The sequence below is a fragment of the Halichoeres trimaculatus genome, unplaced genomic scaffold (assembly GCF_033239565.1).
Source record: "Halichoeres trimaculatus isolate MK-OKI-2021-1 unplaced genomic scaffold, fHalTri1.1 fHalTri1_scaffold_10, whole genome shotgun sequence".
NCBI lineage: Eukaryota > Metazoa > Chordata > Actinopteri > Labriformes > Labridae > Halichoeres > Halichoeres trimaculatus.
Window position 1 is genome coordinate 35,091,086 of NW_027437187.1, and position 144,179 is coordinate 35,235,264.

Below are 144,179 nucleotides of genomic sequence, written 5' to 3' on the forward strand. Positions count from 1 at the left end.
TGATACACATTTGTGTTTGGGTTTGTATGGAAGTTAATGTCGTTTTAGGAAGAGAAGTCTATGAACAAAATAAAAGGGTCGCAGAACTCAAAGAGGCATTGGACAGTGGGTGGTTTTTTTTTTTGTTTTTTTTTTGGTACACCACAGCAAATTCTTCCCACGCACATATTCAGGCCAAACATATTGATGGAATCTACAGCTGGAGACTGTAGGATTTTTTTTTGCATTTTGGGGTAAAATGCTGTCATGTGGATGCCAACTCTTGGTGTTCTGGTTTAAAGGGTGACCTTGTAAACTGGAAACTTTAAGCTGAACGTTTTAGAAGAAGACCTCAGGAATGCATCCAAGCTTTTGTTATTTATTTATTTATTTATTTATTTATTTATTTATTTATTTATTTTATGTAATTGTTAAAATAGTCTCATTAAATAATAATAATACTTAAAATAATAATAAAATAATAATTATAATAATTAAATTAATGAAAATAATAATTGTTATTATTATTGTTATTATCATTTTATGTATTAATAATTCATTAATTTATTTTAAATATGCAACACAGAACTTCCCTGCTCCAACTATTTATTTACACAACAAAAATAAAAATTAAGGAAGCCTAATACTAATAAAACAAAGGTAAAAAAACAAGAGTTAATAATAATAATTATACAAAAGTAATAATAATAATAATAATAATAATAATAATAATAATAATAATAATAATAATAATTATTATTATTATTATTATTATTATTATTATTATTATTATTATTATTATTATTATTATTGTTATTATTGAAAAGCTGGCAGAGAAGGATTAATACCACTGAAGACAGAGATTATCATTCTAATTATTTACTCGTGCTTCTTTTACAGACCATTAATGACGATGCTTCATCTGAGGAACATCTTCATCCATTGTGCAGCCAATGAACAGGTGGTAAGTTTCTGCTGTCCACCAGGGAGAGTCTTTATGAAATTAAGGCTTGTGTTTTGTGCAAAAGTTTTCCTTGTAACGTTCGTTGGCCCATTCATTCAATATGAATCTGTCAAAGTGAGGTTATACAGATTCATAGAGATGGTAAAAGAAGAAAATCTTGGCGCAGCTTGTTCTGAAACACTTCCAGTACCAATTGACTGTACTCTACCCTGACACATATTTTTTTATCTGCGCTGTCAGACCTCATTATTTTACTTGCTAATAAAATTACAATCCCTTTTATTGCATAACAACAGCATAAACAATAACACTCATACTTTTCTTTGAGGGGTTATTAAATTCTTCCTCTACAGTTTTAATGAGTCAAATCTGTGGTTTACAACTTTAAAGCATAACTGTGGTCACTTTAAGGCTGGGCCATTTTTTCCAATGTTATGTATCTCATCTTCCCACATCGGCATGGAAATCATCCAAACAGGGTCAAGTAGAAATGTAACTCTGGCCTTCAGCTGATCAACATACTGCATGAGTTTAACCTCCAGAAAAACACTATCTGAGTATCTAAGTGTGCATATCTGGCCTTCATCTTTCAGCAGAATAAGGAAGTTTCAGCTCTCACTTTGTAAATGCTGTTTCACCGTGGCAAACGTCTTTGTTTCATTCAGAAAGGAGCTCAGCGACTTCTCATAAACACGTCAGCCGGACGCATGGATGAGGATGAAGACTCTGCCAGTTGTGCTGTAAGTCTGTGTGAACCAGAAGATTTTCCAACAGGTGTTTTCCACACCTGAGTCTCTCTGCCTCTTTACTCTGTAATGCTCTTATCAATGGGGTTACATAACAGGAAAAAAACAGCAGGTTCTGGGGAATGAGCAGCAGAGGGGCGTTGATTCAGTGAGTAATGTTGAGGATCTTTACCTTTTTATGACATGAACTTGTTTGTAAAAACTTTTTTTTATAATGAGGACATAAAAATGTTTTATATAAGGGCAAGAATTTAATTTCTGTTTCATATAAATGAGTGGAAAACCTTATCTCCTCTCCACCCCTCACTGTTCAAACAGTTTCTGGTTCTTTCCCTGATGAAACATGACTGTAAGAGAAAGCAGCCGATCATGCTAACACTCGGTCTTATTTTCTGAGTGTTGCTATCACACTTTTCGTTGGATCCCATCCTGCTCTGAAAACCTGTGAAAGCAGCAGATGTGGATTCTTGCAAGCTGACATCTGAAGTCGCCTCCTGTCTGGTGTTTATCTGCTGACATGAAGTGCTCACAGTACACGTTATGTGTCCCAGCAGCTGGTTTAAATTTAGCTTGTTGCTAATTCTTGCCCCAATAGCAACAAAGAGGAAGCTGAAACAAACAGATGATGTCTGTGGCTTCCTGTGAAGAAAGAAAAGAGTGTTAAGATATTTTAATTGCTCTTCAAATGTAACAGTGAGAAGATAACAGTGATATGAAAGCATGAACGAGCTAATGTGAGCTCACACGCAAACACAAAACTCAGTGAAAAGCCTGAAGTATCTGGTGAAATAAGGCCGTAAAATCCAACAAGTTTGTTCAACACAGATTTCATGGAACTTTTTTCTTGACCTTTATTTGTATGCTCCTCTGTCGGGTAGGGTATCCTGTTAGAAAAAGTAGCTCATTCCATCAGGCAAAGTTCTCATTCTGTCAGAAAGCAAATTTTGGCGTGTAGGGTAACTTATTTGATCAGGTAAGGTAGCCCATCCAGCAAGTTAAGATAGCTGATTCTGATGAAGCTCTTTCCGTTAGGTAGGGCAGCATCAGATTAGATTATTTCACTAGGCAAGGTAGCCGATCCAGCAAGTTAAGATATCATACTCTATCTAGTATCATTTTGTCTTTTAATGTAGCTCTTTCCAACAGGTAGGGTAGCACCATATCAGACTATTTCATCAGGTAAGGTAGCCTATCCGGCAAGTTGAGCTAGCTGACTCTATCTGGCATCATTTTTGTCTTGTAATGTGGCTTTTTCCATCAGATAGGAAGCATCAGATCACATTGTTTCATCAAAGAAGGTGGCCCATCCAGCCAGTTAAGCTAGGTGACTCTTACTGGTGTAATTTTGTCTTGTAATGTAGCTTCTTCCATCAGGTAGGGCAGCATCAGATCAGATTATTTCACTAGGCAAGGTAGCTAATCCAGCAAGTAAAGATAGCAGAGTCTATCTGGTATCATTTTGTCTTGTTAAAGAGCTTTTTCCTTCAGGTAGGGTAGTATCAGATCACATTGTTTCATCAGAAATGGCAGCTCATCCAGCAAGTTAAGATAGCTGAGTCTATCTGGTGTCATTTTGTCTTCTAGGGTAGCTTTTTCCATCAGGTAGGGTAGCGTCAAATCAAATTATTTCATCAGGTCAGGTAGCTCATCCAGCCAATTAAGCTAGCTGAGTCTATCATGTATCATTTTGTCCTCTAATGTAGCTTTTTCCATCAGGTAGGGTAGCGTCAAATCAAATTATTTCATCAGGTCAGGTAGCTCATCCAGCAAGGGAAGATAGCTGACTCTATCTGGTACCATTTTGTCTTTTAATGTGGCTCTTTCCACCAGGTAGGGCAGCATCAGATCAGATTATTTCACCAGGTTAGGTCGCCCATCCAGCAAGTTAAGATATCTTACTCTATCTGGTGTCATTTTGTCTTCTAAAATAGCTTTTTCCATCAGGTAGGGTAACATCAGATCAGATTATTTCACCATTCTGTCAGGTATGTGTTTATGGCAGGTAGGACAAGTCATTCTGTCAACTAGCCCATTTTAGGTAAGGTACTTTATTCTGTCAGGTAGGTGAGCTCACTAGCTTAATCAACCAAATTGAATCAAACAAAATAAATTAAGAGCATTCTTTGCTATATACAGTAGTTCATTGTGTCAGGAAGGTCATTCTGCAATGTCACCATTCTTATAGTTAAGGAAGTTACTTTAGGCAGCTTATTGTCAAAGTTAGAACTATATATCTGGTTTTCGGCCAGTTAGCTCATTCAGTAGCTCAATCAGTCAGGTAGGAAAGGTCACTTGGTCAGGTCGCTCTTTTTTCATGTAGTCTATTCTTTCAGGTAGTTAATTCTGCTAGGTAGAGCAGCTTACTCTGTCAAATAGGGTGTCTCATTCTGTAAATTAGTTCATGAATTGAAGATGTTTTCTCAGCAGGACTTACACATGTAGCTTCTGTTGCTATGTTGCTCATTCTATCAGGTTAGGTAGGGTATTCTGTCAACAGTTTGGTAAAAATTAATATAAATTGACCTGTTCTTGATAATTCTGTCTTTGTATTCAAACCTAAAGAACAGACAAACCCTGCATTCACTTCCCCTCAAAGAACACAAACATGTCAAAAACACAAGAGGTCATGATGCAACTTCTGGTCTGGTATCTCTAGACCAGCGTGGGAAAGGTACCAGCTGCTGACAACGCCTTCCTCACCTTGGGTAAGGTTGTCGCTGTGGTCATGTGACCTCTCACACTCAGTTATAAAAGCATGTGTCCCACCCTGCCAGGTTCACTCTGTTGGTCATGATGAGGGGGCTGCTCGCACTCACCGCGCTGTTTGTCGCCGTTTTCGGCAAGGACACCTTCGAGGGGTAAGTCAGAAACAGCCTCATGAACTTGACTTTCCCTCAGGATCAACAAAGTTTATATTTATGTGTAGTCGAAATTTTTATTCAGTCGTCTTACATAATACAATATTTGTCACAAGACAGAGATTTTAAACAAACCAATATTTAACAAAATTAAACTACCGAAAAACAAAAGGTTAAAGAATGAACATAACAACATCATCACATTATAAACTCTTATGATTTTCAAAAATAACTTTACAAACCTTTTTTCTGAAGATTTAACATGAATTACAGGTCTTTTACTTTATACTTGCATCAGTCTTTATTCATTATTTTGAGTCTCCTGCACTGAAAATAAACTTTTGCACAACACTTAACAGTAATTTAGTTTTGCTATAAACATTATGAGCATTATTTTCAATAAAACAAGTCAGAAAATTTCTTATTGGGAGAATTTAGAAATAAAGGATTAATGTAAACATAATAACTGGTCTTTTTGATGGTGCATATGGCTGTATTTTGAAAAAAAAAAAAAGAAAAAAAAAAAAGAAAGAAAAAAAAGAAGATTAAATTTATTTTTATTTTTAATTTTTTTTGTTCTTTTATGCGTGCTAATGTGAGAATAAACATTAATTTGTTAAAAAATGAAACTTTTTTTTTTTTTTTTTTTTTTTTTACATATTTATTTGGCAATATATGACCTTGCAATGCTGTATTCATGTCCAGCATGGAAAATTGACTACTCTTCCACTCCCTCTCTCAAGGTACCATTTGATTTTAAATAAGAGCAAATAAGTTAATAAATAAATAATAATAAAAAATGATTAATAAGAGATTAATTTCAATGCTTTATACATCAAAACATATCGAGATTTTGACAGATTTGCAACCGACTTTGAGATTTTACCCCTTGCATAATCAGTATGTTGTTTCTATATGAACCAAGAAATTTGTGTGGAAAGCTCTTTCTATGCAAACTGTTCTGTTAATGATTGTAATATCCTCATTTATTTCATTTTGATTGAGAAAAAACACAAGTGTTGCCTTTTTAATATTAAGAGATGATTTATTTACATCAAACTAAGTTTTGAGACTTTACAGCTCACTCTTAATGCGAGTCAATAATAAACTAATTTTATGTCATCTGCAAAACAAAAAAAAAAAGTATTCAAAAAATGAGTGACCCTGCAAATATTGTGGATACACAGTAGGAATAATAGTGGACCAATCACGGATCCTTGGGGAACTCCACATTGACCCTTTTCAGAGCCAATACTGAATCATTAATTTATCTAAGTAACTTTCCACTTGAGAATAAAGGTACCTCGTACCCCATACGTCTCCAAATTTTCAACAGCTGTCTGTGGTCTGTTGTATCACAGGCTTTCTGCAGGTCCATTCACAGACCAACAAACCAATAGAATATTCATTTTCATTTTCATTTGCTTTTTCCTTCACCATTTGCATCATGCATGACTGGTGGTCCTGTTTTTCCTAAATCCATGCTGGTTTTCACTGTATTTATCTCAGTATCTTGCACATATTTGGGAAGAAGTTTGGAAATAATATCAAATCTGTCACATCATTTTTCTGAGGAAAGCAGAACCAGCAGCAAATCTTACACCACACTATCTGATCCAATATCCGTCTTGGTTTAGGACCTTTTGCAAAAGGATATGAAGAAGTGTGACGAAGTGTGCTTCTCTTTTTCTGCAGGCACCAGGTGCTTCGTATCTCTGCAAAAGATGAAGCCCAGCTGGCTCTTATCAAGGACCTGGAGGACATGATGCAGTTCGATGTAATTTTTCACCCTGGCATCAAAAAGTTCTCAACAGTAAAACAAAAAAAAGGACGTTTTCCTGAGTTTTTATGTTAACGCTGGTGTTTTCTTTCAGCTGGATTTCTGGAGAGGAGTGACCGATGTGGAGACTCCTGTGGACATCAGAGTTCCCTTTGAGAGTCTGCAGACTGTTAAGATTTACCTGGAGTCTCAGGACATTAATTACTCCATCATGATCAAAGATCTGCAGGTAAGAGAGCAGGAAGAAGTCCAGGTTCTCACAGGAACAGATCTGGATTCTAGTATAAATAATGTCTCTTCTTCAGGCTCTGCTGGATCAGGAGCAGGAGGAGATGGAGTCTGCTGCTCGTGCCGGTCAGCCCAGAAACACTGACAGCTTTGACTACACCAGGTATCACCCCATCGACGAGGTGAGTGCTGACACGAAGGCCACAGATCCTCTCCTTTGACAAGATGCTGCTAAAAACAGATAAAACACGCACATTTCTCCTCCAGATCTACAGTTTCCAGGACATGCTGGTGGCCGAGAACCCCGGCCTCGTCAGCAAGATCGTGATTGGTAAGAGCTACCAGGGCCGCCCCCTGAATGTGCTCAAGGTAACTCAATAAAATGAGCATTATGTAAGTGATGTGTTAATCCATTTCCTCCTGTTTTTGACTCATCTTTGTTTTTTCTGCGTCCCAGTTCAGCACTGGAGGAACTAACCGCCCCGCCATCTGGATGGACACTGGAATCCACTCCAGAGAGTGGGTCACTCAGGCCAGCGGTACCTGGTTCGCCAAGAAGGTGCTCAGTTCATTCACCTCCAGATGCAAATTTAAGTGACTGTTGAATAGGCAACATCTTGTAAAGATTCAGTTTTCTTTTCGCACATTAGCCTGTTTTTCTTTAATTCAAGGCCAAAATCCAGACAAAACAGAATGTTCACTGGCAATGTTGACGACCATATAGATTTAGTATTTAGATTTTGATATTAGGATTAAGTATTAAGATTTAGTATTGAGATTTAACATTTAAATGGAGAATTTAGAATTTGAAATTTAGACCTAACATTTAAATTTTGATATTTACATTGAGTATTTAGATTAAACATTTAATTTTTTTAGTATTTCAATTTTGACGTTTAGACTTTACATTCAGATTTAGTGTCTAGATTTAGTTTTTAGATTTGTTGATGCTTCCTGTTTTTAGCTAGATTAGATTTTAGATACATTGTGTCGATTTTGTTTGTTAAAAGTGCGTGTTTTTGTTTACTGTCTTGGGGAAAGTGTTGTCATTTATTTATTTTTCTGTTTGATTACCTGCCTTAGGACAACAGATGAAATTTAGCCATTGTGCTAAATTCCCGCATATTTACATGTATAACAAAATTGTTGATTAATGTGCGCTGTCCTATTCAAACTTACTAATTAATTACAATTTTTAAAATTTACATTTAGATTTAGTACTTGGATTAAACATTTACATTTAGCATTGAGATGCAGTATTTTAAGATATTTTGATTTAGTTTTTTTTTTTTTAAATTTAACATTTAGATTTAGTTATTAGCAATAGCATTAAAATTTAACATTTAAATGTAGTATTGAGATTTGGTTTTTACATTTGATATTCAGATTTAGATTTATTTTTCATGTTCACACATTTTCATCAACTATGTAGAACATTCTGTTTTGTGTGAACTTTGGTCTTAGACTCTTAAGACCCAAGCTTTTGTATGGTGTGCAATTTTTTTTTTTTTTAAATCACCTTGCTATTTGGGAAAAGTAAGACCTAATAAGTTAAATACCTCTATTATTTATTTGTTTGTTTGTTTTTTAGTTTCATTGTACTTAAATACATTATTTTATATTATTTCATTTTCCACTAAAATGGGTGTAATGTTGTGATTTCACCAAAAGATGATGTGAGCAGTGTCCCTAAATGTGGCTCATAGGGCCAAGTTTATAAAAAAATGTAGTATTATGGGTCTGAGATGCAGAAATGTAATGTCCACATATGTGGCCGTGGGTCCTAAGAGGTTAAATGAATGAAAAACAAGCCAATTGTAAGAAAAATGAACTAAATCTTCCAAAATGCCGCCTTTAAACAGTGACCGTTTTTTTTCATTCAGAGCTCCGTATTCTTACCTCTCATATGAATAAAACTGGGCTCTAACGCCTCCTGACTCTTCCTCTGGGGCAGATTGTGACTGATTATGGAAAGGAACCCCGTCTCACCGCCATCCTCGACAACATGGACATCTACCTGGAGATTGTGACCAATCCTGATGGTTTTTACTACACCCACAACAGCGTGAGTCTCCTCGAGTTAGGGATTCAGGGCTTGTTCTGGGGCTTCCTTTAGCTAGTAAACATTTGTGCAGTCATTTAAATTTTTTTGCCAGGTTTTTAGAAATAAGAACATCTCGATTGACCCCATTGGAAACTCTTTAAAAACAATTCAGGCATCTTTTTCGTCTTTTGATATGTTGAAACAAGTCATTTTTCTAGACTTGAACTTGCTTCAGCCTCTTTTGTTGGAGTGCTGGATGAAATGTAGATAAGACACAAGATAAATGGACATAGGGGAAATTTGCAGAGACTCTTTGAGTGATACGGTCTAATGTTGTGTGTTTTAACTTTTGGTGTTTCAGAACCGTATGTGGCGTAAGACCAGGAAGCCCAACTCTGGATCCAGCTGTGTGGGAGTTGATCCCAACAGGAACTGGGACGCTGGTTTTGGACGTAATTTCTTTTAAATTGTAGCTCGAAAATAATATTCTCCATTAGGGGGGGACGTGGATGGTTTAATGGCAGGATCAGGATCTGGGTTTGATCACTTTGCGAGCTATGCTACAAACACAAACTTTAGACTACGATTCCTTTTCATGAACATCTCTGTTGTCATTTTTGCAGAACCCGGTGCCAGCAACAACCCCTGCTCAGAGACCTACCGTGGACCCAGAGCTCACTCTGAGTCCGAGGTCAAGTCCATCGTGGACTTCGTGAAGGCTCATGGTAACATCAAGGCCTTCGTCTCCATCCACGCCTACTCCCAGATGCTCCTGTACCCCTACGGATACACCAAGACCCCCGCCAAGGACGAGTCTGAGCTGGTGAGCAGAATATCCTCAGGGATTCAAAATCTCATCTGTGGGTTTGAAATATAAAAACGTGACAGGGGATTTAACGCGACTATGATTGTGGCCTCTAACAGCACCTCCTGGCCAGGAAGGCTATCGGCGACCTCGCCACTCTGTACGGCACCCGCTACAGATACGGAAGCATCATCAACACTATCTGTAAGTTTGAAGAAGTCCATTTGTAACAGTTTCTTTCCCCTTCATTAATGAACACTTTTAATCTGAGCTGATTCTCCTGACCTCACAGACCAGGCTAGCGGCAGCACCGTGGACTGGACCTACGACCAGGGCATCAAGTACTCCTACACCTTCGAGCTGAGGGACACCGGCCGCTACGGCTTCCTGCTGCCAGCCAATCAGATCGTCCCCACTGCCGAGGAGACCTGGCTGGCTCTGATGGCCATCATGGAGCACACCTTGGAGAACCCTTACTAATCTGTGTGTTAGTGGAGGAGAGTGTGTGTGTGTGTGTGTGAAGGCAGAAATATATAAATATATTTTCTTTCAAATCATCACTTTCATCATCATCATCATCATCATCATCATCATCATGACCACTGGAGCACAAACAGACAAATAAACAAGCACATTGGAAAACTTCAGCATATGTTTGGTTTTTAACTGCAGCACTATTTTCAATCTTATTTCTCAGTTTGAGAGACGTAGACCATTTCAAAGCAGATTCAAGTTAATTTGAGTAAAAAAAACCCCAAAGAATGTCGTATCAGATTTCTATGGTAGAACTGCACATCACAGCATCTGAGTTTTTCTCTTCTTGAAACGATTTCTGTGATTCATTTTGTAGTGATGGTGGACACTGGAGCCTAACTGTCAGACAGAAAAAGGACAGAGGAGCAGGAGAAAGATAAACAGAAGAGAGATGGAGCACGAGCTAAAGGCTAAAACACAAGCTAAAGGCTAAAACACAAGCTAAATGCTAAAACACAAGCTTAAAGCTCAAACACAAGCGAAAAGCTAAAACATAAACTAAAAGCTAAAAAAGGAGCTAAATGCTAGAACACAATCTAAAGGCAAAAACGGGAGCTAAAGGGGAACACAAAAGCTAAAGGTTAACCAGATGCTAAAAGTGAAAACAGGTGCTAAAGGCTAAAACTGGAGGGAAAAGCCAAAAAACAGGCCAAAGGCTGAGACACAAGCTAAAGGCTCAAACACAGGCTAAGGGCTAAAACATGGGTTAAAGGCCAAAATATGAGCTAAAAGCTAAAAAAACAAACAAACAAACAAAAAAAAAAACGAACAAGCTAAAGGCTAAAACAAGGGCTAAAGGCTAAGACACAAGCTTCAGGCTCAAACACAAGCTAAAGGCTAAAACATGGGTTGAAGACTAAACACGGGTTAAAGGCTAAAACATGATCTTAAGGCTAAAACACAAATTCTAAAATCAGAAACAAGTGTTAAAGGCTAAAACAGAAGCTAAAGGTCTGCAACAGACTAAAACTGGAGCTAAAGGCTAAAACATGAGCCAAAAGCTAAAACATGAGCTAAATGCTAAAACATTAACTAAAGGCTAAAACACAGGCTAAAGGCTAAAACCTGGGCTAACTTGTTTGTGCTAATGTTCATTCCAACCCACAGTCAGCAGTTATTCTGCAGTGGTCTGTTCAAACTTGAGAGTCTATCAATAAAATGAAGAGCCAGGTTACGTTAGCTCTGATTGGTGAGGTTGTAGTTGGTAGATGAGCTCTGGTAGGACAGAACCAGGATTCACTAACGTTACAGACACGTCTCAGAGCACCGGGCTGTGAGGAGAGAGAAATATAGCCGGATACTTAAACTACCATACAAACTGACAAAGTTAGCTTGTTGTCAGGTTTCAAACCGTAGCGCTAACTGTTGATAACTATAGAGGATGTGCAAGTTACGCGGTTTCGCCCGCTGAGTGGCAGAAAGAGGGAGATGAGGGGCAGCGTTTCATTCAAATTTTCATCCTGTAACACAACAGATTGAATTATACCCAGAAATATTTTTAAAAAGCTGTTTTTTTAGACGAGAAAAGAAGCCGGCGCAGCTTACAATCAAACTCTTTATTCAACATCCATGAACAAACAGAAACATGTGATCAGATCATTAGTGTGAGTTAAGACTGATGGTGAAAAAAAGTCACAATCAAAGCTCGCAGATGAGACCATCATTTAAATATTTGCACTTCAGCAGATTACGGGAACCATGCAACAAGTCCCAACCACACCACAACAACAACTAAAGGCCACAAATGAACAATACTGTTTGAAGAATGCATCAAGTGCTGCTGATCAGTTTGTAACAAAGATAAAACACCCAAATATTCCCTCCTTCAGTCTGATCCACACACACACACACACACACACACACACACACACACACACACACACACACACACAAAGAAATTAAGTAACAGCATCAACGGGTCGGTTCAGGAGTCACAGTAAGACATCGTTACAAAAATACAGCTTTACTTTATCGTACACAGCGTACACAGCCAGCTCTGTGTCATATAAATTACATCTTAAACATATCCTTCACGTCGGATCAGCGTTTACTGATTCAGTCTTCAGCTTGTTTACAGAAATGCCACTTTTTAAAGAACAGAGGAGCAGAATAATGCAGAAATATGAGCAGAAATTTCAACTGGTGAAACATAATGAATGAAAATAATGAGGTCAACTTTCACATACACACATTAAAAATAAAATGAAGGGCGGAAATGTTGGGGTCTGACGTGAAACTCCAGAGAGGAGCTCCCAAGATTTTTGTCTTGTTTCCTTTTCCAAATATCATGACGTGTTTTAACTTGAAACTTCCCACCATGTTGCCGTGACTCAGAAAGCAACATCACGTGACTCTTCTGAGAATGATATTAAAGGAAAAATATCACACTGGTCCAGTTACAATAACTGTTTAACCATAACGTATTTAATAGCCTTCTTTACAGTAAAGTTCCTCACATTAAGGATCTGTTAATGAGGGACTGAGTCTGTGTGAACTGGGCTTAAATAAATAAACTGTTTTTTCTCCAGCTGTGACTCTGCAGTAGTGTTATGGAGGATTGAGAGAGATGTGATCTGAAATAATTGGACATTTCACCAGAGTTGTGTGTGAGTGTGTGTCTATCTGATAAATGTGTTGGTGCTGGTTGTTATTTCCAGTGTCTGCTGCTCTGAACCCTGGCGCTGTCCCGTCCTCCTGTGCAGGAACTCTGTCGGGTCTGAGCGCTGGATGCTTTGGAGCGGGAGCTGCTGGTGGACATGCGGCTGGACATGCGGCCTGCAGGGAACACAGGTATTAGGTAATTTTTCATGCTTAGGTCCAATCCCAATTTAACCCCTTAGCTCTTGTCTTACCCCTTGCAAAGTAAAAACTGAAATCTGATCAAGTGTTTTTGTCTTATTTCCAGTAGAAAATGTCTTTGTTGTTTTTCTTACTGCTGGAGTTGCTGGGGATGAGAACCTCCTCCAGCTGCTCCTGGATCCTGGTCAGCTCATCTGCTGTGAACCTCCACCTCCTCTCTGCAGCCTGCACCGTCTGCTGCGGCTGCACTGTGCTCCTCTTCCTCCCCTGTGAGGTCGGAGAGGAGAGGCACGATGCTGGGATGGAACCTGTCATCAGGCCTTCTGGAAATTTCTGTGCAATCACCTTGAGACCTAGAGGAAAGCAGAGAAGTACCATAAAAAACAGATACAGTGATGGTTTCTCTGGATCAAGGGTCTGCAACCTGCGGCTCTCTGACTCCTTAGCAGTGGCTTCTTGTAGCTTTAAATTTTTTTTATTGAAATAAAGAATTTTGTTTTTTCTTACAGAGGGTATTGATTATTAAAAAAATCGACACTAAATAAAATTATATGTTAACAATTTGCTGAACTATATGCATAACTTATTTCAACAAAGCTTTATTTTTTTTTTTTTAAGATTTAGGTTTTGGCAATTTTATATTTCATTTTTCAATCCCCCCCCCCTTTTTTATATTTTGATTTTTTTTCATTATTTCAAATTCCATTCTTTTTAATTAAATTGCAAGTAATATGCAAAAAATATTTATATGCAAAATCTTTAAAAAAATGTTGTTTTTTTTAAAGATTTTGTACTTTTTCTTTTCATTTTTTCAAATTCCATCCTTTTTTTGCAATTAAAAATTTTTGCAAATTACTTAAAAAAAATAGCAATTTTTTTTAGAAGGAAAATTCCTTTATTGTTGCAAATAAATAAAAGTTTGACAATTTTTTTAAAGTATCAGAATTTTTGCTAAATTTTGTACTTTTTGATTTTTTTTTAAAAAATGCAAATTTTTAAAATTTTAAAACTTTTGAAAAAATTTGGTAACTCATTAAAAATTTTCCTTAATTTAGCAAATTTATAAAATTAAAAAATGTTTAATTCTTAAAAAAATTGCAAATTGATAAAAAAGACTACAGTATCACATGTACAGTTTAGTAAACGCAAAAAACTTCCTGTTTAGATAACTATCCACTAGATTTTTACTAAATATAGAATTATATATACTTTTTTTCATCACTATTGTGACGATAAAGTTGATTTTGTGGCTCCTGAATGACTTTAATCCAGGTGAGCTGAGGAAAAATGGCTCTTATGAAAAAAAAAGAGTGCAGAACACTGCTCTAGATTCTTTGCTGGATTTTATATTTCTATTTTTAAAGCCAGTAGGAGTAAATGCATCGTGCAGCTTTTTTATCCCTGGAGTCTCACTGATGCACAGTTGCCCTGACAGTTTCGAAGGACTTGGAGCATCCCCTTACCTCCAGACAGCATAAACAGATTCTCAAACCCTCGTTCACACATGGTGGTGGCCGCCTGGCTGGCTATCCTCTCGTCTTCGTCATAAATGATGATGATCCTCCCTTCAGCGTTTTTCTGCACATTTTGAGGGTTAAGCTGAGATAATTCTGACGGTTTGAGCTGAAAACAAAACGACAGGTTGAGTTTTGAAGGATACATATTCCAGCACGTCTTTCGTGTAGGGGTTCATGGTTCGAGACAGCATGGTGATGGGGAAACTGTGCGCTGTGGGAGGAAGAGATGCACAGATTATAATCTTTATCTGGACAGATGGAAGATAAATGTTCTTTTTGTTCTCGTGCTAACCAGTGATGATGTGGCAGCGGTCGTAGAGGTCACGGTCTCGGACGTCCAGCAGCAGGTAGGGGCAGTCTGGGTACGGCCTGTCAGCTGGCTCAAGGCTTAACCCGGACTCACTCTGCTTCTGAGTGTTCCTGTCCAGGTTCAGCTCTCCTACACCACTAATAACACTGAAAGGTAAAAAGATTTGAGTCAAGACGAGCGTGATTTTGTTTCTAAAGCAGGGAAGAGTTAATCCTGCACTTGAAGCCATTCTCTAACAAAGGAAGACCCACCACTGCCCCACTTTCTGTCAACCTGTCCTCCACAGGGTGAGGGTGACCTCAGAGCTCTGTCATTACCAAGACCTGTTTCTGCACCCCCCCCTGGAGGGAGCACAGCTAAAGTTACCCTCCTGGGGTTCATGTTCAAGCTGGAGAGAGGACACAGGTGTGAGGAGGAGACGCTAAGAGTAAATTGAGGGGGTTGGGGGGGCGTGAGATGGACAGATGTCTCTAGGGAGGAGAAACAGAAGCACAGTCTGTTCCTGTGCAGGTGTAATTGTCTGCTAATGGTTGACTGAGGGTCATAGACATTTGTGCTATCACTCGCTGTCTGACAGCAATCTTAAAAAGGACATGTCTTTCCTCAGTGCTGCTAATTTAAGTGCAGGCACAACTCTTTTTGACTGTAGGTTTGTGTGTGTGTTGCTGAGCTGCAGAGCACCTTAGTAATGTCGACCTGGCCGTGTGGCAGATTTCCGCGCCGTCTCCTGCATCCTGCCGATCTGAAAGTGGTGACGCCTGAGAGGAGCCGTTTGTGTGTTCAGATGAAGACTCCAAGTCTGCATCAGATACTACCGACACACCGTCTGCAAACCAACAGAATTTCATCAGTCATGAGCAAAGGTCTTCAACCCACAACTATTTGACTCCTTTGCAGTGGGTCCTTGTAGCTTTAAAAAAATTAAATAAAGAATTTTTGTTTTTCTTACAGAGGGTATTTATAATTAAAACCATTAAAACCATTTTCTATTCTATTCTATTTTCTATTCTATTAGCACCAAATAAAGTCATGTGTTGAAATTTTTTGGACCATATTTTTCAAAAAATAAAAAAGGTGCAAAATTTTGCCAAAATTTTATCAATTTGAAAACAAAAAAATAATAAAATAAAATGCAATTTCAAAAATTTGCTAAATTTTCAGGAAACTGTAAAATTGTCAAAAATTTTCAAAGGAAGTAGAAAAAAAATTGAATTTAAATAATTTACAAAAATCCACAGAAACACAAAATAAAAGAAATTTGCAAAAAAATTTAAAATTTGCAAGGTCTCAAAAAAAATGAAATTTTCTTTCCCAAGTTTGAAAAAAAGTAAAAATATTTATATGAAAAATTTGCAAAACCCTAAAAAATTTTGGGAAACTCTAACCCTGACCCTAGCCCAAGAGATGATGTATGTGTATAATTGTTTAATTTCTGAATGACTTTGTCAAATTGCTTAAATTCCATTTTTTCTTCTTTTGGAATAGCTAGCAATTTTTTTTTATTTTTTGCAAGTTTTTGAAATTTTTGCAAAGTTTTTGAAATTTTTGCAAAGTTTTGAAATTTCAAAGTTCCTTAATATTTTTCCCTTTTCACATTTTGGAAAAAAAAATGCAATTTTAAATACATTTTATGGCCTCCGATTGACTTTAATCCAGGTGAGCTGAGGCAAAATGGCTCCTTTGAAAGTAAAGGTTGCAGACCCCTGTTCATGTAAAACAATGTTCACTTCTGTGTATTCCCAAAAGTCATGATAGCGACCCAAGGAAGTAACTTTCTGGGGAGATAAAGTAGTAAAATACCATTTTTCTGCGTTACCTTCTGGTACCTGTGATTCTCCTTCGCTCTCAGTCAGCTCTGATATGGAGGCTACCTGAAGGATCTGGTGTGAAGAAAAAAATGTTTGAAAACCAAGGATGTTTTTGCTTGGAGACTCAGTACGTTCAGAGGTCATGTCACTTTTTATCTGACTGTATGAACCTCTCTAAACGGGTCTAACTGTTGTAAAGCACATTAGACTGCTGTCAGGAAGCAAACATGAAAACTCACCAGTTGTGCAAACGTAGTCACTTTCAACCGCTTAAAGATTTCATTTTTTCTATATCTGTAATCTGAAGACAGGGGGAAAAGGACATAAAAACAAAGCTCAAGGACAATAAACTTACCTTGCAAAAAAAAAAAAAAACTTCAATATCCTCATTTTGTACTAAGTTTGCCTCCACATGCTCAACATGTGATGAAATACCATTGTTCATTTTTATAAAGCTGTAATTTGAACCAGACAGGACAAACTTTGACCTACTTGCATTGTAAAGGAACCTGAATCTAAATAACATTATTAGTAACCCTGTGGATCCCTTGGTACTCACTTTTCTTGATGTCCTCCAGTTTTTCCATATGCTTTGTGAGACTACATCCTGTTGGATGAAAATAACAGCAACATTCAAACTAAAGAAGCAGAGGAAGGACTTATTATTTTACGACACTTGTGTTCATCATCATACCTGTGTCCAGTCTTGTTTTAACGTGTTGATATTTAGCATTTTTCGGTATCCGTTTCCTCATGTACTGGAAAGAGAGCAGAAACATAAGCGTTTATGATAAGTTGGCTGTGTGACATTAACAAAAAACAGGGTAACACATGCTACAGGTTGTTAAAAGAAGCACTGGACTGTGTTTCTTACAGGTGCATTGTCGTTGATATGGTAACTTCACACACTGTCCGTGGCTAACTAGTTAGCTTTACGATTAATTCCACATCTGTTTCATTCCTTACTCCTGTGTTCAAACTTTATTTAATATTCAGTTAACTGCGTCATTAGTCACAGGTTTTAAATATACATAAAAATACCGCAGTGGTTAAATCAACGTTACCTCAACACTGCCAATGCCCCGGTTCAGCGACATCTTTTTTCAAACTGAAATACATAACATCAAATTCCAAGTTTAACAATCTCGATGCTGATTCGTCGCTGTAGTTTCACTGACCTATCAGAGAAGCCTATACTGCGTCGTAGCTCCTTCAGCGGAGTTTCATACGATATGACTGGCTTGTTGCTTAGCAGCGGTGGACGCTCCTCCTTTATGATGTGCTGAGTTCAATGTTAGTAGAAAAAGCGAGTCACGTTAGCGGTAAAGCGGTTAAATACAAATTTCACGGAAAACCCTCAGCTCAGTTGTGATATTTATACTTTTTATATAACTGCAGGTTAGTTTAATATTCAATAAGTGCATTTAGTGTGAGTTATAAATCTTAAATACGTACTATATTCCTCAGGTGGCTTCTCTCATCGATTCAACACGCAACGCTGATAAAAGAAAGGCCTAACTTAGCCTCTCAATTTCTGACTAAGTTGCTATTTTTACCTACAGCCTTTATTTTCCTAAAAAAGTGATATTTTTTCCTGTTTGAATTGTCTCTTCGTGATGGATTCTCCAAATTACGAGTTTTTCATGGTACCTGAATGCAACAGCACTCTCTCGCCAACAAAACACATCCTGAAGTAGATTTCTGCGCTCATCTGTTTAGCTTTAGCTGCCACAGCTTTTTTTCCCGACTTAATTCGTAAACAAATAGCTTTTACTTCACAGAGAGACCATGAAATCAAAAATCAACAAGGCTTTAAGACTCTCGTACGGAATATGTTTTATCTGAGATCGACAGGTCTGGTCTGAATCGCAGAGGGCGCACAGTTTGACAGCCATGGATCAACTTTCTCTCTGACAGCTCTGTTTATTTTACCACATGGCGTCTGTTTTGGTAAGTTTTGTACAGTTTTTGTACAGTTTGATACTTTAGTAAAGGCTCGTGGGATAAAGTGTGGGTGATATGATATATCCACATATACTGGTGTAACTGGTGTTGGTGGCTGAGTCTGCGGGTTTGTTAGCTGGTAATTGGATTTGTTGAGAGGGGCTGTCAGAAACATTTAGGGTCCTCTCTGTGAAATCTTTGCAGAACAGTAGATCGATGCATGATAAAGTTCTTTAGCCCGGTTTAACTCATCGCTGCTCCTTGTATAGTCGAGTTGGCTGACATGCTCTGTCAACCTGCAAACTAAAACACTATCATGTCCTCATTCATAAAGTTATTCTTATTTGAGAGATTTGTCTTTGTTTGTTGATGCTTTGACTGAGACTTTCTGTCCTGTGATCCAGGATATGTTGAATTTTGTTGTCTGTGACTTTGCTAGAACATGCTACTTGCAAAAAATATTTTAATCTTAAGAAGTTTTTCAAAATCAAAAGAAATGAACGTGACTGTATTGTAATTCTGTGCTTTCCTGCTTCAGTTACACTTGAGTACGGTGGCCCTGAGAGCTCACAGCGCTGCAACTTAAGAAAACACGTGCAAAAAGACAGAACACAAGCAAACTGAGAAAACATCTTCATCAATTGGACAACATGTGCGCAACATTTAGAATAATTGCTGGAAACACCACAATGAATTAGAAAAACCTGTTGCAAATACACTGCAACACAAGGGAAGTGTTTCCAGAGGACACTTAAAAGTGATGCACCTGTCCAGACACGCTTGTTGTTGCTGCTGTGGGTTTTCAGTCACAGCGATGTTAAATAAATCAAAAACACTTACTTTTATCTCATTTTCCTACACAACTGATGTAAAGAAAACCATTATAGAGAAAATCTGTGTCTACATATGTGCATTGCTTTTAAGTGTCCTCTGGAAACACTTCTGCTGTGTTGTGGTGAACTTGCAGCGCGTTTTCTAAAAGCTGCGCACATTTTTGAAGATGTTTCTTGATTTTCTTGTGTTTCGTCTTTTTGCGTGTGTTTTCTTGAGTTGCAGCACTGTGAGCTCTCAGGGCCACCGTACTTAAGCTTGTGATGCATTCATGAACTAAGTGAAAACAAGTGAAAGTATTTCCATTGAATATATGCCGCAATCCAAAAGTGCTAACTTTTTAAAACATGCTTTGCCTGGGATTTTTAAACATTTTTTGACACTTTTTAAATAAAAAACAAAGTTTGCATCGAAATGTAAAAACATACTCTGCTAAAAAAATGACAGTTTAAACAGTGTAGTCACTATATGTTGTCTTTACAGGAGGATCCAGCCTTGGAGCGGCACTTCAAAGGCCACAAAGATGCCGTCACCTGCACTGACTTCAGTCCAAACTGCAAACAGCTGGGTACGTTCTGCTGCTGCTTTAAACTCCAACTCACAGAAACTCTTCAGATGTAAACGTGAAATGATAGAAGAGTTCAGCTTACATATAATTTAAAACTGTCATTTATTTATTTGTTATTAGACCTGTTTTTCTTTTTTCAATACTTTTTTATTGCCATCATGTTTCAACATAAAGTACAAATCCTTTTAAATTCAAAGTAAGGATGACACTATTTGACATTTTTTGTGAGTGATATGGTGTCAGAAAAATGTGTCCCCCAACTATGTGACAATAAATAAAAACATAAATAAGTAAACACTTTTAGAAAAGTAGGGATGCATTGAAATGAAAATTTTTGCAGATACTGATATCGGATATTAATATTGCTCTTATGGTTGATAACTGATATTCATAATATCAGTATTGGTAAAAACAACAACAACAACAACAAAAAAGAAAGAATCTGTGATGATGTGTCGAGGTAGTTGAGACAGGAGAGTGGCGTGATGGTGAGAAAAGACAACGAAGACCATGGAGAGGATCATAGGATGAAGCGCCCGAGATGAACACGATCAATAAAAGTATGTTTTGTCTGTTTTTTGGATCAAAAACAGGGCCGATGCCGATGCCGATATGTTAGAAGAATGACCAACGTCGGCCAATACTAATACTGATACCGATATATTGTGCATCCCTAAAAAAAAAGGCAGCAACAACTACAACAAAGAGGAAAAAAAAAAAAAAAGAGATTTAAGCTACAGACTAAAAATGTACATGTTTTACAACTATTTAAAAAAACTGGAAGTAAAATTAAAGTAACATAGATCTGTGTGAGAAAAATACGTCAGTTTTTCCTTCACCAAGATTCTCTTGGTTTTCTCTAAAGTTTTTAACATCTTAAAGACAAACAGGCAAATTAGTTAAACTGAAATAAGATAAGACCTAAGGGAAAAAGAGTAGGAGTCAAATCAGAAAGAAGTGAAAAAGAGAGAGAAAAAAAAGAAAAAATAGTAATAAAAATAATAAAAAAAAGAAAAAGAAAAAAAAGGAAAAAAGGGGATTCCTAACAAAAATAAAACATACTTTTGTGCGGTGCTTCCATAAGTGACTGTTAGTCTTTTTATCATGATTATATAATTTATATAATTCATTAGTTAATTTATTTGCCAACATAATATGCGGACCTTTTTTCTGATACTTTTAATTTGTGTATCAGAGCAAATGTTTTTTAAGCTAGTTTCTTGATATTTGTTTCAACGCTGTTATACACAGAACCCTTAGCAAATATTTTTTGGTCTTCATTACAATTTTTTCTTTCCAGGTTAGACATGTTTATATGCAAGTAGGTGCAAACGTGTGTATATGAGCTTGTATCTGTCTCACTGATTTATTCTGAAGCATTTCGATGCTGCATTTCGACCTGTTTGCATCATTAGCCTTCGTGATCACCTCTTACAAAGTAATATGACTGTTAGGGACTTGATTGTCATTGAAATTAGGAGGAAAAAGTGTTTGCTTTGCATCAGGAATCAGGCAAAATATTTAAAAACATTAGAAATGTACACCCTAACCTGGTACCTGTGTAAGCAAAAAGTCACTGGACCAACTTTCTTCACCCGTCAAGTACAAAGTGATCTTTTTCTCTGCAGCGTCAGGATCAGCAGATAAAAGCCTGATGATCTGGAATCTGGCTCCAAAGGCGAGGGCTTTCCGCTTCGTTGGCCACCAAGACACCATCACATCGGTGCAGTTTTCCCCGTTTGGGGACCTCGTGGCGTCTTCCTCCAGAGACAGAACAGTCCGACTGTGGACTCCTTCCATGTATGTGCAAGTCCTTCTTCCACTCTCATCAGGACCTGTTTCCTTACAAAGACACACCTGCTGATGATTTCATTTCTTCTGATGTGTGTGTGTGTGTGTGTGTGTGTCTCAGAAAAGGGGAGTCGACCGTGTTCAAAGCCCACACAGCCACCGTGAGGAGTGTGGCCTTCTCTCAGGACGGGCACCGGCTGGTGACCGCCTCTGACGACAAGTCAGTCAAAGTGTGGAGCGTCCAGCGGCACTGCTTCGTCTACTCGCTGACCCAGCACACAAACTGGGTGCGCTGTGCCAGGTAACTCAGTCTCCAACATTTCTTTTATCAATTTACCAAACAGGCTCTGTTCTGAAACCAAACTGTTTCTCCTCCTCATGAAGGTTTTCTCCAGACGGGCGGCTGATAGCTTCCTGTGGGGACGACCGGACAGTCCGACTGTGGGACACGTCCACCAAACACTGCATCAACTGTTTCTCTGACTGTGGAGGGTGAGTCCTACAACATCCCAGATCAGTGTCATGTTTTTCTCAATGTTTTGGGATCTCAACACTTCCTCCAGTCACTTCACCAGCCCTCGTTTTTTACCTGTAACTTTCTGCAACAACTTTTGGACATAAAATCCCAGTAACCCAGCTGACAGGACAAGAAGAGAGAAACCTGTCTCTACAACTCTTCATTTAGTGATGCTAACACAGTCGACATTTCCTCCATTTTTTTGTCCCTTGTGCTAACTGCAGACCTTGAACATGCCACCACCTGACCTCCATCAGCTCATATTTCTGCTCATTTTCTTCACAGTTTGGTCTTTATAACATCTATAGTAAGACGAGCAGAAAATGTTGGTAACACAGTTGATGAACAGTTAATGCGTCCCATGTACAGACAATCATTCTGATGAAAAATTGATGAGGAGGAGGAGCTGAAACATGACACATTTTCTTCAAGGTTCACACCAAAAAGGATGGGACCTCAGCTGATTTGGGTCATGTGACTTTGGAGCAAACCATTGCTGATTTATAGGGTTTTTTTAATGGGTAGCCGGATGACGCAGACTTCTCGGAAAATCATATAGTGGGTTATTTTATCTCTTTAAATCATTTAAATAGTTTTTTTAAACAGCTTTGTCATGTTGTAATGATTTTTTTGAGCAATTAATGCTGAAAATATTAAACAAAAACATGTATTCTAGTGTAAAATTTGAAGAGCAAATTTGAAATTTTAAAAACATGGACAGCACAAGAACTGCAAATTCCTTTATTTATTTATTTATTTATTTTTTTCATTTTTAATTTTTTTATTTTTGAAAATTTTAATTGTTTAATTTTGAAAATTTTCATTTTTTAATTTTTGTTTCATTTTTTTATTTTAAAACACAACAAATAAAAACAATTTGCAAATTCTTTTTTTTTACATTTTTATTTTCTTTATTTTAATGTTTTATTTATTTATTTATTTTTTAATTTTCTTTTTTTTTTCAATAAATTTTTTAAAAAAAGAAAAACTGCATTTTTTGCTAAAAAAATGATGGAACCTGTTAATTTTCTCTGTTAAACGAAAGTGAAACTTCCCTCAAATGACCCACTGTAAAATTGGTCATTGCTTGAATTTCATACCTAGTAAAATTGATAAACATACCCCATGCACTTGCAGTGTACCCCTTATTATAAAATCACTCTTAGACCTCTTATTTATATTCCAGATCAGCAACATTTGTTGACTTCAACTCCAGCGGCACCTGCTTAGCATCCTCAGGAGCCGACAGCTCGCTGAAAATCTGGGATCTACGGACCAACAAACTGATACAGCATTACCAAGGTATGAGAAGACGTTGTCAAAGCTCAGCCAAATACTTTAGCTTATTAGGTTCCTCCCAGGAGTGATCGGGCTGATGCGCTGCACTGACTGTAGGTTTGACCTTTGCTGTAAGTTGTTTCATTAGCCTCTGCACCATGCCACCTACCAGGGATCAAACACACACTCTAGCTTAGAAGTGATGTACCTTGGTACTTGCATACCTTAACAATCATACAGCGACACCCAGTGGCAAAAACATGAAACAGATCTTGAGCCAAAGAAAGAAACATGAACAGACTCTTACAGACGTTTAACTTTCATCAAATGCTGCTCAAAATAAAAACATCCCCCACCCTACCGACTTTTAAATCACGAGTCCTTTGCAGAGCAAACACATATTTTTCATGCAAATATTTGGCACATTATTTTTTTTTCGATCTTACCGTCTTTCAATGCAAGCTTCCACACCAACAACGTTCTTTCGCTGAGCAAAATTGCAGCTATTATTTTTTTCAGACTCAGATTTTTCCAAAGTAAGGCTTTTAAATCACTGTGAGAGTTGTGTGATCTCTGTCCTTGTATGTCTTTTTTAGTCTTAGCTCATTTGTTTTTATGGCTCTTATTGGTTTTTATGTGTTATTTAAATTTATTTATTTGTTTTATTGATGCTCTTATTTCATTTTTATTGTGCAGCACTTTGGGAAACGTGATTGTTTTTAAAATGTGCTGTATAAATAAAGTGGATTGGATCAAATGTTTGGAAAGTTGAGCATCAGTGTATTTGTTTTACAATATTAAAATCAGGACTCTGTTCAGAAATTTTTTTTGGTAGCACTTTATTTTCAAGGTCTGCAAATTTCATCACGCTTCGGTAATAATTAGACAAAGTTTTTTCTTTTTTCTTTGTAATTAGTACACAACTCCTTTAAAATAACGTCCAAATTTATTGTCGCAGGTCACAATTCGTAGGTTACTGTTTTTCAAGTTTGTTTGAAATTCACTCCAAATTGCGAGAGAGAAGCAGGTGATAAATAGCTGCTTAGTTCTTGAAATCAGAAGTAAGCTTCATTGTTTCCTCTGATATTTACATTTGAAATGTTCAGTGAATAATTCAATTTCCCAATAAGCAGTTGATAGTTAGCTATTTGTTATTTCATTTCACCAAGATCTTTAGTACAGAGTGGGTTGATATGTATAATTGAGGTCACATGCAAAATGATAAACCTTTATGATTAGGCCTATAATGTTTTACATGAAACAACTGAAGGCTTCAGATGTGATATTCACCAAGAGTGGGGTTGGAAATTGGCCTTACCTGATTGTGTTAGACACTGTGAGTACAGGCGCACTACAAAACACAATCTGGCCAGAAGTTTTGTGCTCATTTTTTAAAGAAATAAGAAAAAAACGTCTAATTATTACCTAAGTACGATGAAATTTGCAGACCTCTAGAATAAAGTGTCACCAACTCTTTTTTTTCCCGAGTTCCAAATCTTTGTTTATAAATTGGATTGGAAAAACGTTACCTCTTTTCTCCAGCAGAGGGCGAAATGTTTCTCTCTGATTCACATGATGGGCATTTCTTTTGGAAAATATGGCTCCTAATAAAGTCTGCAGACATTAACATCTAACTTTTTCACATGGTCTGGTGTTAAAAAAGCAAACTATAAATCGCAAAAAATTGAAATTTAGAAGAACTGCAATTAAAATCAAATCCTGAATCCTGAGAATAGCATATCAGCCCAGCTTTATAGAGTAAATGTTATGTTGTTTTTGACTGAGACTCTTGAACGCTCTTTTCCTGTTTGTGAATCAGTCCACAGCGCAGGAATCAACAGCTTCTCCTTCCACCCGTCCAGCAACTACCTGATCAGCGGCTCCAGCGACAGCACCGTGAAGATCCTGGACCTGCTGGAGGGACGCCTCATCTACACCCTGCACGGACACAAGGTGAAGCCCCCACAGACTCTGATATTCTCCTTTTATTAAACCTCAGTGTCGTGGGTCTTGACTTGTTTGATGCTTTATTTTCAGGGCGCTGTTCTCACCGTGGCTTTTTCCAGAGCTGGAAATCTCTTCTCCTCAGGAGGAGTCGACTGTCAGGTTGGTGTTAGATTTAAAAATCCACTCTCTGTCGTGTAAAGTCCGACAAACCTGAGTCAGGAAGGTGATTCTGGTCTCTTGATGCATCAGGTGCTGATGTGGAGGACAAACTTTGACACCAAATCATACCAGGAAGTCCTGCAGCAGCACAGCCGCAGGTCCACCCCTGATCCAGCGCCTCACCTGGCTGACATCCACCCCAGAGGACCCCACCTCCACCACCCAAAGCCCAGAGCCATCCAGGTCAGTCAGGGGTGGATTTTAACAAAATAAAATCTCTGCAACAAAAGTGCAGCAGCGTAAAAACCACCTCCATGACCTTTTATCTCACAGATCAGTCCAGCTGTCGCAGATACGCAGTCAGCTGATCCTCACGTCATCGAGCTGGGCCAGGCTGCGTGCAGATCCACGGTAAGATGGCGGGATCTTTTACTCTGATGCTTCTTCAGGTGCTTAGATCTCTGATCACTTGATGTCGTGGTTTATCCAGAAACTAAGCTGCACTCAGGTCAGATTTTCTGAACTTTGTATCTGCTCAATGTGACGGATGGTTTTAGATCTGTTCCTCTCACAAAAGCCCTTCTCTGGCAGGTGTTGCACATAATTTTGACATATATTATCATATTTTTAAGTGACTTATATTATCATTTTGAAACAAAAAAGTGTATTTTATAGTTTGTACTATAGAAACAGGAAAGTTTGAAGGTAATAAAACATGCTTACGTCATATTTACAAAACAGGGAGTGCATTTCTTAGAATAGTTCGCGCAAATAGCAAAACACCATGGGTTACCTTCAAAAGCCATTCTCTTTCTTACAATCATTCATCCCTGAACAGTTCGACGTTCTGATGTAAACTGTGGCTAAAGTTTTGATGACAGTTATTGTAGATTTTCAGTCACATCTCTGTGTATGAGGGAGATTGATTACAAGAGACTGGACAAAATTCACATTTTCTCTTTCACTCTTTGTGCTGTAATTTGTTGACTGACCCCATCATTGTGATGAACATAGATCAGTCTCTTTAGGGAAAACTGTTCATGCAGTGATGTGGGAATTACAGGTCAGTGCAGTCTTCCTACACCTCCTTATGTTCCTGTTTGCTGGGACACAAACAAAGATCTTCACTGTCCACAAAAAGTCTGGATGACTGAGGACTCAGTTGTTCTCCCAACTTTTGGCTGCACCCTTCAACCAACCTTAGCCATTGAAGCTTATGATTGAGAACATGGTTCACAACCATGATAGATCTTTATTTCCCTTTACAGGAAAAAAATGTTTAAAATAAAAATAGAATAGAACTTTATTGTCATTGTAACATGTTCAACAAAATTGAAGTCACAGCAGCAATCAAGAAAACAAAAGTAAGAAAGTGTAGAGAAAGTGCAAAAAGCTGCATAAGAAAATAGATGCTGACAGCTTGTCCATCATTGTCCAGTCAGCCAGCCTCCACCTCCACAGGGTCCAGGACTGAGCTTCTTCAGCAGTCTGTTCAGTCTCTGTCTCCTGGATCCTGTCTGCTCACAGCAGGTGAAGCTCTTCCAATGTGGCGTTGGTGTTAGCTCTGTTAGCCATGTCTGTGAATTGCATGATGCTACTCTGCCCTCTGGTATTCCCTCTGTTGCTGGGTTAGCACAGCTAGCTCGTCCATCTTATTGGAGATAGATCTTACGTTCCCAATAACTATGAATGGAAGGACAGGTCGATGTTGTCACTTCTTAGCTCACACCTGAGAACCAGCACGTCCTCACCTCCTTCTCCTCACCTTGTGGGGAAACATCTGGCCTTGCACCAGTTAGCATTGACATGCTATAGGCTGCTAACAGCTGAGTTCACATGTAAACAGTGCGGCCATGGTTACATGTAGGATCTCCATACAAACACAGGAGAAAGAGTAGTAAAAATATCACTGAAGACACAAAACCAGTTTGGTGTCCATGACCAACAAATGAACCATACAAAGTAATGATCCACTATAAATACAAAGAGTACGAAAAAGAGATGAAAAAATTACAAGAAACGGACAAAGAAGAGAGAGCTGCTGCAAAAGGCAGCCATAGCCAACAGGGCGGCGCCTACCAAGTTAGTACAAGCAGCTAGCTTCCACTGTCTGTACAGAGGAAAGTACACATATAGAGTTACCAGTTGACGGTTCTTGCATGTAAAGACTTAAGTGATGAATTCATGATGAAATGTTATGGGGGGGTGAGACTATTCAACAGAGATCCATGGTAATCCACTTTGATTAACACGACATGAGCAGTTAATAATGTAGGAAACAGCAGAGCATTATTTGCATGGATGTCCCAAAACTTTTGCAACTTGTTGAAAGAAATAAGAAACTGCTATTTTGATGAGCACAAGTGACACAATGATGAAAAGACTGAACAAGAAGTTTTGAGAATTTCAATTCTGATCTGAGAAATGAACCAAATCAACTGAGAAAAACTGTAATGGCATGAAGACTTTCTCTGTGAGTTTAATCGAGAGATTATTGTGCACAATAACACACACGATGGCTGGAGTCCACTGAAGGCACTGGGGGAAGTTAACTAGAGAAATAAACACCCAGGTGCTCTTTGCTGGGGTGAAGGAGTCTGATTTAAAAGCTGGAACAAAATGTTTGCATTGCTGTTGTTAAGGCTGGTCTGTGTAGATGATGTTCCCTTGACCACCAGGTGGCAGTGCAGGCTGCTCCAAAGTTTCAGCGCTGACTCCTGGTTTAGAGATCAGCAGCTCAGTTCCTCAGAAACTGAAGAGCAGCACTGTGCAGCTCTCTGTGACACACTAGTTAGCTGTAGTGCATGAGTGGATCTCTTTGGCGTCCTCCCACAGTCTGAAAACATGCTCATCAGGGTGATGGGTCTCCACTCTGTAAGAGGGCCATGTAAAATAAAAACAGAGCTGGCAGCAGGAAGATGTAACAACTTCACCTGAACAAACTCTTCATCTTCTTTCCCTGCCGTCCATTCACACTTCCTCTGCACCGCCGTGTGAACGCCACGTTGTGTTTTCCAGATCGTTTCGCTCGGTCTGCTTTCACTGTCGCTCAGCAGGAGCAGCAGATCTTAGGCTGCAGGGCAGTGACCCGGCCTTGAACCCGAGCAGCAGCCAAGTTCACGATATGTTGCAAGGTACAATCCTGGATGTGAATTAGCCCGATCCGCTTACCCCACAAATGCTGATCCTGGATAAACGTGCAGAAACATGAGCTTTATGTGGGTGAATGTGGAAGCAGAGGAGGAATAATGTGGATGTAGAGGATGTTTTTGTTCCTGTGAGGAGATTTTTTTCCTTTATTAAGAGCTGAGGGTAACAACATGCAGCAGAGTCACAGCCCATAGTGAAATCAGCTGAATTAGCATGAAATTTAAGGATGCATTCATCATAATTTCACAATTCATGTGTGTTTACTGAGCAGAGAGAGATTAACAGGAGTCACATGCAGCTGGTGCCCCCTACTGCTGGAAAAACAGAATTACAGGATGTTTTAAGATAAAACTGTGGGTCACATGATGAGTTAGAAACACATGATGCATAAAAACATTTACATTTTCTGTCCAGATCACAAACCAAACCAAAGGATATTCTGTGAGGTCTCACTAAACTCCATCTGGACTGTGAATAGGCTGCGTGTATGAAGTTAAAGATCTGTATGTTCTCCAGAAACTCTGCAACTCCTCCAGCTGACGTCTTTAAATGAACAGATTTATCAGGATGTGAAAATGTGAGAGTTCAAAAAACACCTCAGAGGAAACAGTGAGATTAAAGAGATGAAATGGAGCAGGAAAGGCAGAAACTGGTGGATAGGAAAGAGGACAGAAGAAATATTTGGGTCTAAAAATGTTATTTGGGGGTCAAAATGGTCTGAGTATGAAAACAATCTTTCCTTTCCTTTCCTTTCCTTTTCCTCCTCCGATTGCCTGCAATCCCTCTCTATATCCATTTCCTTCCTCCACACTCTATCATTCCTTCCTGTCTTCTTTCCTTTCTTCCTTCCTATCTTTTTTTCTTTTTTTTTCGCTTCCTTTCTTGCTTTTTTCCTTTATTTTTCCTTTTTCTTCCCACCTTCCTTCCTTCCTTCCTTCCTTCCCTTCTTTCCTTCCTACCTTATTTTCCTTCTTACCTTCTTTCCTACCTTATTTTCCTGATTTCCTCCATTCCATTATCCTTTTTTCCTTCCTTCCTTTCCTTATACACATTCTTCCATCAATTTCTTACTTCATTCCTTTCCTTCCTTCCTTTCTTCCCTTCTTTCCTTCTTTCCCTCCTACCCAATTTTCCTTTTTTTCTTCTTTCCTTCCTACCTTATTTTCCTGATTTCCTCCATTCCTTTTTCCTTCCTTCCTTCCTTCCTTCCTTCCTTCCCTTCTTTCCCTCTTTCCTTCCTTTTTCCTACCTTATTTTCCTGATTTCCTCCATTCCTTTTTCCTTTTTCACTTCCTTCCTTTCCTTATACACATTCTTCCTTTCATTTCTTACATCATTCCTTTCCTTCCTTAATTTCCTTCCTTTCTTCCTTCATTCCTTTGTATTTTTTCCGATTATTTCTTCCTAATTTTTTTCTCCCAATTTTCCAAATTCCCTCTTCCTTCCCACCTTCTTGCCTGTCTTCCTTTCTTGATTTCTTTATTACTTTTTTCGTTTTTTTCCTTCCTTCCTTTCCCTAATTTCTATCTTCCTTCAATTCTCCACTTTATTCCCTTCCTTCCTCAATTCCCCTCCCACTTTTTCCTTTCTTTTACTATTTCTGCCGATATGTCAGAATATAAAATCAGTCCTGGTCAAATCCAGATCCTGATCCTGTCATAAAAACACCCTGACATATTTCCCCCATATCGCCCCCTAATGGAGAACATGTTCCTTGGTCAGAGGCAGAGTTTGCTGATGCTTATGTAGCACGTTTCTCTGCAGAAAACTGATCAATTGAGATCAGAGACACCTGAGGGACAGGTGAGGTCTGATTTCATCAGTCTGTGACGATGGAACCAGAACCTGAGGTGTAGTTTCTCATTGAGTGTTGAACAAAGTGTTTCCTCTTCTCAGTTGTGACTCTTCCTAAACCATAAATTTGTGCTGAGGTTGTTTGCGTTTCCTCGAACGGTTTAGAGTTGAACAATAAAAAGCTTCTTTTAAACAGCTTCTTTGTTTTGCTGCTGGAGGAAAAGTAAAACATTTTAATACTTCCTGTCTCCATGTTGTTCAAAGACAAAACAGTCTGCTTGAACTCCAGCTCCAGTCATGTTCCCGTAGCGTGCTGCCCTATTTCTCTTAGTGTCTCCTTCTGCGCCTTTGGCTGCTGTGTGGGAGGAAAAGCCATGAATGGACCAAGCCAAGTGGAAGTCATTTAGAGTCAGGATGGCCAAGGCAGATAAGTCGTTTTTGGTTCAGGACTCCTGTAAACACAGAGCTGCAGAACAGCCATTCATAACTGCAAATGCTCTGATGCGAACATGAGAGGAGGAAGGGAGGAGGCCGGAGTCGCTCTGATGGTGAGATTTACCGTCAGGGGTCGTTTCCAGCCAACGTCAGGAACAGGAAGGTCATTAAACGGGCTGTTAGGAGCAGATAAAACACGTCTCTTGAGTCGTATGTTGCATCTTTTTGATGCGTCTTTTTGTGGGAAATGTGCAGCACAACATTCAGGAAAGACTGTGCACTCTTGCGTGCAAATTAGTGCAGAGCTGCTGCATTCAGCTCATGCATATCCTTCACTCTCCTCCATCTTTCTCCTCTTTTCGGAGGAGCTCGTCCTCGCTGCATGAATCAGCCGAGCACGCCTGAATGGAAGACCCCTGAGAGATCAGAGAGAGAAATGGGGAGGAATAGAAATCAGAGAGATGGGTGGGGAGAAGCAGGAGTCCACGTGCCGGTGCACTGGCCCTCGAGGGGGGGCCCTACCAGGGAACAGCAGCAGCCGCCGCAGCAGCCGCAGCTCTAATAATAGACTCTCTGGAGCTGTGCCTGCCTGTTTAACTCACTGACTAACTCGCTGTACTCTGGTGTCACACACATTTAATACATAAACATCATTTTTGGACCAAAAATAGCAACTCAAAAGCTGAGTTTCTGCACGCCTGCAGAGAAACGCACTGAAATTAAAAATGCACGCGCAAAGCTTCTGATTCATTCATGCAAATTGGGGTTGTACGTACGCCTGTGAATGAGTGTATGAGCCTTGCGTGTGTGTGCATGCCACATGTGCGAATGTGTAAAGTCAGTGTGCGTTTGGATGTGCCAGGGCCCTGTGTGTGTGCACACATGAGTCACTGAGTTTGGGAGTGTGAATGTGCGTGTGAGAGTCGTTCCCGTTTAGCTCGGTTCAGAGCTCGGTGCCCCCCGGTGCTGCTCCTCCTGTCAGCTCCTGTTCCCATCACAGAGGAGCTCTTCTTCCTCCTCCTTACCTCCTCTAAGAGCTTCCCCTTCCCGCCTCTGCGTTTGTGCCTTAATGGATCTGAAAGTGGGTGGAATCCAAAAGAGGGAAGGGATGGGGATGCAAATGGCCCAAGGGGGTGCGTGGGCGGCTGGATGGGGAGGTTCCTGCACTCACGGTTACTTCCTGCTCCCATTGATGACCTCTGTGCTCCTCATTCAGTGCCCTCCTCTCTCTCATCATTTATGCAGGGCTTCACTTTGTCCCTGCTTTTGCTCTCAGCAGTGACTTTTATACACTCCTGCGGTTTAGTCCGGGAGCCGTGTGTGCACAGGACAGGACTCCTGAATGAACAGGAAGGTGATGTCATGAAGACGCTAATGTCTCTCTCATTCACTCCGCGGTGAGCTCGGGGCTCTGGCAGGGCTCGCTGCTTCTGAATGGAGCGTTATCAGCAAACACGATGTCATTACAGAGCACACAGAGCACACAGAGGCCCCGGGTGGTGCTCTGACTCTCTGTTGACATGACGGAGCTTTGATAGACACACCAACAGCCACAAAGGGACCAGTCTGAAAAACATAGACAGCCATTGCTGCTGCTGCTTCTGTGTCCTTGAGCGATGAATGTTTCCTGCTATAATTAGAAAGTGTTTGGACAAGAGATCTTTCTAAAAACATCCTTTTTAATTCGTTTATTTTCTTGCACTGTGCTATAAAAAAATTGGCTTATTCAATCTACTGAGGACTTCCTAAGTGATCTTAATAAATATAAACAGCCTCACTTTTTGCCTGATCATATTCCACAGTTTAAAATGAGATTACCAGCAGCAAAATTGGTTATTTCTGTTTGTTTGCAGTCAGCCACTGTCAGCAGTTATTCTGCAGTGGTCTGTTTAAACTTGAGAGTCTAGTTAGCTCGTTAGCTCTACTTGGTAGATGGATTCACTATTGTTAAATGCCATGATCTAAGAACATCGAGCTCAAAAGAAAAGATCAAATGCCTTGGCAAGAGTCACGTCTTTACCGCAGTGGGTGATGGTTAGGGATGGGCGCGGAAAAATGGTTACTGTTAAGAATTGATGAAAAATGGTTTAATCGTTTGACATCGTTAGCCTTTATGCTTAACGATTCCCTTATCGATTCTTTACATCACACTGGAGTGGCCAAACCTTACATCAACTATTCTGCCGCAGCTATCTTAGCTCAGCATATAATAACAGTTTCCCAAGAGAACTCTGATTCAGGATTTTCTGCTTGTAGTGAACACACAAATAAATGTACATTACTCTCTCACACCAGATTCCTGTTTAATTATATTAGTACTTTGATATAGTACTATCTCAGATTTATAGTATTTTATTATCTGAGCAATTGTTTTCACTTTTTTTTTGCATCTTAAACAGTAGACTTTGAAATATGATGTGCAATATGTTCTGTTTGTGCTGTCTGTTTTCATCTTTGTTGACTGCTCACTGCGCTGGGGTTACATAAAGTTTTTTTTTAAGTTCAGTTCACATTAGATCAATTCAGTTCAATTCAGTTCGGTTCAATTCAGTTTAGTTCAATTAAGTCCATTCAGTTCAATTCAGTTCAGTTCAATTCAGTTTAGTTCAATTTAGCCCATTCAGTTCAATTCAGTTCGGTTCAATTCAGTTTAGTTCAATTTAGTCAATTAAGTTCAATTCAGTTTAGTTCATTTTAGTCCATTCAGTTCAATTCAGTTCAGTTTAATTTAGTTAATTTAGTTCAATTCAGTTTAGTTCAATTCAGTTTAGTTCAATTCAGTTTAGTTCAATTCAGTTTAGTTCAATTCAGTTCAGTTCAGTTTATTTGATTTTAGTTCAATTCAGTTTAGTTCAATTTTGTTCAATTAGTTCAATTCAGTTTAGTTTAACTCAGTTCAATTTAGTTCAATTCAGTTCAGCGCAGTTCAGTTCAGTTCAATTTAGTTCAATTCAGTTAAGTTCAATTTAGTTGAGTATAGTTCAGTACAGTTCAGTTTAATTCAATTGAGTTCAGTTTGGTTCAATTCAATTCAGTTCAATTAAGTTTATTTTTGGTTCATCCAGTTCAATTCAGTGCAATCAAATTTACTTAGATTCAGTTCAGTCCAATTTTAATGCATTCCACATGGTATACATCTCCTAATGGAACAACAACCACATTTTAAATTTAGTGCTAATGCTAGTGGTAATTTGTATGCTAGCTGTTAGCATACATTGGTAAAACTTCAGCTTTAAATCAGATTTTTTTTCTTTTTCTTTTCTTTTTTTTATTATTAAGTTTCTTTTTTTTGGCTTGTCATTCCCTTAATCTAAGAGGGGAGGACAGTGGCTAGAGTAGAAAGAGGGGCGAGAGTGAGGAGTGACATGTCACAGGCCGGAACAGAAACCCGAGCCACCAGCTTGAGGGCAAACCTTATGTGGCGCGACTTAGAGCGCTAGGCCACAGAAACCCATCACTGTTAATCTCTGTAAACAAAAGTGAAAACTCCAAATGTTAAAATACGAACAAACAATTGTTTTCCAAACAGGAAGAAGAAAGAAAAGTCACAAGCAGGCTAATGGCTGACTTCAGCAACGGCGAGGTTCCAAACAGCTTAAAGTATTGCTATAACCACTGTGAGACACTAGATGGCTTACTTCAGTCAGTTACATATAATAACACAGTACATTTAATCACGTGATGTGGGATTTTTACTTATTTTTATTTATTTACGTCCAGAGATATCCATATCTACTGACCAATTTTATATTCGTTCACTTCTGAACTCAATAAAATGGAGTCTTCCACCCTGGAAAAACACTTCCCATTCTGGCCACAGGTGTCACTGCAATCAACACCAAGCATGTAGTCCTCAGAGAGACTTCAATGAATGAGCCCACTAGGAGCTCTTATTTAGCCTCATAGCATTCGTCTGAATAATGTTAATCGAACATGAAAACTTGTTCTGCTTCTGAAACTCAAGCCTGCTTTTAACATGCGATTATGCGACTGGTTGTCTTTTTGATGAACCGCTGCGGTCCGTTCTGTAGATGAGCGGCAGCAGAGGAAGGCGAAGGCATGCACAGTGTCAAAGCCATCGCAGCGAACAGACGTCAAGTCAGCTGTGAAACGCACGAAGAATGGCAAGCGTGAAATGAGGCCAAGCAAGACAGCGGAGCGTTGTAATGTGTTGGGTGTGTGTGTGTGTGTGTGGTGTGCCTGTCTGTATAAGGACTGTGCTGCACATGAGTGCATTCATAAAAAGAGGGAAGGAGGCAGCTTTCAGTTCAGTTAAGGTTAGTTTCCTCCTGAATAAAAGTCGAGGCTAAAGGTTTGAGTTAACGCTGCTGGTGAAAGATGCTTCATCGCACGTGTCTGTGTGTGCATGTGTGTATATATCAGAGGTGATTAAATAGCAGACGAGCAGATTTGGTTTCTTGCTGCATCTCTGGTGTCCCTGCAGACGTTCCCTGTGATGCCAGTTTGACCAGACGAGGTGACAGATCTCCTCCCCATGTGTGCATGCCTGTGTGTGTTTGTTTTCATGCATTTTCCTCCCAATAAGTGTGAAAGAGTGTCACATGTAAGCTAGCACATCCCCCTCTGGTGCATCAGTCACAGGCGAACATATCAAGCCATGCAAGTGTGCAGCGTTCCCGTGTCTCCGGTCTACGCTTACATGAACTGGCTCCTCTCCTGCTTCCTGTTGAGGGGAAGTACAGGATATTGGATGGCCCGGAGGTTTAGATACCAGATTTAAGTGCTGGAGAGGAGAACACGAGTGACAAGACACGGCGGAAACAAGCTAAAGATAGTAACAGCTCTGAGGGGGAGGGAGGGGATTCACTTTCCACCAGGACAAGGACTCCCAGAGGCTGCATAACACCCTCACACACACACACACGCACACATGCCCACACACAGGAGGGCTGTTACACTCAGTGAAAGCAGAGTCGTTCATTCATGTGGTCTCCCATTCAGGGATGTGCTCTGCTGAGTTAAAACAGAAAACAACACTGACAAAATGCTAAGTTTTCAACTCCTGCTCCAAAGTTTGGTGGAGGAGATGATCTCGGAAACTCTTCTGTGGTCAGGAACTGAAAAGCTGAATACAATCAAAGTTTGATGGTTAAAGGGGAGTGGGCGTTCAGTTTGACTTAAGTATTTTGTTGGCATCAATTCAGAGATGGAGATATGACTCAGGTCTGCTGTCTCCATCAGGTGTGTATCCATCCTTCGTCTCATCTGACGAGGGTTCAACCCGTCAATGAGCAACTGTATACACACTAGGGCTGCAACTAACGATTATTTTAGTAATCGATTACTCTGACGATCAGATTAACTTTTAATCTATGAATCGGAAAAAAAGGATGGAATGCATAATAGTAAAATTCGCAAAACCAAACATGCGTTGTCATTTTCGTTGATGATTATTGTTTGCCTAAAGATATACAGTGGAGAAAATAAGTGTTGAATGCGTCAAATTTTTTCTCATCACATTTGTTTCCAAAGCTGCAATTCAAGCAAAATTTCTACCAGACATTGGTATTAACTCAAATAATCCACACATGAAAAGAAATCACAACGTTCAGGTCCATAAATAATAATTATGGTGAATTAAGTACGATAACACAGGAAAAAAGTATTGAACATACTAACTGAGACTCTTTTCTTTATTTCTTTCCACAAATGTTCAGTTGGATTGAAGTCAGGTGATTGACTGGGTCATTCTGACAGATTGATTTTCTTTTTCTGAAACCATTTGAGAGTCAACTTTGCCGTGTGCTTTGGATGGTTGTCCTGCTGGAAGGTCCAGCCACGTCTCATCTTCATCATCCTGGTGGATGGCAGCAGATTCAGATCAAGAATTTCCCCATACATGGCTCCATTCATTGCTCCGTCAGTTATATGAAGTTTGCTAATACCATGAGATGAGAAACAACCCCATGCCATGATGCTTCCACCTCCAAACTTCACTGTTGGTGTAGTGTTTTTTTGGCTGATGTGCAGAGCCATTTCTCCTCCAAACATGGTCTGTAGTATGACAGCCCAAAAGTTCAGTTTTGGTCTCATCTGACCAGACAACATTCTCCCAGTATTCTACAGGCTTGTCAAGATGCTGTTTAGCAAACTTTAAACCAGCTTCAACATGCCTTTTCTTGAGGAATGGAGTCTTTGGGGCTGAGCGTCCATAGAGGCCATGGTGGTGGAGTGCATTGCCTATTGTTTTCTCTGTAACAATTGTACCCGCTGCCTCCAAGTCTTTCTGGAGCACTTTCAGGGTGGTCCTTGGCTCGTTGAGTCCTCTTCTGACTATCTTTCTGACTCCCTGGTCAGAAATCTTCAAGGAGCTCCTGTGCGTGGCCTGTTGATGGTAAGGTGGTGCTTCTTCCACTTGTGAATAATGGCCCCAACGGTGCTGACTGGAATATTCAGGTGCTTTGATATAAGTCTGTAACCAGTTCCATTCTGATGCTGAGCTTCTAAAGCTGAAACTTTAATTCTTGTTTTCAATAAATTGCTCATTCATTACAACCCAACAGTGCAAAATCGAAATTTGTGCAATTTTTCAGCTGGTCTTAAAATTTTGAAATATTTATATATTTGGTTCGACCTTGCATAACTGAAACATTACATGACACTTCCCGTCCAAACAAGTCAACTTTAACACCAGTCTCTGGACACGTTGCACCTCCCATAATGCTGCGTCCTGCTTGAGTCTCCCCGTGGTGGCTCCGGTCTTCTTGGCGCTGGATGCAAGTGTTCAAAAACCTGATCTCCCTCATCAAAAATGGACGAGGAGGGCAAGCCTTATCACTAATTCAGGAGGATTCTCTCTTCAGATTCCCATGCTCTGCCTCGCCTCACCTCCCTCAACCTTGCCCCTCCCATTTCTCTGCTCTTTCATCCATACCTTACACAACACTCACCTCCAGGATGCAGCTTGCCTCTTCAGAGCCGAGCAGTGCTCTCAGTGAATCTGCACATCAGGAAAAGTGATTTTGGGGGTTGAAAAGGCTTAAATCTGCAGCTGTTTTTCAAACAACCTTCAGTATTCTGGTGATTTCTGACAAAAACTGGTTCTTGCACCAACCATACCAGAGAAAGCTGATGCTGTCCCTCTGTTACCTCTGCAGCAGCTTCACGTGTTGCAGCTCAAACGAGTCTTCATTTATCTCAGAAAGAAACCCTAATTTCAACTGCTTTTCTTTATGCTTGTGAGATGAAACCAAGGTGAGACGTGTGGATGCATGTGACCAGATGATCCCATCTGATACAAGGAAAAAATGAAGTTACTGCAATCAAAATTCAAGGCAACTGTCTGCACTGGATTTTGAGTTTTGAGTTTTGAGGCCAGCAAAAAATTGTAACACTAACTAAGAATTCAGAAACGTAGAAAATGTGCAAACTCTTTATCCTTTAATCTGAAAATGTATCTTCCATATGTATTTGTCCTCTTTTTTGAGGAACAAGGAGAAAGGGTAAAAACTCATCTCTTAAAACCAGACGCCACTCGATTCCTGCTAAATCACCTCTAGTTTCTCTCAGGCTGTCAAAGTCAGAGCAACTGTTTTTTCTTTTCCAGAGCGAACACAAATTTTACAAAGTGATGATAAACTGATGTCAGATCAGGGTGACACGTTCACAGCAAACAGACACCACCACCATGTACTCCATTACATGACTGATGAGACAGCTAAGCTATGAAAAGCTAATGATAAGCTGACGTTACAGTATTCAGAAGCTACATTACATAGCTTCTGAATACTGTAACGTCAGCATATCATTAGCTTTTCATAGCTTATTGGTCTCATTGTTACAGCATTCAGAAGCTATGTAGTGTAGCGTCTGAATACTGCAACATTAGCTGATCATAGCTAATGTAGCTAGTGCACACTCCTGAATGCAGCTCAGCTGTCTTATTATTAGGGATGGGTACATTTTGCATTTGAAACGTTATGGTACTGATGTCCGGTCAGTCAATTCTCAATGGTACCAGTTTTTGGTAGTTTTTTGTGGTAATAGATATTAATGAATTCAATAATAAAATCTCAAAAGTTTTACAATGTAACATACTTCATTCATTCATTTTCTGAACCGCTTACCCTGTTCTTGGTCGCGGGTGGCTGGAGTCTATTCCAGCTGTCATTGGGCGAGAGGCGGGGTACACCCTGGACTGGTCGCCAGCCAATCACAGGGCTGACACAGAGACAGACAACTATTCGCATTCACAATCACACCTACGGACAATTTAGAGTGTTCAATTAACCTGATGATTTTGGACCGTAGGAGGAAGCCGTAGAGAACATGCAAACCCCACACAGAAAGGCCCACTGGCCAAGCTGGGAATCGCACCAGTGACCTTCTTGCTGTGATGCTGCAATGCTAACTGTTGCGCCACCATGCTACCCTTTAACTTATTTAGCCTTCAATATATAAACTAGCGATGCTGTGTTCATGTCCAGCATGGAAAATCACATACTCTTCCACTCCATCACAGTCACAAGGATGCATTTAGGTACCTGAACATGGTACCATGGTTCGTCTCGGTACGGCGCGCATTTTGTGGCGTTTCCACTGACTTACCCTGGGACAGATCCCCAAATAACCAAGACGAGCCGTCCCACTTTTTGGGACCCTTTCGTATGGGTGCCAGACTGAACCGATCCACTCTCGGAAGGTGGAGCCACAACACTGCAGACCGTTGATTGGTCAAAAGAATCGTCACTTACCCCGACAGCGGCTGCATTTCTCCTGGCTGCACACAGACTTCTCTGAAACAAAGTTTGATTGCACTTTGTATCAAAGAGCTACATGTCAATCACAGAGAGGACAAAATGCTGCTGAATAAAACTCTTTCTTTCTTAATTTTGTCCCCTGACTCGTTGTAATTATTCTTTGCTCGTCAACATAAATAGCCGCTATGGTACCGCGCCCGAGGTTGCCAACCTGCTATAGAGAGATAATGACGCTACCACTGAGCCACAGCTCAATGGTAGTGTCTACTAATTCACAGCCCAAAAACTAATCGACTCATGATTGATTAACCAACAGTAAAGCTAGAGCTTCAATGCAGCATTCAAACACTTTGGATGAATATGGTGATAATGAAGCTCCAGGTAAAGCCATGCTGCTGATGATTGGGGAGGCTAATCAGGCCCCAAATCTGACAAGAAATTGTCTTTGGTGTAACCGGCCCGAAGAGGTTTACAGAGAAGAACATAACACAGCCATCAACGCCAGAAATGTCCATTTTTATCCAGTCTGGTAAAAAGCCCATCTTGTTTTGTCGTACATACCTCTATCTGTGAAACGTTATGTAATGTTGTTAGCATGCTAACATCTAGCCCTCGTTTGTTTTCACTTTCAAACACTGTTTCATGAAACCCCAGGGCTTCCCTCCCCTCCTCTCACCTCCCCCATCCTTATCTCCCTCTGAGCTCTCAGTGTTCGCTCTCAAGGGTACAGCTCGCGTCCTCAGGGGCCTCTACGGAGAACGTGCTGACAGTGGGTCCATGCAGCCAGACTAAAAATAACCAGGAAAGGTCTATTACAGGTACCAGGACACCTGAAAGGCAAATGATGATGTTTACCTCCCTGCTTCAGAGGAGCAGGATGAGGCTGGGAAGAGAGATGGAAATGGAAGATGTGAGATTTGATTTTGAGGAGGAGAGGAGCAACACGATTCGTGGAAGTCCTGCCTGATGCTATTTAAGGATCCTCGCCTGCTTTTTCAAACCGCGGTCTCATTGTCATTGAGTTTTTATTTTCCTTTCTCTCTGTCGGGCATTCAGGCCTCACAGTGAAGGTTGTGAAAGCTCCACGCTTTATTTTCTGTTTCTTTTATCTGCAGGGTGAATATCCTTCATGAACAAAGAAAGATGGTTATGAATAGTCCAAAAGATGGACTCAGATGTGTTTTTAGGCCAGCTGAAGGTTGGCATTTTTATTTTTCTGTTGGCAAAACCTTCTCTTTTTATATTTCAAAACACAGATAAATGTAGAGATAACTCTTTGGCATCCAGGTGCTAAAGGATACCACGAAACAGACCTTAGGGTATGTGTGGAAATGAAGGAAACAGATGTGAAAGTGTTCCTTAAGACAGATCTCATTAAAGATAAACAGTGTAAGAAATCTACACGGAAATGCACTTTTGAAAAACATCACAGGGTGAAGAAAACGTAGCTAGATATGTGCTTAAAGAGGTGGTCATGACAGATCTAACATCACCTAAACCATAAAGGAAACAGATGATAAAGGGCACCTGGAAAAAGATCCATTTCATTGGTGTAGAAGGGCGCTGTCTCAAAGCCAATTTTGGTGATCTGGGTTGGAAACGTCAATTTTCTTCCCGGCTGCTTAAAGAAGGAGCACTTCCCTCTTTAGAGTCTGTATTTTTTGTCTTCTGGTGCCAACATCCTATCTTTACATGATTTATAGCTAAAAAGAAAAACACCCTAACTTCAGCCTCTGTCCCTTTAAGACTCCCTACTCCCTAAACCCCCTTCTCTCTGATTGGCCAGGCCTTGGGAGGCCCGTCAAAGGCAGAGCTCTTGACAAACCTCAAGCTATGGCCTCATCATTTCAGCAAATGTCTGTTTCACAGACTTTAATGAGTCAGGCATGCTTTTCACTTCAGGGGTGTCTCCCCCTGCTGGTCGTTTACAGTATTCATCTTTAAAGAGGGGGTGTTGTGCTCTATTTTCAGGCTTTTTACTTTCTGTCTGCTCAAAAATAAACCCACATTTTTCTCTCAGTGGTGTCTTAGAAAACCCTTATTTCAGCTAGGGATGCATGATATTATCAGCACATTATCGGTTTATATTGGCCTGAAAATAAAGCATTAGATATTGACCGGCACGCCAAATTACACCAATATTTTTGAACTTACATGTTTTTGTGTGCACAGTTCAGACTGAGTTGTCCCATATTTGGCTCCTGTTTTAAGTTAATCTTCAATTTTAGCAGCAGTCTGTAAGGTACATTATATTCAGTTTGGGTTTAACTGCTGTATAGTTGCACTTCTCATTTGTTCCCTGTAAACAGAGGTTATGTTTACTGACTGTCAGTTGTGAAATTGACCAAATTTTCCCTGGTTGTGGGTAATGTTATGATTTTCTCAGTAAGAGCTTCATCCAGCTTTCAAGTAAGATTTATTTTGTTTTTATTTTTTGTTTGAGAACAACTGTGATTAATAAATTTACAGTCTCAAGTATTTTTCCTATTTTGCACAAGAAATGGATATTACATAACAAATGTGATAGGAGTATGCACCATAATACAATATGCTACTTTCAATACAAAAGAGAGTTGATAATCTCTGTAATTATGTGCACAGGCAAAATATCGGTATCAGCTAAAGGAGTTGCTATATTGGCAAAAAATCCAATATCCTGCACCTCTAATTTGGCCTCTGTCAGCTACTGTGCCTTTAAGACACACCCCCTTCTCTGTGATTGGACAGCCCTCTAGAAGTCTGTCTGGGGTCGGGATGGGTACCAAATTAGGTACTTTTATAGGTACCAACCAAATTCTGTTAAAAGTACCGGGACCCAATTCATATAAAACCAAAAGGTACCATGTTAAGGTACCTAAACGCATCCTTGTGACGGTGAGGGAGTGGAAGAGTAGGAGATTTTCCATGCTAGACATGAACACAGCACTGAAAGGTTATATATTGAAGAATAAATTTGTTAAATTGAAAAAAATATAAATTTTAGTATTGAACAAACTGAAATTTTTGTACCATATAAACCCCAAAAAGGATCTATGGGCAGACCTTGGTGTTTGAGGCCCTAAACCAGCTAGAGGATCCGTATGCAGTGAAATTATTATTTCAGCAATTCTTGTGGAGATCTAGTGCTGTTTTTAATCTGTTTACAGATGGATTTAGAGATTTCTGGACCTGTTGAAAATGTGCACACGTTTAGCAGTGTTATTTCAGATTAATGTGTAACAAGTTGGAAAGCAGAATACCCCCTCTTTAATGTTTAGATTGTCTGTTATGGGCTGTATGTTCAAAAGACCGACATGTAGATAAACTAAATCCAAATGTTAAACTGGCTGTGTTATGCTCCTCTAGCTGCTGCTGCAGCTCTCTAATGAAACCACTCGTGTGTTTTTGCGCCTGTGGAAATATCAGGCTACCTCAGTCTCTGGCAGTTTTGCTCACTGATGCTATTTTCTCCCCGAGTGGAGGCTGAGAGGATGTGGCCCGGTGAACCGCGTAGGCAGATCAGACGCTTCACGGCTCTGTAGCCGGCCGGGCTGATTTCTGCACAGCTCGTCCGAGCTCACAGCAAAAACAAAGTATTGATTCTCCAGAATTATTTTGTTCATTTTTTTTTTAATATATTCACACAACTGCAAGTCATCTTCCTGGAAGACCTTGAATGATTGGGGCGAAGGTTGACCAAGAAAGAACTGTAGCTTGCATGAGACTTTCATTACAGCTGGTATGGATTTCTTCAGCCATTTTCAGCGAGGTGGAGCGTTGAAAGAATCGAGTCTGTCTCGTTTGTTTGCCACAGGGAAGAGACGAGCTTATTATTCTCTTAATCTGTGTCTGAGCTGTTTGGGGAGGAGATGAATCTTTGCATCTTTTCATGCAAAGTTTATGCACCACTCTGCATGAACCCTGCTCTGTGTGTGATTGGAGGAGGGATTAGCAGGGAAACAAATCCATTTCCTGTGAGAGGAGAAAGCCACGGGGTCAGGGTTTCTCTCCGGAGGTGCAGCCGTAACCCAACACTGCCTCAGTCCCAGGTTAAACCTCACCTCCTCTCCTTACTCCCCCCTTCATGTTAAGATCATACTCCACCTGTTAGGGAGTCATTCATCTCTCTCCTCCCTGGAGACGGATAACTGGATCCCCCACCTCAGACCACAGCTGCACTCATGGACGGCTTTAATGGGATTGTTTGATGTATCCACTCGCTTCCGCTTCCTTCTCCAAATCTAATCTTCTCTCTTTATATCTCTTTACTTTATCTGCTTACCTCATAAACTACCTCTCATTTCCGTTCCTCGTATGTAGAGTTGCATCGCTGCATGGTTCGGCTGCAGGGATAAGTAGGGCACTGGATGTTCCCCAACCTGTAAGCAATCAACAATCCCTCCCACAGTTTTAAGTTCCCTCAATGCACATTTCCATCTGGCGGCTGCACAGTCAGTAAGTGCAGAAAAAAGATCTCCTGATACAAAGAGTAAGACCTTGGGGTGCTGTGAAAATAATACAGGCTGTACACAATGAGCCAGAAAGAGAAAGGAGAATGGTTATCAGATGAAGAATCAGACTTTTCCTGAACACACAGGACATTGTCAGCGCCAATGAAGGTTATTTCAAATGCTACTTTGTCGCTTCCCAGTTGGGTCGAGCAGGACCGGATTGATTCATAGCATGCCTAAGTCTCGATGAAAACACCACATCAGCTGATAAAGTTTGGTAGAGAGAAGAGAGATCTGTGTTTTTCATCGCTGAGGTGGCATCTCGTTTTTAAGCAATGTTATTTTAAGTTGTCGACCAGGGGTGGCCAAACCGTGGCTTCTGAGCCGCTTGTGGCTCTTTGTCTTTTGGTGTGCTGCTCTTTAATCCATTCATTAAAAAATATTGTTGTAAGTAGTGGTGTGCTGATCAATCTGAATTATTGATACACTGATGCCAACAAGGGGTGGGTAAAAATATTTATGAATCAATGCATGGAAATATTCCCTCGCCCAATTCAATATCGGTTCAGCAAATCCTCAGAATCGATTCATCTCACAGCAAATGGGGGGAGTGTGCCGGTTGTTCGCGTTGTGTGGACCGAACAACAAAAAAATGGCAGCCAAAGTAGCTGCAGAAGCACAAAGCCAGATCCTTCAGCTTTAAAGTCTGAAGTTTGGGTTGTTTTATTGTTCCAAAAGGTGAGGTGACATACCACATATTTTCACATGGGGCATGAAAATTGCTAATCGAGGCATTTAAATCAAATCAAATCGAATCGAATCAAATTGTGAGGTTCTTAAATACCCAGCCCTAATGCCAACGTTGGGATCAGTATTGATTAATGCTTGGGTGATGAGATCGACACTTAAGTTTCAGTTTCTCTTCTCTTCATGTGCTCCTCTCAATCGCTTATGTGCTCATAGCTATCTATCTATCTATCTATCTATCTATCTATCTATCTATCTATCTATCTATCTATCTATCTATCTATCTATCTATCTATCTATCTATCTATCTATCTATCTATCTAGCTAGCTAGCTATCTGTCTGTCTGTCTGTCTATCTGGATAGATAGATAGATAGATAGATAGATAGATAGATAGATAGATAGATAGATAGATAGTTGACCGACCATGGGGTAGACAAAGGGGACAGAGTAAGAATGATAATTGGGACTGGCCTAAGAATGAGTTCCTTTCACATTTGAAATGATACAGTACCAATACCTGGTACCTGGCAATCGGTATTGGTACTCAATGGTACCAATGTTCGGTACTTTTTTGTATTCATGTGGTAAAAAATATCAATTCGTTTAATAAAAAAAAGAACAACATTTTTTCTGTTTAACATATTTATCACTCAATATATAACCTTGCAATGCTGTGTTCAAGTCCAGCATGGAAAATTGCCTACTTTTCCACTCCCCCACAGTCACAAGGATGCGTTTCGGTACCTGAACATGGTACCTTTTGATTTTAAGTGAATCTGTACCTGGTACTTTTGACAGAATTCAGTCGGTACCTATACAAGTACTCAACGCAGTACCCATCCTTAGACTGGCCCTTGTTGCCTTAACTGTTATGGAAACTCTGGAAACATCAATGTGTTTTTTAAGGTTTGAAATGATGTTGAAAAATCTCAAAGGAACAAAAAAATGTATGAGCAGTTGACAACTTCAGTATTTAGCCACTAGTGACACATTTTAGTGTCTTTTTGTGCAAATTTGTGTGTTTTAAAGACAAAGTTCTGCTTTGGGCCTGATGTCAGATTTAAGCTTTTTCAGTCTGTGTTCTCATTGGACAGGAGCTGATTCAGGACCAAGGAGCATGACTCAAAAGTGGTTTAATCCCTTTCACTGACTGAAAAAAATGTCAGTAATACAATTTTCATTTTATTTTTTAATTAACTTTTATTTAACCAGATAAAAGACCCACTGAGACCAAGCTCTCTTTTACAAAGGTGACCTGGCTAAGAGGTCAGCAACAAACAACATTAAAACAAATTGAGTTGTGGCAAACTAGCTTTCAGATACAACTAAATTAAGGAAGTATTGACAAATAACTTGGATATAAGTCTTGAAAACATCACTTAACAAAAGACTCATTGAGGGAGGGGACAACAATCACCAAGGCAGGAAACACATCAGGGCAGACAGTGAAGTTTTCTGTAACAAGAAGGAAGACGTTACTTCAAAATAAAACGGGACAAGCCAAAAAAAAGACAAGACTGAAGTAAAAAGTGTAAACTTAACATAAGAAAGAGACAAGAAATGGACAACCCTGAAAATTTCAGGTTCACTCAAACACACATCCACAGCTTCAGCCAGCTACACACACGTATCTACCTCTGACCAAAATCTGAAAGTCCTTTTGTAACGTGCGTATAATTTCTTCATCAAAGGTTTTGATTCTTGGCTGCTTTGTTTCCGGACTTATGCAGAAAAATTTTGATCTGTGAAAAAAATATCTTAATCAGAGAATGAAGAATGCTGTTTTCATGCCAAAGCTCTGTGGTTACGATCTCTAAAGTATGTTTTTCTTATATTCTTTGGAGCACTATTAGCTTCTTGTTGCTTTATGATTGTTTGACTGTTTGTCAGGTTTCAGATGTAATGCTCTTGTTGAAAGACGCTTAAGTGTTTTGCTCTGGCAGCGAGCCCGGTATGCGCAGGGGACGTGGGAAAGGTTAGCTTGCTAGCATAGTCTGAGAGCAGGATCAGGGCTAGCTTTGAGCTCACATTGTCTTCCAGAGGAAACAATCAGTAGCTAACAGTGGGCTTACTCTGAGTGGGTTTCCCACAGGTACTTTACGCTCTTTTAGGTATTAGCTGAAGTGCTGAAGCTGATTAGAAGGAATTTGTGTGGCAATGCAGCTCAATCTAATCTGCTTTATGGATACTCGCCTTTTTTACTGTAATTTCCTGTAAGAGCGCCTTACGCCCGAAGAGTGACAGTAGAAGATGCCTTTTAATGACACACCATGTATCACCATGACTGAGATATCTGGGATCTCCTGAATTTCCCCTCGGGGATAAATAAAGTATTTTCTATTCTATTCTATTCTATTCTATTCTATTCTATTCTATTCTATTCTATTCTATTCTATTCTATCTCAGTTACAGCTTGTTAAACAAACTGAAAAGCTATGTCTTTAACTAACATTTTGTGAGTGACAGGGCGGGTGTAATAAGACTTTTTTTCTTTCTGCTCCTTTTCATTTATTTGAGATTTTGATTTTTATATTGTACTTATATTTATATGTCAACATGAATCAAATAAAGACCAAATAAACTGAATTAAACAATCACTGACAAATTTGAAAGAGAGTCGGCAATTAGCACGGTCACTCTGTAACCATTACAACCATGAACTGTATATAGAGTGGACAGCGTGGTTCCACCACACGGGCAGCCATTGGCAGCAGTTGTACAGCCAGAGTCTGCACAGTACAGACTGCGAGGGATTCTGGGAGAATCTGAGTGGAGTCAGGTGACAAAAAATATAATTATTTTTTCTTTTGAGTGTCTAATCACTTCTTGACTTTACCTCCCGACATATTTTACAATCCGTGAAAAAAATACACAAGAACAGCAGCTGTCAACCATCATTGAACGTGACCTAAACCTCATTTTTAACCTTGTATAATTAATGAAAACAAAACTTTTTAGAAAAAAGAGGACTTGAATACAAGGCAGCTAAATGATATCTTCAAATCACCACAACAATCAGACGTGACAAGCATTTCTACCAGGTGTAATAATTTTTTAAAGTTTGACCACAGCCCATCTGGAATGAGTGGGGAGATGGATTTTTTGACCTATACTGCAGCCAGCCACTAGGGGGAGCAGTTTTTGTGGCGACCTCACTTTTTCTCACTTGTTTAAAGAACGATAACTTGACGTTGACTGTGATTGGTCTATACCTCTAACACATGATTTATGACCTGTTTTTATCACCAGGTCTGCTTTTTTTCCCATCTCCGTGACTCATTTTCTCCTCGTTAGTTGTTGTGAATCTGCAGGTGGATGTGAGTCATGCCTTTGACATGATAAATAAACCTCCTCCTGTCCTACATACACTGTATCTACACCCTTTGAATAGTAACACAGTGTTGTGTTAAAGAGAAGCACTCGTTGACTTTTGTTTATCAGTCTATGATGATATCAATAACCTTTCAGGGGGAGGGGAAATATTTTGAAGGATGTAAAATTGTTGCAGAAGTCTCAGTCGTTCACAGTTTAGAAATGAAGTGATTTGGACATTTTAGAGCTGGTGTGTTTAACTCGGCTGTTTAAGTATTTACCGTCCCTTTCTTGCTGCTCAGCATTATGTAACTGCTCTTCAGAGCAGCAGTACACTTTGTGAATGGGCTGTGTTACGCTTGGCTTCCTGTTACATCAATGTTGTCTGACAGTTCACACATGAGTGCCATGTCTTTGAAAGAAAAGAAAAACAGGCTTTAATTGTGGAGTTACATGATTGGAGTCATGAATGCAGACTTGTGTTGTCTCATTGAAGTGGTATTTAGTTCCTCTAATGGGCCATTGATAAAAAAACTATTTTTAAAGTTAGTTATGCCCCAACCGGACCTTATTCTCTCAGATGAAACGAAGCAATGAATGCAGCGTGGTTTAGGGAGACAGTGTTTTTGTAGTTGTTGCCAAGAGCCTCACCCTAAAGTAATACTGGCATAACTAATACTATTGTACTGAAAAAGTCTCAAAGCACCTTTCATAGACTGTGTAAAACATGGATGTTGTCTCTGTGACTTCACTCAATTGTCTCAGAGTTTCATGGCTGATGGTCTACAGAGACCACATTGGAAAAGCTCCACTCACCTTAGCCTTGTACTAGTTAGGATGAGTTAAAGAGGTGGGACTTTAACCTTTCTGCAGACAGCAGGGTGTTCACCTCCAAAAGTAAAAAATTAATACACATGGCAGTCCAGCTGCAGATCTCCACTCTCTGCCGACTCTCTTGGAGGCTCCCCTCCTCCACCGTCAGAAGGAAGTGATGTCAGGTTATAAGTAAAACATTTTAAAATGAAATTTGTCTTCAGAGTTACGTTGGGTAGACACTTCTGGTTTTTCTGTGTTTTGACTGACCTGATTCTTTGATAGTGCTACATTGAAAAAAGAAAATATATGAAACGCACGTCATCATCAACACAACATGAATTGGTGGGATCCTCCGTTTGTGGTCATGGTCTGGACCATTTTTATTCCCTCTATTGTTTCATAGTAGATTCATGATATAAAGCAGTGAATAGATTAATCGAAGTCGACTTAAGAACTGATCAGAACTGGTTCAGTCCATTAACATCATTAGCTTTAATGCTTGATGACTTCACAGTCAATTATTTACTATTTACTTTACCCCAGAGCGGTGTTCCTTAGCTTAGCAGTTAGATAACAGTCTCTCAAGGGGTGTGCCATATCATACGGCCTACGATAATACCGGTATAATTTTTTTTTTGACGATATAAATTTGTCATTTCGTGATATTTACAGTGCAGAATGGCGTATGACGCTCCCTGCTGTGTAAAACAATGGGCAAGAGCGAAAGTAGCATGGTGGCATCAACTTCATCCTCACATGAGGAGTTAGAGCCTAAAAGAGGAGCTACCTCAGGGACGTGGAGGTGGTTTGGCTGACCAAAGATCAGACACGCAGCAAAACATATTAAATGCAAAATGTGCAGGAGAACTATTACCGCAAAGTAAGGCTGAACAATTTTGGAAAATAATCTAATTGCAATGTTTTTAGACCTATATTGCGATTGCAATTTAGGCCTGAACCACACGTATATGGATATTTTTTGATCGGATATCTTTGTCCTCGTTTAAAAAAAAAATCTCCGTCCACACCACAGAAATATCTCTGTCCGTACAAAGAGGCCAAACTGAAAATGATCGCCTCTGAATCCTGCAATGCCATGTCTGGCTGATAAGTGGCAGGTTAGCAAAATGTGAAAACCATAGAAGAAGAACGTAATGAGCATGCGCAGTCAAACAACCGTTGCCACAGTGACTTGTTGCTAGCCGCTTGACGTCATCGCATCAACACCAGCTCCGTTTAACACCGCTACACGGATCCACTCAACCGGATATTTTTTTATTTCTTCACTTTTTTATCTGTTTTTAAAAATCTCCGTTTATGTGGGTGAAATCGCCGTGTTTGTGTGGTTGAGAGGCCCAATTGGACAGAAAAATGTACGTTTAGGAATATATCCATATACGTGTGGTTCAGGCTTTAGCATACGATTTTTTTTTTGGGGGGGGGGTGGCGTTTATCTTCTGCATTGTTCACTTAACACAAGTTTTAAGTAATTTTATAGTATGACTAACCAACAAAAGATACTGTTAGCATTCAAACGAGTCTTTTTTGCATTTCTTAATTGAAAAGAAAAAGGAACACTGTGAAATTTTACTCACCTCCAGTTGTCAGTAAGAGTAACAAACCATACAGAAAAAAGTGACCAAGAGGTATGGCTCTACGATCTACTGGATGGATCTTTGTAGCTCACAGGATTTTTTTGTCAGACAAAAACAGCATTTTGACTTTTGCTGGTTTTAAGGGAGAACAAGTACAAGTTAGTATATTCCCTCCAGGTCTGTGTTCATGAAACTTTTTTTTTTCTAATTGCAGCCTTTGTGATTTGAAAATCGCATTCTATTATATTGTGATGTCGGTTTAAAATCGATAAATTTTTCAGCCCTAGTATTTATTCTGCAACGCGTGTACTGATGCTGTGCGATCTTAAAACATGAAGCCTTTTTAACAACTGCAGTTCCTCAAACATCCACTTGACGCTGATTGGGACAAAGCCAAGCTTCAGTGTGGTATCTGTTGATGATAGTCCTCAAATCTCTGCATCTGAAACAAATGGGTGATGTCACAGAGACGTTATGATCATCTCAAATTGAAACCAACAGGCATGAATGAGAAACTATCTGCTGCATACAGAACGAAAGTGAAAATTGCCGCAACATTATGAACTTCCTACCACCCAACCTCAGATCATCTGTTGCCAGGGACAACACCTTAAGCTCACCTGTTGATCGATTACAGAGACTGCAGTGGCTAAGTTGGAAGAAGCCAATAAGAGTGGATATGAAATTAAAGGAAACTGTTTTATTGCTGATCAAGAAAGAACACAAGGAAATAGAAGAAGAAGCCTTTTTTAATGAAAATTAAAAATGTTTGGCTTTGTCCAGCTGTTGGGGAAAATTCAGAGTGTCAGGGTTTAAAGTCTCAGTACATAGCGACACATGTCGTTCCCTGGCCTCTAAATCATGAGGGTGTGAGACAGAACCAGCTCTAATGTCCCGTCCTGCTCATGGAGCATGAATCATTTTAACGTCTTACAGGACTTGACTGAAGAATCCTTTGATGAAACTCACTCTGAGACTCTAATGTGAGTTGACGTCAGGATGTACGTCACAGATGTTCTAGGCCTCAAATTGAATTTCTGACACTGTGGAAGTAAACAGCGATGTCCTGTCACATGGTCCCTTCTATCTTAATCTGAAACTCAAGGTTTTGAAGCGGATAACAAAGTTACCAGGAGTTCATGTGTCATCCTCGGATTCAGTAATAACTCCTGAACACGATTGAATTAGCGGACTTTAACTCAAACTGACAAACTCAGGATGAATGTTTCTTTTTCCAAGTGTCCACATGCCACCTCGGTGCAGACAGCTCTCATGTGACCGCCTGTATTTGAGAGCTTAAGTGAGCCTAATGAAAAGGAGTCACCCATTTATTTCCCTCAGCTATTCTTAGAAAGTCCCTTTGCTGCTCTGAGGAATCGCTTCAAAGGCCTCAGCGTGCCCTGGAAATCATGATAAGACAGATTCAGTAAAGTGGTGTCACACAGCTGGAGCTAACTTTAGAACGGCTCATGTGAGGGCGTTAATCAATTTAATTAGGGGTAAATAATACATTAACTCTGACTTTCTTCTGGAAATAAGGCAGATCCAAGTCCCCAAACGGTTCAGCTCAGTGATCTTAAAGTAAGTCCACAAAGAAATGAAGATATATAGGGTATAGAGCTCAAATAGCAAATCTAAGAAACATGTGACGAGAATTGCAAAACCAAGAAGGGAAGCTATAAAGTGTAAATGAGTTTCTCAGGACTTAACCCCTAAAAGCCTGACCCATCAAAAAATAGCCAGAAAATTCTCCTTTTTTAAAACTGAGATGTTTATTAACCCTTTTAATAAAATCAATAAAAAGATATTCCCTTGTTGATTTTTTGATGATATATTTTTGTGTCATATTTGGCACTTTGGGCACTTTTTTAGTGAATTTTTTAGTAAATGTGCATAATTTCAAAGCAGAAAATACTTATTAAACAAATAAAATAAATAAAAAAAATTAGTGTTATTTTTTTTTTGCAATGAAGTGAAATTATCAAATGATTTGTCAAAAAAAAAAAGGTGTCTATGATTTGACCAGAGCAGCCATTTTTAAAAGGGCCAAAATACAGCTTCAGCTGCCTGTATTGGAATGATAATCCTCAAGGGGGCAGAACCATTGGCCTAAAAAATGGACGTCATCTTGCTCAGCTTAAAGTGAGGTTGCCACAAAAACTGCTCCCTCTGGTGGCTGGTTGCAGTATGGGTCAAAAATCCATCTCCCCAGTCATTCCAGATGGGCTGTGGTCAAACTTTAAAAAATGAATACACCTGGTAGAAATGTTTCTCACGTCTGATTGTTGTGGTGATTTAAAGATATCATTTGGCTGTCTTGAATTCAAGTCCTCTTTTTTTCTGAAAAGTTTTGTTTTCATTAGTTATAAGAGGTTAAAAATGAGGCTTTGTGTCTAGTTTAACGATGATTGACAGCTGACATTCTTGTGTAGTTTTTTCTAGGATTGTAAAATATGTCAGGAGCTAGAGCTAAGAAGAGATCATACTCTAGTCAACTGCGCAGACTCTGGCTGCCAATGGCGCCTGTGACAGGGGCCATGCTGTCCACTCTATATACAGACTATGGACAGAATACATTTTTTTTTTTTTCTCACAGAGGTCTTTGAAACTCGTGCATCAAATATGATTTGTTTAACAACTGAAAATTTCCAAGCTGATCAAACCTGACAGAATTACTTTCTTTTTGCCTATAACTTAAAATATATAAAGGTCCTGGTCTGGGTCCTCAGGGTCAAATAGTCACCCAGATTAGAAATGACCCTTTGTTGGATCTTGTCTAATTGGGATGTAGAGTTGCATGTCATCGGCGTATCAGTGATAGTGGAAGACATGAATTAAGATACAAGGCGTGTCATGGAAGCTTTGAGACTAAACACGAAATCACGTTTTAAAGGTAATGCAACAGAAAGCATTTGGATCCTTTCTGGACATTGCTTGAGTATCTTGAGTTTCTTTGTGATTCTTGTCTTGTGTTTCCCTGTGTTTCTCTTTTAGTCTATAGTTCTTGTTTCTTGTAGTTTTGGTCAGTTCATGTCATGTGTAGGATTTTTGTTTTGTTTATTCTGAGTGTTTCTGTGTTTTGGATTTATCTAGTCTCTGTCTTGAGTTTCTCTGTGTTTGGTTTAGTCCTTGTGTTCCCCTCCTGTTTGATTTCCCCTCATATGTTTCACATGTGTCTTATTTCACACCTGTGTTTTATTGCTCCCCTGTAAATATAGTCTCTGTGTTCCTTAAATTATTGCTGTGTGTCGTTTTGCTGTGTCTTTGCCATCGTGCTCTGTCCTTCTTAGTGAGTTCTCTGGTGTTGTTGGTTTTGTTTCCTTTGTTAGAGTTTTTAGATTTTTGAGTTTTATTGAAATAAAAACCTTTTTTTGTTTCTCAGTATTTGGGTCCTCCACCTACTTTGGGCCGTGTAATTTTCTCTCTTTGGTGTTTTAACCTTCCTCTATCTGTGATTTGTCATACTCTCACAAAAAGACGGGAGTTATGCAGCTAATCATGACTCAAGCCAAAGAAAACTTTCCCATTTCATTTATTTTTCTATCACAGAATTTTAGAAAACCCTCAGTTTAGCCTCGTAAAACTTTTCGTTTTAGCTGCTGTCTCTTTAAGGCTGCCCTGTCTACAAACCCCCTCCCCTCTGATTGGTCGGCCTTCTTGGGGCCTGTTGAAGCCCTCCCTCCAATGTGTCATTAACCAATCAGGAGATTCTTATGCAATGACCTCATTCTTTCAGCAAGTCTTATGAAGATCTCGTGAAGTTTACAGATTCAGGGATTTCTGCGAAAAATGAAATGTAGAGGTTTGAAAATCTGCGCACACTTAGTCTGACCATCCAGGACTGTTACTTTAAATCCACGTTTGAGATATAAGAAAGCAGAATACACACTCTAAGGAAGGTGTCAGTCTTCCTCAGTCATATGCCGGCCTTTTTCTTCTTCTTCTTCTTCTTTGTCGTCCTCTCGACGATAAATCTGAATCCTCTCCTGTCTTCGGTCAGAAGCAGTAGGAAGCTGCTGCCTTCGCAGTGGACCACAGTTCACGCTCTCAGAGCACAAAAGCCTCGGTGTTGAGACGCGCTCAGGAGGAAACACTTGACAGTCTGTTGATCCACCTGTTTCAGGACTGAGTGGGCTTGAAGGCTCGGCTTGTTCGACTTTAACCCGCTAACCTTTGTGGAGGTGGTTGGATGTAAATGACATGAAGAGCTTCACTGTTTGAAACGCTGCAAATTCTTCCTGAACATCTCAGAAGATTACCTCTCCTTCATTTGGAGTGTTTTCCCTCCTGCGCAAAGTTGTTTTCAGAGACTTTGTATGCATCGCTCCCTCTTTAAGATAACAGATGAATACAATAAGTCATAGATGACCACACACACGCACATTTCAAGCTGTGCAGGAGTGAACAACACAACCGGATGTCTTTTAAACTTATTGAACTTAAAGTTTGGAATCTTTGGGAATTAATGCAAGGCTTTTTTAAAACCCAATGCGGTAGTCCATCCCTGTTTATACTCTTTTTTTTCTAGAAGTTTGTTTCTGGTCCAGCCTTCCAAAAATATACTGAACCCGTCAGGCCCTTTACAGACTGTTTATCCAAAACAGTGCCTGGCTTTTTGCCTCTTTGGGGGCGCGTTGAGATTTTATTTATTCAGCTAGAATCAAACAGAGGTATCATATACTTTATTTCAAAGTAAAAGGATGTTTTTAAAATGAAAAAAAACAAAACAAAAAACAAAACAGAAATATAAGCATCAGAAATGATCGAATTCCTGGAAAAGTTTCTGTCACTGAGTGTCGATGCTCTGTCTTTGTCTCGTCTTTGAGGTAAAAATGTGAAATAGGCAACACTGTATCTAACAATCAAAGTGTAGGAGATAAAAGCAGCCGTGTAATCCTGTTTCTTGACACATTTTTCGGTCAAAACTCAGGATGAGTTTGGGACTGAAAAAATAGCAAAAATAGCAAAAAATGATTCTGACTTTTGTATTTTTTTTCTGTCTAAAACTCATCTGAGTTTAATGTTGTCTGTAGTAGGGTTTCCTATGGCCTAGATGAAGGTGGCGAGCCTGATCACACCAAATAAAGTTGGAGTTTTGACCTTTTCAGATTTCTTATTCCTCTCCATACAACTTGGATGTTGGTGAAATCGCACTAGAATCCACTGCTTCTCCTTGATTATTTATATTCTTTATACATTTATTTTAGGGCTGTCACTTTAATGCATTATTTAGATTAATTAATTACACTGCAAATTAATGCTTATTAAAAATTAACACAATTAACTCAATAGGCTCTAATTTTGCAGCGCAGGGGGCGCAAGCCTGGCGCACCCCGCGCAGTGTTAATTTTTTGTAGCACACCGCTGTGCGCTGCCAATTTGGCAATTTGGTAGACTGTCTGTGCAGAGATGGATGTGACAGCGCCAGGGGGAGTTGACGGCGCACCAGGGGGAGGTGTCAGCAGATTCATGTTGGCGCAGTGACAATTTCGTGCCAAAATAGTGCGCTGAAAGCTCGCCAGCTCCAACCTGGTCTATCCTCAGCACAAAGTGGAGTGCACCCCACGCAGCTGTAATTTGGTGACAGGCGCACATGTGCCCTCATGTCAACAAAGCCTCAGAGGCAGGTTTCCAGAGTGTCAGGTGCATTTTAATGCAATAAACAATCACAGCAATCACTATTTAATGTAACCATCTGAACCAGCATATACATTTGTATCTATATTAACTGTCCCGTCACATCTGATGTCAGATTAAAGCCGTTTGTCATAATGGAAAGTTAACCTGACGGCAGCTCGAAGTTTGATGCACATCTTACAATTAAACAATAAACAGCCTTAACATCTGATACTGAGTATATATCTGGCTTCTCTCATTTTATTTAATTCAAAGAAAAGAGGGAGAGAAAAGAAGAAGAAAAAAGAGACAAAATAAATGTTTGTCACTCAGGATTTACCCGTGATTTCCCATATTTCTCTGTTTTAGTCTTTATTTTTAACGTGATCTAAAAAGATGGAGTACATTATTGTAAGGAGGATGAGGTGGAGAGTATACAGTATATCACCAAAGGTTCTGTTATTTGGGGATGACAAACCAGGAGTGCAGGTGGATCAAAAGTATTCTGAATGGATAAGCCAGCTGTGTAACTGTCTCTTCATTTTGTACTCTTATTGATGACAAAGGAACAGATTACATCTGTCCCGGGAGCTGGCCCACATGATGACGCGCTTTGTGTCTTTTCCTGTTCTTGATCCAAAAAAACAAACCAGACAAAAATATTTTTTTGGATGGCGTTCATCTCTGGCACTCCATCCTTTGATCCTCTCCATTTCTCCGTCATCTTTTCTCACGATGGCGCCGCTCTTTCTCTCTGAACTACAGCGACACATTCTCAGTTGGAGCGTGAGCTGCCTGAACTTTAATGACTTGCAGCGTCTCGCTGTGTCTCTGTCATCTCACATCTTCTCCTCATATCCATACTGAGCTCTCGTCCAAAGAGAGCACCGCTCTCACCCACAGTAGTTTACAAGCAGGACTTTGATTGACAATCAACCTGTGAAAAAATTAAAGTTTTATAGACCATACTGCCCTCATGAGTTTGGGAGGAGTATTACAGAGCGACATAGACGTTCCAATGTAGAAACATGTAGAGATCATGACTTTGTCAAAGTAAAAATCAGGCTTAAGTCTGACAGACCTGCTTCTAAAATGTGTTTTGATTGAGGTCTTTCTCAGTGTGTCTATTTTACATTTATCAGTCGCACTTACCCTGAAGCTGCTCCAGCATTTCAGCAGCAAACATCTTAATTTGAAAATACCAACACTGAGCAGTAAGCAGAACTATGCAAAGTGAGCGTCAGCTGCACACCCTGATGTCCAGGCCTTGAAGGCACAAACAAATGAGATATTTCAGTAACACACACACACACACACACACACACACACACACACACACACACACACACACACACACACACACACACACACAGAATCTGATGTAACCGTCCCCTGTGTTTGAAAACTGGACGCCCACATAGGAAGCTGACTTTGATGAAAGAGGAGGTGGGTGAGTGCAGGACAGTCACCCAGGTTGGTTTAAAAGGCCTCTTCAGCCAGATAACACATCACATCTCCATAATTATAAAAAACACACACTTCTCTACCTCATAGCCACCCACACTGTAAAAACAAATCCTAATTTTATGGTTGGTCTATTTTTTCTGTTTTTCAAAATTAGAAATTATCTCTAAAATAACAGTCTGGATGCTTTTTTTTAAGTATTATGCCAATAATGGCATAATATGTTTATTTCCCATTTTGTTAATGAAAAAAAAAATCCTGTTTTATCTTTTCTGCTCTTTTAAATCACAGTCAAATTGATGTAAAACAACAGTAATTATCTGTAACTAAATTTGTAGCTTTTTTTATCAGGGTTTCTGTCCATACTAATAATCTAATGTTGGATTTGCAGGTAAATCTTATCAGTTTTGTGTAACCTATGCAGCTGCTCCCTGTTTCTTCATCACCCATGGCTGTAGTAATGGTTGTGCTTTAAAAATTGAGCTTTTCTTTGATCAATGACAGATTTTTAAAACCAAGAAACCTCCAAACAGAACACACTGCTCCTCTCCTGCATCATCAGTTTGTATCCCAAATTTCATATTTTCCCGTTATTTCACAGCAAAGTCACTTTTGTTGTGACAGCGCTTGTACACATGATTAAGGAGGGAATACTGTGGTTATAAGACCCTGCTGTACATGTCTGTGCTCCACAGCGCGGACCAGCTGTCTGTGCTCCAAGGCGCAGACCGGCTGTCTGTGTTCAATGGTGCAGACTGGCTGTCTGTGCTCCATGGCGCGGACCGTGTATCTAGTGATTTTTGCGGTACGTATTGTATTATATTAACCCTTTGAGCCTTTTCCTTTCTTTCTTTCTTTCTTTTTTTTTGCATCTGTGCTTGAAAATTGATATACCTAAACTGAAAAGAGTCTATCTCTGCATCTACTAGGTCTTTTTGAATCATTCTTGTGTCTTAAGGAAACACTTGTGAAATTGGTTCAGAGGTGTCAGTATTAGCATTTATATCACTAGCTCTAAGTAAAAGCTCAAGTGTTATCCAAACAAATAGAAATTTTGGTTAAATTATGACTTGACAGCAATTGTAGCTGAGTTTCTCCTGCATAATCTAAAGTGTGCAATATGACTATATTCGTATGTGATTCATGCTTTATTTTATGTCTTTTGTGCAGAGCAACTGAAAAGTCCCCCAGTTGGGGAACCTTAAGGTTTAAAGGGTTAATAAATGTTTGGCTATGCTATGTTGTTCAATTTTAAAATGCAGTGTAATGAAGATTACACAGCTGATCCATGCAGTGTTGCACAGGGAGCCTGTTCCCTCCACGCAATACCTTAAGTATTTCGCTGTAAAGAAAATACAGTATTTTTCTGCAGATCTCTCTGAAAATTTGTCTAAATCTAATATATCTGCACTTCATTTGAATTAGAAGGTTTTACTTTGATTTGAAGGTTTTTGTTTGGCAGACGTAGCTGCCAGTCATTTACCAGAGTGCACCTCTGCCTTATGATCATTTACACAGCCATACTTTTGAGTATTACATTATTATCTTCACTGTTTTATTTCCTGATGTCTCTGTTTTCTGATTGGTGGAAAAATGGCCTGCTCAGATAAATGAGCTGAACTGGATTAGTGAGCCGTGGTGAACCATTAGATTGCTAATCTCTTTGTTTTTGGTAATCTTGTAAAGTACGCAGCATACAGGCTTACCACTGTCCAGACAGGAGTTCCTTAAAACTACAGACACATTAATCAGGAAGTGAACAGTCTCAAACATGTCTAACAAAGACGTCTGGTTAGCAGGAAATGATTCAAGGCACATTTTTTGCTCGTGAACCTGAAACGCCAGCACAGCTCCTGTGCTTTTGTGCAGTTTTCTGTGAGTTAAGACCCACATGCATGCACAAACTCTGCATGGTACCTCTTTTTTCAGAGAATCTGCCACATCCTCGTGCATCCCATTGTTTGATGTGCATGGTTAAAGCGGGGCAGTCAGCCTTATGTTAGCCTTTCAAGCTGACCCACAGAGCTGCCACCAGAGAACAATGTTCTTTAGAGGATGATGCACAAAACGAGGAGGAAATAATGAGCATCCCAGCTCTGGTTGTTGCATCAGTTGGAAAAGGGAGAAGTTATTAATAACAGATGCACAGGGGGCTTCACAAATGTTTGCAAATGTTTGCTTTCATAACCGGCCACCGCTCTGATGCATGATCATGATCTTTTTTTTTACATGCACACATGCCCATATGGTAATATGTGGACACACGCATGGACAGATAAGCCGGTGTGTTGTTTGTTCCTGATAGCAGGCTGAGAAGCAGCTTGGTGCTACAGGACCCATGATGACACACCACAAAGCCCACCTGCCGCTGCTGGGGCCCAGCGCAGCTATCTCCTCTCCCTCCTGCTCGTACAGTGAAGGTCAAAGACACAGCGTGACCTCTAACCCCCCCGCTGCTCCAGCTGTCCATCAGACAGCCAGCCCGCCCTGCTTCGCTCCTCCAGCGCCCCCCTTGATGCTACTTCTTCCCCGAAAAGGCTGCTCTCTCCCAATCAGCTTGGCCTTTCTTGTCATTCATTTAGCCTCCTGCTATCAGTGTTTCCCGCAGGTTGGCATTTTGGAGGGGGGCTCGCGGCTATTAGAGCCGTCTGTGGATTGTTGTTGACATTTAATTTTTCAAGCCTGATATGTCATCATCAGCCACAATAGATACAGAAAGATAACTTTCTCCAAATTAACTGTTACCCTCCAGAGTGGAAGGAAGGCAAATAATCAAATCAGGATCCTGCTCCAACATCCCAATTACAGCAGCTACAGCAAACCTGATTCATCACAGCAGCTCCTTCATTCAGACAGGTTTTAATTAGCTGTAATTAGAGAGAAAATAAGATTCTAGGATCAAAGAAAATCAGTAATTAACAGGTATTCATTAAGTGCATGTGTCAGAGTCAGAGTCAGAGTCTGGCCTGAGGTCCATTCTTATCAGGCCCCCAGATTTCACCTCGCAATGTTTTGATCACGTCACAGAAATGAATCATACATTTCATTTTCTGTCACGTGCACAATCCTAGTTACGGTTTCCAGCAAACCTGATTACTCAGCCCCTGTTTTCAGACTTCACGGCTCAGCTCGCACCGCTCAGGTGACGAGTACTCAGTGTGCTGAACTGTAATTAGGTTTTGTCTTGACGAATCATTTCCAAAATCGATGCACTGTGCTGCATCTTTACTGTATTAATTTGTCTTCAGTTTATACCCCTACAGCAGTGTTTTTGTGCAGCAGAAGCCCAGAGTGCTCGCACCAAACACCCCCTCCCTGCTCCTCTGCAGGTTTCCTCTGCACTCAGACGGGGCCATATTTTAATCGACCAAAAACACAAATAAACGGACTCCCACTGAAAAATCTGATATCGGTCTGCATTCACGCTTTATTTAGAGAATTTTCAGCACGTTACTTTCACAAAAAAAACACAGCTAAATAAGGTTCTAGTTCTCATCGTGGCGTAAAACGGAGCTACCTCCGCTGCAGAGCCACAGCTGGCTACGAGGCGCTCGCTGCTTAGTGTATCAGTCTGCGCGTGGCGTGCCAGATATAAACAAACGCAGGTAGTCTGCCAGGACGAAGAGACACGATGAGACCTAGAGCCTTATTTAGCGGTGTTTCTGTGTGAAAGTAACACGCTGAAAATTCTCTAAATAAAGCGTGAATGCAGACCCATATCAGATTTTTTCAGTGGGAGTCCGTTTATTTGTGTTTTTGGTCAAGTAAAATATGGCCCCGTCTGAGTGCAGAGGAAACCGGCAGAGGAGCAGGGAGGGGGTGTTTGGTGCGAGCGCTCTGGGCTTCTGCTGCACAAAAACACTGCTGTAGGGGTCATTTCTGCCCTAAACCTTGTGATAGGACCCAACTTGTTCTATCCAGGAGTATCACATTAAGCCCACAGTTCAATGAGAAATATTTGGGACTAAAAATGTTGTTTGCAGGTCAAAATAGTCCAGATATAAAAACAATCTGCACAAAATTCAGATCCTGATCATGCCATAAAACATCCAGACATATTTTCCCTCATATCCCCCCTAATGGAGAACATGTTCTTTGGTCAGAAGTAGGGATGGGAATTTCGACTAATTTCCTAGCCGACTAGTCTCAAATTTTATTTGCGACTAGTCGACTAGTCTATAAGCAAGAAAAATTGCAATTTAATACACATATTAAGTTAAAAGTTTTAAATGCAAATGTGTATTTAGGAGATATTTTAGCCCAAACATTCAGGACAAACTGTTAATTTAGATTTTATTGATGTAACAACTGACTGAATTAAGTTGAACAAATTAAAGAGAAATCCATTTCTGGTGCGTTTGCCAATGCAATGCATGGCATTTATTATGAATTCTGTTTCAGTATGAAACTTGGATGCAGCTGCATGACAATTCCAAACATACAACATAATAGCCTAGAATAGAATTTCCCTGAAAACCCTGGCACTTAAAGTGATACTCCAGGATGGAACAAGTTGGGGTCCTATCGCAAGGTTTCGGGAAGAAAAACGGCGCTACCTCTGCTGCAGAGCCACAGCTAGCTACGAGGCGCTCGCTGCTTAGTGTATCAGTCCGCGTGCACGGCGTGCCAGATATAAACAAACGCAGGTAGTCTGCCAGGACGAAGAGACACGATGAGAACTAGAGCCTTATTTAGCTGTGTTTTTGTGTGACCGAGCCCGGTCTCACTATCTTCGCCCTGCAGGTCATCATCGAGATGTCTACTATGAATGTGGTTTCTCATCACTCCGGTAGAGCGGTTATAAGCGAGTGTCTGCTTACACAGCCGACAGGCGACCTTGCTGTCATCTGCTGCGTAGAAATACTGCCAAACAGTGCTCATTTTCTTGCGCAGTAGCGTCGCTATTTTCCCGCTTCACCTTTCCAAACTTTCTTCCCCAAACTCTGACGCTCTGCCCTCTACGTGACGTGTGGGGGGAGCATGGGGGGAGTGGAGAAGGAGCAGTTCTCTCCCTGTCTGCTCCCCCTGTAAACAAAGCAGCCGAGGCAGAAGCGTGCAGCGATTAACCGACTAGTAAAAAACTAAACGTTTAATAAATGAGTAGGCGGTTAAACGATTAAACGACTAGTCGCGCACATCCCTAGTCAGAAGCAGAGTTTGCTGATGTTATGCAGCATGTAACACTGCAGAAAACTGACCACTGATCATCTGGGATCAGAGACACCTGAGGCACAGGAGAGGTTTGAATTCATCAGTCTGTCTTTGACAAGACAAGAAATCACAAAAAGAAATAGTAAACAAATAGAGGCCATAGTGAGATAAATAAATGTTACTTAATGCTTAATAAATATGTCAGTCAGAGACAGACATGTGATTTAATTTTGGATGCGAGGGCACATTTCTTCCTCCAGTGGGAGGAAGGGACAGCAGGCTGCAGCAGCTGAGGTTAAAATCAGTGGAGTCCAGTATCGTCCAATCAGGGAGCAGCCACAGTCAGAACAAGCCTCTTTCACACGTGCACTTAAATCAGAAACTAGTTGAGATGCTGCCTGAAGAATGTGCGTGTGGGAACATAAATGTCTCTATCAGCCAGAGCAGACGTGAATCAGACTTCCCCTTAATCTGAAAATCAATGTTTGAGCTAATCCCGAAGATTTGAGGATACAGATTCAAAGTCATACCTGGATTATTTTCTCTTCACTGTTCATTCGTCCTGCATCTATCTCTCTATTATCAGCTCATTCATTATTGCTGTGAAGGAGCCTGTGACCAGAACACTGCATCCTCTGCCACTCTGAGTCGCACCACCTTGACAACATCACTCCTGTTGTTGGTAGTTATAGCAACCAGTCACGTTGAGCCGAGCCTCCAGCTTGTGAGGGCATCCTGCAGGGCCTCAGCTATGCGCTCTCTGGGGAAAATTGCTACTTTGGAGACGGGTGCTCTTCATCTCCCTGTCCTCCATGAAATGTGGTGTCACACTCGTATGGCTGAGGACAAAGTGAGACTTCAGTGAGCTCTGCGGTGAGACTTTAGTTTACATTCTGGACAGTTCATCTTTTGAAGATCGACTGCAACTAAGCAACGGTACTGCAGCTGTTTAAAGCCGTCCTGCTCTGCAGCAGTGCAGTCATCCAGGAGAAAATGTCTTTTTAGACTCAATCTGTGCCACGTTCACCTGACCAGTCCAGGAAAATGTCTTATTTCAAGATATTTAAAGACAAAAATGAGGTCTGAAATGTACTAAGACATTATTCTAGTTTAAAGCAAATTTTCGAGCAATGTTTCTTGTTTCAATGGAAGATTTTTTACTTGTTACAAGCAATTCAGACCTCATTATTGTCTTTAAATAACTTAAAGTAAGACATTTTGGTCACTGTTCAGGTGAATGTGGTTTATATTAAGTATAAAAAGACATTTTCACTCAATTTAAGACAAAAACACTTGATGAAATTTATTTTTTTTGCAGTGTTCAACTTTTTAGTCTGACCTATGGGTTGTTTTATTGCTAAAATCATGAGGTGAAAAACCGCATACGTTCACATGGGCATAAAAAACATTTAAAACTGTCATTAGAAACTAGGAATTATAAATAATAAATAATCCAATGTTGAAACCCATTGTAAAATCATGATTAAAGCTAGTCAGGTTAGGCTCCTCCTCCTTGGTTCAGTGCCAGCTGCAGCCCACACCCACAGCCTCCACAGACCAAAGCTACGTGAACACACTCTCTAGCCCAGCAACCACCTGGAGCATTGCGTTTCTACCAGGGAGAGACCCCAGAGCTGTTAACCTGACTTAGCATGTTAGCACAAGCTAATCACGGGTATTTGACACATACCTGATTAGCAGAAAGCTAACTCCCATCACTCTTTGTCTTGGCTGCTCTCCAAGTTGCTGAAAGTGAATGAAAGTTGAGACAAGCTTCACCCTCGTTTAAGAAAAAGCTTGATTTGTTTGGAGTTTTGTTACATTTTGGTTCGTTTTATTTCTCTGTGCTATGTCCGCTATCATAGCTGCTTTAGCTAGCTTCCATTCATGATCATCAAAATACAAGGTCACTTGCGAAATGGATGCTTTGTGATTGGCTACAGAGCGTAGTGCAGCTGGATCTTGAGACACAACTGGGGTGTCTCCTGTTTAACAGATGAGTGTTGCATTGAGAAAGGTGACTTTAGCTCCTGTGTGTATCATACGTGGATTTTACTGGGGGCCTCTGTTCAGAGTGTTACAATTAGGCAACACACACGGGAGCAGGTCACCTCAGTTGGTAACATATGGTATGTTTTACTCTTTTTAAAGCTGGAGTTGAGCCTCAGATAAATATAAATTTGCATGTTCATGCTCACTCTTCAAACAGGTACAATGCCTATATTTGTTATCCTCAATACTCTCATTGTATCTGCTCCGCTCAGAGCGAGGTCAATGAACCCTGAAACGTCCCCCCTTGCATTAAGCCTCCTGCAGCCTTATTCATTACCAGGGATTTTGATTTTTAGGCATCATGTGTTTGTGTGGGAGGGAATGTCCATTAAAATGTGAATAATGTGGCTAAATCTTACTAAGGGGCTTTAAAATGGGCTAATCCCATGCAAAGCCACAATGAAGCTCATTCACGTCCTCGCTGTGAGAGGATTCGCCACCGCTCCAGAGTTTGGTGGGAAAGAAAGTAAAGAAAAAGTCCAGGTTGGGATATGAGTTGCTGGACTTTGAAACACTCGTTTCCTCTTGAATTAAAGACTTCTCATAGGAACTTCTTCTTAGATATGAATCTGTTTTGGTCTTATAGAGTCAGACAAAAGCTAAAGGTGCAACAACACAAACTGTCCCAAGCAAGTGTAACACTTTTCCTCTTTTTGAATTCCAACAGGAACATATTTATGAGTGACTAAAAATGACATTTAAGTCCTTTCCCACATGACAAAAAGAAATAAAATAAATAACTTGGTTAGATACACAAATTTAGCATTATTTCTACAACAAAAAGGCCGCTTATCAAAATGGTAAATAATACCGTACAATTTTAAATCTTCTAATCCTCATTCGTAGGATATGATAGGTGAGAAAAGGAAAGAAATAATGATTAAAAAAAAACAAAACATTAAGTATTTTTTATTTGTCAACTACACTGTAAAAAATGATTTTACACATTTGTTGTCCCAACATATGATTTTAAGTCAGTATGACAAGAGGTTACTGAAGTTGTTGTGATGACACATAATTATAAGTTAGCTTCATCTCAACTACAAAATATGTTTCAACTTGAAGTCATCACCTTTCTGTTATTTTTAAATACAGCACTGTAAAAATTTACAATGTAAAATGACAGTAAAATACTGCAAAACCTGCTGCCAGCACCTTACCGTCGTTTGACATCAAAGTATTTTTTGTTGTGGTGGTGTTTTGTAACCGTGAGTGAGGAGGAAACACAGTGGATAGGAGACCCTGCTGTACATTGAGATGTTACACTGTGGGGGGCTGTCTGTGCTCCACTGCACAGACCAGCTGTCCGTGCTCCGCTGCACAGACCAGTTGTCCGTGCTCCATAGGGCATAGGCCCATGTACTCAGGGATTTTGATACTGATCGTCCTGTCGATCTCTCGCTCCATCCTTCCCTCACTCATGAACAAGACCTGAGATATTTAAACTCCTCTACTTGGGGATGCAAAGAAGCATAACACTTGACAGTGTCTTTAAGTCTTTCATCATACTGGTGAGTCGTCCTCTTGTTCCCTGCCTGCCATCTTGTGGCTTTCGGTGCCCCCATCTTGTGGGGGCTGAAGCTGATGAAGGTGAAGTTTGCCAAGTTTTTCACGCGAGTCTTCGACTGCTGTCTGTTTTCATGGCAGAATATGTTTTGTGTTGTCGTCCGGAGTCAAAAAACAGTCTCATGTATGAATTATGGCTGATCTAGAAAGTTAAATGATATTCAATTATACGATGCCTTTACCTGCTGCTCACTCCATTTGGCTGGAAGTGGAAGTCCCAGTGTAACACTTTTCTACCCCAACACATAAACACACAACATAAAAAGTGTATCATCTAAGTAACAAGAAGCTGAAAAAGCCCTAAATGTGTCTTGCGGTGAGTCATAGACAGGGGGTTTTTGCAGCTTTCCTATTATGGTTTCACTTTGTTGAGATAACAATGACTAACAGACATTAATCACAGCCCATTTTGGTGTCCTACATTTGTGATTATCAGACTCGTATTGCAGGGCAAACCCATCCACACCGGGAATCAGAAAACAAGCCAAAGAGCTGCTGCCATTTGGCACGTAACGCAGAGAAGTGGGAGAAACAAAAGGGAAGTGTAGTAGAACAGGGAGGGTGAAAAATAAGGTACTGATGAAAAACAAGGAACCAGAGATGCTGACTGACTCATTGGATGTACGGAGAAGATAAGAGGGGAACTGAAAGTTACAACAGAGGGGAAAAAATAACCCAGCTCCGCGGCGTCTGAGTCGATGACTTCATCGACTTTAGTCAGATGCGTGCGTGAAGTCTGGCTCACTTCATGTTTTGGAAGAAAGGTCGCTCTTTAAATCTCCTCCACATGTGCACCGCTGATTTAATCTGCCGCCAACATGTGAACTGGGACGGTCATGTTTCATGTTTAAGTTTCTGTGACAGTAAACATCCTGCAGAAGTGTCCTTGAGCTAAACCGCTGATTATTCCAGTGGTGCTGTTCTGTGGCTGACCCTGACCTCTGACCTCCCTGAGGAGCTGTGGAAAAGAAAGATTGTTACTAAACCTGAAAGAAAGACATCTTTGGTAAGACGCAGAGTTTTCGGCATTTTTAAACCACCAGCTGGCTCAAAGAGGCGCTATTATTATCATCCAATCAGACGGAGCAGTTAATCTTTTTCTTTTTTGGTTATTTTGGCCTTGAAGGGTCAGATATGCTCATCTTCTCTTCTTTCAGGAGCTGTTTGAATGTTTTTTCTTGCCCAAATGATTGAGGAGTTACTGAAATTTAAAGATCACTTGTAAAATGTGAGTGCCTGAGCTTTGTTGGGTTTTAAAGAGTTAATACGGCATGTCTTCTTGCTTTTTATGGCAATTTTGGAGGTGTTCTGCACAGAGGATATCTATTTTCATCCATGTAAAGGTAGAGTCTGCAGGAATTTCTGTTACTTGTCTGTAAACACAACTTTCAACTAGGCTCCTCCTCTTTGGCTCAGTGCCAGCAGCAGCACACACCCACAACTGTGACTACTTGAACACACTCACTAGCCCAACAACTATCTGTAGCATCACACTTCATCTTGATAGCCGTGCACCTGACTTGCTATGTTAGCATAAGCTAATCATGGGTATTTCACAAATACCTAGCTAGCAGAAAGCTAACTCGTGTCGCTCTTTGGCCATGTCCACACGTAGCCGGGTATTTGGGAAACTGCATATATTTTTAAACAATTACACCTGTCATCCACACGAAACTGCAGCTTTATGTCACTAAAATCGATGTTTTCTTAAAACTCCGGCCAAAGTGGAGATTTTGGAAAACTCTGGTTTCATGGTTTCGTGTAGACGCCGATAAACAGAGTTTTCAGTTCTCAAACGTCACAGCTGAATGACGGGGGGCTCATTCTGATTGGCTGGCACAGGTTTTACATCTGGAAAACACTGCCCATTATGGGTTTGGTGTGCTTGGAGCCGCACTCACCTGCGGATTTACCCGCTGCGTGTGGACAGAAGTATTTTTTTTCAAACAAACGAGGGGGGGTGCTCGTTTTTGATAATACCTGGCTACGTGTGGACATAGCCTTTGTGCCATACTGCTCTCCAAGTGCCCAAAAGTGAGTAAAGATCAAGCCAATGCTGCGTTCCAGGTAACCTGTAACTTGTGCTTTTTCCACCTGTAAGTCAAGAAAGTGCACTGGAACAGCAGTCAAACTTGTAACTTCCCACCAGTGAGCTCATATCGAATGATGTACTCTGAGTTACGACTTGTGATGTCACATCACTGCCTAACAACACAATACAATACATTACAGTAGTATAGTAATATTATAATATTATAATATAAAAGCTCTGGCATTAGCTAGTTTTCAGTGCATTAATCTATACAAAAAATGTTCAATTATAACAACAAATAACAGAAGATATAAAGATTTCAACTGGGAAATTTCCAAGTTATGGGTTGCCTCAAACACCCTTTAGGAAAAATCTTTATCTGTTTGGTGTTTAGTTTCACTTTGGTTGTGTTTTTCTTCCTCCTTGCTACCAAACCTGCTCTGATTAGCTTCTTCTACTCACTAATTAACTCTCAAAGTCACTTGTGTACTGGGTGCTCAGTGATTGGCTGAGGTAACCACACTTACTCTCCACCCAGAAATGTTTTGACACAACTAAAACATTAACATCCAGGCAGAGGAGGGGGTTAAGGCAGACACTGACACTGACACACATGTATAAAGGCCTGTAGGAGACTATTGCGTAAAAGTTGACATTTTAGTATTTTAGGAAAATCCTGCAGACCCTAGCTTTAAACCACTGTTTCACTTGGTAGAGGTGTTGCTAATGCTTTTCATAGTTTACTCAGAGTATAGGTAGAGCAGCAAATACGTAATTTTGTGCGATGCAAGAGTCAAAACTCTTTAAATCAAACTCCACTTTGTTAAAGTGTAAGGCGGACACAATTTGAGAAACTTTGTTTCTTTGTGATTGTGCTTTGTTGCCAAAAGAAAGAAGCACGAATGATTTGATATTATAACCGACTGTGAATTATCTTAGAGTAATTTTTTTTAAGTGATTAGACAGATGAGCCGAGGTCTTGGAAAAAAAAACTGAAATGAACTTATCTTAAAAAAAAAATAAAACGAGAAAAGGAAATCTACTTAAATGTGACGCTTTAGGGCTCTTGTACGTGATATCTAATACAACTGCAAGTGAGTCATTTCCTGGTGTTTATGTGTATTGATTGACACCATGGATGTAAAGTAATGATGAGAATCGTTTTCCAGTTTGCTCTTCCTGTATCTCAAACACTTTTTGCTGTGTTGAATTTAACACGAATGGTTTGTCCGTGCCGTCTTTGAACTTGTAGTTTGGTGTGAGCTCATTAGCTGGATGCTGTGTGAGGTCTTCATCCAGTGTTCAGGTGAGAACTCCTATAATTGGATCTGATGTGACCAAAGGTTTGGCGGTCATCTTGTGGAGCTACGTTTTGATTTGTTTATTGAGTCAGATCTTTGATCATGAAGGGTTATGATTCGGGGGTAGGGGGGAGGCCGTTTGGCGCTGCATTTTCACGAACAAACTGACACTTAATGAGCACCCTGAGACCAAACCAGGCTGAAATTAAGACACAGTCAAGGTTAGTTGGTTTTGTCATGGCAACAGGTGAGTGTAACAGGTGAGGTGAGGGGAGGCTGGAGAATCTAACTGGTTTGAAGACTTTAAAGAGTGACTCTGCCTCCAGGTAAACACAATTAACAGCAGCAGGACAACGGCTGGGACCTGTGGGTGTATTTGCATGGGTGTGATCATGTAACAGTGTACACTGCTGTGCCAGGTGTGACTGGAGTTTAACACACACCTCATCCCCTCCTGTTTGGAGGAGTGTGTTTGCTTTGTGGGTGTTTGTGGAGTGAAATTCAGCCCACTCAGGAAAACATGAGTCTGTCACCTTAATCAAACTCCAGCAAACACTGCAGTGCTGCTTCTCTGCCTTTTGTCTCTGCTCTCTGAGGTTTTAGGAGAAATCACATAAATATGTCTGACCTTTACTGCAGCAACATAATTAAACATTTTCTAAATGTGGACAGAGGATTGTTATGTAAATAAATTTTAATGATTTCAAGAGGAAATTTGTTTTACAGCTGCTTACAGACACCAAGCCTTAAAAAGTGATGGAGGAGTGTGAAATAATTTGTCGTATTCGACATGTCTGATTTGTAAAGATGCAGTGGTACTGTATAATATGTGGAACAGAAGCTGTGGAAAGCCGTAATAATCAATTACCCGTGGAGAAGGAGGGCTGGGACGTAACCTCCTCAGAGGAAGCCAAATTTAATTTCCTGCCCCTCGTTGGTCTGGTAATGCCATGTTAATAGCTTCCTGCTCTCATGTAATATAGCCATGCTGCCACACATGCTGGCTGATTTCCTGTGTGCATGTTACATGGATGACCTGTTCTTCATTCAAAGACAAACTTTCCCGTCATCTTCATGGTATTATCCTATCTGTTATCATCAGTGCTACTCCTTTCCTAACCCAGATATTTGGTCATGTAGGGGAGACCGGGTATGGTTGTAACATGGGGAGAGTTGTAACACCACCAATTCCACCAATTAGGATAAGATGAAATAGGAGTACAGGAAGTCCACCATGCTGCTGTTGTTGTTACTACTGCTGTTGCTATGGATACAAGGAGATAAAGCAGAAATGACACGCATTGCGTCATGATGTTCTCCATGCGTTGAGATGTCCGTGTGTCGCTGCTTTGATCAGGATACAGTGTCAACAGGAATAACTGTTTGTTTACGCATGTGTAAGGGTTATTCCAAATATTTCAGAAACCGGAAAATTGACCTTAACCTGAATATTGACTGCATGTAAACGTAGCCAGACAGCAGTTTGTGTATATTGTTTCTGTAACTTAAATGAAAAATAAATAAATAAATAAATAAATAATAATAATAATAATAATAATAATAATAATAATAATAATAATAATAATAATAATAATAATAATAATAAAACAATAATAAATAAATAAATAAAATAATATTAATTTATTAAAATAAACAATAAATAAATGAATAAATAAATAAATAAATAAAATAATTGCCCCTGTCTTAAAAAAAAGGGGGAAAATCACGATATCAATCAGACCATTCTCATCAAAAGAACTAATAATTTGTATGTAATAAGTTACTTTTCATGGCAGTGCTCAGGGCGGGTTGAATTATTTAATTTTAGTTTTCTAAAAAAGCATCTGAAATACTAAACCAACTGCAACATGGGACTAGAACACTACAACTCCCATGAGCACTGTTGGCACCGGTTGTTCACTTATTCATCCATTCTTGAAATCTTTTGCCGACATCACTGCTGACAGTGTTTAACACCTGATAGTCAGATTTAGAGAAAAAAAAAGTTCACGCTCGTCTTCTTCGCCCTCAGCTGTAAACGTTTTTCTTGACTTGAGTCACAAACTAGTGTCAAAACTCCCCAAACATTTCAAAAATGAGGACGCTTATCTTATATAAGTTATATGTAATTAGTTCACTCTGGAAACACTGTAAACAAAACAGATCAGTAGAAAACAGATAGAGCAGAAAATACTGTACTTACTTGGTCATGGGAAGTTTACTGTTGTAAATAAATATATAAACAGGTAGTGCCTCCTAACACATTTACCACTTTTATATTCTGCAATAATAAACAACTTCTTATTTTATTACTTTCATATCAATTTGTACAAACATTTTGTCGGGTAAAGGTGTTCAAAAAGACCTTTCATTTTACTGTTTCCTGATTCAACGTGTACTTTTTCTTTCTCTTTTCTCTCATGGAATGATTGGGAAAGTATTTCCTGTTTTTTTTTTGTCTTCTGTTTTTTTTTTTTTTTTTAGCTGAATTGTAAACTCACTGTCACTGCTTTCACAGAGGCAGCTGGAAGCTTAACCTCTGTGTCCCATGACAATGACTCACCGCTGGCATCGTGTTATTACACAAGCAGATGGAGCGTCCACTTAAAGTGGTTACACCAGGTGATAGGCAGACACAGGCAGGAGAGCAAGACGTATTGCATCATCACCGGGCCAGCGTACTTAAATCTGACCTCAGAGTCAACCTCAAGTTTCAGTCTGTGCTGCAGATGAGTGTGATGATCATCTATACACAGCCTGTGAGTGGCTTATGTTTCAGTGATAAAGACCAAACTGGCACAGAAAAAAAACTAAAGTAGGAGTCAAAGCTGGATGTTTTCTGTTTTTAAGCCTCCCTTTGAGCTCATGAAGGGTTAGTGATACAGATGTTGTTTTCAGGCCAGACAACTGGTGATACTTAAGTCTTTTCAAAAGGCCGTTGATCAGATCACGACTCACCCCGTCGTGACTCAACCCCCCCTCGCCAACAGAGGAGCGGATAAATCGACAGCATCTCCAGGACCATAAGTGGGAATGTAGAGAAGGTGGTCCTCTTGTGATGTGAAAACAGTCCAGCTCAGAGCACACAAGCCCTGTTTCCAAGCCAACACTGAAAGTGCTCGACCATAATTAGTGAACCCAGAGCAACCCTTGTCTTTTTTTTGGAGGATGCTTTTCAGCCTCAGCCCTCCGGTGTTGACGGTGCGTTCATTTTTAGCGTGAGTGGGAACCTGTAACCCTGTTAGTGTGAGAGCTGTGTACAAAAGATAAAGTTTTAATGCATTGTTTGAAACCACTGCAGAAAACCACAAGAGCGAGTTTGACCCAGATTTTACGACTAAGGATTATTTCGCCAAGTTTTCCTTATGTGTGTGGTAGGCTAAGAGTGAATTTTCTGCAAAAAAATAAAATCTTATAAAGTGTTTTTGTCTTATTTTAACTAAAACTTTTCTTATTACACTTGATATGGGCCACATTTAACTGGTCAGTGCAGAAAACTGTCTTATTTCAAGTTATTTAAAGACAAATATGAGCTCTGAATTGCTTTTAAAAAGTGAAAAACAAATCTTCCAATGGAATAAGAAAACATTTCTTGAAGCTAGATTAATGTCTTATTACAAGTAAATTATCTCTTATTCCATTGGCTGATTTTTTAAAAATCCTTAAAGAATTTCAGACCACATTTTGTCTTTGAATAACTTGAAATAAGATATTTTTCTGAACTGGTCAGATGAATGTGGCTCATATTAAGTCTAAAGAGTCATTTTCTACTGAAAATAAGACAAAAACACCAACATTTGACCAATACTGGCTTGTAGGGATGGGTACCAAATAAGGTACTTCTATAGATACCGACCAAAATCTGTCAAAGTACCGGGCACCGATTCACGTAAAATCAAAAGGCACCATGTTTAGGTACCTAAATGCATAATTGTGACTATCAGGGAGTTGAAGAGTAGACGATTTTCCATGCTGGACATGAACACAGCATTACAAGGTTATATATTAGAGAATAGATATGCCAAATTTAGAAAAAAAAATTTAAACAAATTGATATTTTTTACCAAATAAGCACACGTACCAAAAATTGGTACCGTTGAGTACCAGTACTGATTGCCAGGTACCGTGCATTCCCTCTGTTGCTGGGTTAGCAAGGCTAGCTTGTCCATCTTATTGGAGATAGATCTTATGTTCTTAATAACGATGGATGGAAGGACAGGTCAATGTCATCACTTCTTAGCTCACACCTGAGAACCAGCACGTCGTCTTCACCTCCTTCTCCTCACCTTGTGGGGAAACATCCGGCCTTGCACCAGTTAGCATTGACATGCTACCGGCTGCTAACAGCTGATTTCACATGTAAAAAATGCAGCCATGGTTAAATGTAGCATCTCCAGACAAACACAGGAGCAAAAATAGCAAAAATATCACTGAAGACAAAACCAGTTTGATGTCCATGACCAACAATGAACCATACAAAGTAATGATCCTCTCCAAATGTAGAGATGATGAAAAAGAGACACAAAATTACAAGAAAAAGAAAAAGAAGACAGAGTTGCTACAATATAATTTACAACATAATATATAATTTAGCGACAAATAAAGAAAATAATAACTTTTACCCTTTCAGAACAAGATATGAGAATATTCTGAACCATAGTCTGCTCTTCTCACCTGCTCGTTGTTTTTGTCCTTCTCTCTCTCTTCAAAATCACTGTTTTCTCATAGATAGAAGTTTTTCTGTAGGACAAAAGAGCAAACATTTTTTTTTTTTCTGACCTGAGTCAAAGTGAAGCCCACAGAGGTAAAATATCGACTTGGCATCTGCTGGCTCTTTTCAGAACCTCTGAAAATCGAGACACCTTGGATGCATCGATGTCCTCCCACAGCATCTTTTCAGACTCTAAGAATGAAAGATCTAAAGCTGGTTTGGTTTGATGAACTCGACAGACGGATCGTGTCTCGGTCTCCGCTAACTCTGCATCCATTTCGAAGCTCGACTCTTCTCATCAGAGCGTTGAGTTGACCCCGAGATTTTTAATTTCAAGCCGACATCAGCAATTTCTACTTGTCTTTGTGAATGTTTTTTGGTTGAACTCTAAGAGGGTCCCTCAGATCTACTCCATCATCACTTCCTCTGATGAAGATCTGACTCTGATTGGATGAACCATCCTGCACCCTCTGTGAGCTCAGCGGTGCCAGGCGGTGAGTCATACTCAGTCCTTTTGGTACCTGGAGACAGTCGCTGCCTCACCCGTCCTCAGAAATGGGTCAGAGTGTCGAGGCCATGCATGTTAGAGTACAGCCGTCACCACCTTTCTTTGTCCCTTCAAATTCCCTTTATTTCAGCTCCCTAAAAAAATCAGTCAGACAGCTGCAGCTGGGTCAGAGCGCTGCTGCTCGAGTCCTCACTGAGACCAAGAAAGTGGATCACATCAGTCCAGTTCTGAGGTCTTTGCACTGGCTTCCTGTTTGTCAGAGGATAGAGTTTAAAACACTCCTGTTGGTTTACAAAGCTCTGAATACATTAGGGCCAAAACATGTCAGTGATCTTTTAATCCCTTATGAACCATCAAGACCACTTAGGTCATCTAGGTCAGGTCTGCTTTCAGTCCCCAGAGTCAGTGGAAACAGACTGCAGAGGAGACAAAGATCTATCTATCTATCTATCTATCTATCTATCTATCTATCTATCTATCTATCTATCTATCTATCTATCTATCTATCTATCTATCTATCTATCTATCTATCTATCTATCTATCTATCTATCTATCTGAGCAAATGAGTTATTGAGAGGAGCACATGTAGAGAAGAGAAACCGAAACTTAAGTATCAATCTCATCACCCTAGTATTGATCAATACTGATCCCAACATTGGCATCAATATATCAATATTTTAGATTGATCCACACACCACTACTCATACGAATATATGTTAATATATTTTTATGAATGGATTGATGAAACACAAAGAGCCACGTGCAGATGCGAGCCACAGGTTGGCCACCACTGCACTACAGGATTTCTAGTTGCTAATATTAATCATGTTCATTATCTATGATCTCTCAACCAGAGGCTTTCTGAGCAGCTCTGATTGGACAAAATAACTGTTAACACACCCCACGCCACAGGAAAATCACAAATAATGTCATTCCCAGACATCAGACAATCTCGCCTTGGCTGGCTTTGATCGTGGATCAGTACAAAAATCAGCCCCATTATCCTGTGGTGTGTACTGGCCTTAAGACTGTTTCTAAATGCTCCTCCGTTTCTTTTTCCCTGCATCGCTAAATATCTTGATTCCCAATATAAAGCCAATCACGTCTGTTCTTGCCTGTTATATCTATGACGCTGACGTGGTATTTGTTTACTTACATCCTGAAAAAGACGTTAATGCAGAACCTGTAGACCTACTCCCATCCTGAAAACGCCAGTTTTAACCTCACAGACCACTCGGCACTTGAGTCGTCTACTTGTGCCAAGGAATGGGTGCTGAATTAGGTACTTTTATAGGTACCGAAGAAGTCTGTCAAAAGTATCAGGTACCAATTCACGTAAAATCAAAAGGTACCATGTTTAGGTACCTGAATGCATCCTTGAGGCTGTGAGGGAGTGGAAGAGTAGGAGATTTTCCATGCTGGACATGAACACAACATTACAAGGTTTTATATTGAAGAATAAATATGTTAAATTGATAAGTATTTAGATTTTATTATTAAACAAATTGATATTTTTTACCACATTAACACACAAAAGTACCAAAAATTGGTATCATTGAGTACCGGTACTGTTTGCGAGGTACCTGGAATCGGTACCGCAGCGTTTCAATTGTGAAAGGTACCCATCCCTACTCGTTCCTTACATTCAAACCTGAAAAAAACCTGGAAAAGCACGCCCCCTTCTTCCTGGAGTTGGTTTGATCCAAAGACGCTGCAGGAGATCCTCTCTGACTGAGGTTACACAGACGCTCACAGGTAGCTGTGCGATCTTTGTTGCTGAAAAGTTGACTTTAGCATCAGCTCTTTGTTAAAGACGTGTCAGCATGACTGTCGAATAAATAGCAAGCTTGAAATAATAATAACTAGATTACCTCTTACTGGAAAAAGAAATGGCGTTAGTTAGTTAGTTAATTTTTTTGTGAAGTTGCATGCCTCTAGGGTGAAACCATTTCACCCACTTGTGAAGAAACACATTTCACTCGGCTTTGTGATCCCAGAGGATGGTAGGTCTTTGCAATCGCCACTGAAATACTCCTAGTTTTTCTCCCTCCAGCTGCCAGTTTTCACAGATTTTCAGATAACACTGCCAGTCTGGGTGAGAATGAACCCACACCTTCCATCCAGAAGTGATAATTATACAAAACTTATCAAACAAAAGCTGACACTGTGAGACAATGACACAACCCATTATGTTAAAAAAAAAAAAGAGTGAGGAGCATTTTAATGAACGACTGGTCGCTTTCATTCAGAAGAGTGTGCATGAACGCAGGAATTATTGTTGGGGAGATTCATACTTGAATGTTTCCTCACACAGAATCAGAGGGATGTGTGTGTGTTCATGTGTGTTTGAGCCTGTTGTATGTGAATAACAAGCTTTAGACATACAGACGTTAAACCATGCAGGTCATGGCTGTTTCTTCTATCACCCGAGGTCTCTTCTGTCTCCGTTTGTGTGTGTGTGTGTTGCACACTGTATTTAATGGCAATCTGCTGCCGAGCGAGGTATTTTGGTCTTGTGTGTGGGTGTCTGCTGTACGGATGTCAGAAACAGACAGATAGCAGAGAAGGAGGAAGAGTGAGAAACAGAGAGGATGTATCTACTTCCCCCGTGCCACATGAACCTCCTCTCGGCTTCCTGCTCGTCTCTCTGCTCAGCTTTTCAAAAACATGAGCACACTTCTATCAGTTACACTCTGTCTGTGTGTGTGTTTGTTTTCATGTGACCGTGTGATTACCAGTTCTTCTGGTCCGGTGTGTCATTGTGTGTGTGTTATGTGTGGGTGAGAACATCCTCTCCCTTGTGTGTGTGTGGAGCACCTGGGTACATGACAATTAGGTGTGACAGAGATTAATGGAAAATGGATCCTCTGATGTGGCGTCTTGGTGGTGTCGACAGGAAGCAACCTTCAGACGCTTCAGATCTGGGGCCAGTTCCAGCCTCCACCTGACGGAGGTCAGGGGTCAGAGGCGGAGGATGTTCTGTGTGTTCTGGTCTCCTTTTATATCTGTTTCCATTTTTAGCTGTGGGTCTGAACACTGAGTCCTTCTGCTGCTGCTGTGGAACAGGTCACTCACTTTGTGTTTCCTGCTTTCACAGCAAATCACACATTTTCTGCCCTGACCTGCCCACAAAACTGTTCCTGCTAACGCCCCCTGCACTGTAGTGTTCACATAGACTGTATATAGAGTGGACAGCATGGCTCTGCCATTTACTGTTGTACGGTTTTAAAGCCACAATTCCCCCGTCACAGGCTCAGCCATTGAAGCAGGTGTGCAGCCAGAGTCTGTGCAGTAGAGACTGTGAGGGATTCTGGGAAAATCTGAGTGGAGCTGGGTGACAAAAATAATCATAATTTTTTCTTTGGAGAGTCTAATAAATTCCTTACTCTACCTCCCGACATATTTTACAATCCCTGAAAAAAAATACACGAGAACGGCAGCTGTCAATCATCATTAAACGTGACGTAAAACCTTGTTTTTCCTTTTATAACTAATGAAAATCAAACTTTTCAGAAAAAAAGAGGACTTGAATACAAGACAGCTAATTGATATCTTCAAATCACCACAACAATCAGACGTGAGAAACATTTCTATCAGGTGTATTAATTTTTCAAAGTTTGACCACAGCCCATCTGGAATGACTGGGGAGATGGATTTTTCAGACACATACTGCAGCCAGCCACCAGGGGGAGCCGTTTTTGTTGTGACCTCACTTCTGCCTGGGCAAGATGACGTCTATGGGTTTTCAAATGACTTCTCCATTATCATCCACCACATTTAGCTCATTATTTCATTAGTAAAATTATGTAAGACAGATTTGCATAGATTCTCTTAATGGTTCAACAAGTAGCGTTGATTAAACATTGTTTGGTGATGATTTTTTCTTTTTTTCTTATGGCATTAATTTGACCACCCTGGTTATCAGACAGGCCCCTTTGAAGGCACTTTTTTTAAAAATGTACTTTAAGTAGTCCAAGAAGCCAAAATAAGGGTTCAATAAGATTTTTTTTTAACAAAGTGAGGGGTATAAAGCAGCTTGGACTTAAACTCTTCCATGCCGATCTTTTCACATGTGATGTATACAGCCCCACAGCCTGGCTAATCTACACTCCAGTCCAGTAGGTGGTGGTAATGCACCTTCAGCTAGTTGCCAACAGCTAAGTAATCCGACAAAAAGGAAGAAGACAAATAAACTGAAGACGAACTAATACAGTAATGATGCAGCAAGTGCATTGATTATGGAAAAATGTTGTAATCGCTTTTTCTAATCGATTGTTAATCGATTTTATCGATTCATCATTGCAGCCCTAGTGGAGATCTACCAAAAACTTCTGGGTAAATGCAGATTTTTTACACTGTGTTTTTTGCGTGTTTGGGTGAAACGTTGCTGCACAAACAAGACTTACAGGAGAAAATTTATTAGAGAATTTCATATGACTATAGCTGTGTTCCCATTAGACCTTTTCGCAAAATCAAAATGATGTTTCTGAAGTTCGAATGAAGTACAAATGCACCTTGGAGGTGTTTCCGTTAGGAATAGAATTGTGCACAACTTTAGCAAAATAAAACGTAACATCCGTCTGGACGCTGCACTCACAATGATGCCGATTCATGAACATTTGTGTTTTTATTCACACACACACACACACACACACACACACGTCCGCCTCTCCCTCCTGCTGCACTTTGACCCGCTCACAGTCGTCCTGACGCCTTCGCTGATGGTCAAAAACTCCAACATCTGCACTGAACACCCAACGAACGGCAGAGCTGTTAACGCCAGAGTCTATATGTGTGAACGTGGACATGTACGAGGTAAAATTTTGAAATTTAAGTGTTTCCGTTCCAACTTTTTATTGTGATATTTAGGTTTTGCACAAATTAATTCTAGGTTTAATGGTAACACAGCTTGTGACTTATGAGAATTCTTTGTAGGACTACTGAGGGTCTTAACATCGGTCTTAAACTGTTTCTGCAGCTTCTGCAGCTGAAACCACCACTTGACTGCAATTTTGATGTAATTGCATGCAGCCATGTTGCCTGGAGGGGTCATTTTGGGTTTGGTTCAGCATCTGTGGAGCAGTTAAGCTGAGTCTTTGGGCTTGGACATCTCTGGGTAAGCAGCGGGCGGCAGTCAAGGTGGTGATGTATTGGGTAGAAATACCAGATGTACAAACTCTTTCTGAGATGACTCCTGCTAACTAAGAAGTGGAACTAGCAGGGGTTGAAACCTTACTGGCAAAGACTTAAACTGGCTGCCCTGGATTCTGTTTCTTCATCAGGTCCCTTAAAGCACCGCCTGTCATTGGTCGATGTGTTGGAGAGCAACTTTAGAGAAGTTCTGCTGTTAATTTCAGGCAGATCAAGGAGTCTGGAGAGTGTCTCCAGCTTGTGAGTTGATTGTGGGTGTGTAGAGGTAATTGCACAGTGTTTAAGTCTTTGCGTGTGTTGGTACAGATGGCAGCCAGCAGTGTGTGTGTGTGTGTGTGTGTGTGTGTGTGTGTGTGTCCAGGGGGCAACCATTTGTTTTGTGTTGTCCAAAATAGAAAAATGAGCGCGGGGTCAGGCTGGGGGTCAGGGCCCGCTAATGCCGTCTTTGATTTTTAACAAGTATTTCCTGTCTCCGTGGAGCTTTATTAACAGTGTTTCACGGCATCCTGTGATTAGGAAACCTCCCCCTGACCATCACGGGACCACAGAGCACCACCAACCACCAAATGCAGGAAATGAAGGGTTACTTGATGGTTTTATCTGACATTTCAACTCTGAAGCAGCCAGTATCGGATGCACAGAGCTTTCTCACCAACACAATTCATTTTTTCAACTTATTTATGTTTTTTCACATCAGAAAGTCTGATTTCTGAGAGTCGTGATGCTGTGTCATTTGGACGTACTGGATAAAGCCCATTGGTCTGAAGGGTTCCCGATTATCTGGGTTATGTGCAAACACTTGTGCATAACTTGAAGCAGGAATTTTGATTAAAAGCAGCCTGAACTAGCCTTGAGCTGCTCAGGCTCCTCTGTTTATGATTTCCATCTGAATTTATCTATTAACCCTGTGTCACATAGATTATTTCACAAGTACCACTTCAGAGAATTAGCGCCGTCACGCTCTCTGTAAGTACTGACGGTAATATTGGTGGTATCATGGTCAGCATGTAAACACAGTCAGCGCTGGGCATCAGGAGGGGCAGGCAGTCTGAATATTAAACAGCACAAGGCTTCAGAGTCCATCTGTCTCTCCTCCAGCAGACAGGAGGCTCTGACCAACGTGACAGACCATCTGAGCCGAGCGCGCCCTGTGGAATGAGATTTACAATTTAACTTCTGCTATCACTCCAACTGCAAGGCCGACCATATGCAAGAAATATCCAGCATGTGTGTCCCATACAATGAGAATATGGTGGAAAAAGTTGAATTTACTGAGCATCAGAATGAGAAAGAAAGGTGATTTAAGGGACTTTGAACGTAGCATGGTTGTTGGTCTGAGTATTTCAGAAACTGCTGATCTACTGGGATTTTAACCCACAACCATCTCTAGGGTTTACAGAGAATGGTCCCAAAAAGAGAAAATATCCAGAAAGCAGCAGTTCTGTGGGACAAAATGCCTTGTTGATGCCAGAGGTCAGAGGAGAATGGACAGACTGGTTGGAGCTGATAGAAAGGCAACAGTAACTCAAATAACCACTGGTTACAACCGAGGTCTGCAGAAGAGCATCTCTGAACACACAACACGTCCAACCTTGAGGCAGATGGGCTACAGCAGCAGAAGACCACACCGGGTGACCCTCCTGTCAGCTAAGAACAGGAAACTGAGGCTACAATTCACACAGCAACACCAAAACTGGACAATAGAAGATTGGAGAAACGTTGCCTGGTCTGATGAGTCTGGATTTCTGCTCCACATTCAGATGGTAGGGTCAGAATTTGGCCTCAACAACATGAAAGCATGGATCCATCCTGCCTTGTATCAACAGTTCAGGCTGCTGCTGCTGGTGTAATGGTGTGGGGGATATTTTCTTGGCTCACTTTGGGCCCCTTAGTACCAACTGAGCATGGTTAAAAGTCCACAGAAAAAAAAAGGGAAAAAAAGAAAAAGAAGGAAAAAAGAGAAAGGGGGAAAGAAAGGGGGAAAGAAAGGGGGGGGGGGGGGGGGGGAGAAGGAAAAAAGAAAAAAAAAGAAAAAAGAAGAAAAAAGAAAAAAAAGAAAGAAAAAAGGAAGAGACAGGGAGTAAAAAGGAAAAAAGAAAAAAATAAGACAAAAGAAAAAAGAAAGAAAAAAGGGAAAAAAGAGAAAAAAGAAAAAAGAAAGAAAAAGGAAAAAGAAAAAAAAGACAAAAAAGGGGGAAAAAAGGATAAAAAAGAGAAAAAAAAAAAAGGAAAAAAAAAGTCAGCTGGTAAGTCCTGAGTATTGTTGCTGACCATGTCCATCCCTTTATGAGCACAGTGTACCCATCTTCTGATGGCTACTTCCAGCAGGATAACGCTCCATGTCATAAAGCTGGAATCATCTCAGACTGCTTTCTTCAACATGACAATGAGTTCCCTGTACTCAAATGTCCTCCACAGTCCCCAGATCTCAATCCAATAGAGCACCTTTGGGATGTGGTGGAACAGGAGATTCTCATCATGGATGTTCAGACGACAAATCTGCAGCAACTATGTGATGCTATCATGTCAATATGGAGCAAACTCTCTGAGGAATGTTTCCAGGACCTTGTTGAATCTATGCCACCAAGGCTAAAGGCAGGGGGTCCAACCCGGTACTCCAACCCGGTACTAGGTACTAACTGAGTGTTGACTGTCAGGATGAAGGCCCTGCATCTACAGGAGCAGTTACTTGCCCAGCTGGGAAAACTGGGTCAGGTGGTTGTGTTTTAGATGAACATGTGAGTTTGTTGTGTTGCCTTTTTTTTGTTGCTGCACACTGGCTCGTCTGTGTTGATGGGCTCACCTTGCTCATTCAGTTTGATGCTGAAATATTTCTACACTGGGGCTTTGGCATTTGGCTTTACAATCATCTTTTTTCCTCCTAATTTCTACCACATAAACCTAGATTAAAGCAAGAGGAGTGGAAGGAGAAAGTGTCCCACAAGCAAAAGTTAGACCTACAGAATTTCAAAACTGCCGTCAACGCCTAAAGAACCAGAAGATGCTTGAATGACCATGATAACTCAGGGATAGCTGTGGGACTTGGCTCCTGCCGACAGCGCCAAAAAATAATCACAAAACCATTGGGAGAAGGTTTACCTCTGGCTTCTGCGTTGGAAAAGGGCTACACAGATCTACACACAAGGCTTTAATCTGCACAAAATTAACAGGGGAAGCTCTCTAATTAACATCCTGCCACCTCAGCTAACTTACCCCTCGTTAAATTCAGCTTTCATTCAGCGAAGATATCTGGAGTTGGCTCTGTTGCAGTGTGAAGCACTAACACACATTTGTGGAAAGTTCATTGACACTTGCATCATTTTTTCTTTGTCTTCTCGCCGATCCTCCTCTGCTCCGCTAATCTGGGGACAGAAACCTCTGTCAACAGAGCTGTCAGTCATGGCTTCATTCCTCCTTGATATAGCAACAAGTAACTAATTAAATACAAAGCTGTCAGAATAATGGACTCTTTGACCTGAATCAGATGATGGGAGCTAACTTTAATGACAGGAGGCATGTTAGAGAAAGTTTCTTGGTCTTGATTTTCTAGTTTCTCTCATGTCTCATCTGTTAATATAGAGGTACAGGGATTAATGACCTACAAATAACTGCTGACTGTGGGTTGGAATCAACATTAGCATAAAAAGTCCCTTTTAGCCTTTATGGTGCGGCCACACCAAACGCGAATTTGAGGCGCGATTACATACAAAGTCAATGCAAAGACGCGTTTAGCCGCCGATTCGCCACGGGCGGCGCGATTCGCGCGTGTGGCGCAGCGAGTTTGGAGCGTTCACGCGTTTGGGAGGTAGACGCGAATTCGCTCGAGTTCAAAATATTCCCCCACGACGTCATTGTTTTGACAACGTTGGGGGGCAACTGCCGCCTGCTCCGGCTCCAACTCCGCCGGAGGATGGAGGAGAAAACAATCTGTGCGGTGTGTCATCATCCAGAGTTATACGATACGACGTGTGTACTCTACAGAGAGCAGAAAAACAGGAGCAGGCTTGGTTGAAAGTCTCTGAGGAGACAGGTTTTGAATGTAAGTTCTGAAAACATTCGTTCCCAGCTGGATTTGCCTGCACAGGTCATCACTGAGTCCGACTGTGTTTTCCTCAGCGGAGTTTTGAGCCTGATAGAGAGGAGGGAGGAGCGGGGCAGGGGCAGAGCCAGGGAAAAGATGGAAGTTCTCTGTGCTCCTCTCTTTCCTCCACCCCTTCATTATCCCCAGGGAGACCACCGGGAACATGGGTCAGGGGTTCAGGTGGTCAAGGGTTCGGGGGGTCGGAGGTTCGGGGGATCGAGGATGAGGTCTCAGGGAACAGCCAAGCAGGGCTGGTGGATTACCAGGGAGAGGCAGCAGGCATTGATTGTGATCTCCAAAGCTTTCACACACTCTCCTGTCATGCTTTGGAAACCACAGCTCATTGTTTTTCAGCTGCTCTTTTGGACTTTCGGTCTTTAAATGAACGAGCTCTCTACTCCGCATGCGCAGTACTGCGCGTTCGCGTGTTCGCACCTCAGCTTGTCAAAAAAGTCCAGCGGCGAGACTCAGGCGTTCACGCGGCGCGTGACAGGCCATTCGCGCGAGTAAATTCGCGTGTTCACGTTTGGTGTGGCCGCGGCATAAGCTGGTGCTCTGTCTCTCTCCTGTTTATCTTTCTTCTGCTCTTCTGTCCTTTTTCTGTCTGACAGTTTGGCTCCTGTGTCCACCATCACGTGGACGTGCCATGAATTAATCTGGTCCTGCTTGACCTGGTCGGGAAGCTAAGAAGTAGCATTTTGAAATAGCCAACGTTGGTGCTGATAGTCTCATTTTAAAGTGTGGATTACGATAGGGCGTATATCTAGAAGGGAGACTTTTTCAAGATCACTTTGAAACTCCTCACATCTCCTTTAAGTCAATGTTTCATCTCACACCACCTTCGCTCCATTGCATGTGACGCATCAGTTTGCATGAGACTGATCGAGTGGGACAGGAAGTCATGAATGGAAACCACCTTAAAACAGCCAGTGACTTTCAAAATAAAGCAAAGCTTGTGGAAACCATATGATACTTAGCTTGACTACAACAGCAAACCGACATAATGAGCAGAGACCAGGAGTCAACAGGTTTGAGGTTTTACAGCCTAACGTGAACCAGGAGAGGATCATCACAGTCTGGAGTTTCTGGTTCGAACTGGATTGAGCACACTGTTTGGGATTGGACACCCCTTTTCTTGTCTGATAAATGTCATTTTACAACAGAACCATCGCTCAGATGCAAAAAGATTTTGGTGACAGGAGCCAGTTTGTTCAAAAACGACAGATTTCCCAGCATCCAGCGATGAGCAGTTTGATGGTACTGTGGACAGAGGCAGAGATTTGAAAAGCAAACCAGATGTCATAATGTCGCTTATTTATGATCATATGAATACAAAACATGCCATTTTGCTCTTTTAGTCGGAGCAGTGAGTGTGAACAGCCTGCTTTATAAACAGGAACCTCAGAGCAAAGCAGTAACCATCAGGTCTCCTGCTTCTGAAGATGAGTATGGATGTCAGGTAGAGCCGAGTAGGAGGAGGACAGGGAGGGCAAAACATCAGAGAGGCCCTTCAATTAAGATCAAACAGCTTCTTTATGTGAGGGTGGCTGTGTGCGAGGCTTCCTGCCAGCAGAGAGGGGAAAGCTAATTCTGGAGCTGATGGAAATCATGTTTTTGATCAGACATCTGTGATTTGATTCAGAAATAGAAGGAGGGACGGTTTTTGATCCGTTCTCTCATGAGGATCCTTTTGATCGCGAACATCAGAGCTGCTGTTAACGTTTTGGCACGGCTTCTCTTCAGAGGACATGTTAGGTAAACCCGCCACTGTCACGTGACTCGATTCGTCCAGTAATTAGCCTGTTAGCGAAACAACAACAGGAGGGATGTCTGGGTCAACCTAGAGACACATTCAAAAGACGACATACCTGAGTGTTTCTGGGGGAAGATATTTTGATGAAACTGCCGTGAAGAGACCAGGACTTTGTCAACCAAAGCACAATCACAACAAACTACCAGACCTCCCCAACATCAGGAAAGGAGGAGGAGTACGATCAAGGATGTAACCCACGGCGCTCTGGATGAAATGCCCGCGGTGATGATGGGTCCGTCCTGTGGCCTTCGGCTTGTTCTGACTCTGCAGACTGAAAGAGGACGATGACTCACAGTACTGGATTAACTGACTTAACCACCAGCTTTGTGAACGGCTGACTGACTGACATGTACGCTCAAGTTCAAGAGGTTATTCATAATGCAAGGCCTGGGGAGCTGAAGCCGCAGAGAAAAACACGTACAGTACTTTTTATTTGAGCTCTTTAAAGAATAAAAATAAAAAAATCCAGTTCCCTTTCATGAGTAAATGTGGACACGTAGCGTGGAGGGTGAACAAAAAGAGAGAACATGGTGTTAAGTTTGTCCAGGGACAAATTCTCCTCATTTACTGTTTCTTCAGGCAGAGATGACAGAGTGTGACTTTCAATTTCTACAGTTTGCAAAAACTTTTCTGCTTTTTCAGACAATAACTCCAGTTACACAAACTATTTCAGCTTCATCTGGTGAGGCTGGTAGTTTCCTGTCCTGCCCCTCTGTGAAGTGATTGATAACATATTAACAGAGGAGGTCTCAATCAAACCGCCCCACATAGAGACAGTTTTAACACACACAGAGTGAATTTAGGATGGCTGACTCCTGGAGTTTTGTTATTTTGAAACAGGGAGCACATCCTTGGAAAACTGGCTCCTAAGACACTTCATCAGAAACACTGAACACTGAACCCATCCCAAAACAAACTGAGCTCAAGCCTGATGTCCTGTGTTTGCCAAAGAGCACTAAAAACAGATGTTCCCCAACTTCAGTTTGGCTTGTGAGTCCTTTCACAAGTGTAAATACCAGGGTCCGCTAGTTTTTAAGAAGACTAACCTCTGCCTAACCTCTAAATCAGACCTGGGCAAACTACGGCCCGCGGGCCACGGGCTGAACAATTTATCGTTTTCAGATCGAAATCGCAATTTTAGACAATGCAATTTTGAGATCGCCAAAGCAGCAATTTTTTGCAGTGCTCCTGACTGACTCAGGATCTGTTGTGTCAAGTATTATACACATTCTGTTTTACAAATTTGTAGACAATCTATATGTTAAAAGTGCTGGTAAGCAGGTCAACAACACAAAGCCTCTGTTTAGGAGTAGAAGTTGATGAAAACAGATTATTTATCATCACTATTGATGATTAAAAAATTGTGAATTGCAATATCTGCCAGAAAAATTTGATCTTTTCCTAAAATTATTCAGCCCTACATGTGAATATCCCAAAGCTTGATTTGAAGAAAATCGTGAATCGAATTGAAATCACAATATCTGCCAGAAAAATCGCAATTCAATCTTTTCTTAACATCGTTCAGCCCTGCTTCTCACTATAAAATTCACGCTGCTCTAAACTTTCCTGATTGAAGAGGATGATACGTTAGAGCAGAGCTACGTTAGTTTAACTCACGACATGTCAACACCAAAAAAGAAAGAAAGGAAACAGCTAAGGCTCTGATAAACTCTTCATCAATAAGTGCTGCACCGCTATCTGTCTCTGTCTCTGAGGTCTCCTGCAGCGTCTCTGGATCAAACCAACTAAGAGAGAGGGGTGGATGGTTTCTGAGTTTGACTTAGTAAAATATTAGAGCTCACAGAAGCGTACTTAAATTTTAGGGACTATCAGGAGACATCACAAGCCAGGAGAACAGCGGGAGAAAGGGTTTAAAAAATGGGAGATTCCCTCCATATTCAGGAGTGTTGGCAGTCTGTATGACAGATATTGACAAAGACGAAAACTTAAGACATTTACTCTTTCATTTTAGGATTCAATAATTGTTTTTTTTTCTACTTGACCTATACACCACAGTTTTACATAACCTAATATAAACATTTAAAAAGTGCTTTATTCTTCTGATTATCAGTTCCAGCTATTCAAAATATTTAATTTAGAGCATTTTACGATGGAAGAAAGTTGGTGGCCCTCTGACACTATTCAGGTTCCTCATGTGGCCCCTGGTAAAAATTAATTGCCCACCCCTGCTCTAAATGATCTGCTAAAACAACCCAGTACCAATGAATATTGAAAACAAAGGTTTGACACAAGGTGTTCTGTCATGCTGTTCTTATTATTTTGCTCCCCAGCAGCACCAAGAGTGACTGCATCTGGCATGCAACTTGCAACTGAGCGGAACATGCCAGTCCACAAGTGGCATATTCCAGTTTAGAAAGTGGTATGCCGCTTCTTGAGTGGCATATTGCTAGTTTGAAAAGGGATATGCCACTTCCTTAGTGGCATATTCAGGGCTTGACTTTATTTTTTTTGCTCACCAGCCACTGTGGCTAGGAGTTACTAGCCACTCAGCATTTTCACTAGCCACAAGTTTGTTGTTGGATAATTATGGTTAATATGATTAAAGTGGATGATGATATGCTAAAGGTTACTTGAACTTAATTTACAACACTCAAAGAAAGTCTACATAAATCAGGTATTCAGCTCTGAAATGATTGTGCTCCTTATATAAGAAAATATGCAGACTATTGCAACAAAGTAATAAAAGGAAGAGTTTATAGCATTTAATAAAAGTTGTGAAGGTTGAAGATTAATTGAAAAGATAAAAACTAAACTGAAAAATCGAGCTAGAAACTCTGTCTGCTTAAATATTTATCTACAACATTAAATTTTCAGTAATAAACTAAGCATCATACTGTCTTGAGTACAAGTCACTCTGAAATATAATCATACATTTTTTTGAAGTCGTATCAGTCAAAAAATGCGTCATGAAGACGAAAACAACAGATATAAGTCACACTGGACCATAAGTTTCAATTATTTTGAATGATTTGGTTTGTTTACAATATTTCCAGAGTGAACTTTTTACATATAACTGTGATAAATGTTTGTTTACTAGGAGGTTTAAATATTGTTCCTTCAGCTCCTCATATCTGTGACCAGTTTGTCTTCTCTACGTGCGCTCCTCTCCTCCCCTCCTCCCTTCCTCTGCTCTAGGTGAGTGTTGTGGGTGAGATTGGTGCAGTGTGAGCTTAAATGAGCTCCATTCGATACATGTCCTCACTTTTAAAAAGTTACGGGAGTTTCGGCGTTAGTTTGTGACTTAAATCTTGGGATCAGTTGACAATAGAGAGCAAAAATGACGTGACTGAAGTTATAAACCACGATATGCCTGCGCTTAACATCAGGAGCTGTCGGGGTGTCCAAGACGGAGGCTGGAGACGAACGCGTTTGGACGCCTGTCAGCAGAAGACTTCACAAATGGACCAATGTGCAAACACTGTGTGCAGGCAGTGCTCATGGGAGTTGTAGTGCCATAGTCTCATACTGCAATGGGTTTAGTATTTCAGATGCCGTTTCAGAAAACTACACTTCAATAATTCAACCCGCCAAAGTGGCGAGTAGGAGTGACGGTGTCACCCGCCACAGCTGAAATTCACCCACATTTGGTGGGTTGACGATCGTATCTTTGAAGAAGAAAACTTTTTTTTTTTATTATGAACTTTGAATCCGGTGGACAATCATAACTACTGATGACATGAAGTGCTTATTTGAACTAAAACTTTTGTGGATTGAGAAAGTGAAGTGAACTTACTAAATAGAAAGAACTGAAGAACTTGAAACATTTTCTTTCCTCTTTTTAACCCTCATTTACTGTCTGTGTGCCTTATTAAGTATTGCCACCTTATTTATTTCCCTCTCTTCGAGTTTAGATCTTCTGATTTCATCAGCCTTCTCTTCTTATTTTATCCTTAAGTTTATGATAAAGTAAACCTTAGCAGTAAACATAGGTTACACAGGCTTTGGTCATAAGAGTGTTAACTGTTTCTCTGATACATACACATAAACAAAACCACATAATACAAACGTGTTTTCATTACTGCCATAATAATGTTTTCAATAAAAACAAAACACGAGAGTCAGAAAATAGACCATACCAGTCTTAAACAAGCGGTGTACCACTGATGGAACTGGTTTGCCAGTCCAATAGGGACTGGGAAACTCCGCTCAGCCACAAGTGCACAAGTGGAACGTCAGATACCACTTCTTACTCTAGCTGTCTGTCATTAATGATGATATTCTGCTGATGAAATCATGAGAAGACTATGAATCCTCTTCAATTTTTGTTTACAGATGAACCCCAGTATTTTTTTCCTGAAATATCATAGGTGTACTCAGGGCATAAAGTCAGGAAATTCAGGAATTAATTTGTGGATATAAGGTGGAAAATTTGTAATGCCACATCAGTGCCTCGACGCCGCTCTGCGACAGCAACAAGTGAAGAAAAGTTGGGGTTTCGCCAAAAGTAATAGCCGGGTCTTATGTGAAAGGTGGAGGGCGGCAGGTGGTGTCTAGTGAAGAGGAGGAGAGGAGAGGAGAGGGGAAATAAATGAGGGATGTGTCGGGAGGATGGAGGAGGAAGGATGAAGAGGAGGAGGAGGAGGAGGAGGGTGTCACACATTCCTGGGCTAATGCATGGAGCAATCGATTCCGGCTTGCTTCCTGCACACTGTCCTCACTTCAAAGAGAGCATGGAGAGGAAGGAGGGATGGCAGGAGGAGGAGGAGGGGAGGAGTGTGTGTGTGTAAAGACAGACAGGGGAGGGAGGGCTGCTCTTAATTCCCGGGTAGAGGTGAACAAAGCTGTCAGTGTGTGGCTGGCCAGTCTCTCTGCTATCTCTGTTCGCTGCTCTCTTTATTCCCCTCCACGTCGCTCCTCCTCTGCAACATCTGGACAACATCTGCTCAGCTCATTCTCACCCAGCAGACCCAGACCTCCATCCCTCTGCAGACCCCCTCCTGCAGGAAGTTTGGGTGAAGTTGAACATTAGGAGGAAGGATCGAGTGTCAGATTGATGCAAATACACACAGTTCATCAAACTCATGAATGCAGACAGAGAGGCCAGCAGTGAAGTAATGCAAGACTGAATGAGTGTTTGTGTTTACTACTTAACCACAATATCTGATTGCAACAACTGACATGTTACCCAAATTTATAAATTAGTTTTTCTGTTTTTCAAAAATTGTATAAAAAAACTTCTCTGAAATTACAGAAATTATCTGTAAAATAACATCCTTGATGTTTTTTCTTTAGTATTATGCCACTAATGACATACTATGTTTATTTCTCTTTTTTTAATGGAAAAATCCTTAATTTTTGCTGTGACAGCACTTAAAACTGGGAGTGAGGAGAGAACACTGTGGATATGAGACCCTGCTGTACAGGAAGCACAGCAGCTAGCAGATCAGCTGTCTGTGCTCAACAGCACGGACCAACTGTCTGTGCTCCACAGCACGGACTGGCTGTTTGTGCTGGCATGGCCCATGTATCCAGTGATTTTTACAGTGTGCTTTGTGTAAACAAACAAGATGTGTTGATGGGCTATGCCAGCCTTCCCCAAACTATGGGTCACGGCCCAAAGTGGGTCGCAGACCATATTTGACTGGGTCGCCAGGTGGTGGAGTAAAATGTGCCACATATTTGGGAAGTAATCTTCCAAACTAAGCTAAACTAAACATTACAAAAACCAAAAGAAGTGGAGAAGAAAGACTGCAGTGTATTTAATCTTAATTGAATAAACTGGATCGACATCTTTTCACCTGAGAAGACCGGAGAATCCAAGGAGTTTCTCCGATACAAAGGAGAGGTATTTAAGAGAAAATGTCTGAAGTTTTCATCTTTGTCAAACAGACCTGCCAGAAATTGCGCTCCAGACTTTGGGGGGAGTCTCCAGCTTTTTAGCCCTTTTTTTCACTGTACTCTCCACATGTGATTTTTCTCAATTATCCACCTGTTTATAAGTATGTGTGCGTGATCTTTAGTATAGTTTTTGGGTAAAATCAAGTCCTGTACTTGTGCTTTATATCATAACCTCAAAAATCATCAACCCGCCCCCTGGAGTCGGTTTGATCCAAAGACGCATGAAACCCTCTGTACTACAGTCAAGACCTTAAAAATATCTTTTAACATAAATTTAACACTTAATTTAAAATAGATAAAAAAAATAAATGTTGTATAAGACCAATAGTTAAGTGAAATCAAGACCAACCAATAGATAGATATAAGCCTTTTCTAAAAAAATAAAAAATAAAAAAAATAAAACATAAAAAAAGGAAAGAAAGACAGAAAACCTGATTAAAAATGAATAAAAACTAAAATGATGGTTTGGTTCCTGGGGAGACGCCAAATTTCTGTTTTGGGTCTTCTTACAGGCTTTTAGGACGCTGACTCACATAGCTACCTGCTAATATCTAATTGATGGTTACATAGAAGTTGCAGAGGGACACTTCACCTTGAAGGAACTGGCTTATAACACTGATAAAACAGAGTTTAACCTGCTATCACAAACAGAAACCTCAGCGTTGTAATCTCTGATGATCTTTGTGGAACATCAGGGGTCACGGCTCGCTGTAACCGCAGTGAGCGCTGACGGGAAAGGGTCAATGGCGCTCTGCCAGCTAGCGTACTGTACGTGTGATTAGAGAGGGGAGTGGGTGGTGAGGTTTGGTTGGCAGAGCAGAAACTACCCGCTGCAATAATAAGGGTGGAGGGGGAGAGACGTGACAGGGAAGCACTCACAATGTGGAGCACAATGAGTGTGTTGTCCCTACGTGAGGCTGGAGACCAGAACTGTGTGCGGATTATCACGTCAGAGGGAGAGGAGAGGGGAGACTTTTGATAAAATTAAGAGGCCACTTTACCTCGTCAAATTCAGTTCTCCTCAAGCGGCCTTTGAACCTTTTTTTAGCACATTAAAGTGGGGGTATTGTGCTTTCTTAAATCTTTATTCTATCCCTCTGGTAGCCTAGTGGCTCAAAATAATCTTTGTTTTTCTGCCTCTGGTGTTTCAGTAAACCTTTTTTTCAGTTGTTCATTTTGGCTGCTGTCTCTTTAAGACTCCCCGCTCCCCAAACCCCCTTTCCTCTGATTGGCCAGCCCAATTAGTGGAGCTAAGGGCAGATCTAGGTGTTTGAGATCCCCTTTCCTAACAATCAGTTTTGATCAGTTATATCAATATGTAGAGGTTTGAAGATCTGCACATGCTCAGTCTGAACATCCATGTTGTCATTATGGGACAGCTGGATACCCTCTCTTTAACCTGCACATTTTAATGCTGGTTGATCTCTGGTTTTTCCTCCAGCTCCTCAATGGTGGGTCACACTCGCTGCCCATGCAAACTGCCGTCAACGGTCAACACTCAAACAGTTTCCCGGCACATCACGCGGGCACTTCAGGAGAAGAAAGATGGCGGGAAGAGGAGAGCATCAATCAGCCAGGTGCAAGTTCAGGGAGCCAGACAGGAGGCGGCAGAGGAAGGAGAGAAGAGGAGGAGGAAGAGGGGAGAGGGCAGACGCAACCGCTGGAAGTTCTGTCTGGTCATCCGTCATGTCTGGACACCACTCTGCGGCACATCGTGCAACAGCTGGACATCCTCACCCAGGTTAGTAAAGAGTTAGCAGGAACATGACGACGATGAGCTGGAAGTCCAGCGTCACGTCAACATCATAGAGAAAAGTTCTGTGAATGTCAAAACTGCTAAATGATGAGAACTTCTCAGAGCAACGCGTCAAAGCAGATAATTAATCTTGTTCATAAAAGAAATGCAAACACTGGCGTCTCTAAGAGGATTTTATGGTTTACCTGGCTGTGTTTGCACCTGTTCGAGCAGATGTCACAGAGACAAAGACTCTTTGTGTGCTTGACACATTTCAGACAAAGAGCCTGAATCTGGAGGATGGATGATTATGAATTTAAATGTTTTCTTGTCTAGTTTCTCCATGATTCATTGAGATTTTTTTCTGAATCTTTTTCTTGTTGTTGTTGTTTCAATATCTGTCATAAAAGTTTGGTAATTACAGGAGGGACGGAGTCATGATTTTAATTTTTGGATGCAGATTTGGTTGCTTTTTGATCCTTTAATACTCGATAAAACACTAGACAGCAATGGCTCTCAGTGGTATCGGCCAAAGAGTGGCACTCTAACGCACCAATGGGCTATGCCGCTTCAACTTTCCATGTATTATAGGCTGTAAGAGCAGCAACATTAACCAAAGAATAGACAAAAATCTACAGTCTTTCCCATTTTTCTACAGCTCAGCTGGATTAAAGTCATTCAGGAGCCACAAAATCGACTTTATCTTCACAATAAAGACTGTACAGTGTATAAAAATCTATGCATACTTAAAATCTAGTAAAAAAAAATTCAAATAAGTAGTTTTTTGAAATGATAAAATCGTACATGTGATGTCTTAGTTTTTATTTTCAAAACATTTACATTTTTAAAAATTTGAAAATAAAAAGTAAAATGTAAAAATAATTGCAAAAATAAAAAAGTGAAATTCAAAAATTTGCAAAATGAAAAAAAAATTGCAAAAATTTAAAAAATTGAGAGTCAAATATTCACAAATTGTGAAATTTCAGCAATTATGCAAAAGTTTCCAAAAATTTTGAGATTTCATAAATTTGCAAGAACTACAAAAAATTGAAATAAAAAAAATTGCAAAAACATAAAAAAATGGAAGTCTTAAGAAGTTGCACAAATTGTGAAATTTAGATTTTAGGTTTAGTTCAACTAAATGTTAATGCATGATTTTATTTAGTGTCAGTGTCTTTAATCATCAATACCCTCTGTAAAAAAAAATAAAAAAAATCTTTATTTAAATAATATCTTTTAAAGCTACAAGGAGCCACTGCAAAAGAGTCAAAGAGCCACATGAGGCTCCAGAGCCGCAGGTTGAAGACCCTTGCTCTCGTCCTACCAGTATAACATGAGGCTGAATGAGTCATAACTTTTTTACTAACAGGCTAAAAAGTCAACAAACGTGGCTCATTTTATAAAGACAGGGCATCTAACAAAAACCATCTGAGCGTAAAGTGACAAAATTTATAATATTCCTCTTTAAAACTGATTTTTTTTAAAACAAATCAAGAAAAATAATTATTTCAAAGACATGTTTGAGGTGTGCCAGTCAGAAAGTGGGTTGACCTGGGACCGTTTGGCCAACTGCTATCTGCGCTTGTTTACATCAAGGTAGTACCCACCCTTCATTACAGTCTCTCTTATACACAATAATGTAAGAATGTTACAAGTTAAAAGACATCTTGGGTGCTCCCAGACTGGACTCGTGCTAAGAACTTGCACCATCAGGTTTGCAAACTCTGACTCCTACTGATTCCTGTTAGCTCATCCATCTTATTTAGCCAAGATCTCATGTAGCTTCTAACAAGAGAGTAGAGACACAGCCTATATCTCCTCTTCAAAAGCCTCTGTCGTCTTGCTCAAGCTCTCTTCCCTTATATTCCTTGTCTTCTCTGCATCCACAGCTCTTTCCAATGAAATACCCAAGGAAGGGAAAACATCCTATGTTTCGTTGACTTAGCATCCTCGCTCGTATGCGCTAGGAGCCCTAACCGTTAGAGCACATACAGTAATGAACATCTTGATTATTGTTGGCCTGAAATGCTGCTCAGATGTTGTGTCTAAGCTGTAGTGCAGCCTCCTGCCACTAGCTGGGGCTGTAGCCCTGATTAGTTTCTACTTCTGTAATGCTACACCCTACTACAGCTATACTACTAGGATGTAAACAAGCGCAGATGGCAGTTTAGCTGTCATCCACCTGCACCTCCAGGTGCTAGTTCTTCTATTAAGTAGTTCTCCAACCTTTACGTTCATAGGAGAAAATCTACTTTATCTTCACAATGAAGACAAAAAATGAATTGAATACTGTACATAATTGAGATCTGGTGAATGATTATCCAAATAAGTTGTTGAATTTAAAAAAAATGTGTGAATATATATATATATATATATTTTTATATATATATATATATATATTTTAATAAAATAAAAATATTGACAATTTAAGAACTTTTACAAAATGTGCAAATAATTCAAATAATTTTGACGCTGGAAAAATAGCAAAATTTCAATATTTAAGAAATTTAATAAATTTCAAAAGATTTGAAAAAAATAAAAATTTGCAAAAAATAAAAAATAAAAAAATGTAACAATTTCTGAGAAATAAAGAAAATCCTTAAATTAAAAAAATAATAATAATAAAAAGATAATTAAAAGAAATTGTAAAATAAATTAAAAATGTAAATGTGGCGGCAGGCTTTATTAAAGGATTTGATGAAGATATAGTTCACTTTATAGTTAGAACAATATCTATAACTATAGCCCATGTTTTTATTTAGTCTTATTTTTAAATCATAAATACAATCCATAAAAAAGAAGAAAATTCTTTATTCAATAACTTTTTATTTCAAGCTGCAAGGAGCAACCATAAAGGAGTCAAAGAGCTGCATGAGGCTCCAGAGCCCCAGGTTAAAGACCCCTGCTTTATCCAAATGGGAAACCAACCATTGGCTCTGCAGACTTTGTGATCCTGTGTTTGGCTGTGTTTAACAAGAAGAGCTAAATTTGTACTCCTTTTTGCATGATTCAAATGTGAAAAACATGATAAAGAGATTCAAACAACGCAGGGTTTCTTGTTTACATCCAGAATTAAAGCGAGACCTTTAAGAAAGCTCAGAATTACAGAATTCCTTTATTTGCGTCTCTGTAAACATGAAATGAAGGCTTGAAAATGCATATGCATTGGATGTGTTGTGAGTCTCCTGCGCATACATATGAGGAAACCGTCCCCAGACAAAGACGGCATCACACCAATTTGCTGCTGAATGTCTCTGCTTTGAAACCAAACACCATGTGTCATTTTCTGAAAGCTGAACCCACAGACAGGGAAAACAATCGGCTCCAAATTTATGCAAACAAGGTCTGAAATGCTACAAAACGCCTGTAGGAAGCTCAAACACAAGATTTCAGCTTGTCAAGGCGTAATTTATTGTCTGCCAGACAATGAGAGCCGTTTTGTCTTCCACAGTGTTGTCAGCTTCCCTCTCTGTAAATATTAACTGATCCTTTTCACATTTATCATGATTCTGATGCTCTGTTTTCTTTAATCCCTTTAGAACAGTCGACCTTTCTGTTTCATGGTTACAAAGACTCACTCCTGGGTTATTTACCCTGAGCATCACTCCTCACAGGAGCTGAAAGCCTGCAGACAAAAGTGACGAGGAGGCACCTTGACTCAGTCCAAGTTGATGGAGTGGGAGGAATTGTTTTCCCTCCATTGTGTTGGGTTTATAAATGTGCCCTGTCTGCATGTCAGAGAAAATATGACACTGTGAGGGCTTTAAGTGGTCTTGAAATAGTCCCACTTTTATTTATTTATCATTACTCATGACAAAAATGAGATTATCAGCACCAAAATGATATAAGTGATATTTCTCAGTATCTGTGGGAAGGTCGGATATTTCTGTCCACTGTGCTGTCCAGAAAACATACAATTGTGGAACGTGGATCATCTTGTGAAGTTATGCTTAAGTCAAGGTTTAGCGAGGCTTTTATCGAGGTGTGTGTTTGATTTGGAAATAAATGGAGATCGGATCAAAACAAGTTTTCTTTGTTCAAGTCAACTGTTTACTGGATACAACGCATCGGGGTAAGGTATTCATTAGTACAGTTACATAGCCCAACGTTTTGAAACGTGACATCAAGCAAATGTTGTAGCAGCCGGCTACATGTAGTGCTATCGGCAGCCTGTTTCTCCGACGTATCTGTTGGCCAACGTGACAACAAGCTAACACTGTCAGTTTGTAAGTAGTTTAGTAGTTGTCTATATTTAGCACAGCTAGCAGCCCGATGCTAGGAGATGTGTCTGTAATGTGTAACGTTAGCGAATCCTGGTTCTGTCCTGCCAGTCATCTACCAATCAGAGCTAACGTAACCTCACTCTTCAGTTTATTGATAGACTCTCAAGTTTGAACAGACCACTGCAGAATAACTGCTGACTGTGGGTTGGAGTCAACATTAGCACAAACGGATCGGCCTGTGTTTAAGCCTTTAGCTTGTTTTCCACAGTTTGGCTCTTGTTTTAGCCTTTAGCCTATGTTTGAGCTTTTTTCTTGTGTTTTAGCCTTTACATTGTGTTGCAGCCTTTAGCTTGTATTTTAGCTTTAAGTCTATGTTATAGCATTTAGCCTATGTTTTAGCCTTTAGCTCTTGTTTTAGTCTTTAGCCCTTTCCTAAGCTTTTGGCTCATGTTTAAGCTTTGAGCTCGTGTTTCCAACCTTTAACCACTATTTAGCCTTTAGCTTGTATTTCAACCCTTAGCGACTGTTTTAGCCTTTAAGTCCTGTTTCAAGCCTTTAGCTAATGGTTTAGCTTTTAGCTCTTTTTCTAGCCTTTAATTCCTGTTTCTAGCCTTTAGCTCGTGTTTTAGCCTTTAGCGGGGTTTTTTTTAAATTGTAGCTCATGTTTTAGCCTTAAGCTTTTGTTTCAGCCTTTAGCTTGTGTTCTAGTCTTCAGCCCCTGTGTTATAGAGTGATACAGCCCGAGCTAAAGGCTAATTAGCATCACTACAAAATCAATCACAGAAATCGTTTTCAGCAGAGAAAAACACAGATCTCTCTTCTCTGTACTAAACTTTGTCAGCCAGCGTGGTGTTGTCATAGAGACGTAGACATGCGGTAAATCGCCCGACCTGACCGTGAAGCTAAGAAGTAGCAATTTAAAACAACCTGTAACCAGCAATATTGGTGCTGATGATCTCATTTTAAAGCGTTGATTATGATCAGGCAGATATCTAGATAGAAGACTTTCTATATACGACTGAGAAGCTCCTCACAGCCCCTTTAAGACAATTCTTTAAAAAACACTACCAATTCTAGCCACAGGTGTCACTGTAATCAACGCCAAACTGATAGTCCACACAGAGCTCTTTAAACTTCTTGCCTCTTAAAATTTCTGTTGAGACAGACAAGCTCGCTCTGATTTGTTAGATTTTATTATCACAGAGTTTGTCGCCCAGAAGAACTCACTCCTCTGTCTCTTATCAGGACTGATTTTGATTTTCCTCTGTAATGATTATTCCTACTCTGTCCCCCTCCTTCCCTCCTTCTCCTCACACACACACACACAGACTGTTTCCGTGCTGGAGGAGCGTCTCACCCTGACTGAGGACAAGCTGAAGGAGTGTCTCCTCAACCAATCCCAGATCCTCGGGGTGGTGCGGTCCTCAGAGGAAAGGCGGGAGACGGGGAGCGAGGGGACGGAGGGATCAGCTGAAGACTCCTCATGAGGACGACCTCCACCTCCTCAGACTTTATACCGCTGCAGCCAAAGAGTGTGTGTGAGTGTGTGTCTGGGCTTCTTTATGTCCACCAAGGTGGTCTCTCTCAGGGTCAGTGGGCTAATCAGGATTTGGATAGGGCTTGGTGTGTGTGTGTGTGTGTGTGTGTGTGTATGTGTATGTGTATGTGTGTGTGTGAGCCCAACATCTTTCCTCTCTGTCTTTCTTCACCTCTTAAAGATTTCCAGCTGTACAGCCGGACTCGGTCTGACTGAGACATTCCCCGGTGTGTGTGTGTGTGTGTGTGTGAGTGATGGTTGTTATGGGTGTTACATCCAATAGAGACAGCTGCAGCGATGAAAACAGATGGTGTGTGTCTGCTGCGTGACCTCTCTGCATGTTGTGCTCTTGTTTACATGCGTACGTTTTTTGTTAGCAGACGCTACAGTTACGTCTCTGTGACTTTCTCTGGATTTTATGTGCTCCATAACCCGTCACAAACACGTCACATCAAACAGATTTATATGAATAAATGCTAAACCATGTTTCACTGATGTCATTAGATTTGTCTGTCTTTTTCAGGAAAGCATCTTTCTTCATGACACAGATGTTCTTAAGTGGTTTTCAAGGCTTCTGCGCTAAATTTTAACAACCTCAAATCTCTTAAACAGTCTTTTTACAGGACAAATATTTCAAGCATTTGTCATACTGCTCATATTTTTGGAGTTGAAAACCTACGCACAAAACTTTACGAGTCTGGTCTATTCTCATACGCCCCCAGCTCTCGAGCTTATGAAGATGAAAAGTTGTGGAGTAGAAGCGACAAAAAGTGGTGCAGAAGAAAGAAAAAATCAGAAATATTTGGGTCTAAAAATGTTGTTTGAAGTCAAAACAGTCTCAAAGTGAAATCCAGATCCTGATCCTGGCATAAAAACATCCTGACATATTTCCCCCATATCGCACCCTAGTGGAGAACACGTTCCTTGGTCAGAAGCAGAGTTTGCTGATGTCATCAAGGGACACCTGAAGGTCAGGTGAGCTTTGACTTCATCAGTAAGTGAAGATGGAACAAGGAGGTTTGAGCTCACTGAGTATTTCTCGTTAAATTGTTTTACTGAAAAGATGATCATTTGACTCTTAAAGGAGCAGTATGTAGAAGTTTTCAGTATTTGGCCAAACAGAAACGGTGGAAATGAGTTATAATGTTAAAATTAAGTTAAACAAAGGCTTTTTATGTCTTCACAGCTGCAGAGGCCGACATAACAAACAGCCATGTTTGTCTACGGCAGATTTTGAGGGACAGAAAGAGCGAAATGGTTTTCAATACGTGCCTGGCCGCTGGTCCTAAAATCTACCTGGAAGTCTGGTGGCGAAGAAGAAGACAGTGTTTGTTGTTTGAGAAGAATAAGAAGAGGAAGAGAGTATTTTTTGTTGTTTTGCAGGACACACTGCAAAAAAACTGCAATCATATCAATTATTTTTGTCTTATTTTCAGTAAAAATGTCTTTGGACTAAATATGAGCCACATTCACTTTAAAAATTGCCGCATAACAATAAATTTGCAAAACTTATGACATTTTAATTAGTTGAAATTTTGTTCAAAATTTCAAAATTTCAAAAAAATTTCAAAATTCTTATTTAAGAATTTAGTTCTAAAAAAATTGCCATAATTGCATAAATTTGAAAAAAATATATATTTAAAAAGATTTCAAATATTTGCTTAGTTTTCAATAAAAAAATAACATTTTCAAAAATGTTCAACTTTTTAAAAAATGAAATTAAATAAAAAAAAAAACAGAAATACAAAAAATGATTTTTTAAACATTAAAAAAAATTTCAAAGCTTAAAAAAAATATTACGTTTTTTTTCACAAAAATTGAAATTTAAAAAAATTTGCTAAAATTTTCCCAAAATTTATTGCAAGAGGTGATGCATATTTACTTTAATGAAATATTAATTCATTATTGTATTTAGGGTTAATTTCTTTAATTATCAATACACTGCGTAAGAAAAATAAAATTTCTTTATTTTAATAATATTTTTTAAAGCTACAAGGAGCCACTGCAAAAGGAGTCAAAGAGCCACATGAGGCCCAAGAGCCACAGGTTGAAGACTCTTGATATAGAACTTTCTGTTTTGCATTAATTTCAGTATCAAATGAAAAAAAAAAACAAGCTTAATGTGAGAAAAATGAATTTATCTTCACAATCTTCACATAATGTCGCCTTTTAAACAGTGACTGAAATTTAAGATTTGTCACCTCATAAATCTGAACACTCCATGTCGCTAAAATTCTTATTTCTACACACTGCTCCTTTAAAATGCACTTTTGTTGCATTAGAACTTAACAAGGCAGCACTGGAGGGGTCAAAGGTCAAACAAGCAGCTGTGGTTTTTCAGCTCAAAATAACCTCATGACTGCGCATAATCATGCATTACAGGCCTTTAACTCATGTCGTTGGCTGCTTTAGTCAATTTGAAGCCAATGTTAATTTCTGCCTCTAAATGAGCGTTAAAAACCAGAGCAACTTTGCATTTTAATTCCAGGGGCCTCCACAGATTCAGACTCCTAACTCACAGTTTTCTTGATCCTTTGACATCGTCTGTATTTTAATTTCTCAGGGTGTCACTGGTTTCCAAAAAGCCGTGTAGCTCCGGGGTGTTATCTCGTAAACATCTCATGTGATACGTGTCATTCTGTTTCTTGTCTCCACCGCTGACTGTGAAATGTTTTGTCTTGCTACCGCCCAGCGTGGAGACTGTAGCAGTTGGTATTTTTCCAGCGGCGGACATGTGGCGAGCGATGCGGCCGGCTCGGGAGGAAGCAGTAAAAAAGCCACACAAAGAGGGGAGCTCTCGGCTGGCTGCTGTTTGCTCTCCACACCACATCCTTCACTTCCTCTCTGGCTTTACTGGTTTTCTTCCTCCTGCCTCTTTTTCTCCACAGCAGTTACATAAAGCTGGGCCGCCCGCTCATAGAGGGGACCGGTTCTGTGAAGACCTTGGGCTTCAGAGAAAAGGACGGGCATCAAAGAGTGAAGTAAAAAAACAGACACAACTTCAAACCAACACAAACTGCTGCTTTCTCTTGTTTCTGGAAGATTCTCAGAATTCAGTCCTTTAAACACAGACTAATAATGGGACAGGACACAATCCATTCTGTTCTCCACAAAAAAAAGGTCCAAAACTTGTTGTTTGACTCAAGAAGCCTTGAACTGAGACTTTTTCAGAGAGACTTAACGGTAGGGTCTGCAGGGTTTTCCTGAAAAAAATAAAAAGTCAACTTTTACAGGAATAATCCTGCTTAATCCTCTCCTCTGGGCCTCTATACATGTGTGTCAGTGTCGGTGTCTGCCTCAACCCCCTCCTCTGCCTGGATCTTGATATTTTGGTTGTATCAGGATGTTTCTGAGCAGAGAGTTATCGTGGTTACCTCAGCCAATTACAGAGCACCTAGTGCACAGGTGACTTTGCATGTTAATGATAGCGAGTGTAAGAAGCTAATCAGAGCAGCTTTGTTAGGGGACGTAGCACGGAGGAAGAAAAATACATTTAAAGTGAAACGAAACGCCAAACAGATAAAACTTTTTCCTAATCGAGTATAAAGCTTGGCTCGACTTTCACTTGCTTTCGGGACAAACTGCGACCCAAGTTAGCTTTCTGCTAACCCGGTATGTGTCAAATACCTGGGATTAGCTTGTGCTAACATGCCATGTCAGGTGCACGGCTCCCGAGTCTCTCCCACATAGAAACATGGTGCTACAGGTGGTTGCTGGGCTAGTGGGTGTGTTCACATAGCTTTGGTTGGAGACTGTGGGTGTGTGCTGCTGCTGGCCCTGAGCCGAGGAGGAGGAGCCTATTTTAAATGTTGTGTTTACTAACAAGTAACAGAAATTCCCTACCTTTAAGACGTGTATGTAAATAAAAGATACTGGACACCATAAAATGTTAGTTTTATGATTCTTACCTTAAAACCAAAGTCCTCTTGGGGTGTTTTCATCATCCCAGATGCGCACAAGTCACTTTTTACAAGATCAAGTCAAGTCTCTACATCCAGAACTTAAAATTCTGAGTTTTCTTAGTTTCAAAAGTATTACAACAGGGCCAAAACAAGTTTTAGGGCTGGAGGTGACATCATTTCACAACTTAAAGTTGGGAAAAGTTTGGCTCAGAGGTTAAAGAGGGGGTGCTGTAAATTTTTTAATCTTTGATATGTCCCTCTGATGTCCCCGTAGTATCTCTACATTATGTACAGCTCATAAAAAAATTATATTTTTCTTTCCCTGCTGTTTTAGAAAACCCCTATTTTAGCCTCTGTCTGAAACATTTCATTTTAGCTGCTGTCTCTTTAAGAACCCTTACTCCAGACCCTTGGTGTTTGAGGCCCCCAATGAGAGATCCTTATGTGATGACCTCATCATTTTAACAAATCTGGTGAAAATCTGGTGAAGGGCTTGTGTTTTTTGATTTCTCCAACATATGAATATTTTAGAGGTTTGAAAATCTGCACATGCTCAGTCTGAACATCCAGCGCTGCTACTTAAGATCCATGTTATCCTGTCTGTTCATTGAATAAAAGCATCAGTCTTAAAGAGGTCTTGTGGGGACAGCTGGGTGACATGTGCAAGAGGAGGAGGAGGAGGAGGAGGAGGAGGAGGAGGAGGACTCATTTCTAATAATTCTTAATGTGCTTCTCAAAAAGCACCTCTTCATCATCCTGAAATCACCTACAGTCTCTTCAGTCAGATGCTGGCGTTTGGATGTGGATGTTTCCCTGTAAAGCTGAACTTATCTGACTCCTTCAATAAAGAAAGAATGACCTCACTTTGCAGAAACATAACCCAGAGCCTCAGACAAACATGAAAACACAGAAAGAGACAAACAAACTGAGCAGGAAAAAAAAGCAGCTCAGAAAGTCACGAGCAAACATTTAACGACCAATTTCCAGCCTCACTTCCACTCCGCGCTCATTAGGAGCTCACAGGCCTGGGTTTACAGTGAACACACAACAACATGGTGTAAACTCCTCAGTGTGTGTGTGTGTGTGTGTGTCTTTTATGTGTTGTGAACATGATCCCATGAGCTGTTAAAAGCTTCCTGGAGGAGGGGCTTCCTGTTGATATTGAGGAAACAGTTCTGGCCACCGGCTGAGCCAGTTAACTGCTGAACAGTGTGTATGTTTGTGAGTGTGTGAGAGTATTTATCTGTTTTTCCCTGAGTTTACAGGATGTGGAGGTAATTGTAAGTACAGTCCTAACAGATGTGTTGGTGTCAGTGTATCAGTGTAAATAATTTTGTTAAATATCTGTGTAATTTTATATATATATATATATATATATATATATATATAGACTGTCTTTTGATTTTTTCTGTCTATAATTATTTTTTTTATTATTTTTTAATATACATTCTTACCTTACATATCTTATCTTTTAGTATTATGTCATCTTATTACTTTTATTATTATTATTATTATTTTTATTATTATTATTATTATTATTATTATTATTATTATTATTATTATTTTATCATAAATGGTAATTATTTGCCTGTTTTAATTCCATTTTAAGTTTGTTAGCTTTTCATTTATCTTATTTTATTTTTTAATTCATATATTCCTTTATTTTAATTTTCTTTTTTTATTTAATCTATCAACAAATATATGCCTTTGAATTCAAAAACAAAAACCGAATAAAAAGAGTGTGGGGAAAAAAAAACTAAGTTTGTTATCACTTATCAAAAACACTACAACACTCAAACTGAAAATGCTTCCAGTCAAAGTCACAATATGTGATGATTTCCTGCACTTTTAACGAGCTATATGTACGTTTTAGGACAAATACTGAAGAAAACTGAAGCTGGGGCTTTCAAAATAAAACATTACGAAAAACAGTGGTTGTGTCCCAAATTAAAAAAAAAAAAATTATCAAACTTATTTACACTCTTACATCAGCACCAGATGATATGATGAGCAGGTGGTTTTGCAGATTATAATCTTAAAAAGCTGAGCAGAGCTGTAGTTCCCCGAGTGTCCTCTAGAGCATTGGTTTTCAAAGTGTGAGGGGCGCCCCCGTGATTGACTAGCACCCAGTCCAGAGCATACCCCGCCTCTCGCTCAGTGACAACTGGGATAGGCTCCAGCCACCTGTGACCCTGAACAGGGGCGCGCCTCCCCTGGGGGGCGCCAAAGAGTTCCAGGAGGCGCGAGAAGAGGAACAAAAACCAAAGCACAAAATTATAACAAGCAAGCATGGCGACTGTGGAGGAGATATCAATAATGTTCCACTTGCATAAAAGACAAAAACTGAGGCAGCGTTGTAGCAGGTGCTGGTCGGAGGGGCAATTATAAACAATGTGAAAGATCCTCCATTGTTATTTCTTCCTCGTGTGTTACTAAAGCTTTGTATTGGGTAGTAACAGGAACACTGCCCCCATGGTTGTCAGTGGTACTGCTCTGTTTGGTCTGCATCCGTAAGCTTCATAAAAACATGCAGAAATTCGGACGAAATAAACGCAGAGGATGGACAGAAAAAGAAGATGTTATGGGTTCAGTATGAGAATTTGCACCAGTGTGATAATAATTTATTCCTGACAGGTTCCTGGACTCAGCTCAAAGTTCTGGACGGGGAATGTAAATCACTCTTTGGTCACAGTTTTGTTTTGTATGGTGGGCTGTCTGATACAAATTTATTAGCCCACCTGTCATAAAAAAACATCATCCAGCATCATGAAGCGCTTTTTGTTTCTTTCTGTGAGCTCTTTTATTCGTCATCAGTTTGAACAGGAGCGAGGAATTTCTGTTTCTATCCCCAAATTTGATCCAGCACACTGAGGCTTTAACTGCCAATCATGTAAGGAGGAAAACATGTTTGTTTTTTTTATGAGCGTGGCAACGGAAGCAGGTTGTTAAACCCTTCTGGCAAACAGACGGCTTTTATTCAGCCGAGGAGAAGTCAAACAGAGACATCGAAAACAAACAGAGCAGCCACAAGTTGGACAGTGTGCAGCTCCCAATATTTACCTGCCCTCTTCTGCACCTATTTGAACAGGTGTCACTGTCCGTGTGTGTGTGTGTGTGTGTGTGTGTGTGTGTGTGTGTGTGTGTGTGAGGAGATGTGCACATTAGATAACCTACAATCAATTAGCACACAGGCCACATCCTGGCTGCACAGATAGACTCACTGTAACTCAATAGGCGTGGGTGCCGGGTCTTCCTCCTCTCCTGCTCGTCTTCCCTCGCTCCTCCACTCCTCCACTCCCTGCTCCTTTGTCTCCGCTCATCGCATCATCCCCTGAAGGGGGTTAAGGGGGAATTTCCACAAAGATAATCCTCCTGTTTTTCAGAGACGAGCAGGAAGCTGGCGGAGCAGAGAGGAGGAGGAGGAGCAGAGGAGGAGAGGAGAGGCTGTTGATTCAGTTGGGAGCTAAAGATAATGTTTACCTTCCGTCTTGTGCCGGCTGTGAGCTAACAGTTTTACCATGTGAGGGAAAATGATGCTTTAAATGTTGTTTCTAGATTAAATTTGGGTTTAAGAGGGAAAATAATCATGCAGGAAGTTAGATTTGAGAACAAGTTTCTTTCTACTGGCACATGGACACCGTAAATAAAGCTGTCATCGTCTCAACAAGGGAAAAGTTTTAAACTGCAAACCAGTAAACCTCCCTCAGTCGGCCAGTACATCCACAGTGTTTCCACAAAGTCTTTCCTTCACAAAGTCCACAGAAGTGAGACCGTCTTTTTTTTAAAAAAAACCTGCTGAACAGATTCTTTGATACAAGTTTAACAGTTAGTTTTGTAAATCAGGAAATCATCAGGGTGACATGAAAAACCCTCCACAGTTCAACATGCTACATCTTTAGCTTCATGCCAGCTTTTATTTAAACAAACAAAAACAAAACAAACAAATGGTGACATCAGGGACAAACTAGCCCAATGCAAACCTCTGCCTGTTGACACTGTGGCAAAATGTGAAAAGTGTAAGAATCCCGAGTTGGAGTGAATGGTGACAATAATGAGGTTTGAACAGAGCACTGCAAAAAAAAACTGCTGCATATGTGTTGGACTGGACTAACCCACATCCAGAAACAGTTTAGCTTCTGTGTTAGCTTTTAGCTCTTGTTTAAACCTTAGCTCATGTTTTAGTCTTTAGGACGTTTTTTTAGCCTTTCACACTTGTTTTGGCTTTTAGCTTATGTTTTAGCTTTAGCCCATGTTTTAGCTTTTAGCTTGTGGTTCAGCCTTTAGCACATGTTTCAACCTTTACTTCATGTTTTGGCATTTAGCACATATTTACGGCTTTAGCCTGTTTCCATTTTTTTTATTTTAGCTCATGTTTTAGCATTTAGCTAACATTTATGCCTTTAGCCTATTTCTTTTTTTTTTTTTAACTTTTAGCTCATTATTTTGCCTTTAGCCTATGTTTCAGCCTTTAACATGTGTTGTAGCCTTTAGCTTATGATTTAGCCTTGAACTCTTAATTAAGCCTATAGCTGCTGTTTTAGCCTTTAGCTTATGCTTTAGCCCTTAGCACGTGTTTCGACCTTTACCTCATGTTTTAGCCATTAGCCTATGTTTTAGCTTTAGCTTATGTTTTAGATTTAGCCCATGTTTGGGCCTTTAGCTTGTTGTTTAGCCTTTAGCAAATGTTTCAACTTTTACTTTATGTTATAGCATTTAGCACATATTGATGGCTTTAGCCTGTTTCCATTTTTTTATTTCAGCTCGTGTTTTAGCATTTAGCTAACGTTTATGCCTTTAACCTGTTTCTTTTTCTTTCTTTTTTTTAACTTTTAGCTCTTGTTTTAGCCTTTAGCTCAAGTTTTAGCCTATAGATTATGATTCAGCCTTCAGCATGTGTTTAGCCTTTAGCTTGTGTTCTAGCCTTTAGCCTATGATTCAGCATCTAGCCTGTGTTTCAGCCGTACGCCTGTTTTTAGTCCAAGATTTTTTTTTTTTCAGCCTTTGGGATTATGTTTACGCCTTTAGCCTTGAGCTTGTGCTCTATCTCTCTCCTGTTTCTCTTTCTTCTGCTCTTCTGTCCTTTTTCTGTCTGACAGTTAGGCTCCAGTGTCCACCATCACTACAGAATTAATCACAGAAATAGTTTTCAGCAGAGAAAAACACAGATCTCTCTTCTCTCTTTTAAACTTCTTCATCTGCTGGCTTGGTGTTGTCATGGAGACTTAGATGCTGTCAATCATTCCAGTCCTGCTCGACCCAATCAGGAAGCTAAGAGTTAGCATTTAGGAATAACCTTTACTGGCGGTGATAATCTCATTGAAATAGATCTTACATTCCTTCTACTCAGCTTACAGGGAACATCAGCCCCAGCATCGGTTAGCATTGACATGCTACAGGCTGCTAACAGGTGAAATCTCGTGTGTAAACAATGCAACAAGGGTTACACACAGAACCTCCGTACTCACAGGAGCAACAAGAATAAAAACACCACTAAAACCCAAACCAGTTGAAGAGATAATTTAAGTTCTTTTCATGAACTTTGAGATTTAAAACCATCACGATGCACTTTCTGAAAGTCCAGCCTGAGCGCCGTCCGTCCTCTAAAATAACTGCTTAACAAGAATGTGCTCTGTGAAAACAGTTCACGGTCACTCGGCCAGAGGAAGCACATTTTTTCAGGCACACGCAGGCGGCCCTGAGCAGTGTTTGCCTTCTGCAGTGTTGCATGTTGGAACATCTTTGCAGACCGGTCGGTCTCCGCTTAAACACTCGTGGCCTGTTTTTACAAGGCTTAGCGCGTTGAAAGCTCATCTCCGGTGGAAAGAGGGGGAGCGGGTCGTCGGATGAAAAAATAAAAGTGAGGGGAGGACAGGAAAAAAAGCTGACTTCCGCAGCGGGGAAGGTTCAAAGAGAGCGCCGCTCCTGCCTGATCTGTTTGTTGTCATTTGATCCCTGAGTTGGTTTTCTATCTGTCTGTGTCTCTTTCGGCCTTCCTGTTCCTCTCTTTCACTCACAGGAAACAGAGGGATGCATGAACACAAGGCCTCTGGCTGCAGGTTCACCCTGGGCCCTTCCTTTGTGGGCCAATAAAACCTTATTTGTTTCTGCGCAGACTTCCTGTATCCTGGACACACGGTGTACTGACCCTGAGATGTGTAACCAGCTCATGACTTAAACACCAGAGAGCCACAAAAGTGCTCTTCAAATCCAGCCCCTGTTTGTTTTCTAGGAAAAGTCATTACCCACATTACGTTCATTCCTTTGTTGGACATATTTACATAACGTGTCTTATGACCGTGAAATGCTTCCTGCTCTGTCAGCAAACAGCTCACACCTCCACACAGAGCAAACAGCTGCACCTGCCCCACAGCACGGCTGGCATCTCCCAGTTAACCTGTTTATGCCTTCTTTTTTTTCAGAGTTGTAAGGCATATAGTTTTATCAGTTGAGTCCCTCCGAATCATGTTGTGTTTTTATTTTGTTCCATTTTGCACTTTATCGTTTTTATGACTTATGACAGGCAAGAAAACCAAAGTAAGAAAGTGTATAGAAAGTGTAGAAAGCTCCATAAGAAAATAGATGCTGACAGCTTGTCCATCATTGTCCAGTCAGCCAGCCTCCACCTCCACAGGGTCCAGGACTGAGCTTCTTCAGCAGTCTGTTCAGTCTCTGTCTCCTGGATCCTGTCTGCTCACAGCGGGTGAAGTTCTTCCTCTGTTGCTGGGTTAGCATGGCTAGCTCGTCCATCTTATTGGAGATAGATCTTACGTTCCCAATAACGATGGATGGAAGGACAGGTCGATGTCGTCACTTCTTAGCTCACACCTGAGAACCAGCATGTCATCCTCACCTCCTTCTCCTCACCTTGTGGGAAACATCCGGCCTTGCACCAGTTAGCACTGACATGCTACAGGCTGCTAACAGCTGATTTCACATGTAAACAATGCAGCTATGGTTACATGTGGGATCTCCAGACAAACACAGGAGCAAATTTCCAGTTTTTAATAATGTGACCTTTCTCAAACAGACAAACATCTTTCCCTCGGCCACGGGATGTGTCTTTCCACATGGTTGTTCAAGAAATGAGAAGCAGCTCATTGCACCAGTTGGGGATAAATAACTTGTTGCCAGCTGAAAGATAAATGCCTGTGCAGTAATTATCCAATAGGAGGCTTGTACCTGTTTGCTTAGTTACATCCAGGTGGTGAATTTTTATTGTTGGCCAGGCAGTATATAAAGTAAACCCAGTTATCAACAAGTTGTCTAAATGCTCCCCTGTTTAATTTTGTCTGAGCTGACTCCGGGTATTCTGCTTCCTGTATGTTAAACATGAATATAAAGAAGCAATTCTGGATGTTCAGACTGAGCATGTGCAGATTTTCTAACCTCTACAAATTCATGTTGTTCAAAAACTAAAGCCGATCCCGTCGATCCACCTTCTGACTAATTTCCAGAAACAAAAACACAAAAATCCGTCCAACCCTCTTCCCAGAAGCGGTTTCCAGCTTCCGACACGGCTCCATTTTCAGTTGTTTTATCTGGTTCCTTTTTCTCCGAGACAGGGACCAAACGTGGGAACGCTCTCTGTTCCTCTGATAAGGAAGCCGAGCACTTCCTGGCATATTGGCGTGTTTTTGGTCCGGAGCCATGTAGGTCAGGGGGGACTTCAGTGGATCTCACAGCCTTCCTTCCTGACCGTCCACAACCTGTTGGGTTAGTCCGGTCAGGTTACGAAGTCCTGAAGCTGCAGTTTCAGTTTTTATCTGTGTTTTATAACCAAAGATGTGAGGTTTTACGGATTGAGTGAGCTGGTCCCGTCTTCAACGTGAAGTGCTGTGAGCCTCTGTTGTTGGCAGAAGCAGAAGTTGTCAGAAGTGTGTGTTTTGCTTTCAGTGGATTTTGAGGAACACAGATTTACAGGAAGTGCCATCTGGACTGTGGGTGGCTGATGTGACTGGCACATCGGAGTTACCTTCACACATGAACACACAGACTCACACACTTTCACACCAAACTTGTCCTACATTCCTCAAATCATTTTATGATCTCTGACAGAAGTTTCTGTTAACACCGTCGTCTGTGAACTCCAGAAAGTTTGGTCTCCTTTAGTCAGCTCCATTTTTGAAAAAGTCAAAATTAAGTTTTTGGTTTTTCGTCCAAGTGAAAGTCCTGAGAAGTGAGCTGCAAACTGTTTTAAGAATATTTAGACAGTGTGCAGAAGCTTTCTTACCATGTTTTGATGGAATGATGCACCTTCACATTTTCCTCTGACAAAGAAATGCAAACTTTTACTTCTTTAGCCCAACAAACAAAACATGCAGCCCTTAAAAAACAGCAATCTGTGGAACAGAACAGAGTTGGTCCGGTTCAACAAAACTTCCACGGGAGAAATTCAGTGTGAATTTTAAGCCATGCAGACAACTTTTACACAAGAGAGTAGAAAAATGGTTTGATTAGCTATAATTATGATCATAGATGATAATCAGATTAGCAGATTTGCAAAAACATATAGTAAAGATTTGACTTTGACCTTTATCTCATACATAGAAATTTAATAAAAACTTAATTTTCATACATGAAGACTACTTTAGCTTTAATCTCATACACACAGACTGTCCTACAGCTTTCATCTTATACATTAAGACTCTTCTTCAGGTATAATCTTGTACAAAAAGACTTTATTTCTACTCTAACCACATGTACAAAGGCTCTCCTCTGACTTTTATCTCATGTTAAGGCTCTACCTGACTCTTGTCTCTGTTTGAAGACTCTTCTCTGATCTTGTTTCTTAGATTCTACTTGACTCTAAACTTGTACATAAAGATTGTACCTCATCTTCAGTCCCAATCTTCAAGTAAAGACTTTACTCCCCCTTTTCTTTTTTAAGTTAAGATAAATAAACTAGGGTAACTTTATGGCTTTTCCAAACCGCCTACTACATACTACAGAATGGATATAGTATGTAGTAGGCGCTACATACTGCTTGCTGCTTTTACATATAGTATGTAACATAATGATTCTGTTGGGTCTGTTTTGTAGTAAACTGCTCTGGTTTCCAGTCTCGGAAAGTGGAGCTACAGATGAGTTTTTGTTTGCCTTTAATATAGACGTACAAAACAATCTAGGGGCAGATCTTGGCATTTAGCTATTTTTAGTGCTGTCAGGCGATTAAAAAAATTAATCTAATTAATTACAGGATTTGTAATTAATTATTCTAATTAATCTCATTTTAATCTCATATCTGCTTAAGGTCCCAAAATAAAGAATTAGAATTCCAGGACATTAAAATTACATTAAAAGACATTAAAAAACATTTAAAAATAAGGTGGGAATGTATACAACACATTTTAGGTACCCTGATGCATAAGGAACACATGAAAAAAGTTTTATGGTTCTATCTTTACAAAATCTACACAGTCCTGCACCTAAGATAAGCTGGTTTGATTTTTAGGACGGTTTTTGTTTCTGTCACATTTTTACTCGATGTGGACTCAACTGTCACTGCAATATGAACTTCTATACTTCTATGAGGTCGGGAGAACCAGGGCTAAAGGCTAAAAACTGTGAGGAACTATGTACAAAACACTTAATTCAAGTCTTGGATCAAAGAAAAGTGAAGTATTCTCAGTTTTACATGCTCTGAACACACAAACTGTTGCTCATTGGTGCAGAGCAGCCCCAAGCTGAAACATGACACCAGGAAGATGGAAGCAAATTTTCAAAGAATTCTTTAGATTTAAATACGGAACAAATATCGATCATTCAGGGCTGATTTAATGAAGTAAAGAGTGTAGAATTATCTTTTTTTACAGAATTGAGCTTGAGCAAACGGTTGATTTTCTGCAGATTTTCAAAAAGGACGTGTGAATAAACGCGATGTGGACGGCAGTCACAAATAACTCTCGCTCCCCTTTCTCCGGTTTAAAGCATGTTGCTAATGTCACGTGTGATACATTCAGGGACCGTCGGAAATTTGAAAATCTGACGAGAACACCTCTTTTTCCAAGTAGGACACACGGTTTGTAAATGCCAGACATTTAAAAATAAGCGCATCTTTGAATGCCCCGCGGGTTTGGGCTCCAGATTAATCTGCGTTTATTTTTATGAAGCGGTGTAATTAATTAATCTAATTAACGCATTAAAATGACAGCCCTAGTTATTTTGTTAATCATATCAAACTGAATCATCGTTCGTGATTTCTTATCTTACACCAAAAGTTTTATCATTTATTGAAAATAAATCTGAAAGGGATTTTTATTTTTTACAGCTCATGGAAAAAAAAATCTATATAATCCACATATGGTTTAAAAAGTGAATTAGTGGTTTATATGGGCTAATGAATTTGAAGTTGTTGAAGTAAACACCTATTTTACAACTGGAAGTGACAAGATTTACAGATGTTTCTTTGCATCACTTCACTTCTATTTCATGGACTGTCTAACGTTAGTGTTGTTGTATTGTAGTTGTAATGCCAACTCATTCCAGTAGATGGCAGTAATTCACCAAAACCTGCCACCGCATAGACAAACAGCCTAGCGCCGTGCATTGTGGGAAACAGTATGCCAGGTAGACTGGTCTGTTGCATACTGAGAAATTTTCCTGGATCAGTAAAACATCTGAGGATTTTTAGTATATTGCAGATTTTGCAAGTTTTCACATACTGACTACTACAGACTGAGTAACAGCCATAATAGTAGGCACTGCTGGTGTAGTAGGCCGTTTGGAAAACAGTCTATGTCCTCTTATGCCAGGATGTGTCCTCCTTATTGGTGGTTAAGTTATGTTAAAGTAGGTTTAATAAAATTCCCTAAAAAGTTTGAGTCTTACTCAGCTTGTTCTACAGATCATTAATAATAAAGTGCTGCAGTGGGTCCCTGGGATTATTCTGGTTGAAGCCCACTTTGGTGCCAGCGTGACCACGTGAGCACACTCACTAGCCCAGCAACCACCTGTAGCATCGTGTTTCTATGTGACTCGAGAGCTGTGCAACTGACTTAGCATGTTAGCACAAGCTAATCACAGGTATTTGACACATACCTGGTTAGCAGAAAGCTAACTTGTGCCGTCCTCCATCCCGTGCTGCTCTCCAGGTTCCTGAAAGCGAATGAAAGTCGAGCCAAGCTTCACTCTCCTTTAGGAAAAAGCTGTACTTGTTTGGAGTTTCGTTTTACTTTGGTTGTTTTTCTTCCTTGTGCTACGTCCACTATCCTAGCTGCTCTGATTAGCTTCTTTAAAGTCACTTTCGCAGTGGCCGTGCTGTGATTGGCTGAGGTAACCCCCTCTACTTTCTGCCCAGAAACATCCTGACGCAACCAAAACATCAACATCCAGGCAGAGGAGGGGGTTGAGGCAGACGCAGACACTGACACACATGTATAGAGGCCCAGAGGAGACGATTGAGCAGGATTATTCCTGTAGAAGTTGACGTTTTATTTTTTTAGGAAAAACATGCAGACTCTACCTTTAAGCATGCACTCTGCATTGGTCATGACCCTAAAGACCCAGGCAAACAAAAAATAACAACAAAAAAAAAAGTTAACAGAAAAAGTACAGAAAAATGACACCTTTTTTTTTAGCTTACAAAACCAAATGAAAAATATTTCTGGTTTTTTTTGTGTGCTTCACAAATATTTGAGGCATTACTTATATTTTTGCACAAAATACACATCTTTAAAATGGGCTACCTCTCTTTTTCATTTTGTTGAAGCAGTTGTGAGACATTATTAATGTAAAATTTATAGAATTTTTTCACTTCAAACTGAAAAGAAATATTTAAAATAAATGTTTGGTCTATAAAGTTGCTTTGTGGTTTTTGAGTATCTCTAGGTATTTTTGCAGTGTCTCCTCCAGCTGTTAAATCCGTTGAACAACACGCAGAGGAAGGAACAATGAAAACAAGGAGTCAACATGGTGATTCAAGGATTTCCTGCAGGATTTTCTCTGACTTGGCCGTTGTGGTAAGAAGCTTACTGAGTCAGGTAAACATGCTCACCAGCTTTCCATTGATAATCTCACACACTCTGCGTGATGCTGGTTTCCACAGGAGCCACTTTCTTTCTCTGAACCAGTGATGAACTGAACTGGTCCACTGTGAAACCATTTGCCCGAGCTTGTGTCTGAGCATCAACAACAGACCTCACACACAAATATTGTCCTGAGCGGTGTGAGCCACAGACGGACGGACAGATCCTGACAGAGTGACACTGTCTCTCTGCTCATGTGAGGAACTGTGCCACTTGGATCCTCTCCGTCCCCTCTCTGCTTCCTCCTCTCTGTCAGGCCTGCATGTGTCGGCTCAGTCATGTGTTTGGCTCCAGACTCCAGGATCCTCTCCTGGTTAATGGTTTTTCTCTAAGCCTGCTGTCACAGTCTGTCCCTGAGTGGTCCTCCTCTGAGGTGTGGATGGGAGGAGAGCACAGCCGGTCACAGCTCTTGATTGTTTTTTTGTTTTTTTTTTAACTTAATTTACTTTCCTGTGCTTCACCTCCACGTCAAGGGGTGAGAGCGACTTAAATCAGCGTGAAATCTGCTGAAAATTCAACATCTACAGGCAGTCACATGGATCAAGAAACAAAATAAAGGTCAAAGAAGACATTTGATATTTGATCAGAGAAGCAAACTGTGTAATATCTTATCTAAAACTTTGTTTACACCAATAAATCAAAGTGGAACCAACAAGTTTTAGGAAAAAGAAAGAAAAGTAAACAAAACAGATCAGAGCATCACAGAAGCTTAAATGATCATAAACTATCAGGAATGATGTGTCGAAGGTAAAGGAGGGCTGGACCAGATGACTAAATAGCTGAGGTGTGTCAATCTTTTTCTCCACAATGTTTCTTTTTTTATTTTCCTGGTCTGTCAGGGTCATCTCATGATGACACATCACAAAGGGGAGGAGGTTGTTTCCAGCTTCCTGTACTCTATGATTTCAGTTGTAATGACGCGCTACCTGAGATAAAATACAAAATAAACACACTCTTTCTGAATTAACCAGTTCATAGTTCAGCATTTTGTGCAGTTTGTCTGCAGAAAGTCCAAAACTGTGAGCTTAAAGATGATGAAGTGGCTCTCAGAGCTGATTTTATTGGAATCAGTTGAAATATTTATTTATTTATTTATTTATTTATTTATTTATTTATTTATTTATTTATTTATATTTCTGTTCTTTGTTGTTATTTTGATTTTTTTATTTTGTTGTTTTTTTCCATTTATTTAATGATTTTATGATTTTTTAGTTTCTTTTTTTTTCTAGTATCTTATTTATTTATTTATCTATTTAAATTTCTGTTTATTGTTGTTCATTTGTTGTTTTTTATTTTTTATTTTTATTTATTTATTTATTAATTTTTAGGTTCTTGGTTTTTTTTTTAGTTTCTTTTGCAATAAATATTTTTTATTTTATTAATTTTGCAGATAGTACAAAAAATAAAAAAGTATGTCCAGAATTATTTCAGGTCATCTGCATATACTTAAAATATTACAAAAAGAAAATATATATATATCTTTATTTTTATAAATATTTTAAGTTCACATTTAGTGCATGTGCACTTTTAAAAAAAAACATATTTATTAAGATAAATACATTCACTGTCTGTCAAACTTGTCTTTTTGTTTTAGACGTAACTGCTCCCTTTTTTTTTCCACTTACCTTCTTCCTCTGTTTTGATGTAAATTTAATGTATGTAAATAAGCACGTACCAAACATATATATTGTTTTCTGTCATCAGTACATAGATACATATCTTCAAACAGTATTGATACATTCCTCCCATTTGTTTTTGTTCACCAAAAATTAACAAATACTAGGGATGTCCCGATCAGGATTTTTTTTGCCCCCAAGCTCAGGTCATTTTGAGTATCTGCTGATACCGAGTCCTAATCTAATACTTCTGCTCTGATACATTGCGCTCCTGTCATGTTCTGCTCAACCAATAGCGTCGCAGCTGCAAAGTGATGTCATACGCTGTGTTTTTTCTGTGTGGAGTTGAGAAGGTCTGACTCTGTACCACCACAGTAACAGTAATATTTATTACCACGTGATTGGATCCAATTTCCGATCACGTGATCTGATCAGGACATCCCTAATTAACACATTTTAAGAAATGCATTATCTTAATGGTTATCATGATGGGTGAGTAATACAGTTTTAGATCCATTTCTGCACACTTTGATAACAAAGCTATCATGGCTGGGTATCACTAAAAAAAAGAAAAATGTATAAATTTCCATATAAATGTGCTATTTCATATCATAAATGCTCTTCACTGTTTCCAACCACTTATTCAGTTCAAGAGGTTCAAGCTTTTTCCAGTTTCTTGTGATTTGCTTTAATGAAGTTATTCTAAGGATCCAATAGAGGTAGAATTCTTTTTTGTTTGTTTGTTTTTTTTAATCTTTGGGATGTGCTCCTAATAAAAGAATCTGTCTTTCTTCACATCCTACTATCCATTTAGTTTACTCAACTTCATTAGATGGAAGTCAGTCGCTTGAAAACATATAAAAGCAACAAATAAGACTGAATAAGAGAAGAAAGTGTAGTGAAAACTTAAGAAAAGTGTTTAATTAGATTTTCATAGGCAGCAGATTCATACAGAATCTGTTTAAGTTTAATTTATTTAATTCAAAATAACTCCATGTTTATCAGTAAAACTTTTATTTTTGTCCACTGAAAATAAATAAATAAATGAATAAAGCTCCTTTAAAGCCATGTTCACAGCCTGTCTCTGTGTCAGGACATAATCCTGAATGGATGCAGCTGACTTCTCCATTCTTGTGCCTTCAGCCTTTGGGTCAGCTCCCACAATGCACCTGTCCTGTAGCCCACTTCCCTGTACGTGACTGGAGTGTCTCCTGCCACCACGCTGGCCTGATCCCTGGTTTCTTTCACCTCCTCTTATCCCTCCATCCTCCTTACCCTCTGATGGGATTGAGAGGACACCTGCCTGCTTTCATTCTGCTGTTTGTGAAGCGCTTTCACTAATGTCCTTAGCTCCTGATCTCCCTGAGACCGTTCCTGCTCTTTAACTCATCACTTTCCTCGCTCCCGTCATCTCTTCACGTGCCGGTTATTTCCTCCTGCTGCTGATACGGATGATGATGTACGGTTGGGTTGAAATGAAAGGTGGTGTTTGTGTTCACCATGAACACAGCTGTCACATCCTCTGTGGTGTGAGGTGTTTTTGGGAGCAAACCCTCCAATTAAAGAGATAAAAACACGAGTGTGACTTGTGCTGGTGCGACTCTCTCCTCCACGACCTTTTCTTCGTCACCGTAATGTCTCATAACGCGGAAAACACCCAGCTGAGCCTCAGTTCAGACACAGTGTTAGTGACACAGAGGCTCAGTGGGAAACTGAGCTGTAAGTCTGAAACACACACTCACCTGAAGGCTCAATGAGAAATATTCCTTCTCAGGAGAAAAAGACTTTATCAAACACAGCTTTAATGACTCAGTCCTCTCATCCCTCTGATGGTTTGTTGACCTTTCTACTGAATGTCAGGACAAAGAGTCACTTCCTGTCTTCGGCTGTTACCTGTTGAAGAGGAAAGAAGGAGTTTTGTGCCCTCATAGTATCTCTACATGGTTTACAGCTCAGAAAAATGCTTATTTTGTCTTCCAGGTGTTTTAGAAACACCTTATTTCAGCCTCCTTCCTTTTAGCTGCTGTCTCTTTAAGGCTTCCTGCTCCCCTCTGATTGGCCGGCCTTATGGGGGCCTGTCAGACGGGAGCTATTGACAGACCTTGGTGTTTGAGGCCCACCCTTCCAACATGTCATTAACCAGTTATGAGATCCTTCAGTGATGACCTCATCATGTCAGCATAATGAGATTTAAATCCTTCAAATATTTGTAGTAGACCAGGATGTTGTGTGTTAATTGAATATGCAGAAGTGTGTTTTTGAAGCTGTTCAGAGGAAAACACATTAATAAAAAGGACTTTTAAATCCATCACTGAAAGGAACTCTGTCCAAAACTCACAACTATTTTAATAATTATTTTATTTCCAGTAAAGAAAATGTGCTGCATGATTTAATCATAAACGATCCTAATGTCCCAAGCTGAAGCTGCAAGAGAATGAGTTTAGTCACATGTTTAGTCACGGCACTTGCCGTGAGCTTGTCTGCTTTTTAATTTGCATGTTTGCTTGCTTGCTTTGCTTTGTATGCAGATGTTTTTTTAATATAAATTTATACTGTGCAGCACTTTGGCTACCCCCCTTGGTTCTTTTAAATGTGCTATATAAATAAAGCTGTATTGTATTATTGTGTTGTACATGGAACCAAAAATTCATACATTTATAGGCACAGACGCCGATTTGTGTTTGAGCTGGTGGTACTTTAAGAAACTAGCGAAAATAGATGTCAAAGCGCACAGACTAGCATGCACACAACAGCATGCTTGTAATCCTTTTTTTTTTTTTTTTTTTTTTAAATAAATTTGAAATATATAAAAAAATGAGATTAAACAAATTGGCAAACCAAAACAAAGGTTTTGACATTCAAAAATGTTGAAATTGTTTGACATTTCAAAAAGTTGCAAAATAAAAAAATTAAACACAAAGGGGTAGAAATATGTAACAATTTAAAAATTCCCAAATAATGCAAAAATCTCAAAATTTTTTGAAACTAAAAAAAAAAAAAAAAATTATATATATATATATATATATATATATATATATATATATATATATATATATATATATATATATATATATATATATATATATAAAACATTACTGTTTACTTTGCTCAACCTATTATGATTTGTTGTTTGCTAATGTCTGGCCCCAAAGCAAGCATGCATAATAATATATTAAGCCGGCACATTGTCAGTTAAATGAATCCATCCACACAGAATTAAAATCTGTATTTTCTTCCAGATGAGTCTTTTTGTAGATGTAGTTATCTTCCCAGGGCTGTAAAACTTGAGGTTAGCCACAGGTGCATGGAAAGTTGGTGGGCTGTTGATGCTGTAGGAGGTGAAGTAGAGCGGTGGCAGGCTTTATTGACAGATGGGATGAAGATTTAGTTCAACTAAATGTAAACACAGGATTTTATTTAGTGTCAGTGTCTTTAATCATCAATACCCTCTGTAAGAAAAATAAAAATTCTTTATTTCAATGATGACTAAGTTATGTTTTTTCACACAGTAGTCCATGTTCATGAATCCTCTTGATAATGTATGCACGCCAAATATGCAAATGGACCAAATTCACCAAAACACTGGGTTTGTTTTAAAACCATGACTGGATACAATCCCAAACTGTCCAACAACATGCTGCCAAAAGAAACAGAAACTTCAGGCCAAACAGAGTTGTCGGCCTAAGACAGGTGGAACAGAGCAAAGTAAAAACAGAAGAGCTTGTGCATCAGAGCTTTGCTGATTTTTCTCCAATGACCTTTCAATACCCTTCCTGTAAACTGCACAGCCTCTCCAAGCCCCGTTCTTCAGTCTTCTTTGGAATGGCTCTACTTCCTCAACACTCACTCCTACATCTTATCAAGCGACGTGCCAAAATCTTTACCCCCCCCTTACGCCTACCCATCCTGCTCCCTATAATCCCCACCAGGTGTTGGCGAGCTCAGACCCACAACCCCCCCTCTCCTTCCTCTCCTCCCTCCTCCACTTCATCATGCCTCCATTCCAGGAATCAGACATCTCATCCCCACACCACTTTGTTTCTGGCAGGCGCGGTTGTTGTTGGCTTTCTTTTGGCCTCCCTCCCTCCAGATCAACCCCTCTTCCCCTCGTCTGCACTCCTCTCCTCCCTCCTAACTCCAGCGTCCGGATGTCCTAGGTCCATCTGTCAGCGAGTCTATCCTCAGACTGGAGGAAGGGAGGGGAGGGAAGAGGGGATGATAGACGAGAGAAAGTGAGGAGAGTAGCCAAAGGCCTCGGAGGAGACGGCCCTCTTTGTCTCCTGAACAGAATCATACGTTCACTCAAGAGGAGAGAGGAATAACCCAATATCTCTGCTCCTTTCTGCCAAAACCAGACAAATCTTGATCTTTGAAGTATTCCTCTATCTGTTGGTCTTTCTCCCCGGACATAAACGCTTTTCCAGAAAGACATGTTCTGGAGAAACACTGATCTTCCCATGGGGAGTTGTGCGTCTTCCCCTGATTTCACGCATCATCAATCGTGACCTGTGTAACCCAATAGGAACCCTTTGTTCTCCACATCAAAGCAGTCCCACTGGACCAGAGATCAATGGGCGATTGATGGCACAAAACGGATTCCACCCGTCCGAAAAGCCATCAATACCGTGACCAATGAAGGGGAATCCCTCTTCAGGAGATTGATTGATTTGATAAAGACTCTTCCTCTCTGATTCCTGAGACGACTGTTTCCTTCCCCTTCACTGACCGGTCATTCAGTTTGATTTTATAACCAGGAAATCTTATTTTGTCAGACTCTTTTATCCTGTGTGTAGGTTTAGTTCCTGGTAAATCATTCCCAGGAACTACATGGTTCCTGTGCCCCATTGTTTTTCAATGTTGTCACTATAAGCTGAAGAATTTTTTTTTTCTTTCTTTTTCTTTTTCTCTATATGTTTGCAAAAGTTTTGAAGTGTCAGAATTATTTGAAATTTTGTTATATGTATTATTATATATTTTTCTATTATTTATTTAGCAACTTTTTTGAAATTTCAAAATTTGGGGAATAGTTTTAAAAAAAATTTAAACTTAATTCTTTAAAAAGTTGTCCATTTTCAAATTGTATTTACAAACTTTTTAATTTTAATTTTTTTTGACTGTTCATTTTTTTTCAGATTTTTTTTTTTTCAATTTTGGTTCGGCAGTAGTAATTCTATCATTCATGAAACACTGTAGAGACATGTGAGTTTGTGTTAGTTTGATGTTAGTCTGTGGTGAAAATAGTCAAGTGTGTATCATGTCATGCCTGCAAGAGGGTGCAAGAATACATTGAGGTGTTTTTCAACCAAGTTTTAGTTCCTGGTAAATCATTCCCAGGACCTACATGGTTCCTGTGCCACAACATTTTTCAATGTTGTCACTATATCCAGTCATTCTTTTTTTTTTTCTTTAAATGTTAACAAATTTTTGAAATGTCAATGTTTTTGGAATTTTGTTTTATGTATTACTTTTTATTTATTAATTAATAATTTTTTTTTTGTTATTTCTTTATTTTGCAACTTTTTTTAAATTTCAAAATTTTAGGAATTGTTTACATTTTTTTTTTAATTTCATTCTTTTGAAAGTTTTTCATTTTTAATTTTTTTTTAATTTATTTATTGATTTTATAATGGTTTGGTAGTAGTAATTCTATCATTCATGAAACACTGTGGAGACTTGTGAGTTTGTGTTAGATTGATCAGTCAAGTGCCTCAATGTTCTTCAGTGTTTTTACAATGAGCTGAAGAAAATTCTGTTTTTTTTTTCTTTTTTGAAATGTTTGAAAATTTTGAAATTTCAAAATTATTTCAAATTTGGCATTTTTTTATTTAATTTTTTCAATTTTTTGGAATTGTTGTTTTTTGTGCAATTTTTCAAAATTTAAATATTTTTTGAATTTCGTTTTTTTTTAATTCTCTTTTTTGTTTTTAGAATTTTTTGCAAAATTTTTAAATTTCATTTTTTTTTTACCTTTTTTTTGTTGTTGTTTTTTTTGGAAATTTTTGAAAATATTTGCAAATTTCTTAGAAGTAAAAAAAAACAACTTAGACATCACATGTACAATTTTATATAAAAAAATAAATCTAAATTGTTAATTATTCATTAGATTCTACCTGTGGATTGATTGCACTATAGTGTCTTTATTGTGAAGATAAAAACAATTTTGTGGCTCCTGAATGACTTTAATCTAGGTGAGCTGAGGAAAAATAGCTTAAAGGACGCAGACCCCTGCTCTGGTAGGTTATGTTAATCAGGCCAGTGTTTGGAGAAGAAATAAAAGTAACGTTATTACTCCACCAGACAAGAAGGAGGCAGTAAGACAATAAAAAAGCAGCAAAGACGATGCCATTTAGGTGAAGGCAGGCCGGTATCTGCAGCACAGTAGTTAGCCTGTTAGCTTCGAGGATTTTAAGGATGTGCTTCTTGGAAGTTATGATCAGGATTTATTGCTTTATTACTAGTAACTTCAGTCTTTTAACAGAAATCATGGGTCCATCTCTGTGGTCTGGTTTTTGGCCAGTTAAATCTATTTCAGGCCACTGACATGCCTCTTGATCAGGGAAACATCAGTAGCTCGTCTAAGTCATGAAGACGGCAGAGCCTTGTTTGAGCTACAGAAGGAGCTGGTTGATAGAGGTCTTTGATGCATCCTTCTCAAACACCTTTAGATCATCAATAAATACTGATCCGATAAGGAGATTATGACACGTCTATGTATGTATATACGTAAAACCCTGTGGCTGCTCCATGAATCAGAAACCTTCGGCTCGCAGAGTAAATTCTCTACCCCAGAACTTCATTTAGACCCTAGTTCCTGCAGTTTAACCTTTGATACTGCACTAAAAGTATTTTCATGGGTTGCTGTAATATGTACAGGACAGGAAATGGCAGTGGCAGCTGGCATTGGATTTGGGCACATCAAGATGTACCGACCCACCTACAGGATTTATCAGACAACTGTTTTGGTTTCTCTGCTGATAAGCTGATAAGCCTCCTCCTATAATATCCAAAAGTGCGTGCCTGTCCATGTCTACCGGTGTACTGTCCCTCTGTGCTCAACAGGCTGCGACCTCCTGACCCCACAGCCGGTCTTCCCGAACAGAGAGGGGAAATGGGAAAGAGGCCTGTGTTGTGGCTAAGCCATGATCAGGCGCCAGGAAGGCAGGAAGTGAGTTTTTCTCATAAACAATAAAGATTCAGCACTTTTATGCAAGAAGGCTCAGAACTGTTTGTTCACATGAGGCGGATAAACAGACAAAATAATAACGATAAGCATCAGCAGGGACTACATAACAGTTTGTGATATGCTTTAGTCACTGCGTGTACCCGGCCCGGACTGTTCTAGAAAGTTACATCACTCGCCCTGTGTTGTGTAGCGACTGAGTGCTGGTTGGAAGAGCTGCAGGAAAGAAGACCAGACTCCTCTCTGCTGGGAAAATGAACATCACACATTATCCTAACGTTAGAGAAGAAGACAAAGAAGAAGACATTTAAGGGACCATGTATCATGAATGGGTTGTACCAGTGAGCAAGGCACTGACAGAAAGGTCTGATATCAATCCATAAATACCTGGAACAGCTAAGTTAAAACATTAGCCTGGTTATTTTTCATATTTCATGTTAAAGTGAACATTTTCATCAAAGCTAACACCAAACAAGGTAAGCTGTACCTCCTAGCTCTCTGAAAGCTTTGCATGTGGATCACCTTCAAAGATATGTTAGTTAAATGTCTCAACTGTTAACTAGAGGTGTGAAAAAATATTGATAAGGCAATACATCATAATACTTTAACCTGTGATAAAATATCAGTATTTCAATTATTAACATTGATATTTTTGTTAAAATATCACAATATATCACAATATCATGATATGTTGCGATATTGTGGTATCGTGACCCAAGTGTGTATCGTATTGTAACGATCTTGCCAATGCACACCCCTACTTTTAACACTGGTGTTATCACAACCACCTATTTCTGGCAATCTCACCAGTTTTGCTGCGGGTGTCTGGATTGCAGGACAAGAAGTTGCACCTAAAAGTGTGAAACTCAGAGAGCTACTTGGCAGACTGCGTCACTACTATTCCTTTATTCCAAGAAGAAACAGGACTTCTACTCCATGTGCCAGAAGTCTAGAGCTGGGATTAAGCCAAAGTCATTCTAATGAAATGTTTAAAGAATAGAATAAAAAATACTTTATTTATCCAATAGGGGAAATTCAACAGGAGTCTCAGCAGCAATCAAGAAAACAAAAGTAAGAAAGTGTATAGAAAGTGCAAAAAGCTCCATAAGAAAACAGATGCTGACAGCTTGTCCATCATTGTCCAGTCAGCCAGTCTCCACCTCCACAGGGTCCAGGACTGAGCTTCTTCAGCTCTTCCAATGTGGTGTTGGTGTCTGCTGTTAGCTCCATTAGCCATGTCTGTGAATAGCATGATGCTACTCTGACTTTTGGTATTCCCTCTGTTGCTGGGTTAGCACAGCTAGCTTGTCCATCTTATTGGAGATAGATCTTATGTTCCCAATAACGATGGCTGGAAGGACAGGTCCATGTCGTCACTTCTTGAACCAGCACGTTGTCCTCACCTCCTTCTCCTCACTTTGTGGGAAACATCTGGCCTAGCACCAGTTAGCATTGACATGCAACAGGCTGCTAACAACTGATTTCACATGTAAACAATGCAGCCATGGTTACATGAAGGATCTCCAGACAATTACAAAAATGATGAAAAAGAGATGAAGGAATTACAAGCACTAACCCTAACCCACAACCAACAGAGCGGTGCCATATGTGAAAGAGTTGACTGGGACCAGGTGCATGAAGTTGCGTTTAAAGCAACCATGCTCACCAATTATTTGCAAACACACCAGTCACCACATGTGCTGGGTCAGGATATTTGTTTCTGATGGTCTTATATCACTCAGGGAGGAGTCGGCTAGTTGCAAAGTTGCACGAATGCTTTTGCAGATTTGGTGCTAACATGGTACAATCGATGGGAACAGAACGACAAATCTCCAGGAAAGAGGCTGCATACTGTTATTTTTTTAAAGGTAATTTGTGAATGAATCTTTTGTCTTAGAGAGGACACAGTAATCCTTTGTACATATGAATGTTTCTCCAAGGAGAGCCTTAACTCAGAAGTTTACTCAAAGACTAAATGAAAACAGACAGCTCGACACCTGATCTCCTCAGCATCCCATCATCCCTCAGCCCAGCTTTGCTCTCCTTCCTCCTGGCAGCCTCTTATATCCCATACAGTCACCCCTGGCTGTGGTACAGTAACCCTCACCCCTCCAGTCTTGGCAGTCTGCTGGAGTAAGCCAAGCAGGCGAGGGGCCAGTCAGTGAGCAGCCGGCCGTGGGACGGTGACGTTTGATCTCTCATGGAGGCACCGTCAGCGCTGAGCCTTCCTCGGATGAAGCGCTTTGTGATTAAGTGGCATTAACGGCACGGAGATCCTTTAAGACACTGCAGCTACGCACGAGACCTGCGGGCAGCTGGCCCTCGGCAGGGCTGATGGGATTGGGAGGGGTTGTGGCGGTGCTGGGAGTCAGGTCAGGCAGGGATATGGGAAGGGGAGAGTATTCCGGTGTTGCCGAATCCAATCCCTAATAGGAGCGGTGTAATGGTGGGGGTGGATACGGTGTGCCAACGCCAAGGATTAGGGGTGTTTGCCTTTCATCCTCTGTGGGAACGGAAATATGTGTGTGACGGGAGATGAGTGGAAGCAGGGGAATGCACGTGTGCCCTTGGGGAGATGAATGTGACATATGGCTGTTTATGAATTAGAACAGCATGAACTGAACGTACACAAAGACAACAACAGACCCCTCATTTCACCCTACAGAACATGGATTTGTGCTCACATGCCGGTCTGTCCGGCGTGCTCCATGTGGGCTCATGGTGACAGTTGGTGGCCCAGGTTGCCCAGCAGTGACAGTGGTAATCTCTGCATCTTTGGGCATTTGGCCGACGGCATTCAACGCTGAGCGTAAGTCTGCTCGCAGTCTGTGTGTGTCACAGTCACAGCTGCTCAAGCACTGACAGAAAAGCTGCTAACCCATGAGGTTTACATGATAACGTTTGCCCCAGATCCCAAAGACAATGGTGTCAGAAAGATGGGCTAGGGGAAGGGTCTGCAGCCTGCGGCTCTTTGACTCCTTTGCAGTGGCTCCTTGTAGCTTTAAGATATATGATTGAAATAAAGATTTGATTGAACTAAATCTTCATCCCATTTGTCAATAAAGCCTGCCACCGCTCTACTTCACCTCCTACAACATCAACAGCCCACCAACTTTCCATGCACCTGTGGCTAACCTCAAGTTTTACAGCCCTGGGAAGATAACTACATCTACAAAAAGACTAATCTGGAAGAAAATACAGATTTTAATTCTGTGTGGATGGATTCATTTAACTGACAATGTGCTGGAGTAATATAAATGCTTGATATACATCAAGAAACTAGCAAACAACAAAATAATGATGAGTGGATATTATCAATTTATGTCATAAAATTCAAGTATTCTTTCAAATTTTTAATTTTTTGCAAATTTCTTTAATTTAAAAGAGGTCTTCAAAATTTTTCACACATTTTAAAAGTTTCAATATTTTAAGCAAATTCTTTATAATTAATGTATTTTTTCCAAATTTTTGAAAATGTTCGCAATTGTAAAAAGATTTAAACTTTTTGCACATTTTTAAATTAACAAAAATATTTTAAATTTAAGCAATCCATTGAATTCAAAACATTTTAAAAGATTAAAAAAAAACTTTTTATTTTAAAGATTCTAAGTTTAAATTTGAATTTTCTTTAATTTTTTGCATATTCCTTTTCTTTTAAAGATTTTAAATGTTTGCAAATTTTTTAAAGTTAATTCTTTTCTAGCAGTCTTTACTGACAATTTTTTTTAACTCTTTTGCAAATATTTTAAATTCAAGCATTTTTTTCAGTGGTTCAAAAAATTTAAAAGATTTATTTTTTCATTTTTTTTTTCTTTTTTAGCAATTTCTTTAAATTTTAATATTTCAAATGTTTGCATTTTTTTTTTCAATTTTAAAATTTTTTTTAAAAAATGACTTACAAGAATTTGGAAATTTTTGCAATTTATTTTACCTTGTGTTTAAATACCATTGCAATTTTTGAAATTCCATAAAAAAAGATGCAAATTTTTGAATTTTTTTTATTTTATAAAATCTTGCAATTTTTTTTTCAAATTTATGAAAAATGATAACCTAAGACTTTACGTGTAAAATTTCATAAATTCAAAAAGCTTTTTATTTAGAGCCATTTTCTTTCTTTCTGTTTGTTTTACTTGATTTTAAATATGTATATCTGTATGAAAGTTTATACACTTTAAAGTCTTTGATGTGAAGACAAAATAGACATTATGGCTCCAGATTGACTTTAATCCAGATGAGGCTAAATGGCTCCTATGAAAGTGAAAGTTGCAGACACCATAGGTTAGGGGCTCTCTGCTTTACACTGACAGCATGAAAACATCATGCTGAGCTTTGGTGCCAAGGTGATTAATTTTTTTTAACCTCCTAAAAATTGTTCTGTAACACGTGCAACAACAGTATCTCACCATCTCTGGCACAAGCATCTTTCTACTTAAGTCTTGGAAAAAGGGAAGCATGTGCTTTAACAAATTCCTGTGTTGCATCATCCAGAGGAAGTAAACAAAAACAAAGTCCCAACAATAAAGAGTAATACACATTGTCCAGAGGACTTTCAATCTTTTGTAACAGGATTTCCTTGAGCACGTTGCTCCAAAGTTCAGCCCTGCCTCCTCAAACGTTGGATTATCTTTGAGTCTTTGATCTACACTTTTGAAGGGCTAAATGGAGACCCCGTCCTCTTAGTGAGAGCAAATTAACTACTCTCCCAAAAACCCGAGGTATTGTTTGTCTTCAGGAGCGTGTAAGACTCCTGGCTTAAGTCCCTCAGAGTTCTTCGAAGCTAATTTCTTCCCCGCCGCTCAGTCGGTCAAAGGTCATCCTTGGCGCTAATTGTCCCAGAAGGGATGGAGTAGAGCGAGGCCTGTTCTCCTGGACTGCCTCCAGACATCTGAACAATGCTGACCCACTGTGTGGGTGGTGTGAGTGAGTGACAGCCTGGGTGGCCCTGGGCCCTGCCACACTGGGCGGTTGTGGGGTCAAGTCAAGCAGTCACTTCTTGTTCTGCTGTGTGGAGCAGAGTCTTTACCTTTTCACAAACATTTACAAAGCACCCAAAACACTCTGGAGTCGTGTAAACAGAACGCAGACTGAAACATGGGGCTGATGTTAGGTAAACAGAGAGAAGCTTTGGGTGGAGAGGGGAACTCTGGACTGGACAAGAACACAACCAACAGGGGCGCAGATTGCCCAGCGGTCTCGGTTGTATCCCATGAGGTTTGCCCTTGGCTTGGGTTCGAATCCAGCCTATTTCCTGCATGTCACTCCCCAATTTCCTGCTCTATTCACTGTCAAAAAAACAAACCAAAATAACTTTAATTCTTTAATAACTAAAATTCGAACAGACTGATAACTTCAAGGTCAAAAGTCTTCTGAAGGAGGTGAGATTTGTTGTCCATCAGGGACAATAGCTTGACAGTTATACACCTGTCAGCCTCCACCTCCACAGGGTCCAGAGGCTAGCCTTCTTCACCAGTCTTTCCAGTCCGGCTTCATTTGAGAGTCAATCAATCACCAATCAATCAGTCTTTATTTGTATAGTGCCAAATCACAACAAAGACACTTCACACAAAGTGAAATCTGATGTGGCAATCGTGCCCAACATTAGCTCAAACGCTAGCTTGTCCATCCTATTGATAATTGATCTTAAGCCCCGTTTCCACCATGTGGTTCAGCTTGGTTCGTCTTGGGGCAGGGCACACATTTCATGCCTTTTCCTCTGACAAATCCTGGGACAGATCCCCAAATCACAAAAGCCACGTTTCCACCAAGCAGACCGGTTTGGTTCGTCTCGGTATGGCGCGCATTTTGCGGCGTTTTAACTGACTTATCCCAGGACAGATCCCTAAAAACCTACTTTTTTGGGACCCTTTCGTATGGGTGCCAGACTGAACCGATCCGCTCTCGGAAGGTGGAGCAACAACACTGCAGACGGTTGATTGGTCAAAAGAATCGTCACTTACCCCGATAGTGGCTGTATTTCTCCTGGCGGCACACAGACTTCTCTGAAACAAAGCTTGATTGTTCTTTGAATCAAAGAGCTACATGAAAATCACAGAGAGGACGAAATGCTGCATGTCTTCATCTATGCTCTTTGTTTACTGTGTCGTGTTTTTTCTTCTTTGTTGGATTTTATGGCGGGGTAAGCTGCTACGGCATCACCCTATTGTTGAACAGCGGCTTTCAGCATCCGGCTTACACGCTGCCTACCACGAGAGACGTAGTTTGCTGTGGAAACGCAAACGGGATCAGGCTCAACTGTACCAAACCGAGCCAAACCGTACTGAACTGACCCTCGGTGGAAACACGGCTAAAGACAAGTGGTCCCACATTTTTGGGACCCTTCTGTAGGGGTACCATCCTCAACCAATACGATCTTGGAAGGTGGAGCTACAACACAGCAATCCATTGATTGATCAAAAGAATCGTCACTTCCTGTGTGACAGCGGCTGCTGCATTTCTCCTGGCGGCACACAGTCTTCTCTGAAACAAAGCTTGATTGTTCTTTGTAGCAAAGAGCTACATGCCAATCACAAAGAAAATGGATTGCTGGATGTCTTCCATTGTTGCTCTTTGTTTACTATGATGTGTTTTTCTTCTTTGTTGGATTTATTAGCAGGTAAACTGTGTCGCGCTGCTATGGTGTCTCTCTATTATGATACTGATGTAGCTAGTGGCATCCACCTGACATGCCGCCTACTATGGCGGAGCTTAATCAAGCCAAATTCTACCAAACTGTACTGATCTAGATCATCTCTTCTCTTCTTACACCTACCGCAGCACCAGCACTTCATCCTCTCCTCCTTCTCCTCAGCTTGTAGGGAACACTGGGCCTAGGACCCGTTAGCATCAACGTGCAACTGGCTGCTAACATCGGATTCCATGTGTAAACAGTTCAACCATGATTACTGGTAGGGTCCCTGGACACATTTGGAACAAAAATAATCAAAACACTACAGCAGTTTGGTGTCCATTGGCCATAAATGAGCCGTAAAAAATAATGACAGGGTTCAAATACAAAGAGAACTAAAAATGATGAGAAAGAAGTCGAAAGAAGAAAGGAAAGGCTAAATCATATCAGTACATTTTTTGTTTCCTTCTGATGTGTTTCTGTGTTAAAAGCCAGAGATGCAGGTGGGAGAGTTTTTTCTTGGTAGTTGCTGTAGCTGAAAGCTGAGGAACGACTCAGCAACTTCTGGTGTTTGCTGATTCAGTTTGATGACATGCTAATTGAACCGTGATGATTCATTATTTGGGAAAGCAAAATGTTTCACAGATGTATTTAAGGAAACTGATGAATGCACATCATGCATGTTTCCGTCATCATGGCGGTCTTCCTCCAACAACCAGGCGCTGCTCGTAATAACTGCTACAGCGTCCTAATTACAGGGGCCACTTCACTTAAGGTCACACAACAACCAGCAAATCAGCAACAAACAACCACATAATGGCCCTCATCCTGCCTGCCATCCCATCGTCCCCGGCCCAGTCATTACCCACGCTGCTTCAGGGCCTCCTTCCTTTCCCAGTGTTTACCGCATTCCTCCCATACTTTGCAGCCTGACTCGCATGGGAAGCTCCAGAACATGCCAGGATATCTGCGCGTCCGCGTGCGGGTCTGGAACAGCTGTCGAGGAGCGAGGGGTCTCGCCTGAACTTGTTGGTCCCAGCTCATTTCCTGACTTGTGGTTGCTGTTGTGAAGACTGCTGGGATGTTTTTGAGGCTGAGGGAGGCCACGCGGCGCCGGAATGCATCAAGCTCCGACTTCATCACCCGCTATCACGAGGAGTTTGTTGTCTTTTGTTTGGACTCTCAATACAGGCACCTTTTTGTCCTAATGCACTTCCTCTAAGACATCAGGAAGTAAACAGTGCCCAAGCTTCTCCACACAAACAGTAGCTCATCTGATACATCTCCTGTAACTCAATAAATACAAACGTCCTCAAGTTCTCTCTGAGCAGGATCCTCCGTGTCAAGATTAGGTCAACAAATCATTCAATTTACGCGTTCTGTGTTTTTGTTTTCGAGGGCAAAGTGCCTCATTTTTTACAGATGTGTTCATATTATTAACTGTACATAAATATGGATGACACACCCCTTTTCCTTCTGTTAAAGATGAGGCCAAAATGCTGCTTTGATGGGTGCTTTTCAGGAGATTAAACACACACAAATGGATATCACTGATGGAGTTGCTGCGATTAACGCAACTTTCAACCTGCTTTGAATTTAGTTTTCTTTGTTGCTGCCATTTTCATGTCCCTACCGGTTTGTTTAGCTAACTCTCTCCAAAACACTGTTTTCAGTCCATAACATAACAGTATCTAACCAAAAACGTCTCAGTGATGGATGCTGGATATATGTGAGAAGTGGCGCAAAATGATGCGTTGAGACATGGAGGATTATGGGTAATTTAATCCAATGAAAATAGCCAAATATTATTTGTTAAACTGGTAATTTTTAGAGTTTTAGAATATATTATAGTGATGCAGTTATACCCTCACTGAAAAAAATTCAATCTTATCAAGTGTTTTCAACTTATTTTGAGTAAAAATTGTCTCTTTATACTCAATATGAGCCACATTCAACTTGTCAGAAAAACGTCTTTTTTAATTTGCTTGAAACTAGAATAAAGTCTTAAAACAAGTGATTTTTCTCTTGTTCCATTCACAGATTTTTTTAACCTGTTACAAATAATTCAGACCTCATTTTTGTCTTTAAATAACTTGAAATAAAACATTTTTCTGGACTGGACTCATTTTAAGTCTTAACTGAAACAAAGGAAAAAACACTTTCAGTTTTTTCCAGTGTAGACAGATTTTCAGGTTCAGGACTCTTTCCATCACTGCATGTGGAGTTTATCTCTTATTTTCAATGAATACGTCTTGTCTGTCGATGGTCTTTATGTAACTGACCTTGATGCAAGTACTTATTATGAATTATAAGAAAAATGTGTAAGTTTTACTCTGCTTTTGCTCATACTCATGCAATTATTTTCTTATTTTCTACCCCATTCCAAAGGAAAACAAACCATAAGGGACTAAGTGCACTTTTCACTCTGTAGTTGTGAAAAATACTAGTTTCTGTATTAAGGGGAATTAAAGGAATAAGGTTTAGGTTTTGTGTCCGATTCATGGATTAATTGAAAAACTATCAGTAAATAAATCAATGATCAAATAATGGTTAGCTGCAGCCCGAGCAAGTTGTAACATGTATAATGCAAGCAAGGGCGTAGAATTGCAAATGGACCGTATAGAAAGGTCCACACCAATCTGAAACAGTGGTTGAAATGTCTCAACTAATATTAAGATTGAATGAGGGGAAAAAATGTGCCTCATGCTGCTCACAAAGAGTTAAATCCCAGCTCATAGAGAATATTTAGCACTGGTTATTGAAGGTTGAATTATATTGTTGCACTGATTAATTGTGGTAAGTGATGGCTACATTTTACTACATGAAAAATAAATAAATAAATAAATAAATAAATAAATAAATAAATAAATAAATAGAAATAAAATAGAGTAAAATAAAATTAATAAAATAGAATAAAATAAAATGAAATAAAAAAGTAAAGAAAAATAAAATAAAATAAAAAAAATGAATAAAATGAAAATAATAATAATAATAATAATTAAAAAAAAATCTCTTGTACTTAATGGCAGCACCTGCAGGCAAATAACGTCACTTTGGACAAAAGCTTTTACTGAATGAAACTGTAGAATTGTAGAATAGTAAATTCTGTCCCCACCAATATTGAAATCAAACCTACGCCACTGGAAGTGAGTTTATAATACATTTATTTGCTATCTGAGGTGTTCTTTCGAAGCTATTTATCTTGTTGGTCTAAGTGATTTTCCTGTGGGATAAATGGTCCTTGGTCTGAAAACATTTAAGAAACACTGCTGTAGCTCTGTCATACAGCTCTTATTTCACATCCATCTTGTTTTCTTCGACAACACAGTGATAAAACACAAACAGGAAGTCATGAAAACACCTAACTCCAGTGTTCCTGTGTTAAATGTTTCCTGGATGTTTATCAGGAAGCCATGAGACAAATTTAATTACCTCACATTGTTGTGGTGGGATGACGCTGAGTGTTGCTGCGTCTGCCTCGATCATGCATTCACGACAACAATGCTCTGTGTTGGCTGAGGACCTCAGCATGAAGACATCACTGTTGTCTGGCTCCAACACATGCAAGTCTGCTGATTTCCACTTGTTGCTTTAACATCTGCTGTTTGCCAGAGATGCAAAAAGGAATGCACAGACTCACTGACAAACACCTTATCGAAATTTCAAGACCAGTGGAAAAATTGAACAGATTTACATTTTGCACTGTTGGATCTTAAAAAGGTTCTAGGTAGAGTTTCAAAAAAGTTTTTATTCCGCCCTTTTCTTTCTCATTGTTATTCCACACTGCCTTTGAGCTCTAATTAGACCCCCTAAACATGCTGAAAAACACACCAGAATTGACACTCACACCCCAGAATCACCAAAAATTTCCATATGATACCAAACTTGACCCACAACATCCCATAACTTGCTCTCTAGCGCCACCTAGGCACACTAAAATGCCTCTAAATGCCAGTAGAATTGTTGTAGAGAGATCAAACCAATGTCACAATATTTGTCTCATTCACACACAAAAATCATACCTTGACACCCCTCACCTATTTTGAACAAGAAGCCAGCAATTTGCCTTTCAAAATAAGATTTCGCCACATTTTTACCCTTCCTACAAAAATGATCTCCTCCAAAACCATAAATGATATTGGCTTGAAATTCACCGACATTACAGAGTGGACCCTGCTTTACAAAAGTGCTATAGGAATTTGTTGTTTTTCAAATGGTTTTCAAATGACAAGCCCTCAAAGTCGGCAAACCTGAAAGAAGCCCTCTCAGCTCATTCCATTAGAATCAATGGGACAGCCCAGTCCAGCTCCACACAAGCTCAACATATGGGCTTCTAGATGAAAAAGTAAAAGTTCTACAGCTTTAAAAATGACTTGAATAGATTCCTGATAAAGTTAACTACAAAACTATCACATTTTTAGAGAGATTTTGTCAAAACTGTGGCATCTATGAGCAGTTGTTTCTAAAACTTCTGTCAATTTCACTCCTCACAGTGCATCAGTTGGTGATGATGTCACACACTGATAAGGAGTTCCGTGCAGCTGGTCATGTGACTCACTGAAGGCGAGAAAATGCTATGTTTTTAAACACATTATAAAGAGATGACACTTTGACAGTGGACTTAAACAGGCATTACGGGCAAGTGTGAAGGTACCAGCGAAAGAGCAAGGACTTGTCCAACACTCCTTGCAACTTTAATTCTATAAATAATAATTTATTACTTATTATATTATATTATATTAAATTGTATTATATTATATTATATTATATTATATTATATTATATTATATTATATTATATATACATTATTATTTTAATATTCTTTATTATATAATATTAACTTATATTATATTTATTTTTTTATTTCATGATTTTTTTTTAAGCTTTGGTCTTAAACTTTGGAACAGCCGATGATCAGACTACTTCACTTAATTAAAAAAAAAAAAAAAAAAAAAATTGGAGCTTTGGTGTTAAACTTTGGAACATCCCATGACCAGACTATTTCACTTTAATTTTTTATTTTTTTATTTTTTTATTTTTGGAGCTTTGGTCTTAAACTTTGGAACAGCCGATGACCAGACTATTTAATTTAAATTAATTAATTAATTAATTTTTTTTTTTTTTTTTTTGGTCTTAAACTTTGGAACAGCCGATGATCAGACTATTTCACTTTAATTTTTGTTTACAATAAATTTCTTACTCCCATTTTTCCTTTTCACATTTTTAAACTCTACTTGGAAACTTTTTTAAGCTCCAACAGTGCAACATGTAAATTTGTTTTGACTATTTTTTTTTAACAGCCTGTTAGCAGAGTCTGACATGTGAGCCTCTTTGTCTCGGAGGCAAATGTCTGAGAATTTTCTGTGTCTGTGTTAAGTCAAGAGTTAAATCCAGTTTGTAAACACACAAAGCAGAAAAACAATCACCCGGAGTGTCTTCAGAGAGCGCAAACATGTGCTTTGTCTTGTTTTGACGGCTGCTGCACGTTGAGTCTTCACAGCTCTTCAGAAAATGAAACGCTGGCTCTCTGAGCAGCTTCCTTCCAGGAATGTCAGAGAGGTTTCTGGGTAAGAAACAAAGGTGAACCTGTGCATTAGAGACCACGTTATCTGGACAAACTGTGACTCACTCTGTGCATTATTTTCTCTCAAGGTTTCTCAGCCTATCAGCCGACCTCATTGTCCTTCTTTCTCCTCCTCTGTTCCTGTTTTGCTCGTGTCTATCATCACTACATAACATCACCCAACATAACACACTTTCACAGCTCAGCGCTGTAAAACTCTCTCCGTCCCCTCCCCGTTTGAGCTTCCTGTTTTCTGCATGTTTGTTCTCGTCTGTTTCCAGTGAGTGTGTTTGTTTGCAGACCGACTCTCAGAGGACGCCCTTCAGCTGATGCTTCCTGTTTTCACTTTAGACCGCAGCAGAGGCAAGTGCAGGCCAGCGACCCGGCTCTCCTGTCCACGCTAAAAGCATCAGTTCAGGGTTAATACTACCTGCTCGGATTCAAATTCACATTATTTTTATCCTCCTTTAAGGCGAACATTTCTATCCCTGGAAATTTATGGCAATAAGGTCGACCTCAATGAGGACTAATCAGTCTGTCGATCAAAAAAATATCATCACTGAGGTCAAATGGAGAACTGACATTTCAACGGAGAAAAAAACAAATGCATAGTTGAGATAATATGAAGGTGTGCAAATACACAACAATGTCATCTTCCGTGTGTGTACAACCGGTCTCATTTAGCGCGACTACCCCTTCTTCAGACTGCTGAGTTCAGGTCGACCAGGGCAGGATTGATCTACAACACATCCAGGTCTCTATGACAACACCACACCAGCTGGTGAAGTTTAGTAGAGAAAAGAGAAAAAACACAGAGATCTGTGGACAGAGGAGCAGAAGAAAGATAAACGAGAGAGTGATACAGCCTGAGCTAAAGGCTAATTAGCCTGACTGGCAGACTGACTGGTAAATGACTGCTAGGACTTTACCAGGGTTTAATAACGTTACAAATTGCAGACATGTCTTAGAGCACCAGGCTGCTAGCTGAGCTAGATATAAAAAGCTACTAAACTACAAAGTGACAGTGTTTACTTGTTGTCACGTTAGCCTACAGATACGTCGAAGCACTGGGCTAGCATACAGCCGGCTACGATAACGTTTGCTTGACGTCACCTTAGCGCTACGTAACTGAACTGTTAAATACCTTACCTCGGCATGTTGTATCCAGTAAAAAGTTGTCTTCTACAAAGAAAACTTTTTTTTTTATCTGATCTCTATTTAATTCCAAAACAAACACATACCTCGCTAAAAGTTATTTACGACAGTGTGCGTGAGACTTCAGGCCACAAAGTGGTGAGGGACATTTTTCCCTGTGACTGATTTTCTGAGTGATTTCTTGGGGAGGGATTTTTGTGTTTTTGTTCATAAATTCTGCTCTTAGTCTACTCTAAATTGAGTGTAAAATAAATGTGCAAGTATGGACGGAGCCAGGATTTTAATTTTGGGTGGGCCAAACAAATTTTGGGTGGGCTTTGAATGACTAACGTTAAATACCTTTTCCTATATATAGATGTATATATTTATATAGATGTAGAACTGTTTCTATGTTTGTTGTAAAGCAAATTTGGTTGTTTTTTTGACTCTTAAATATTTATAAAAGTTTTAGCACACCAGACTGCAATGCCTCTCAATAGCATTGCTGTTGACGCCTCAACTTTCCATGTATTAAAGGCTGCGAGAGCAGCAACATGAACCACAGTTAAATGAAAAAAAAAAAAAATCTACAGTCTTTCCTTAATGCATTCTGTAGTCCCATCAGTATAACATGAGGCTGAATGAGTTATAAGTTTTTTACCAACAGGCTAAAAATTGCCAAACTTGGCTTATTTTATGAAGACACGACTTCTAACAATGACAAGACAAGTGTAAAGTGACAAAATTGTAAAATACTCCTCTTTAAAACCAATTTAAAATAAAAACAATTAGATGAATGAAATAATAAATAAATAAATAAATAAATAAATAAATAAATTAAATTAAAAAATAAGTAAATAAATAAAAAGAAAAATTAAAAAATAAATTTAAAAAAAAAAGAAAAAAAGTGATGGGACAACACAAAATTCTGTTGACGGTGGGTCGCACCATATATGGAACAAGTGGCCACAAATGAAACAAACTGATTATGAGTCATTTTATATGCAGACGATGTGAATATATCTTTGAATCCTGCATAACATCTGCTCAGAAACATTCAGATTCAGGTTAACTCCATGACTGGTCCACTTTCCAAATTCAGATGATGAGTGATAAAAGGCCCTGAAGCCTCAGAGAGATGAGCGAAGACCTCAACCTCTTTGAATCTGTCTGTGTGAACGCAGAGTGACAGAAATGGGCCACTGGCTGCAGGAGACGGACGCCCAGTGAAGGGGAAATCCTCTCTTAGGGACTCACACACACTTACTGTAGCTGACCAGCCCTCGATACAATCCCCAGCCCCTCACGTCACACACACACACACTCGCACACACTCATTGAGACAGAAGCAGGACAGCGGTGAGGCGATGCAGAGCAGAGCCAGAGGATGATGGGGCTGCTGATAACACTGGAGCCGCCATTGTCTCCACACAGCTAAGGCCAGGGTGTGTGTCGGTGTGTGTGTCTGGAGCTGTCACGAAACAGCTGCAGGGAACCCCCACCCCCCCTGAAAGCCTGAGTGTGATCTTATTATCCCAACTCTGTGAATGCAGCCCAACATGCTCGTGTATTATCACAACAAAGGAAGCTCAAAACTCAGAAGCAGGTAACATTCACCGTCCCACCTCGGAAACGGCGAAATATGAAGAGCGTGCTGCTGCACAGATTATCCAATTATCAGATTAAGGATGATGACTGCGAGCAGGAGGGATTTCACAATAAACACCAACTTATGCCACAGGAAATCAGTGTGTGTGCATGCATGAGTGTGTTTGTAAGAATGAAACCAGTTTGTGCAACACAGGAAGCACGAGCGCCTGCTTGTCTGCGTCTCTGCATGTGTGTGTCTGCGTTATTGTGTGTGTCACCCCGTGTGCTCCTCTGTGCCCCGGGCGTCGTAGGTGCAAACGGCTCTGTGATTAACATGAGAATGGCGAGTGGATGGGTGGTGGAGACGGCAGCTGACAGAGGAGAGATGAGGCTGGTGGAGAGATGGTGAAACACTGATGGAGCTGTTTGTCACTGAAACAGGAAATCCAGAAGTTTGTTTCTGTGTTTTCCAACAAAACAATCAAAACTCTCAGAGTGGGCTGGATGCATAATGACTGCGAAAACATTTTTTAAACCTACCTGCAGTCCGTCTCCGTTCCATCACCTCAAATGTATCATGTAGGTTTTCATTCACCAAATGTGTCAACTTACACTGGATCTGTTCTGCTGCAGTACGTCTGAGTGGCTGCTCCGTCATGTCACAGGTGATACGCAGCCGGACGCAAAGCAGTGGCGCATAAATTCAGCACAAGAAATATCAAGTGAGACAGGAAGTTGTGACCAGAAACTACCTAAACACACCCAGTGACTTTTTAAAAAAGAAACCTTATCAAAATCAGTTTGTATTTAGCTTGGCTATGATGACAAATGGACATACACTGCAAAAAGTTGAAATCTTATCAAGTGTTTTTGTCTTAGTCCAAGTAAAAAAATGTCTTATGAAACTTAATATGAGTCACATTTAACTTATCAGTCCAGAAAAATGTCTTGTTTTAAGTTATTCAAGGACAAAAATGAGGGTTGAACTACTAGGAACAAGTAAAAAAAAATCTGCCTATGGAATAAGAAAAAATTTGCTTGAAACTAGAGTAATGTCTTAATACAAAAAACTTTTCTCTGAGTTGAATGTGGCCCATTTGGAGTGGAGCCAGACCAGGAGTCAATAGGTTTGAGGTTTAACAGCCCAACATGAATGAAGAGAGACTTAAAGTGACACTCTGGGATGGAACAAGTTGGGTCCTATCACAAGGTTTAGGGCAGAAATTTCCCCTACAGCAGTGATTTTGTGCAGCAGAAGCCCAGAGCGCTCACACCAAACACCTCCTCCCTGCTCCTCTGCTGGTTTCCTCTGCACTCAGACGGGGCCATATTTTACTTGACCAAAAACACAAATAAACGGACTCCCACCAAAATAAATCTGATATGGGTCTGCATTCACGCTTTATTTAGAGAATTTTCAGCGCGTTACTTTCACACAAAAACACCGCTAAATAAGGCTCTAGTTCTCATTATGTCTCTTCGTCCTGGCAGACTACCTGCATTTGTATCTGGCATGCCGCGCGCAGACTGATACACTAAGCAGCGAGCGCCTCGTAGCCAGCTGTGGCTCTGCAGCGGAGGTAGCGCCGTTTTACGACACAATGAGAACTAGAGCCTTATTTAGCGGTGTTTTTGTGTGAAAGTAACGCGCTGAAAATTCTCTAAATAAAGCGTGAATGCAGACCCACATTAGATTTTTTAGGTGGGAGTCCGTTTATTTGTGTTTTTGGTCAAGTAAAATATGGCCCCGTCTGAGTGCAGAGGAAACCGGCAGAGGAGCAGGGAGGGGGTGTTTGGTGTGAGCGCTCTGGGCTTCTGCTGCACAAAAACACTGCTGTAGGGGTAATTTCTGCCCTAAACCTTGTGATAGGACCCAACTTGTTCCATCCCGGAGTATCACTTTGAGCCCCGTTTCAACCAAGCAGTCCAGTTTAGTCTGGCACCCATACGAAAGGGTCCCAAAAAGTGGGATGGCTAGCCCGGTATTGGGGATCTGTCCCGGGATAAGTCAGTGGAAATGCCACAAAATGTGCGCTGATCTAAGACAAACTGAACTGGTCTGCTTGGTGGAAACACGACTGACTTATCAATGGAGTCGTACTGCTGATGTATCCAGTGTATTTCAGGTGTCACGTCACAAAACAACAGATTCAGCAGGATGGGTAGGCTTGCACAGAAACCTCATAAAAACACCCAGTGACTTTCAAAATAAAACAAAGCGTATCCAAACCAGATGGTATTTATCTTATCTACAACAACAAACTGATATAATGAGCGCAGCTGGGGTCCAAAAAGGGACCATCATTGGGATGGGAATCCAGGGGACTCCTCAGTCTCCAACCTTTGTTCTACAAATGTGAGGCAACGTGGAAGTGTAAAAACATGCAGTTTACTGAGTGTCTGCTTGAGGCTGGCTCCGGAAGTACAAACCACATCAGATCAAACAAAACAAAACATGTTTCACAACAGAAATAACATATTTACAACCCACAGTTTCATTTAGTAGACGTTTTTGTCAAAAGTGACGAGTGCACATTTTCTGCAAGTGCAGGAAACTAATCTGGAAAGCTTCTCCAAACAAGCTCACATGATTGGATCAGGGTTTGTTGCTCCTCACCAATCATAATCAGATCTCAGAGTGAACTATAAATAAAAAAGAGAAGTCTGGACTGAGATGAACTCCACGCGTCTGCAAAACGAAAAAACACGCTCAGCATTTCATGTGTAAGCTTCCCTAACTGACTGTAGATAGATCAGTGGGTCACCCTGTAAATATTTTGCTGCACGTCAGATTAAACAACCTTTTATAGATGTCTGTTCCCCTCAGCTTCCCCAAACTGAGTCAGCTCTCAGAAAGCCACAGCCTCCGTCACTCACAGACAATGCTTCTCTGAGAACAGCCTGTACCGTACAGAACGAGATGTGAAAGCATCGCGTGCTGTTCACCTGTGAGTGTGTGTGGGCGTCGCTCTGTGAGCGTCTTGCTCCTGTAAAGATATAATCAGAGTGATAAGAGGAGGAAGCATGAGGTCTTTATCTAAGAGCAGGAGGCCCACAGCGTCGCCTGTTTAGTCTCTGCTGAGCTCAGACTCTGCTGAAGACTGGAGTGGCTCTGAGAGTCTCTGGGATGGTCGAATATTCAGGTTTTAGACTTTGGTACTGATACTTCTTCATCTCAATCATCTCTGAGACATCTTTCCAAACCAACACAGGACTTTATACCACCACTTCAGTAGATTAGCAAACTGATACCTTTACACCTACTTATGAAAAATGTCATTGACTTATCTGTACTCATCCACACATGTGAGGAACATTTTATGGGGCACTGATTATTGCATTTCTAAATCTTGAGGTAGGAGTTGTAAATATTTAGCTAATATGCAAATTCAATTCAAATATTATGCAAAAGTGATCCATCCAAGCTCTGCTTCTTCAGCCACAGGATCTTCAACAGCGCCATTACAAAACTTGGTTTCCGACTTTCTCAAGATCCTTTTTTGGTGCTATCGGTAAGCGGGAGTGTGAATTTGTTAAATATTTAGAAATTGTTCCTCAAGATTTATAAATTGTGACTAAATTTTTAGAAATCTTAGCTATAGATTTCTAAATCTGATGTTGAAAAACCAGAAGCAACATGTTGACATGTGTCTCAGTTTTGGGATTGTTTACATCTGCAGCAGTTTGACTCACCACCAGCGTGTCTGCCCGTCTAAACTTAACCCACCTTCCTCTTTCAGAGCACTTCCCGTGCATCATGTGCTAACTTTGGGACGTTGCAACACGCCGCCGTCTGCAGACGCTCCCTGACTGTCTGCCTCTGTCTCTCTTTCTGTCGTTCTCACACTTTAAATCCCGTGATCAGTCATACTCACTTCCTGAATCGCTGTAATGTGCGCACACTATCAGAGAGAAACACGCAGACAGGTCCAGCTCCAGACCTGATTAGTGGATGTGGTGAGTCTTTGTTTGGGGACAAAGGATTTCCCCGTCTGAGACGAGCAGCCGGTGGCGAAGACACAAGGAGGAGGACGAGATTAGCTGCTGAATGAAGGAGCAGGGTGGGGTCCCAGGGGTGGAGGGGGGTATTCAGAGACAGGGATTAGGAATATGAAACTGCTTTAACGTGACGAAGAAGTCTGTCTCTCTTCAGTCGAGTCTGTCACCTCCAAAAACAACAACAAATATTTCATGTTGAACCGTCTCACAGCTGCAAATCAGCGAAATCATCTAAATGACGGTGATGAAGGGTGATGAGGGGTCGTTATTTATCTAATGGAGGCTCATCTTCTCACTCATCCTCAGCCGTCAGCTCAGTTTATATGCAGATGAGACCTGACTGACATGTTAATGTTAAGGGAAAAAAAAGGACAAAATTTAAAAGAGAAACATCATTCAGCCTCATCAAAAACATGGAACTACAAGAGAGAAACTGCAGGCCGACAAAACCGTCACCAAACAGGAAAAGCAGACAGGGTGAAGTGCCTCGTGGGAAATTGGATATATTTGTGAGGCTGTAGGGAATGAAAGGAGAGAAGGAGACAAAGGGAGGAAAGTCCGGGGTTTTCCAGAGAGAGGAGGATAAAGAATTGACGACCAAAATCTCTGTTAGATTTTGGATCCAAAGGTGTTACAGTGAAGGAAAAGTGAACTGATGTTTCTTGAGTAAATTGAAACAAAAGCCACTCAGATTCTGACCAGAATTAGTTTTCGTTAGATGTCGGAGCTAGGTGGCAAACTCTGGTTTAAAAACTGAAGGAAATGCAGAAGCATTCAAAAAATCATATATCAACACTTTAGATCACTGGGTCAAGTCCTGGCATAGACCAAGATTGAGGCCCCGCCCACATGAATGAATGAATGAATTTATTTCGAACATGCAAAAAAAAAGAAAAAAAAAACAGAAATAGGTCGTCACCATAAACAAACACATGCATACTAAACTTAAAAGAAAAACGAAGACTGCAGCAACAACCTGCATGTGTTACATATCTACATGCTCGAAAAGGAGTAGGAAGAAGTAAAACTTATTTAATCCTACCCCTATTATCCACACCTATGGTGATATCTTAACTTTTACATATTTATACTTTTCATACACATTCACATAACATTTCCCTTATATGATACTTAATTTCTGTACATGTTTTATTTGTTATTTTGTTTAATTTTCAATTGGCTCTGTCATTACCGCCCTGGGTCAAACTGCTGTTCTTCATCCTGATATTTATTCAAAAGGTGTGTTTTAAATATTCTCTTAAATATGCCTATAGTTTTACTTTTCTTTAATTCATCTCTCAAACTGTTCCATAATTTAACCCCTGATATTGACAAACA

The 144,179-nt window shown here is 40.0% G+C and overlaps 3 protein-coding genes across 4 annotated transcripts; 2 read left to right on the forward strand and 1 right to left on the reverse strand.

Moving 5' to 3' along the window:
- The first annotated feature begins 1,574 nt into the window (after positions 1-1,574).
- cpa5 (carboxypeptidase A5) lies at positions 1,575-9,910 on the forward strand. The gene is made up of 12 exons (XM_074677659.1): positions 1,575-1,683; positions 4,464-4,547; positions 6,243-6,324; positions 6,422-6,556; positions 6,633-6,737; positions 6,823-6,924; positions 7,013-7,114; positions 8,510-8,620; positions 8,961-9,051; positions 9,223-9,422; positions 9,524-9,608; positions 9,697-9,910. The coding sequence occupies exons 1-12, from the start codon at positions 1,655-1,657 to the stop codon at positions 9,882-9,884; spliced, it is 1,314 nt and encodes a 437-aa protein (XP_074533760.1). The 5' UTR covers positions 1,575-1,654; the 3' UTR covers positions 9,885-9,910.
- Positions 9,911-11,811: 1,901 nt separating this feature from the next.
- On the reverse strand, positions 11,812-17,559 carry cep41 (centrosomal protein 41). 2 transcript variants are annotated; one of them, XM_074676817.1, is made up of 11 exons: positions 17,437-17,559; positions 17,067-17,130; positions 16,932-16,979; positions 16,612-16,673; positions 16,381-16,444; positions 15,246-15,390; positions 14,547-14,710; positions 14,398-14,465; positions 14,201-14,315; positions 12,872-13,090; positions 11,812-12,713 (listed from the first exon to the last, which is right to left on the reverse strand). In XM_074676817.1, the coding sequence occupies exons 1-11, from the start codon at positions 17,467-17,469 to the stop codon at positions 12,586-12,588; spliced, it is 1,110 nt and encodes a 369-aa protein (XP_074532918.1). In that variant the 5' UTR covers positions 17,470-17,559; the 3' UTR covers positions 11,812-12,585. The 2 variants fall into 2 exon arrangements, with proteins under 2 accessions (XP_074532918.1, XP_074532919.1); XM_074676818.1 differs by lacking the exon at positions 17,437-17,559 and adding an exon at positions 17,247-17,391.
- Positions 17,560-18,045: 486 nt separating this feature from the next.
- Positions 18,046-99,689, forward strand: poc1b (POC1 centriolar protein B). The gene is made up of 12 exons (XM_074677735.1): positions 18,046-18,322; positions 19,631-19,715; positions 21,344-21,515; positions 21,628-21,807; positions 21,891-21,998; positions 23,210-23,325; positions 25,121-25,254; positions 25,339-25,407; positions 25,498-25,650; positions 25,741-25,818; positions 93,156-93,455; positions 99,001-99,689. The coding sequence occupies exons 1-12, from the start codon at positions 18,308-18,310 to the stop codon at positions 99,157-99,159; spliced, it is 1,569 nt and encodes a 522-aa protein (XP_074533836.1). The 5' UTR covers positions 18,046-18,307; the 3' UTR covers positions 99,160-99,689.
- The last annotated feature ends 44,490 nt before the right edge of the window (positions 99,690-144,179 follow it).

Coding starts and splice junctions, on each gene's coding strand:
- cpa5 (XM_074677659.1), top strand. CDS start 1,655: ATGAGGATGAAGACTCTGCCAGTTGTGCT. Junction 4,548..6,242: donor GGCAAGGACACCTTCGAGGG/GTAAGTCAGAAA, acceptor CTTTTTCTGCAG/GCACCAGGTGCTTCGTATCT. Junction 7,115..8,509: donor GTACCTGGTTCGCCAAGAAG/GTGCTCAGTTCA, acceptor CCTCTGGGGCAG/ATTGTGACTGATTATGGAAA.
- cep41 (XM_074676817.1), bottom strand. CDS start 17,469: ATGTCGCTGAACCGGGGCATTGGCAGTGTTGAG. Junction 16,674..16,931: donor ACTGGAGGACATCAAGAAAA/GTGAGTACCAAG, acceptor CCCTGTCTTCAG/ATTACAGATATAGAAAAAAT. Junction 15,391..16,380: donor AGAATCACAGGTACCAGAAG/GTAACGCAGAAA, acceptor GTTGGTTTGCAG/ACGGTGTGTCGGTAGTATCT.
- poc1b (XM_074677735.1), top strand. Junction 21,999..23,209: donor TGTTTCTCTGACTGTGGAGG/GTGAGTCCTACA, acceptor TTTATATTCCAG/ATCAGCAACATTTGTTGACT. Junction 23,326..25,120: donor ACTGATACAGCATTACCAAG/GTATGAGAAGAC, acceptor TTTGTGAATCAG/TCCACAGCGCAGGAATCAAC.